Source organism: Mytilus edulis, chromosome 5 (assembly GCF_963676685.1).
Source record: "Mytilus edulis chromosome 5, xbMytEdul2.2, whole genome shotgun sequence".
NCBI lineage: Eukaryota > Metazoa > Mollusca > Bivalvia > Mytilida > Mytilidae > Mytilus > Mytilus edulis.
The window spans coordinates 53,031,649-53,175,827 of NC_092348.1; the positions used below are offsets into that span (position 1 = coordinate 53,031,649).

A 144,179-nucleotide genomic window follows, 5' to 3' on the forward strand; every position below is an offset into this window, starting at 1 on the left:
CCTTTCCCTTAACCTTGGACAGTGGTGTGACAGCACAGCATAAGATCAAACTAAAAAATACTTCTGGAAAAGGTTTGACTCATCATATATGCACTAAGAATCATATCTATAAGTCTGACCTAACCCTTAACCCTTTAACATTCAAAGAGTTTTTAAGTTTTTCTAAGTACCCAAAAATAAACGCTGTCCAATTTCGATCAATTGTACAGTGATTTTAACAAAAGCTCATACAAAGGCCAACTTAGACTCATAGTCATAGTCATCTGAGAGATAAATGATTGAAGTTCCCAGAAAATATGATTTAAAGAAAAGAAAATTTTCCTTAGTCACATGGTATTTTTCAAAAAGTCATATGACTTGCTGAAAAAAAAGTGGAGAAATGTTCAATTCAAGGTAGAAAAGTGGTACTACAGGCATTTTTTTTTTACCAAAATAGAAAATAGTTTTAGTGTAAAAGCATAGCTTAAAGCCTTTGGGAAACGTGTAAACTTTCTAAAGAATGATGAAAAACATGATTGATGCGTCCAAATATCAATGCTCAAAACATCCCAAAATGTCAGATTTAGTTTTCTAGTTATAACGAACCAAATGAAAGTTTTCCACAGAGTCATCTCCTCTTGGTCAAGATATTCAAACTTTTGTCTGTTCTATTGTCTGTATCATACACCCATAACTTTGCACAAGTTTGTAGGCTTGAAGATTAAATTACCAATATAAAAATTGTTAAATGAAGTATTTCAAACAAATTACTGAAAATTTACAAATTGTCTTTCCCTATCCAATAAGCCCTCATTTTTTCAAAGGCATTTTCTAAATTCCCAGACCTTTAGAACAATCCCTATTATAGAAATTATATGTACCTATTGCAAAGCCAATTTTGGCCTCAAATTTCAAGTTCATCTGATGAAAGATTTCAGACACTTTCATACCTGCCAACTTTTCAAAATGCCCATGGGGGTTTTGCGTGCAAGATGGCTGTCATAGTCCTAAAAACCTTCTAGGGGCCTGGAAATACATTTAAATGTTGTTTTTTGGCTTCTTCACAAGCCACATGTCATTGTAAAATTAATTGTTTTGTTTAAATTGTGGACAAAATTGATTTTTCAAAATTTCAATTTGGGAGCCTCCATGGGGGAAATCTCCCGCAAGTAGTGACAGTTGGCAGGTATGCACTTTTTAAACACTTAAGTGTCTATTTCAGTTCATTCAATCAGTTTATGTGAAAGATTTTAACTGATTGAGTCATTAAAAACGCTCTAATTCAAGCTTAAATTGGAAAATCTATCAAATATGCCAAAAAGGTAACTTTTTAGATTTTTGTCAAAAATGAAAGTGGCTACATCCGTGTTCATCCTCAATTTTTATACATGTTATGTTTTTTCATCAAATACAACTTACATTTCAATATTAAGAATGAACACGAATGCGGCCACTTTCATTTAAGACGGAAACCATCTAAAATTTAACTAAAATGCTAAAATTGTGACGAATTCAGTAATTTAGCATGACTTGATGATGCTAGTACCCGATACATGTGCATTGTATTGTCAAAAACAGCCTATATTTATGTAGAAGAAGCATTCTACTTTCCAATAAATAGCTAAAAGTTTACATTTTAACAATTTTATAAAACTGCTATATTTTGGGGCCAAAAAGGGGTCTTATTGGACCTACTCCTTTGTTTTTGTCCTGATCATGCATGAACTGTTTGCCACTGGACATTTAGCAATCAATCAATCGATAAACCAGTTTTCAGTAACCTCTTTTACTCTCAAATCTTTGTGTAACGAGTACAAAGGACCACAATTATTCATATTTCTCTGCAGATACATGTAGCTATAGGGATTTTACAGTCAAGGATATAAGAAAATATGAATTTCTTGAATTTTATATCCAATGGTACTGCATTAATTCATCAGTCAGACGTTATTGTAAAACTATTTATAATTTTTCTACTTTTCTTCATGTATATTATCCTGATAAAAATCTAATGTTTGTAGTACACAAAATTTTGCACCTAAAAATTCTGTAAACTTTTTTCCACCTTAAGCAATCATGATTCCCTGCTGTAAAGTGTGCCTACAGTTTATTGGATACCTAGCTATGCCCCTGGAAAATGCAGAGTTCGTGAAAAGTGGCGGTCCTCAGGATTTTACCACCAAAATTTAGCATAGGACTGACACAATTTTGGTATTTTTCAATAATATAAGTAGTGAGGACCAGTAGATTGTTTTCAAGGACCACCAGGGGAAAAAAGATTTTGCGAACTCTGAAAATGCCTATAAGCTATAGTGATATCAAATTTACAAACTCATCCTAATTTTATAAAACACAGAATATGCGATTCTAACAATCAATTTGCAGCTTTATCCTTTCGATAACTTTTGTTCACCTCTTTTCCTTTTATTTTTCTTTTCTTTCCAACATAGTCCAGAGTTACATGATTTAACAACAGCTTCTATAAGTTTCTTGCTCATGCCATAAGTTCTCCGACCAATAGTGTAGTTTTCTGATAGCTGAAAAATAAATAACTATCTGTTAAATGTTTAATGTTATAGAGGGTGGAGGTTTTTAACTTCCTACACAGGAACTAAATGCTCTAGGTTGGATATTTGTTGTAATTGTATTTCCTTCAGCTGATTTTAATGAGATAATAAACATGCCCATTTATTGGCATCAGCCTTTTGAGAATATGAATAATCATGGTGTGCACAGAGTGAAATCTAGTGACAAATTATTACCTCCCCTGTAAACACTGAAAACACTTCATCTTCTAAATGTTTGTCCCATATTACCAAAGACACTATCAATTATATATTTACAGAAAAACGTTCTGTAAATTGCAAAAATAACCAGATGCTCCGCAGGGCGTAGGTTTATACGACCGCAGAGGTTGAACCCTGAACGGTTAGGGCAAGTATGGACACAACATTCAAGCTGGATTCAGCTCTAAATTTGGATTGTGATTAAATAGTTGACACAGCATAGGTTTCTGACACAGAATGAATGTGTTCTAATGAACTTAAAATTTTTGTTTCTCTTAGAGCAATTCACTATGCTGTTGAATATTAATCCTCTCAAAAAAATGTTTGAAGAAATTTTCTTTTTTATTTATGAAATTTCAAATGAGAAAAATTGAACCCAATTTTTTTAATCACATCCCCCTTTCCCTTATTCCAAAACTAATCTCAATTAAAATTTCTAATGGAGTTTGCAACAATAACTACTCATTTAAATACATCATAAAATATTAAGATGTAAAAAAACTGCTTGTTATCACTGAATGGTAAAGATTATTTTAATTTATCAGTTGGGCTTAAATTAAAATATTGTTTGTTTGCCCTTTACCGACCGACCCTATCAATTCGTTCCGCCTGAAAATCTTTTATTTGTATTTACCAGCAAGATTTTATTTTATTTTATTTTTTCGTTCCTACCAAAAATCTTATATTTGTATTTCCCGCTCAAAACTTTTTTACCGGAATCCTCAGGTTTTATCTTTATGTATAAGGTCCAATCCGTTTGGTATCACCTGAGCGTTTGACATGAACACTTGCATTTGAAGTTTCAAAGCATTTGTTTAAAATCGATGTTGAACGCTTTCTGAAATCATGATATGAAGTACGGTACTCTGTACCTTTAAACTTAAAGAGAAGTGTTCATTTACAAAAAAGTTCGTTTGATACAAAAGTATTTACGTGTGTCCAAACTAATTTGTAAACGGACGTTGTATTCTATGTAGGGATGGTCTTTTGTGATCCGCATATCAGAATGATTATGTTAACGATGCCGCTAAATTATTTATATCTGACATGAACCAAAAGTGACAAACCCCTATAAAGTGGAGAATATCTGGCAGTAAAATCGCCAAGTTTTCCATACAGATCATTTATAAATGTGATGCAAAATACGTGACAATTGAGTTTTAAGTCTTATATCATTTTTATTGGAAAAAAAGGCACACACGAAATTTGTAACACTCTAGGGACTTTTCTACTAGTAATTTATGTCTGCCCGGACATTATCTTACCAGTACAAAGTTATCTCTTATAAAAAAAAATTTCAAAACTAATAGTCCCAGCGGAAAACTTATTTGCAAAAACAAACGGACAAAAAAATGACATTAATATGCAGATTTTGTATCTATAAAATAAAATATTTCACCTACCTGCCTACCCATGACAAATAATATACCGAGCCAAGTTATTTTTTTTGGGAAAAAAATAAAATATTTTACCTACCTACCTACCCTGTTTCAAAACATAGGGTCGGAAAAGGGCAAACAAACAATATTTTGATTTAGGCCTTGGTAGTAAAAAGTGAATATACATTGTATATTGTATATATAACAAAGATTTAAGTTGATTCTGAACAAAGAAAGATAACTCCAATTAAAAAAAAATCTTGCTATTGCACAATATTTTGCAATTAGATATTTCTTGCTTACTATTCTGGACAAAGAAAGATAACTCTAATTAAAAAAAAATTTGATATTTCACAATATTGTGCAATTAGATATTTCTTGCCATTGCGCAATACTGTGCAATTGAAAAGACTTGCTATTGTACAATACTTAATATAATAATTTTAGATCCTGATTTGGACCAACTTGAAAACTGGGCCCATAATAAAAAATCTAAGTACATTTTTGGATTCAGCATATCAAAGAACTTCAAGATTTCAATTTTTGTTAAAATCAGACTAAGTTTAATTTTGGACCCTTTGGACTTTAGTGTAGACCAATTTGAAAACAGGACCAAAAATGAAGAATCTACATACACAGTTAGATTTGGTATATCAAAGAACCCCATTTATTCAATTTTTGATGAAATCAAACAAAGTTTAATTTTGGACCCCGATTTGGACCAACTTGAAAACTGGGCCAATAATCAAGAATCTAAGTACATTTTTGGATTCAGCATATCAAAGAACCTAACTGATTCATTTTTTGTCAAAATCAAACTAAGTTTAATTTTGGACCCTTTGGACCTTAATGTAGACCAATTTGAAAACGGGACCAAAAGTTAAGAATCTACATACACAGTCATGACAGTTAGATTCAGCATATCAAAGAACCCCAATTATTCAATTTTGATGAAATCAAACAAAAGTTTAATTTTGGACCCTTTGGGCCCCCTTATTATGTTGGGACCAAAACTCCCAAAATCAAACCCAACCTTTCTTTTATGGTCATAAACCTTGTGTTTAAATTTCATAGATTTCTATTTACTTATACTAACGTTATGGTGCGAAAACCAAGAAAAATGCTTATTTGGGTCCCTTTTTGGCCCCTAATTCCTAAACTGTTGGGACCTAAACTCCCAAATCAATACCAACCTTCCTTTTGTAGTCATTAACATTGGTGTTTAAATTTCATTGATTTCTATTTACTTAAACTAATGTTATTGTGCGAAAACCAAGAATAATGCTTATTTGGGCCCTTTTTTGGCCCCTAATTCCTAAACTGTTGAGACCAAAACTCCCAAAATCAATCCCAACCGTTCTTTTGTGGTCATAAACCTTGTGTCAAAATTTCATAGATTTCTATTAACTTAAACTAAAGTTATAGTGCGAAAACCAAGAAAATGCTTATTTGGGCCCTTTTGGCCCCTAATTCCTGAAATGTTGGGGACCAAAACTCCCAAAACCAATTCCAACCTTCTTTTGTGGTCATAAACCTTGTGTAAAAATTTCATAGATTTCCATTCACTTTACTAAAGTTAGAGTGCGAAAACTAAAAGTATTCGACGACGGACGACGACGACGACGCAGACGCCAACGTGATAGCAATATACGACGAAAATTTTTTCAAAATTTGCGGTCGTATAAAAATAAATTGAAATAAAAAAAAACTTCCACTCAATATTATTATTTTTCTCCTTAAATAGCCGACAACAAGTACAGCAGGCGGTCCGAGACCACAATTGTCGTCCCTTGATTTTCGTTGTTCACAAATATAGTCCCTAGTGTTGACAGTGGGTTACTTGCCATTAATTTTTATACCCCTTCAAAATTTATTTCTCCATGTTTAATGCCTCAAATTGCAAGAAGGGGGATGAAATTACACTGTGAAAAAATTGGGGTCCAGAATTTTAAGGAAAGTAGTGATTTGGGTCCATCTGAAAAAGGTTTAAAAATTAGCACTTCGGAAGCTGTCAAAAGATTTCAAGACGCCCTAAACATAAAATTGTCCATATTTTGAGTTGGAGCCGATGAAGTTTTCTATAATTTTGATATAATTATCCAATTATTGGTTTTATCAGTTGAATGAAATGAAGTCATAAGTCTTAGGTGCGCGGGATACACCGGACTGCACCGTACACATGTATTGTACATTATTTTTTTATTTTTTTTTTACCAATATATACATGTATACAAATATGTATGGATAGTCGACCTTCCCATGGATAGAAACAAGTTCCTGTGTTTATAATAAGTCTTAAAATATAATTGGTGAAGAAAAAATCATATGGTGGTGCACTAGTTTATTTGCTACGGCCATTTGAAAGTACCCAATTTTGATGATTTTCCCATTTTCATCACTTTTTACCCATTTTTGGGCTATTATCATGCCAAATATTACAGTTGCACAATTAAACTTTTGTTCATTATTTCACTCAAGATAACAGGAACCTATCTGAGCAAATTTAACTGAGAAAAAACTAGGGGAAGGGGACTGTAGATGTTAATATTAGAAAGTTTACTAAAATTTTGTTGCTTTTTCATGTCAAGTTTCCCATGCTGTCAATTTTGTAATTTTTAAAAAAAAATTTAGAACAGCATATATTCTTTCAGCTTCCTTGAGTTACATGATTGAAAATACATATATCAAAGAAATCTGAAAAGAAAAAATTGATATGGGATTACATGTTTCTGGTAAAATCATTTCTTATACCCCTCACCCATTTTCTCAACATTTGGCTACCCATTTTCACTACATTTTGGCTAAAGAGACTGACTTGATTGGTTATACTAGTACTTATAATTACTCAAAAACTACTTTATACTGACAATGAGACTGAAATCTCAGAAAAAGACATTCTTTAGCTTGAGCGGGCCCTCAGAGAGCGGCCTCTATTGTATGCTTTATATATTAAAAAAAACACATTTTCAGCTAGAAGTGGATTTGTTTTGGGGAAAATAAAAAATAAACAGCTCTTTGAAAGTAAACTTCAAAAGCAACCCTACATGTACATCTGTCCTACATACAGCAAGATTACTTGAGTGTGTATTGTCTGTAGATTATATCCATACAGACAATTAATACACAGTGAGTGATACTCATGTTATTTTCATGACTTTGCTGTAATTAAGGGTGATACATGTATAAGCTGTATCGAAATAGAAAATTACTCAGGCTTAGCAAATGATTATTTGTACAAAATGTAGTTTAGTTAACATGCCGTCTGCTGTGAGTATTTAATAGTGACCCCCATTTGTCGCAGGAAAATAAAAAATAAAAAAATGGCCTTCAAAGACAAAGTTCAACTTTAGACGTCATTATATAAAATGTATACCCTTTTAAGTGTTTCCGAAAAATGCAAATGTTCATCCTCTTTCTCTCCTTTATGGGCTCTTTGTATTGTTGAAATGAATTCTTCTACGGGAATGACATTTTTTCCGGTAATGTGTATAAGCATATTCTCGTTGTTCATTGAGAGACGTTTACATGCCGTCTTGAATCGCACTAACTGGCCATCCGAACTACTGTCCCATCCAAAATTGGCATTTAACAACGAGTGTCTATCTGGATTTTCCTTTGTTTGTAAATAGTTTCTAACAATTTCTAACTGCTGTCGTGTAAATTTCCCTCCTCTTTTAGAAAACCTCCGACACCCTGGATGTGACGACATTTTCAGGCACGCTGACGTAAACTCAAAAAATGATTCAGTTGAACGGCAAACGATTTAATGGCTTCTAAGTTCAAGACATTGGTCACGTGATAAAAGGTCAGAGTTTACGATTTTTTTGTAAACGTGCATGCCTCGTGGTTTTTGGACTCGTATCGTCTTATTTGTACTCGTACATTAATAAAAACCAAAGTGTTCAATTCTAGATTGAATAAGCTTTCTTATTTTATATAATTATAATAAAAAAGTATTGTTAAAATGTTATAAATTCACGAGCGAAGTGAAACTTTTTTTCTGAAAATTTGCGTAGGTCCACGGAAAATCCTTAATAAATCCTTAAATAGGTTTGGTAACGTGTTGAGAGGTATAAAATATGAAGTAAAACCATTTTTTGCTCCTAATATTACAATATCAGATCACAAAAACCCCGGATACGCAATTCTGTCAGATTATTCGTGGCGAAGCGGAGATCAAAGGGAGATAACTCGGTACGCGCATCGTAGGAAATTGCAAGTTCACAATAGTAAATATGAGTAAAATTAATGATTGCAGATCTATTTCGACGAGTTCTTGAATACCGTTCAATATTCCATGTTCCTCTACTGTTGTAACATTAAAATAGTCATGGAAGTTCAAGTTCTTACAGGTTTTTGAACACTTCCAAAGAAGACACTTACCAACATTTTATATCAGACTGACTCTCTGAAACTTGAATATATTGTATATATTCTCAAACACCCTTTTAGTAGATACAAGGATACAAGATGGGTTTATCAGTCATTTGTCAGAAGAACCTATGTAACAATAGAAGCAGAAGCAGAAGATTACATTTAAACAAAAATATGGGGAAAAAAGGAAATACATGTATATAGTCTTGTGACCATTACCATAGATTGAAAATAAAATCAATCTGAAGTAGCCAGAAGTACATGTACAATTTTTGTTTTATTATAGCTGCTTTAAGATACAGTTGCAGATCTCAGGGAGTCTGATGATTGGAACCTCCTCTTTTTATGGAAGATTAATGCATTTGAATGGGATCATGCATATAGTTGGAACCCTCCTTTTTATCCTTGGTTGAGAATACCACCACTTATGTTTAAAATTTTCTGGATTCACCCTGAGATAAGAAACTACATAAGTTGTACAAGTTCTGTTGCTTGCCTTAATCAAGAGAAAAAATCTGAACATTCAAAGAACCAGAAAGGGATTTAAAACATAATAATCAACACAAAGATCACTAAACAAAAGCTGTATTGTAATCTGATATATCCTGCAGTTATCATAAATCCTGTTATATGTATAAATATTTGAAGTTTTGCTTTATATTTTTTCTTCTTTCTTATATTTGAATTCAAAAGTCCTGCAACCAACTGTTAAGTGCTTGATAATCAATTATTGATTGGATAATAACATCAGCTGACCAGTAAATAAAATTTGAAAATGCTTAGTTGAAATAAAATAGTGGTATTATGTCATTAGATATACTGAATCAACTTCAAATTTAATCCAAATTCACATTTACCTGCACTAAAATGCATAGTCAATTGGACTACAAAAACCTGAGACTACTTCAATGTATAACATAGAGATTGTGGTCACCTCCCATGTTATAGTAGTCTTAAACAAAAACAAAACTGACTTCACTTAAATACAGTATGTTCAGAATTTTTTTGAAAAAGGACAAAGTTCAAAAAGAAATTTATTATTCTGATATCAGAAATAATCTCATAGTATCAAAGCAGAATGTCAGTTCTTTTAATTGAGATAACCAGTTTAATCACATTATTTACTTTTATAAAAAAAAATGATATTATCTGGATTTACAATCATTGACTAAGCTTGTCATCAACTCACTTACTTTACAAATGCTTTTAAAAGTTAACCTGTCAGTACTAAAATAAATAATTGTGGTATAAGACAAGATATTTTATTCAAATTAAAGGGCATATGAAGAGCAAAGTAATGTACATGTATTACAATGATTTATATATGTGTATATATAATGGATCAATGATGTTGATATAAATCAGATAAATATGGAGATAACCAACTCCATTCTTAGATTTTAAACCACAGCTAGTTCAGAGCCACACATATATTTGAAAAGGCATATAATAATTATATCTTCAATTAACAGGCAAATATTCCCAAATGCCCAATTAAAACATTATCTGTACTCTCTATATATATTGATAACTTTCTGAGTTCAAACCATTTATTTTAAATTGCAACACAGTCACTTTTCAATGCCTCTAGGTTTTCTTGAATAAAAAGCCAATTAGATTTGTCACTTGTGCTTAACTTTTCACAACTTTTTTTTAACTTATTATTATATTATAATTAAATTCTTTTCTTAAAAACTTATAAAGGGGAAACTGACATTTATGGTATAGTTGCCAATGACATAACAGCCTGGAAACTTATCACCAGAGTCCAAGTCTCTGTTAGCAGTGACAGTTAAATTACAAGTCACTTGACATACATCAACAATTAATACATTCCATTGTTTTAAGGCAAATGAGAAAAATAAGAGTAACAATAGCTTTTGCCTTACTACATGCACATGAGAATATTAGAAATTATAATATAAATTAGAAAATATCAGAGGCAAAAAAGACAGGACTTAGCCACTGGACTTTTAGTAAAGTACCCTTACTAACCCTTAGAGGAGCTGCTGTATACTAGAAAAAAATTATATTGATGATTTGACCCCATCAATCAGCATTTTAGCATTACATTATTGTCAATTGCTATCTGCTCTATTTGTTCCAACCTGTCATGAGAGTCAAAATGTATTCCTAGGGTGGGAATTAAACCCATGTACGTTCATTTACTTTATTGTTCTTTGTGTACACAAAATGTACATGTCCATGAAATATATCAAATGCAAAAAATGCTGTAATGTATCATTACACCCTCATTAGTTAAGGACCAAGTAAAAGAAGTCCCTGCACCTACCTAGACGTATTTCTTGGGTAAGATTTATTATATAACTATTGAAAGTATATTTACACCATAAAGGTTATTGGTAAGTATATAGTAACATCAACGTGCAATTCAAGTAAACAAACTGTCAAACATAAACAATCTACCACGTGTTTGTCTGCTGTGCTTGAAAACGACCCATCAGGCTTATTTACACGAATTTTTGCTCAAGCAGACAGTTAAATATGTCCGTTTACGTTATGGGGTCTGTTAAGAATGTATTTGCTGTTATAAATTGTGTATGCATGGAAATATAAGGAAGATAACATTGATTTTTACCGTAACTTTTGAATACACAACATTCCCAAGGTATCCCCACAAAACACATGGCTACTTTGTAACGACGGCTGGTAACGTGTAGCCACTTTCTAACGGCAAATGCCATTGGATGATCTTCAAAGATCAATAATAAAATTGCTAATAAATGATTGGATACGAAATTCTGTCAGATTATAAATAGGTGAAAAAATGTAAACATTGAAATCCGCCATCTTGACGTAGGAAACAAACTAATTTTCAGTCTTGGATTAAAGGACATTGCGCACATTGCCAGCGTATCATGCATAAACAGTCATCTGCAAATATATCTTTCAATTTGTGTTTTACACTTACTTTTCTATGTTTTAGTTAATTTAATGTTTTAATTTACTACAGAATGGGACATCGTTCTCAAAGATGCCGTAGAAAAAATTATAGGTGGCGCTGTTTGTGGGCGTAAACATTTTACATACGGGTTCTTTTTTTGTCGACAAATTGACCTCTATCTGTCAGATTCAGGCGTTTGCCTTCCAACTGATTGTCGCAAAAGACGTAGACTACACACTCGATTATCTTCCCCTAACATGCCTAAAGAGATAAGTTCATACAGTTTTTTCCGTATTTCGGCATATAAATCTAAAATGAACAATGAAAGATAAATAACTCAGCCTTGATAATCAAAAAAATAAATGGTTTGTTCTGTGGTAGTTTGAATACAAATTACCCGACTTGCAATGTATTGAAAATAAATAACTCAGCAGCCAGGTCTAATCGAAAGTATGAATTGATCGAGATGGCACAAGGTTCTTCATAAATTCATCTTTAAAAAAATCTTTTGATATTGTAACGTGATCGAGGGGAGGTCAACACCGACACAGACGGACGGACATAGCCATCTATGGCACGACCATGGGCACGACAATATATCCTGTGGTAAATTCCCAGTAACTAAATAATACGATATTTATACAAGTTTATTAACAAATGTACATTACTTCCGACTTATTGACAGTTAGCTACAAAGTCGTCCAGAATCTAACTGATTCAAGACTTAAAATGCCAAGGAATACACAACATCCTTACAGTATCACAGCTGATACACAATCCGCCAGTCTCTTAATTGACCAACCGACCTTATCATAGAGTTTAATTACTTCATCTATAGACAAACAAATAGGCATAGCTAATTTTATTACCCTACACACCAGGACATCGTTTATGGTCTTCATCACATCTGACAGTTCAACTTTAACCGGGCTGCAGATAATAAACTAGGCAACTTGTCAAATTAGCCTTGCGTCATTAATTTTCTCTGTACACAAAATAAACAGTTATAAAGCCAAACTATCTAGAGGTCAATAATTACAAAACATTAAAATATTACATTGCCTCCTTCTTTGAAAAACATGTGTCTCACATGTAAACAAAAATAATTTTAACTTATTAAAGTATAGAAAACTACTTTTCAAAAATTAACAAAAATACGCAATAAAAATATATACGAAAAATCAAAATATATCAAAAAATAATTTCAACATTTTAACAATAAAATAAATCAAATAACTCAATCATAATTATGAAAACATGCAATGTTCATTTCAATTTTAAATGTTCATAACTTCAACAAAGTTCTAATCAGGTACGTATCTGTTGGGTGGACGTTTCACACGATGACCGCGACCGTATTCAATATTGTCCGTTGGAAAATTAGACATATCGCACTGTTCATTTTCACTCAGTTCAATGTCAGACCATGGAAGTAATATTTAAATAATACTTCCATGGTCAGACTCAATGTTATTTTCTTCAATTGCGGTAGCGCCGGTGAGACTCGGTGTCTCTTTGAATAACAGTTTTGATTAGCCAATTGTCAAAATCTCCATGATATGGTTTAAGTCTGTTGTAATGAGGGGGAGGACAGGGGGTACCCTTCTCCCTTCTCCCACCCCTCTTCTCCTTTCTCCTACCCCCGTTCTCCTTTCTCCCATTAGAATAAAACATCTCCTTTTGAGATATTTTTTCTTGAAATATTAGATCATTTTTTTAAAGGAGAGATATTTTATTTTTTCTCCTTTCTCCAACTTTTTCTCCTTTCTCTCAGCCTTCCTCTCCTTTCTCCTACCCCCTTTCTCCTTTCTCCCACCCCCTTTCTCCTTTCTCCTACCCCCTTTCTCCCTGTCTCCCTTACCCCTGTCCTCCCCCTCTGTAATGAACAACTCTTGGTTTTGACGATTCTAACTTTTGAATGCGGTATACTAAGTCACTAATACTGTTTATAATAAGATAAGGTCCCAATTACACTGTAGTTTCGGACTAATCCCAACTTTTCTCTTTGGATCGTGTAACCATACGGCGTCTCCAGCAGAATACGGTTTAAAATTAACTTTATAGTCATAATACCATTTCTGTTTATCACTGGCATTATTAATGTTTTCTCGCGCAAATTCATGTACATTGTCTAAATAGAATGAAATTCAAAACAGTGTGGCTGTGGCTATTGATTGACACATTAAATTCATTCATTGACTGGGACAATTTACGTGAACGTTTGTCTGTAACGACCACTGTTCACGACGTACCTACGATAGACATTTAAACTGTGGGGTCACCAAAGGTTTCTTAACGCCTTTAATTATAAAATAATTCAAAAAATTAATCAGGAATAACCTTTATGTTTTGATTTATATAATTGATATAAATCAAAACATCGTGTTATTTCTGATTAGTGTTTCGAATTACTTTATTAAGGCGTTGAGAACCTTTGGTGACCCCATAGTTTAGGTGTCTTTAAAAAGTACATAGTGAGCAGTAGTGTTACATACAAACGTTCACTAAATTGTCCCAGTCAATGGATGAATTTCATGTGTCAATCAATGGCCACAGCCACACTGTTTTGAATTTCATTCTATGTTCTTATTTGCATCACATAATCCGGGAGATTATCAAAATTCTCATTATTACTAACAGTTCCGTATAACAAGTCAATTGGATGTCTTACATCACGCCCGAATAACATCACATTCGGTGAGTATTTAGTAGTGTCATGTTCTGCGCTACGATATGCCATCATCTGTAATGGAAGTAGAACATCCCAGTTCTTCTGATCTTTATTTACGCATGTAGCTAGCATTGCTTCCATCGTTGCGTTGTAACGCTCCACCATCCCATCAGATTGTGGATGAAGTGCAGTTGTTCTCGTTTTATCCATTCCTAGGAGTTTACACAGTTCACGGAATAGTCTTGATTCAAAGTTTGTACCTTGGTCCGTGTGAATCTGCATTGGTACACCATAATGCGTTACAAATTGTTAAACAAACACTTGCGCTATAGTTTCTGCTTTCTGGTCAGGCAATGCGTATGCCTCTACCCATTTCGAAAAATAATCCTGGATAACTAGTACGTATCTGTTATTCCGTTCAGAGAGCGGTAATGGCCCCATTATGTCCATAGCAACTCTTTCCATAACAGCTCTCACATTATATGTTTTCATTGGCGCTCTTAACGTTTTATGAGGTCTTTTACGTGAACCACACTGATGACATCGACGGCACCATTCTTTGACATCTTCCCCAACGCCAGGCCAATAAAATCGTTCTCTTATTCGTCCTAACGTTTTGTTAACTCCCAAATGTCCAGCTGTTACGGCATCATGTAGGTTTGTTAGAATGTCCGTTTTGAAACTATCTGGAACCACCAGTTGCCACGAAATTTTCTTTCCTGTGTCGTCTTCCCATCTCCTGTATAAGATGTCGCTTCGTATTTTAAGTCGTTTCCATTGTGACCTATCGGGATTAATGGAGATGTGTCACTAACGTATATTTATACGACAATTATTTTTACAAGGACAACTCAATCCCCACGGCACCCAACACCAGGGGAGTGCCAGGACACCGGGAAGTCTGTTATGATGATAATAAAATTATAAATATTATTTAAATATACTTGAAATGTCTGAAAATTGGTTTCATTTAACTTGATGTATATTGTCTCACGAACACTTACCTCACTTTTACTAGTTAACTGAGGGCCGTAACTACATTGAGGCAAATGCCTCGTGTAGGAAAGTTCAAATCCAAACGCTTGTCTCCATATCAAATTGTGTTCACCGTGAGTGCCTTGCAAGAAGCAAGTTCTGTTCTCCCTCAGAGGTAGCCAGTGGCGGATCCAGAAATTTTCATAAGTTGGGGCCCACTGACTGACCTAAGAGGGGGCCCGCTCCAGTCACGTTTCAGTGATTCCCTATATAAGCAACCAAATTTTTTCACAAAACCCCCTTAAATCCGCCTCTGGTAGCCCTTGATTTTTCAGGATCAATGTTTCCGGCTTATTTATTGGTCTTTTGTTCATTGATTGCCCTTCTGTATTCTGGTAGTGTTGCATTCATTTTGTAATTCAGTGATTTTTGTTATTAACTTGATCATTAGTTTAATAAAACCCAGCCACAGACTTAACTATGTGAATTACCTTTTTGCTTTATCATGCATATTGGTCTTTTGATGTTGTCCCTAGAAACTTAAGACTTACACTGAATCTATACATGCTTTGAGACCAACATATTGTCAAAAAATTATTAAAACAGAACTTGCATTTTCAGATTAAGAAAGGATCTGGGGAACACCCAGAATGCATGATTTTGCATCATTTGTTCTATAGCTTCTTGGGCCTTCAGCAGTTCCAAAACATTTTTTAAAAAAAATTGCCTCTCTCCGATCGGCAAAACATCTGTCCCAATACCCTTTAATGAGAGTTAGTTACAACCAAATTTTAATACAGTGTATGTATGCAATACATGTATATGCAGTTGAGAATAAAGCAGATTCATTTCTGCAGAGGATGATGATTAATTCTGATTAAATGGTACATAATGACTTGACTATACATGTATTATTTATAATAAACAAATATTAAAAAAGGGTATGTTTTCGAATATTATAAATATTGTTGTGAAAATAAATAATCAGCCCCTTGCTTTAATGAAAATGAAAAATCTTGCTTCAATAGTGCAGAAAATAGATAATCTGTCCCCTTAGTTTACAAAAATTTATAGGCGATCCAAAACAAATCTTCCTGCCCCCCCCCCCCCCCCAGAATATCAAATGGTCGTCCCCTAAACCCTACATCTCACAGTTTTCTTTATAAGACAGTCATTAGAAATGAGGACGGGAGACCCAAAACAATAATTTGAACTGCTATTTTAATATTGTATTGTTTACTTTTGTATGTTATGTTTGTCACAAATCATGTTTTTGGTTTAATATATGGCTATACTGAAAGTATTTGATTTGTATTTGATATAAAATGAACCTTGTATTTATCAATTATATGTAAAAGTTAAGATCCTATAGATGATCATAGATTTTTTACATTTGTCATTTCGGGGAATTTTATAGCTGGCTATATATGCGGTATGGGCTTTGCTAATTATTGAAGTCCGTACGGTGACCTACATAGTTGTTAATTTCTGTTTCATTTTGGTCTCTTGTGCAGTCTCATTGTATCTGTATCTGTACGAGTACGTTAAAAATACCAATTCTGGCTTTTATTCAACAGGAGAGATAGACCCCTATTGACGGTGAAGGAGAGCACCCTTGAAGCTCTCAACTGTAGTTGCGCATACCTTAGGTCTTCCAGTTGGTTCCAATGTAGTATGCTCTTGACAAAGCAAGAGTTCTTATATGGATCGGTGTTGTAAGGAATAGTGTCTGGTGACTTCGTATTGATCTTCACTGAATTTGTCACTATATAGGCACTTACAAAAATTGTCAAATGTTTTAGCCGGGTTTGATTTTCCTCTTAGGTTTACTTTTAACAAGAAAATCATCGGGGTTAATAGCTGGGACCATCCTCTCGACCACTTTGTACAGAAATACTATAGAAAGTCCTTCTGTACCACAAGGTTCTATTCCAAAAAAGGAAGGTTGGGATTTATTTTGGGGGTTATGGCTTAAACTGTTTAGGAATTAGGTGCCAAAAACAAAACTTTTCTAATACTTTGTATACATTTCTTATTTCTTGACCAACTTTATTTTATTCTTGACTTCTTGAGGTTCTTACATTTGCTGAATCTAACCATGTATTAAGTTTTTGGAATTTGGTTCCCGTTTTGAAATTGGTCCAGATGAGGGCCAAAGGGTCCAAAATTAAACTTTGTTTGATTTCATAAAAAATAAAACTTTGTTTGATTTCATCAAAAATCAAATTATTGGGGTTCTTTGGAAAGCATCTATTTGTGTTTTTAGATTTTAAGTTTTTGGTCCCGTTTTCAAGTTGGTCTACATTAAAGTTGATAGGGTCTACAATTTAATTTTGATTGATTTTAACAAAAATTGAATTCTTGGGGTTCTTTGATATTCTACATCTTATCATGTATTTAGATGACACATGCCAGCTAGACATGTACACCTTACAATCATTCCATACACCAAATGTAGTAGTCCTGTTGCATACAGTATAAGAAAAACAGACCAAAACACAAAAACTTAACTATAAGGGGACGACCATTTGATATTCTGGTGGGGGGGGGGGGGGGGGGGACAGGAGGATTTGTTTTTGATCGGTTATTTATTTTTGTAAACTAAGAGCCCAGATTTTTCATTTTCTGCACTATTGAAGCAAGTTTATTCATTTTCATTAAAGCAAGGGACTGATTATTCATTTTCACAACTATATTTATGATATTTGAAAACCTACAATTTTTAAATGATTTGTTTATTATAAATAATACATGTATAAGTCAAGTCATTATGTACCATTTAATCAGAATTAATCCTCCTCCTCTTCACAAATGAATCTTTTATAATCCCAACTGCATATATACATAGTATTAAAATTTGGTTGTGACCAGCCTCTTTTAAAAGTATTGGCAAACATATTTTGCCGAGTGGAGCCTTCTTTTTTTGAAGGGTTTTGCAGCCACTGAAGGCCCAAGAAATTATAGAACAAATGATGCAAAATCATGCTTTCTGGGTGTTCTAAAGACCCTTTCATAATCTATTATATATATAAAAATGCAAGTTTTGTTTTAATAATTTTTTGACAATATTTTGGTCTCAAAGCAAAATGTATAAATTCAGTGTAAGACTTAAGTTTCTAGGGACAACATCAAAAGACCAATGTGCATGTCAGATAAAGTAAAAATGGAATTTACATATTTAAGTCTGTGGCTGCTGTTTTTTTTAGTCTGTGGCTGCTGGTTTTTTTTAAACTCATGATCAAGTTCATAACAAAATTACTAGATTACAAAAGGAATGCAACACTTACAGAATACAGAAGGGCAATCAATGAACAAAAGACAAATAAATAAGAAACATTGATCCTGAAAAATCAGGCCGTGACTACGTCTGAGGGAGAACAGAACTTGCTTCTTGCAAGGCACTCGCCTTGAACACAATTTGATATGGAGACAAGCGTTTGGTTTTGAAATTTCCTACACGAGGCATTTGCCTCAATGTAGTTACGGCCCTGTTAAAATAAAAGTGAGGTAAGGTTTCCTGAGACAATATACCTCAATTGAAATGAAACCAATTTTCAGACATTTCAAGTATATTTAAATAATATTAATACTTTTATTATTAAAAAAATTGGGAAGTTTCACGATTTTTTTTTGGAAAAAAAGATGAACTTATGAAGAATCTGTTGCCATCTCATACTTTCAATACACCTTATCGCTATTTAGTCCATTCCGGGAAAAACAGTCATTTATACAACTTCCTGTTTAGGTCACCGGCCGAAAAATGGAGGTCATCAGTAGTGAGCTGAGGGAGAAAAAACTTTAGAAAGTGACCATCAAGAAACTTTGATACAGTATGATCCACTTTTTTCGAAATTAAAATTGAAGTAAAAAAATATTTTGTTTGAAGTATTTACGGTAGTTTAAACAGGTCTCATTAAAAAGTACCATGCATAGTGAATTGTTTAAACAGGGTCCCAGATAGCTTCAACTGGATGAAAAAGTTGTGTAATTTTAGAACTAATCCGGAATGGAATAAATAGCGATTAGGTGTATTAGACCTGCTGAGTTATTTATTTTCAATACATTGCAAGTCAGGTAATTTATTTTCAAACTACCACAGAACAAACCATTTTTGTGATTATTAAGGCTGAGTTATTTATTTTTCAAAATCCTCCTGCCCCCCCCCCCCCCCCCCCGAATATCAAATGGTTGTCCCATAACCACTGGACCATTAAAAATGAGGTCATAGTCCTAGAAAGAGGGAGAGGCGCATGCGCGAACGACAGTAGTGTTTTTCCTAGGAGAGGAGATCATCGACAACAAATGGTGTTTTACTACATCCTGAAATACATATATCGACAGCATAACTTGTGAACTATCATCTTATATCCACGAGTGACCCATCTATATTTTTGTTGTTGTTAATATTCCATAAAATGTCGTGCTAAACACACTTTAGCTGGTCACCTCTCCCTGGTCATCTTTCAAAATGGCGGCAAATTCAATTCTCCTTACCGGAGCCATACTTACTACTTTGATCATGAACACCTGTGTAACACATAATAACAGACACTCAACAGTAAACAACATAACTTTAACTAAATTGAGTGCGAATCTCGCGAGACCCAGCATATTAGGGTGCTCGAGTACGTTTCAACTTAGAAGGAACAATGCAGAAAACTGATCCAAACAAATAATGTCAACAAAGCATAAGACTCTACTCATACTGCTCATCCTGTTTATAGCAAACGACATCCAACAAAACCCAGGACCTGGAAATAGATCAGTTTTTCCTTGCGGAGTATGTGAAGTACCTGTATCATGGAGTCAGGTAGGAGTCTGTTGTAACAATTGTAGCATATGGTACCACAAAACATGTGATGACATCAGTTCTAGGAATATGTCATATCTTGAGAAAAGTCACGTCGTCTGGCATTGCTGTAAATGCAACAGTATTAACGTAGACAGCTTTACATACAATAGTTTTTTACTACATACAACAAACATGTATGCACCTCTATCAGGCACCGACTCAGTCTTTGACTCATTCACGTCATGCGATCACTTTAGTCCACTGCATACCAGTAGCCCCAAAACGAGAAAACGCTTGTCAACAAAATCAACACACAGCCAAAAGTCAAGTATAGGAAACAGTGATAAGGCAAACACAAATAGTACTAGAACTAGCTCCAAGTCCACAGTATTTACTAAAAGTACAAACTTTAGGCTATTAACAGTGAACTGTTGCAGCATAAACACTAACAAATCTGAATTTAAGGCAGCTGTTGAATATGTAAAACCAGATCTAATATGTGGCACTGAATCATGGCTGAAAGGCATTAAACCGGGTAGGGACCCAGAGAAAAACTGTATTAAATCTTGTGAAGTCTTTCCAGAGAATTACATATTTCACCGTAATGACCGAGGCTCCCTTGGAGGAGGCGTATTTACAGGTATTAAATCAAGCTTGGTATCCGATGAAAAAGTTGAGCTTGTCACTGAATGTGAAATTATTTGGACATAAGTAAAACTACAGAGTATGAAGGACTTATACTTGGCATCATTTTATATGCCACACCGTAATACCAAAGACATCATCAAACTCAAAGAGTCACTAAACAAACTTGCTGACGGTAATAAATATAAACAAATGATCATAGCAGGGGACTTCAACTGCCCTGACATTGATTGGGACACCCTCGTAGTAAAACCAGGTGCTCAAGATCGTGAAGTACAATAAGCACTTTTAGACACCTCCATAGATCTGGGGCTTACTCAAGTACAGAGAGAACCAACTAGATATAATAACTTACTAGGCCTTGTTTTCACAAATAACCCATCACTATGTAAATCTTCAACCAGCATTCCTGGCATCAGTGATCATGCTATGGTAGTCACAGACTTTGACATAATTCCACACTATATAAAAAGGTCAAAGCGTAAGAAATACATGTTCAACAAAGCCGACTGGGACTCAATCTACAAAGATATGAAACAACTGTCAACAACTATGGAATCCCAAACCGCCACTCCAGTAGAGGAACTATGGTCAACCTTCACCACCACTGTATTCACAATTATTGACAAATACACCCCGTCAAAGGTATGCACATCTAGAAAATCGCTGCCGTGGCTCAACAGAAATCTAAGCCGGATGCTAAAACGCAAAATAAGACATGCTAAGAGATCTAAGCAGTGGAATGACTACAAGAGCTTCCAGAAAAAGTGCAAAAAAGAATTTAAGAAAGCAGAGATCAACTATATCAACGACACCATTTACCAAGGTCTACAAGATAACAACACCAAACCATTCTGGCGTTATGTCAAATCCAGACGACAGGAAAACATTGGCATACCTGCAATGAAACAGAATGGAGCACTTGTAAACGACAACAAGGAGAAAACCAATATACTTTTAAACCAATTTGAATCGGTTTTTACAAAAGACACTTTAAATGCAACACCAAAGTTAGATAAGAAAGTTGGAAAATCAATACCACCACTGAAAATAACAACAGATGGAGTCGAAAAACTTTTGAAAAACATAAAGCCATTTAAAGCCATTGGGTCAGACAATCTACCAAACATTGTCCTTAAAAACTGCTCTAAACAACTAGCACCTGGGCTGCGACACATCTTCCAGCAATCCATAAACTCTGGCACTCTACCTACTAACTGGTTAAATGCAAATATCACTCCTGTATTTAAAAAAGGAAATATAAACACACCAGAGAACTATAGACCTGTTTCTCTTACCGTTACCTGCAAGCTGCTTGAGCATATTATATATAAACACATCCTGACACACCTTGAAAGGAACAACATACTTACATCACTCCAGCATGGCTTCCGTTCAGGTTTCTCCTGTGAAACGCAGCTTCTAACAACGATGAACGACCTATTCCAACATCATGACAAAGGCCTGCAGACAGATGTAGTAATACTAGATTTCTCTAAAGCCTTCGATACGGTCCCGCATCAAAGGCTGTTAGCCAAACTCGAAAGTTATGGTATTGATGGTCCAATACTAGATTGGCTCAACATGTTCCTGATAAAACGATCCATGAGAGTCTTGGTGGATGGCGAAAATGCTGACTCGGTAGGGGTAGCATCAGGAGTACCTCAAGTCAGATTATTCGCAGATGATTGCCTACTGTATAGGAAAGTCCAAACACAACAGGACCACCAACTACTACAAAACGACCTTGTATCGTTGGAAGAATGGGCTACAAAATGGGGTATGAGATTTAATGCCAAAAAATGTTACGTGATGAGTGTCAACAACAAATCATCTCATTTTTATAAACCGGACAATCACATACTGCAACAGGTACAACAAAATCCGTATCTCGGTGTAATTATCTCAGATGATCTGAGGTGGGCGCCCACATCGCCAAAACCGTGAAGAAAGCCAACTCAACTCTAGGCTTCTTGCGACGAAACCTCCGCCACTGTCCAAATGATTGCAGGAAACAGGCGTATATAGGACTTATCCGTTCACTTCTAGAATATGCGTCCATAGTCTGGGACCCTTACTTAATGAAGGGCATTAATGCACTTGAACGAGTACAGAGACAAGCAGTGCGTTTCATCAGTGGGGATTATACAAGCAGAAAGGAAGGTAGTATAAGGAGACTAATGATTGAACTAAAACTTCCAACACTGGAAAACAGACGTCGTCACAGTAGACTTACTTTTCTCTACAAGGTGGCCGGGGAGTTGGTACCAGCTATACCACAAGACTCAGTATTAGTCAAAGAGAGACCAAAACGACAAGTGAAACCAAAACAATTTAGTGACTTTAAAACAACAAACATTGTAGACAAATTTGCTCAAAACAACAGCCGTTGCTTTAAAATTCCACGTGGCAAATCAGAACAATACAACCAGTCATTCTTTGTAAGAACAATACCTGATTGGAATAGACTACCAGACAATCTCGTGTGTGCTAAGACAATTGAGAGCTTTAAAACTTCGGTTGCTCTCACAACGTTGGACTAATTTTCCGGCGCCTCTCTCCCGTTGCCATTGATACCATATCCTGGCCCTGCAACGTATTAATTCAGATTAATTCAGATTAGTCAGATGACACCTGCCAGTTGGGCATGTACACCTGACATTCACTGTCCTTCAATACACCAAATATACCAGACCTATTGCTTATAGTATCCGAGATATGAACTTGACCACCAAAACTTAACCTTGTTCACTGATCCATGAACTGAGGTCGAGGTCAAGTAAAAACTGTCTGACAGGCATGAGGACCTTGCAAGGTACACACATACCAAATATAGTTATCCTATTACTTATAATAAGAGAGAATTCAACAGTACAAACAATCTTAACTTTTGTTCAAGTAGTCGCTGAACAATGAAAATATGGCCAAGGACATTGGTCATGTGACTGACGAAAACTTCGTAACATGAGGCATCTATATACAAAGTATGAAGCATCCTGGTCTTCATCCTTCTAAAATATAAAGCTTTTAAGAAGTTATGTAACGCCGCCGCTGGATCACTATCCCTATGTGGAGCTTTCTGCGACAAAAGTTGCAGGCTCGTCAAAAAATTCATTTTAATATTTTTATTATGTCCTATTTCTAGCCATTGTGGCCATTTTGGTTGATGGGCAGTGTCATCGGATACATTTTTAAACTAGATATCATAATCATGATTTAGGCCAAGTTGGGTTCAATTTGGCCTAGTAGTTTCAGATGAGAATTTTTTTTTAAAACTTACAAAAATTTACTAAAAATTGTGAAAAATTTACTATCAAGAGGTCAATTGACCATTTTAATCATGGGGACTTATTTGAAGATCTTACTTTGCTGAAAATTTTTGCTGTTTACAGTTTTTCTCTATCTATTGTCATATTAAGGATAATAGCAAATTTGGTCCAGTATTTTCAGAGGGGAAGATTTTTGTAAAAGTTAACTGACGACGATGGACATCAGACTCCAAGCAGGGACTTTCTATACTATTCCCTGTGCACCTTACAAGCATTCTATACATCTAATATGCATTAGATATACTAGTAGTTGACCTATTGAACATCTAAGAAACAAACTTAACCAGGAAAACATTTGATCAATTGACCATGAAAATGAGGCCAAGGTCTGAAGAACCCTGCCAGACAGACCTGTACCTCTCACAATCATTGCATGCTTTAACCCCGCCACATTATGTATGTTTGTGTCTGTACCAAGTCAGGAGCCTGTAATTCAGTGGTTTTTATTTGTTTATTTGTTACATATTGTTTTTTGGTTCATAAATAAGGCTGTTAGTTTTCCTGTTTGAATTGTTTTACATTGTCATTTCGGGACCTTTTATAGCCGACTATGCGGTATGGGCTTTGCTCATTGTTGTAGGCTGTATAGTGACCTGTAATTGTTAATTTCTGAGTCATTTTGGTCTCTTATGGAGAGTTGTCTCATTGGCAATCATTTCACATCTTCTTTTTTTTATATTTTAGACCTATTGCATATAGTATCTAAGATACAAACTTAACCAGGAAAACCTAAAATTGACAAATGAACCATGAAAATTAGGTCATGGTCAGATGTCAGATGTGTCAAAGCGACACGAATGGCCCCGTCCCAAAAAGTTGAAATATCTGCAATTTCAATATAAACACATGTGGACACAAACATGATGGTAGTCTCACATATCAAACATCAGCTCAAAATCTGGAGACGTATAGAAAAAAAATCTGTATAACTGTGATTTTCAATAATTTATCAAAGTCCAAAGCCCGTAATTTTAGCAAAAATTAGGGAAGCAGAACTGAACTTGAACTTGACCTGTAACTCACCATGGTAAACTCACATACCAAAAATCAGCGCAATATCTGAAGGCGTTTAGAAAAAAGACCGTATAACTGTGATTTTCAACAAATTCTCAAAGTCCAAAGCCAGTAATTTCGGCATAACTTAGTGGAGCGGAACTAAACTTAAACTTGATCTATAACTCTTCATGGTTAACTCAAACACCAAAAATCAGCCCAATATCTGAAGGAATTTAGAAAAAAAGTCTATAACTGTGATTTTCAACAATTTCTCAGTCCAAAAACCGTAATTTCGGCAAAAATTAGTGGAGCGAAAAGAAACTTAAACTTGATCTGTAACTCATCATGGTTAACTCACATATAAAAAATCAGCCCAATATCTGAAGGTTTTAGAAAAAAAGTCTGTATAACTGATTTTCAACAAATTCTCAAAGTCCAAAGCCTGTAATTTCTGCAAAAATGAGTGGAGCGGAAAGAAACTTAAACTTGATCTGTAACTCATCATGGTTAACTCACAAATCAAAAATAAGCCCAATATCTTGAGGGGTTTGGAAAAAAAGTTGTATTACTGTGATTTTCAACAAATTCTCAAAGTCCAAAGCCTGTAATTTCGGCAAAAATGAGTGGAGCGGAAAGAAACTTAAACTTGATCTGTAACTCATCATGGTTAACTCACTCTGTATAATGGTTTGTTGCGGAATGACGGAATTACGGAATATCTGAATTTCTGACAAGGGTAAAACTATATGGCACCGAAAACTTCGTTGCGGGGCCATAAAAACAGACCAAAACATATAAAAATCACACATTGAGTAATAAACCGTAATAATGAGGTCAAGATCAAATAAAACATGCCAGACTGAAATGTATCATATAAAATATTTTTATACATCAAATATAGTTGATCTATTGCATACAGCATAATAAAAACAGACCAATACACCAAAAACTTGAACTTTAACCACTGAACAATTAAGACAGACACCTGCTAGTTGGACCTCTACATCTTACAATCTTTCCATACACCAAATATAGTAGACCTATTGCTGATAGTATCTGTGATATGAACTTGACCAAACAAACTTTTTGACTTATCCATGAAATGAGCCTTAATGAGGTCAAGGTCAAATGAAAACTGTCTGACGGGCATGAGGACCTTGCAAATTATGAACATACCAAATATACTTATCCTTTTACTCCTAATAAAGAGAGAAATTAAGAATACTAAAAAGACATACTTTTGTTCAAGTAGGCGCCGTACCATAAAAAATAAGTCAACAACGTCACAATGGACATGTCAGACAGAAACTTCATATGATAAGGCAATGGCATCAATATACAAAGTATATTGATATATATATTAGGCTCATAAGAAACTAACGGATCATTACCCCTAAGTCGAGCTTTCTTAAACAGAAGTCGCAGGCTCGACAAAAACAATATCAATCTAATAAATTAATTCCTGGCAACTTATTCACATTGTATACCAATATATGTATTGTGTTGAATGCTGGTATGTTCCTCATTTCCTTAGACCACTCTTAGGAAGAGGTAAACATTGCTTAACAAATGATACTCAGAAATACTCCCACTGTGATTCATCACTTGTATTGTAGTACTACCTCTCGAGGTAGCATGCTATCCATGAGTATGGGAGGTCATGGGTTAGATACCAAGCAATCAATTATCACATGGCATTAAAACAAGGAATAATTTGAATCACGAATAAATTTGAAACTGCAAAATTTATAAGAAATGTATAATCTAACCAAACTAAAAAGGTTTGGCCATGCATGCACGCCTGGCTATAAAAAGGTTAATTTTGCTTCCACTGATATTTAACCGATTTAACTAATTGCCCATAGCCATACATTCTCTAACACTCCTAAATTGGGTTAGTTTTCATCATACATTTCATAATTCCTTGTTTTGATTAAGAAGGTAGACCAAACCCCTAACAGCTCAAAATCAGAATATAATGTTTCAGTGAGGCATCTTTCTGAGGACGGTTTCCTTATTATCTGGCATGCTAAAAATTGTTGATTGGTCATACATTCTTACTTTTAACATTTCTAAATCAAGTAAACAGTTTTCATTTCACCTTAATTTATTCATATAACATAAATGTAAATAAACTACAAAGAAATCTAATGACTATATAAATATGTAAATAACAATTAAGTATATATATTAATTAACAATCCTATATATTTCAATAGATGTAAACTTTATTAAGAATTACAACACCGTGAGCCATTCAATCAGAATTTCATCATTGTAGCACTTGAGGGGGGAATATTTATTAATCTTTCTTAAAGTTTAAACAGTGGTCTCTTTAATAAAGATATATCAAGTGACATCATATGCTGCACATCAGAAGAGGATGTAATGAACAAATGTAAATATATTCCTTAGTTATTGAATTGGACTACAATTTAAAACAATTGCATGTATTGCCTGATTTTTAACATATCAAGATACTGTAAATTCATAAATTATTGCGTGCATTTATTATTGTGATTTTGTCATTTTAGACTTAAATGTGATTTTAATTTTTGCAATATTGGCAAAAAAACAGTTTAATTCATATGAATAAATTCAAAATGTGAGTGTTATTTTCGCTATAATAAAAAGATCGCAATAATTATTGAATTTACAGCAGTCATACATAAGACCCCAATAAAACTAGGGCATTCAACTGAAAAAAAATTGGCAGAATTTCTATTGATAAAATCACTTTAATCAGGGTATTTTAGTGGAATTACGTAAATTTTCATCTTTCTTCATGGAGACCATTTCAAAATATCCCCATTTTCTTTGTATATAGTTGATTTAGTTTGATTTTACCACTCACCCGACTTTCTTGGAAGAAAAAGGAACCTTGTATACATTGGAATACAGATAGTTTAAACATGTTTATCTATAGTGGATTGTGAAACAAGTTTTGAAACTGATATTAATTTCTTTCCACTTTGCGGGATACAGATATGCAGCTGTTTACCCTGATAGAGTACCCTATTATAGAACTAGTAACAACAATCAATAAAAAAGTTTAAAGCACTAAATGGTGACTAAACTGTAAGACAAAGTTCAAAACTATAAATACCAATGTTCAACAGACTTATGTCTTATGAATATCCGAAAGATGTCATTATGTAGATGAAAAATACTTTTTCTAATTGAGGGGCCAAAAAAAGTGTTCTGTCAAATATTTTGTTTCTCATCAGTGGTTCTAATGTCAAGTTCACTTATAATATAATTTCCAAGTGGAAGAAATATTCTGTAATACTAGTTCCACTGGAAGGAAATTTGCAGTATTTGTTCATTATAAATATATTTAAGGGTATAAAATATTTTTTCAAAAGTTCATGGGGAAATTCTGTAAGGTGGAACAAATACATGAAATATAAGGTGATGAACAATGTCAAAACCAATATAGAACAACTAAAATCTAGGGATCAGAAAATCACTTATTTAAACTTTTTTTTTCTGTCAATTGAAATTTCAGTATGAAATTAGAGGTTTAAAGGTACAAAGCATTGGCTACTTATAAAAATAAACCAACATATAATGCAAAATATGTACAGATATATCATAATATGCAAATAACTTAAAATCTAACACAAATATTATGACGAATAATTCATAAGTTTGAACAAATATTGCACATTTCAGCTAGCAATCCATCAAGTAGAAATGATAATGCCAAGGCAAGTTAGAATAAACAAGAATGTGTCCACAGTACACGGATGCCCCACTCACACTATCATTTTCTATGTTTAAAGGACTGTGAAATTGGAATAAATTCTCTAATTTGGCATTAAAATTAGAATGATCTTATCAAAGGGAACATGTATACTAAGTTTCAAGTTGATTGGACTTCTACTTTATCAAAAACTACCTTGACCAAAAACTTTAACCTGAAATTTGCACTATCATTTTCTATGTTCAGTGAACCGTAAAATTGGGGTCAAAACTCTAATTTGGCATTTAAATTAGAAAGATCATATCATAGGGCACATGTATACTAAGTTTCAAGTTGATTGGACTTCAACTTCATCAAAAACTACCTTGACCAAAAACTTTAACCTGAAATTTGCACTATCATTTTCTATGTTCAGTGAACCGTAAAATTGGGGTCAAAACTCTAATTTGGCATTTAAATTAGAAAGATCATATCATAGGGCACATGTATACTAAGTTTCAAGTTGATTGGACTTCAACTTCATCAAAAACTACCTTGACCAAAAACTTTAACCTGAAGCCAAAAACTTTAACCTGAAATTTGCACTATCATTTTCTATGTTCAGTGAACCGTAAAATTGGGGTCAAAACTCTAATTTGGCATTTAAATTAGAAAGATCATATCATAGGGCACATGTATACTAAGTTTCAAGTTGATTGGACTTCAACTTCATCAAAAACTACCTTGACCAAAAACTTTAACCTGAAGCCAAAAACTTTAACCTGAAATTTGCACTATCATTTTCTATCAGTGAACCGTAAAATTGGGGTCAAAACTCTAATTTGGCATTTAAATTAGAAAGATCATATCATAAGGAACATGTGTACTAAGTTTCAAGTTGATTGGACTTCAACTTCATCAAAAACTACCTTGACCAAAAACTTTAACCTGAAGCGGGACAGACGGACGAACGAACAGACGAACGAACGAACGAACGAACAGACGGACGAACGGACGCACAGACCAGAAAACATAATGCCCCTCTACTATCGTAGGTGGGGCATAAAAAGTACAAATGTATAATTAGTTTTAACATAATCTAAAGGAAAGCAGTTCATGTACAAAACAGTTTATCAAAATATGCATAAAATAATCTTCAATGAGTATTATAGCATACATGTAGACTTGAGTTTATTTACTAAAAGAATAAAAGCAGATATCAAGGCACTTTATTAAACTAATATTCTTAATATGATGTTTGAAAATTTATGTGCTGTTATATGTACAGATCTGGCAGACTACAACGCTACCAATGGAATCATCTATCCAATAAGGGTGGGTTGGACTATCTCACATGTTTATAGTACCAAAACGAAGTTAAATGCAATTCTCTTATACAAACCATAGTGTTTTTTAATTATTTCTTATAAATTTAAATTGAAACAAGAATGTGTCCAAAGTAAACAGATGCCCCACTCGCATTATCATTTTCCATATTCAATAGACCGTGAAATTGGGTAAAAAATCTAATTTGGCCTTAAAAGTAAAAAGATCAACCAAAAGGGAACATGTGTACTAAGTTTAAAGTTGATTGGACTTCAGCTTCATCAAAAACTACCTTGACCAAAAACTTTAACCTGAAACTCGCACTTTTAATTTCTATGTTCAGTGGACCATGAAAATGGGGTCAAAAGTTTAATTTTGTTTTAAAATAAGAAAGATCATATCATAAGGAACATGTGTACTAAGTTTCAAGTTGATTGGACTTCAGCTTCATCAAAAACTACCTTGACCAAAAACTTTAACCTGAAGTAGGACGAACGGACGGACGGACAGACGAACGGAGCCACAGACCAGAAAACATAATGCCCCTCTACTATCGTAAGTGGGGCATAAAAACAAAGTACTCATTTCCATTTGGTCACTTACTGATTTTTGCAATGATACATTTATTCAATTAATCTATGGAAGACTATATTTATAATTCCAGCTCTAAATGAATGTCTATTATAACATCTACTGTTAGATGGTGAATTATTCTGATTTCTTTTTTTTTTAAGTGAAAAATGAGCTACCATAAAAGAATGCTATTCGAAAAAATTATGAATATGCATTTCAAAATAAAAATTTAGGATCATAAAATCTCCCGATTTGCTATTTACTCTGATTTTTTTTTCAAAGCACAATTCAGGGTGCAACATATTTCATTAACACAAATCAAACAGACAGCATAGTTTGTTCAAATGTAATAAATGCTGAGGTATATTATCAATAGCAGTTGTAATACTGTGGATTTATTAATGTTCATGCTGAGTCATTGGATACCAATTTTTGTAGATTTGTAGATTACTGATTTTTTAAATTGTTGCAGCTTTATTTAAAACAATTCCAGAACAAAGATTACTGAAGATACCTCTGACTCATTCTTTGAAAGGCTTAAAATATTAATGTGTTGTTTCTAGCTTGTATAAAAAGTAGGCTCAATTTTAGTACAGTCTCATTTTGAATGTTTTCAAAACTGAACTATAAAGGTACAAAAAAGCATTAATTTAACAAATAAACATCACCATTCTTATATTTTCAAATTACAAAATATTAGAAGATGTTTAATAGAGCACTATATTAAGCACACTGAAATTTAGGTTAAAACGCTGATATAATCCATTTGATGATAATTTTGTTTCAAGAAAACCCCAAAACAACATCAGAAAGAAGTTTGTTTTGCCATATCTTTGGACATCATTTGCTGAACTTTCAGTCTTTTGGCTGTTGAGGCATCCAATCTCTACAAAAGAATAAAAAAGAAATGAAAAAATTGTGAACTACTCGAGATATTGAGTAAATGTTATAATACTAGTCATTGATTATATTGAACAGACCTTATAAAAAAAAACATACTTAACAATTTTCAGCCAATTGGTCTATTATAATCTACTCATATTAAGACCTGTTTAAAACATTACCAAATAAAGAAATCTAAATAATGTGGTATTTTTTTTAATGTAAAGTCTGACAGCTAAAGTCAACTATTTTATCATAGCAAAATAAATGATGGTTTAAATAGTATATAGCACAACATAAAATTCAAACTGAACAGACTTCAACAGGAAAATTGGATAAATATATATAAAAGGATGTGGTATGAGTGCCAATGAGACAACTCTCAATCTAAAGCTTGTTTGTAGTTTTTTTTTTTTTAAACTATGTCATATATCTAAAATATAGCATATACAATGCTGTGAGTCAGCCAATCTGCAATGATCACAAAAAGCAGAATTTTTCAAACACGTAAAAATTATTACATCAAATAATTTCTTTACAAATGTTTTATTCCAAGTAATTTTAAGAAGTTCCCTTTCAAGTTTTTAAACGGATATACAATGTAGTTGGGTTAAAAGTTTCTTACTAGATCTAATTTTTTCAGAATTTTAATATTTAAATAAATAATAAACAACAATTGAGTACTACGTGTACCACAAACATAAAATACTGATAAGAATAATCTTTTTTTTCTACCTACATATCAACTTTATCAAAATTGAATCTGGAATGCTTCACTTGAAAACTACCGTTACCAGTGTTTTGTTTCTGCAAACAATCAATATGTTTAATGACTAAAATTGTATTCATTGAATTCAGAATTCTGACCCATCTTTAAATATTGAGTGGTAAAATAAAGACAAATTTCCTTGGTAAAGATGAAACAAATATAAAACAATATGCTGTCAAATAAAAGGGAAAACAAAAATTTAAATAAGAATATGTAAATCAAATATAAAATAAAGCAAGATCAATAAAGAACAATAATTGAAATAAAAATTATAAGATTATGAAGTTTAAAACATGGAGATATGTATCTTAAAATGAGCTCGATTTTGTTATTTTCCCTTTTTTTCTTTTATATGTAGTATTCAAAGAATCAATTACTAACATTTGTTTCATTTTCTAACAATAATTTAAAAAAAAACAAATTTTACTGCACAAGGTGGCATCTTGACAAACAATGTCTAGACAGTGATGCTCAAAGCAACACTATTTGTAAATTCAAAACTTATAGGAATGTTGAAAATCTCATTTAACTGAATTGATATCAGATAATTTCTGAAAGGACAAAGAGTATAGCTAAGCAGTACAAGGAATCAGTGCTCTACATAAGGGTCATACTTACTGATAATAACTTACCAAAAGGAACATTACATGCTCATATAGAAAAGGAAAACAAATAAAACTTGATCCTATCACTGTTTAAGGAGTAAGTGTAAAACCTCGGATCAACAATTTTGTTCAATAACTTTTTGATAAATCAAGTTGTCTGTTTGTCTACACATTTGGAGGGCGCGGGTACCATAAACTTGCCTAACACTTTACCTTAACCAAGACTTTAAGTGTAGATCATAATGACCTGAATGATATACAGCCAGCTATTTCAGAAAAAAGAACCTAAAAATAAGCATTTTACTTTTCAGGGTAGCCAAGGGTGAGCCACAAATGGGTTCTAAATATTTAGTATTCGTAAATAATATCTAGCTTGAGAAAAATAAAGAATATGAAAATCTGCCATTTTTTTCGACTTTTAACTTAATATTCACAATAGAATGATGTTCATAACAAATTAGAAAACATCACTGAATCTCATACTGAAGTTATCTATGTAATTGCTATTGTCGTTTTATTTTCCTTTGATACCCATATGAAGTTGATATTCAACCTATTCAGAACTGGTATACATACATATCTTTCTCCACAATGTAAATATATATAATTTTATAAAACATGCAAAGTAATATGAAATTGCTAAAAATAATTAATCTTAATATTTTATATGGTATTAGACCACACATAAAAACAAGCAATATTACAGCATCAAAAAATGCATTAATATCATAAAACTGTAAACACATAGATATGTCTTGCCTTATTGTAACCAAAATAGAGATAAACCTGTTATGTCTGCAATGCCAGTTTGAGAGACTAGGGTTATTTTCATCAATAATTTTTCATAAAAAAAAAGAAAACTTGTATTTTCATGCATATAACTTAATGGCCTAAACAGAATCATTAAATAGATGTTAATACACCAATTTTTATCCTAGCGCAACTACAAAATTCTTCTTTTTTGATACTGTGCATATATAAGCATCTGCAGCATTTTCTGATCTAACTGTAGAAAAACACTACAGTTAACTGTAGAAAAACACTACAGTACATGAAGAACTGTGCATATAATGTATTGATAAAATGGAATATGCATATGTGTGCATGCACAAGTATCAGTCAGTGAATATGTAAGTTTGGGTGTGATGGTTTGGGTGTATGTCAATGAAAAAGCAACAACACAATAAAATAAGAAGAAAAAAACATCAACAAAAACTAAAATCAGGAAAAATTTAAGTCTCCTGGTCAAGACTGAGGAAATAAGACACCATATACTTCTATCAAATAATATGTGTGGTTTCCTTTGCAACAATATAATTACAAATTTATATGGTTTATTATTACCAACTTAATAACAACTTAACATTTACTATAATGATATTGAAGTTGGAAAAGTTATAGGTATGTCTATCTTCCTTCATATAAATAACTTTTAACAAATATGCTGAAATATTAAAAGCCTATTTGATAAACAATATAGAAACTACCTCATTTTTCCATGTCCACTTGTCTGCAATGCAAAATAAAAAATCAAAACAAAAGGGCTAAACAACTAAATAAAAGCAACTATGTATAAGTTATTGGATAATTATATGCATAAGGTATATTTATATATAAAGTGAACATGCAAATCAAACAAAAAAAAAGTAAGAGTAGTAGGTTTATATGGTTTTTATTGAATAAAGGAGTAAAAAGAAACACACTTCAGCTTCTATTATAAGTTATAAAAATACGATTCTTTTGTTTTCAAGTATTAATATAAGCAGAATTTTGAAGTAATCAGTTTTGCAAAAATTTGAACCAAATTGGTGAACATGAATTTGATAGCTAATGATACTTTAACCACAAATATTATTTGTCATTTTGATCAAGTAAAAGATCTCCACTTTCAAGGCATACAGTTGAGCTAGTTCTCATTCCATTGACCAAAATGAACTTGATGTAACCTGTATCCTGGACTAGCAAAAAGTTGTCCATATGGGCTTAAATGTAAAATTACTGTATATTCACAAGTTAATTGAATGTTAAGTGTTTAAGTCATTCATGCTTTCTATGAGGATTATCAATGAATGTTTAGTCAAAGCTATGTCAAGATGAATGCATGTTAAGTGTTTAAGTCATTCATACTTTCTATGAGGATTATGAATGAATGTTAATTTAATATTTTGTCAAGTAAATTGAATGTTAAGTGTTTTAGTCATTCAAGCTTTCTATGAGGATCATAAAGGAATGAACATTGAGTTAATTCTTTGTCAAGGTAATTTAATGTTAAGTGTTTATGTCATTTATACTTTCTATGAGGATAATGAATGAATGTTTAGTTAATACTTTGTCAAGGTAATTGAATGTTAAGTGTTTAAGTCATTCATACTATCTATGAGTATCACGAATGAATGTTTAGTTAATACTTTGTCAAGGTAATTGAATGTTAAGTGTTTAAGTCATTCATACTATCTATGAGTATCACGAATGAATGTTTAGTTAATACTTTGTCAAGGTAATTGAATGTTAAGTGTTTAAGTCATTCATACTTTCTATGAGGATAATGAATGAATGTTTAGTTAATACTTTGTCAAGGTAATTGAATGTTAAGTGTTTAAGTCATTCATACTATCTATGAGTATCACGAATGAATGTTTAGTTAATACTTTGTCAAGGTAATTGAATGTTAAGTGTTTAAGTCATTCATACTATCTATGAGTATCACGAATGAATGTTTAGTTAATACTTTGTCAAGGTAATTGAATGTTAAGTGTTTAAGTCATTCATACTTTCTATGAGGATAATGAATGAATGTTTAGTTAATACTTTGTCAAGGTAATTGAATGTTAAGTGTTTAAGTCATTCATACTATCTATGAGTATCATGAATGAATGTTTAGTTAATTCTTTGTCAAGGTAATTGAATGTTAAGTGTTTAAGTCATTCATACTATCTATGAGTATCACGAATGAATGTTTAGTTAATACTTTGTCAAGGTAATTGAATGTTAAGTGTTTAAGTCATTCATACTATCTATGAGTATCACGAATGAATGTTTAGTTAATACTTTGTCAAGGTAATTGAATGTTAAGTGTACTTTCTATGAATATCATGAATGAATGTTTAGTTAATACTTTGTCAAGGTAATTGAATGTTAAGTGTTTAAGTCATTCATACTTTCTATGAGTATCACGAATGAATGTTTAGTTAATACTTTGTCAAGGTAATTGAATGTTAAGTGTACTTTCTATGAATATCATGAATGAATGTTTAGTTAATACTTTGTCAAGGTAATTGAATGTTAAGTGTTTAAGTCATTCATACTATCTATGAGTATCATGAATGAATGTTTAGTTAATACTTTGTCAAGGTAATTGAATGTTAAGTGTTTAAGTCATTCATACTTTCTATGAGTATCATGAATGAATGTTTAGTTAATACTTTGTCAAGGTAATTGAATGTTAAGTGTTTAAGTCATTCATACTTTCTATGAGTATCACGAATGAATGTTTAGTTAATACTTTGTCAAGGTAATTGAATGTTAAGTGTTTAAGTCATTCATACTTTCTATGAGTATCATGAATGAATGTTTAGTTAATACTTTGTCAAGGTAATTGAATGTTAAGTGTTTAAGTCATTCATACTTTCTATGAGTATCACGAATGAATGTTTAGTTAATACTTTGTCAAGGTAATTGAATGTTAAGTGTTTAAGTCATTCATACTTTCTATGAGTATCACGAATGAATGTTTAGTTAGTACTTTGTCAAGGTAATTGAATGTTAAGTGTTTATGTCATTCATACTTTCTATGAATATTATTATTGGGTGAAAAATCAATGGGCAATCTTTATTTTCTCACATGTGCAAAAGGTTAAAGTCCTACCTCACACAACCTGATAAACACAATGATTGATCTTGTTCCAACTACAATGCTGGCCAATAATTCATTCCTTACATAAGCCTATTCTATTATCTTTATGAAATATTTAAGTTTATTTGGGATTGGAAAATTATGTGCACACTTTAGAAACAACTTTATATTTGATTTAATGTAAAAGCTAAAATATAACTTCTTAAAACTATTTTGTTTGGCTGCACAAAATGTTTAGATGGTAACCTGATTAAATTAAATATTTTTCTTCAGTTTCATGAAAAACTCATTTTTTAACATAAATCTTGAGCAATTAAATATATTTCTTGATCTTATGCATTCCATACATTATTTGGATTTTTGAAAAAGTTTCAAAAAAACTTTATTTTTATGAGCCAAAAATACAGGCCATATATGCCCACCGTTTTCAAAATGTAAGACATGACTAACAGTCAAATGTGATTTTCTATAAGCATATATTGATCCTCTACAGAAGTTTTTTTTTCTAAGTTACAATCCATGCAATTCATTTTATATATGTAACTTTAAAAAAAGCTTGTATTAATCTTATACACTATAAACACTGATTATTTAACTCTACCTCTTTGTGAAGAGCTTGTTTGGATTTAAATGCCACTCTTGCTAGTTCTACTTGGACCCATTTAGGTGTATCTGGTATAAAGTAGGCTACTGCAAACTTGACAGCTAATATAATATGCTGAAAAATAATTTGATTGAATTTATAAACTAAAATATCAGCTATGAGTCACTGCATCTGCTTTCAACATATTTAATCTTCCCAAAAGCAATAACTGATTTCTCACTTTTTATTAAAAATTCTTACAACAGATGTAGGCACAAGTTTGCTAACACTAATTTTTTCCCATATATTTCTTTTTGCAAGCGGTCTAACACCTGTGAAAAAAAATTTCAGTACTTTTCCAAGACCTTGCTAATATTAGTTTTTGATGTAAACTTCATAAAAATCTGACAAGAAATGTAGGTATGAAATTGCTAACAATGCGATGTTCAGTATAAAATTTCAGAGACATAACAACAGTAAAAGTAATAGATCAGCTCTGATTTTCGAACTCACCCCAGACATAACTGATATAAACCTTTGATGTAGTCTTGCGTGCACTTACAATGTAATTTTCCCTATGATTGTTATTTTATTAGGGCATAAGCAAGGCTTCCAAAACAGTCATATATTCCGGACATTTGCATAATGTCCGGTAAAAGTCCGCCTGGGCAAAGCATGAAACTGTCATCTACTTTTTAGTTTTCAAGGCTTTCTTAAGAAACAGCCATTTTAACATAATTCACGATCTTTTTGACCCAATCTTTTTGCATTTAACAGCCGCACATTTCCAGTCATAAAAGTGACATGATCATTAAGTACTATCAAAACAACCCCATAACACTTCTCATTTTAATCTAGGCTAATTAGTTGTCGAACAGCTGAAATTTACCTGTTCAGGAGACAGGTTAACTATTTTGAACCGGACATTGATCAGTCTATTCAAAGTTATTTTCTTACATTTCAGCGGTTTGCATCTAATTAATTTAGTCAAAGAGATTTAAATTATCAAAAATACATCTACAAATATGATTTGATTAAAAAATAAAAAAGATGAAAATGAAAAATTGTCATAACCATGTTTGAACCACTGTTTGAACTAGTTCACATGTGCGCAAGTGCACGGATGTGAAATTTAATTATGCATCCCAATTTCTTTAAAAAAATGCTTAAATTGTCATTCACTTTTGGCACAAGTATGATATAGTTTTCTACTGAGCGTTTTAAAAGATGAATTTCATTTTCATGACAAGTTTTGTAGGAACCAGACAGATTGAAAATTATAAAAAAACTCATCATAAAGAAACACTATAACCATGATGATATCTGTGTGTAATAGGGACTTATTTTAACAAGAAGATATACTGTACATCTAATATATACAAATATAGCTTAGTGATGATGACATATCTTTTTTAAACCTCTGTTAAATTTATTCACAATGAATTTTAGATTCAAGGAAATTCAAAGATTGACATATGGTAAAATCACATAAGATTTTCTTTGGCAGACAATTTGTTGATTGATTGATTGTTGGTGTTGTAACACCACTTTTGAGCTAGTTTGTGGCAGCCAGTTTTTATTGGCAGAGGAAGCTGGAGTGTCCAAAGAAAATTGCTGACCTTCGATAGGAAAACTGAAAAGTCCTAGTCAATTAAGATTTGAGTCGAACATACTTGCAAAAGTGGACCATTTGTTGAAAAAAAATTCTTTAGCTTTTTCTTGTTGTTGGGTAGTCTCATTGATGATTGATTATATCTACTTTCATGACAGGTGCCACATGTGGAGCAGAATCTGCTTACCCTTCTGGAGCACAAGAGATCACCCCTAGTTTTTGGTGGGGTTCGTGTTGCTTATTCTTTAGTTTTCTATGTTGTGTCATGTGTACTATTGTTTGTCTGTTTGTCTTTTCCATTTTTAGCCTTGTCCCTCTTTTTAATCACTTTTTTGTTCCCTTATATTATATTTAACAAGATGATTTAGTTTTACACAGTTTCTTCTGTCTGTCAACATGAGTGTGATTTGTCCCTATGGAATTTACAATTCCAAATTTTACTGATGCCATAGTTTTTGACACCTAATATAAAAGTTCTCTTCCACATAATTAGAAAGTCAAAAGATAATGTTCTTGACAATATAGTGTGTGAGAAACAGAAGAACCAATTTTAATATGTAGTACTAAAACAATGTCTCCCTTCAATAAAGAAAATAAGTAACAAACATTACATCATATGAGTAAGTCATTTTTGGGCCCCTTTATAGCTTGCTGTTCCGTGTGATTCAAGGTTTTGTGTAGAAGGCCATACTTAAGCCTATTATGTTTTACTTTTACAAATTGTGACATGGATGGAGAGTTGTCTCATTGGCACTCATACCACATCTTTTTACATTTAATTACATGAATTTAAGGATTTGGGGTTTATGAGGAAACAGATGATCACATTCTATGACCTACCTCAACCAGTACAAATATAAGCACAGTATTGACTGGTGTAATATCAGTGGGTAGTAACTTCTTGACTTCAGGATTCATCCCTATCAAGGCACAGTTAGTAATTACAGCCATTACACTGATCAACTCAAAGGCTAGCTACAATTTAAAATCATATTACATTAATTCATGTGACATTTATTGGTTTCTTTGCCATATGTTTTGTATAAATTTGCAGTTTTATGACTGACTGGTATCATTTGACTTCATATTAATTTTAAACTAAATATATCTACTTTTTTGTTAATAATAATAAATAATTAAAATGAGAGAAATTACTTTGACTTTATCCTATTTCAAGGGTCTTTATCCTATTTCAATGATAGTAGTGCACATATTTAATATGAGTATGGATTAAAGGTATATTTTATAAACTTAAGTTACAGAACAAGGCACTATTTCATAAAAGATCAATATACCACATAGCCGTGACTTATATACAAAGCAATAAACTTTTATTCTCATGACTTTTAAGTAAATGTTCTGTATATCAAGCATAAATGTGATGTTTTTATTGTAAGTGATGAGTGTAACAGGATGAGCATCTCATTAATAATCATAGCATGCAATTTAATTATCTACTAAATAAGATAAGTGGTAATCAATCTAGCAGTATTGCCATTTGTCAGGAATTCACAATAATTAATGCACTAATTTAACTTTGAATTTACAGCAAGTAGATCAATGCAGTTAGATCATTGTTCCTCCATAATTTCCATATTTGTCTAAAACAGATGTCCCATTTTTATTAAAAAATTAACTTGATTTTTTATTTTTCAAGAAGCAAATTTAGATGAAATAATACATTACCTGCCAAGCACCAATATTGGAGGCTGTTTCAGCAAATGGTCTTCTAAAGACTTTACACATTTTAAATGCATCAGATCTAATTTCTGTGACATTGTTTAACAATGCCCAAACAGCAGCCAATGGGAATGCAGAAGAGAACAAGAAGACATAACCAAATTGTAGGAACATCTCCAAGTAGTCATCCAGTGTCCCCTGAAATTATATATATAGTTATATCTCGGGGTAATATAATAGTAGGAAGAAAGAGAAACAAAAATAATGTGTCCATAGTACTTGCACTATCATTTTCTATGTTCAGTGGACAGTGAAATTGGGATAAAAACTCTAATTTGGCATTTAAATTAGAAAGATCATATCCTATATATGACTTTTAAGATTACTTATAAGTTATTGCTTCAGATCATACAATGATATATATTAATAATTACTTTAGAAAAAAATATCCAAATTACAATTACACATCAATAGTCCAGTCAAACTAAGTTTTAGCCTCAAACTAATTGCAACAGAAAATGTTTTAGTTCTAATCTATAGCATTAAGCACTAAATATACACAGAAAAAAGTCCCATAAAATTTTACTGGAGGAAAAGTCAATATCATCATTTATAATTTCCTATGGAAATTAACATGGGAAGGGGATATAACTCTGGAAAAATGAGTCTTTTTTGTCAGTATTTGGCTGATTTTCTTAAAATGTATGTAAAGTATGATACTTTGATGGTGTTATAAGTTGGTATTTGACTATAATATATAATCTTCTGCTAATGGAAGTGTTATGGGTATTTTTATTTTTATTGTGCATTTTTCATTAAAGAAATTGCAAATTTGTGGCTTTGTGACCATTTTGAAAAATAATGTGAAAGTTTGGTATTGTTTATATCTGTATATTATATTTGTTCAGCATCTACCTTGTTTAAAGAAACTTTATACCACAAAAAAAGGAATATATGCTTAATTATTTTAATTATATTTGAGATTCTTTACCTTGACATGTTGAAAAATTCAATAAATGGTCAACTAATAAATTACGAAATCTAGATTGTAGCTTGATAAAAGATATGAAAACACCTTTAGAGTTGTTTGTTTTACTCTTAAGGTGGCTAAAATATCAAGAATCAGTACATTCTGTTGAATAGAAGCGGCAAAGTCATAATTTTGTGTCAATTTTTATTGATATTTCTGCCTTTTTTACAGAGTTATCTCCCTTTTTCAATGCAAATCTATGGGATTTTTTTCTGTGTATATTTGGGTTATAATGCTAAAGATTAAAACTTATAAATATCTTCTGTTGCAATTACTTAAAGGTCAAATTTATGCTAGATTGACTAAACTATAACTTCCTATTTGAAAACAAAGCTATACATTATTGACATACAAAACAATATTTTGAAATAGTCATAAATTTTGTTTTGGATAGAAGTTTTCATGTCAAAGTAAGACCTTTTAAAACCAGAGGCTCATATTATAGTAACTCATTATTTGTTTGAATTTCTTGACACAGACAACAACTAACTGGAGTTTGAAAGTATTACTTTCTATTTCACTGCACTCCAAACTAACAACCTTTCACTGAAGCAATCTGTTAAAATATTTTACCAGTTGATCAGTTTGTGGGTTAAGATTTCAAACTGCAATTTGTGAAACCATTTGAGCAATTGCTAATGAGATAGACCAAAGCCTTTAGGATAAGCTCAGTTATTTAGTTGAGACTATTGTGGATACCTTTATTAATTAAAAATAAGTTTTGGTAGAGTTTTGGGGTTACTTGAACTCAAAAGTAAATATTTGATTGTTCTTATTCCAAAAAAGTTAAAAATAAAAGTCTTTCCCAGTGGAATATCAGCTGATTATTAAACAAACAACTTTCATGAATTATTGGACAAGTTTTTGCTTGGATACAACGTTTTCACAGGTAGAATTTCTTAAGGAGTAATATTTGTAAATATTATATCAATGTTAAGTTTAAACAGGTTACCAGTGTACCAAGGATTTGAGAAGGATTCTCAAATCTATCTTCCCTACCTCATATTCATCCATTGTAGTTTCTAAATTGACCTGTTTCTGTAATCCATCGTCTACTTCATTGTTGTAATATTCCACCTTCTCTACTGTAGATGTTTTCTTAAGTAATTCATCTACCTGTCTCTTCCTACGGCGCATGAAAATAAATGGAACCATGGCTTCTTTGATCTGACCAATCACTTGCTGTGTTATCAAAAGAGCTGCCAAATGCTGCAACAAAAGACAAATATCATCAATTTCCATAAAAAAATTTAACACCCTAGAAATTGTATGTATGAACTTTTTTGATGAAGACAAAAATTAAGGACCACAAAACAAAAACTAGAGGCTCTCAAGAGCCCGTGTCGCTCACCTGATTCTATTTGGGATTTTGAAATAATATTAAAAAATGTAAAAAATTGTAACAGATACTTATAATGATGTTATGGGCCAAATTTGGTTTAATATTGTTATGTTTGGTTTCATTTCATTCAGTAGTTCTCTTAAAGAAGACATTTGTATGTATTTCCTATAGGGTACCATGTTAAACTAAGCCCCCGTCTGGCGGCCGTCTTGGATAATGGATAGGGTACAAAGTAACAACACTTGGTCAGCACCTCATAAGGAACATTCATGCCATGTTTGATTTCATTCCATTTAGTGCTTTTCTAAAAGAAGACATTTGTATGTATTTTCCATAGGGTCCTATGTTAAACTAAGTCCCCCGCTGGCAGCCATCTTAGATGATGGATAGGCTACAAAGTAACAACACTTAGTCAGCACCTAATAAGGAACATTCATGCTATGTTTGCTATCAATCCATTCAGTGGTTCTCTAAAAGAAGACATTTGTATGTATTTCTCATAGGGTCCCATGTTAAACCAAGTCCCCGCTGGTGGCCATCTTGGATGATGGATCGACTAAAAAGTAACAACACTTGGTCAGCATCTTATAACGAACATTTATGCTATGTTTGGTTTCATTCCATTCAGTGGTTCTCTAAAAGAGAACATTTGTATGTATTTCCCATAGGGTCCTATGTTAAACTAAGTTCCCCACTGGCGGCCATCTTGGATGATGGATAGGCTACAAAGTAACAACACTTGGTCAGCACCTCATAAGGAACATTCATGCCATGTTTGCTTTCATTCCATTCAGTGGTTCTCTAGAAGAAGTTCAAAATGTAAAAAGTTTACGACAACGACAGACGACGGACGCCAAGTGATGAGAAAAGCTCACTTGACTCTATGGGCCAGGTGAGCTAAAAACTTGATAAATCTTTAGCTTTCAGAAGTTAATGAATTCCATTAAAATAATGAAGTTTGCAGATTCTAGATTTGTTTTCTTTGTTGTTATATTATGGATACATTAACAATACAAGTCAATATGGACATAAAATGATATGCTGAAGACAGGTTTTGCTATCAAAATAATCTGGAACCATTTGATTTTTTTCTTGGTGTCTGGTTTGTCTGATCACCCAACAGTTGCATGATTGTTTGTGTAGCACAATAATAATAACCTCCTTAGGTCCTCCACCATTTTATTTTTATTCATAATTAAAGGATGTGTAGAACAATGTCTCTTATCTGTTCAAAACAACTTTCAATTAAAAAAAACCCATAACTGTCTAGTATTTGCAAACTGATAGACTTTACTTTTATCATTAATATAACTTTTTGGGATGAAAAAGTCTCAATCACCCCATAATTCTATGTATAATTAAAATTATCAATGATTCTTTATTATTCTTAAAGGGATAATTCGCGATTTTTCACTTTTCATCTTATTATGTTCATAATACCATAAAAAACATATTCACCAAGTTTTATTTTGATATGAAATGTAATAAAGAAGAAAATTGGGAACTATTAATTTTATTTTTTGAAACTTCCTGACTTATGTGACGTAGTTTAAGTCTTTGATGCATGCCGGGAGTGAAAATATCTCATTTAAGTCTTGTTCGTTAACCATCTAATAACGCGATTTAAAGCGCATCGACGACTTTTGGTGTAGCTATTAACCAACGAAAAATAAGTGATAGCCATGCAACTTTTAAAATTAGATCGTGTGGATTTTTTAAAACGAATTTTAATAATAAAAGTAAATCATACAATAGAACATTTTTATGATTTTTTTTTCTAAAAATACTTTTAACAAACATATTAAACTGACATGATCGATAGTGTATTAAAAATACATGTTTGTATTCTGACCTTTTTGCTTCATTCCAGCAATCATTTTCACTTGCTTGTACGGTGGAAACAATAAAATGTGTATTGTTTTGTGACACCTAAAGAATGTGGAATGCGTAGTTTAACTCAAGGTAATTAAAAGATTAGCATTAAGTAATTCTAATCTTTTGATCCTCATTCAGTGAAATCTAGGCGTCACGGTTCACTGGCATTTCAGGTGTGAAGAACATTTCGTATCAATTGTAAACGGGAGTCAGACAAAGTTTCAGACACATGAATGTAAAAAAAATTAATTAAAATTAATTAACGGGAATAATAAGATCGCACAATAACTGGATAGCTGTTGTATATTTTTATATTTTGCATAAGATCACTTTTAATGAATTATGACTTTTGAATACTTTAGTAACGATGAAATACTGAATTATTTTAATTGAAGTATTTATAAATAAAAATAGCCTTCTAAACACGAGTTTATGAACTAAAAATTGTACTATTTCAAATTAGGATCGGCAGCCTTAAATATTTCAAACAGATCATTAACAATTGCAATTATATATTTTAGTCAATCCAAAGTGATCTTTAATTACCTATTTAGGAATTAATGTGCTCATCAAAATATTTTAAATCTCACAACACATGAATACTTCAGATATTTGAAAAAAGATGTTTTAAAAAATTGACAGGAAATTAAAGGATCTAATTGGAATGGAATCAACAAATTACGAACAGGTATGCTTTTCAAGTGTGAAAAACATCAACAAAATTTATACATAATCGGGAATGTCCTTCTTAAAATACTCTTCGTCTCACACCGTAACTATATATAATACTTTAGCTATTTGACCAACGATGTATAAGGAAAAAAAATGAACGAATTAAATGTCATCTTTCCCTATTTTTTAATGTAATTATAAGTCTGTTTCAACTGGTAAGAATACCAGTAAAGCGGACAAGCAGTTTATTCTGCAAATTGCTGTCATTGAATATCAAAAGAGAAAATAAATCCAGAAATTGATTTGAAACTTTGATACTCTATAGTTTTCCTGGAAAATATTCACATCCCTCGGTATTAGTGTACTTCCAGTTGCGTATATATATTACATGCATTTCGGAACAATTGTGATGATGGCGAATTTCTTCCTTTTTTCGAGAACAATCTAATTGATATATAAATGTCCATAATTTCGATGAGCCAAATAAAGTTATATATCGACCAGTATTTAAATCTCTTCTTCTTCTTCTTTTGGTATACAATAGTCTATCGACATTTGATGATTACATACTGTTGGCATACGTGAACTTGTCATATTACAAAACTTTTACCCCAATTTACGCAAAATGTATGTTTCTTTCTTATGTTCTATGTATACATGTATATATTTTAATTTGCGCTATAGTTCCGTAACTTATAATCCAGGCGTATATATATACGAATGGTCGACAAGTGCGTACATTTTTTTAAATCAATATTTCTGGCCTTCACCATTGACAACGAGTATATATTACATTTTACCAAATTTACACTTGGAAAAAATACGTATATAGATTTTTATTTCATCAAATCTGTTTGTTTTTTTTTGGTATTTGTTATAGGGTAGTTTTTGTATTTAAAGTTTTTTTTGTCATTTTTGGAAAACATTTTATTTTGATTTTATTAAAAGGAAAATTGTAAAATTATTATGTCAGGTAAATTTTGTTCTGTCAGCATGTCACTAATTACTCAAGTCAAAAGTAATATAATTAACTTATCTTTTAATTGGCTTAATTAAATTGACACTTTTATTATATTTTACCTTTGACAGTTTTGTAGTAAATTGTGATTACTCAAATTACATAAATTTAGTTAGTAATACTCGTCATAATTTGAGCTCTTACTAGATGTGCTATAAATTGTACAGTCAACTTTTTAAAATTTGAAGTCACGATGTAGTCACAATGTAGTCATGATGTAGTTACCAGTGTAGTCTCGTCGGTGTTATCCAGATAGGACTGCTTCAAAAGCCAACCAGGCTCAGCTACTCAGGAGAAACCCGTACTCAAAAGACAGCTCAACGCAACTGTAACTATTCAAGCCAGACAACATCAATTTGGAATATTACGAACATTTTGGACTAACTTTAACTGTGAATTAGTGAAATTAGTGACTTTATTATTTGGAACATTTGAACTTTATTGATTTGTAAATTGTTTCGGCATCATTATTATTATTTGGACCAGTTACTATATAAAATTGTTACAACTTGCTGCTTGCTTTATAGTTTTGCCTGCCATTGCTTAAGTCTTGCGAAAGACTGACCCACTGTCCCTTGGGCTGTGCATGTTCGATAGTCCCCCTTAAACTCGACGTGCATTGGCTCTTGGTGACAGATTTGGTGGAGGATCCATTTAGCTTTGGCATGGCATTATTATTAGCAACAGCTTTCAAAATTACTTTTAAATTATCTACTTACAAAATTTGTGAAGGAATTTCATAAATAAAATTCAACTGAAGGAACAGCAGAGAATGAGAATCAACTATTGAAGCTAAGTAACTTATTGGAATATTATTTATTATTCTATCTTTACAGTTATATTCAAATTTTTATAGTTTCAGCAAATATTGTGCAAGATTGAATTTAACTAGATTAAAAATATAATTAGTTTTAAATCTGTAAAAGTCATTGGTAGTATTCAAATGAATTTTGTTTTCATAGTCTACCATTTACAGAAGTCTAATCATAATCTTGTTTAGTTTCAGTTTTCAACTTTAGAAGTTGTTGTACCAAAGTTGGCAAACTAATTGTAAAGAAAGACAACTGCACTGTATGAACAAAATAGAACTACTACAGAGACTAAAAGATAAGTAGCTTTTGAAATAACAGTATTCATGATAATTCTCGAAATTAAATTGCTAGTTATCAAAGCAAAACGTTTCTTCAAAGAAAAGTTGTGAATATATATTTTATTGAGACTGCTAATAAATTCAAGAAATTTTGTAGTTTTACATACATTTTATGTAGCATATTGCTTTTTATTCTGTGAATAGATTGTATCTAAAATAGTCAAATTCTTTTAATAGTGTAGTAATCATGGGAAAGAGAAGAATTAAGAACATATGGTGCCACAGAAGATCCAAATGTGCAAGCCTTTCTACCTTAACAGCAGAGAATTTATTGTCAAAGAAGAACACACTGGACACAGAATCAGCATCACATCTTTAGAAATAGCAAAGACAGTTAGGGCAGAAAGCTTTCAACACCGGGTTCAAAGATCGATATCTACTCCATACAGTTGTCAGAAAATGCCAAGAAAATAACTTGTCATCCAATTGCCACTTTCTGCGGAATTATCGTGACCAGATACTGAAGTCCTGCATGCATGACCACTTGAAGAATGTCATGTTTTCTTGATCGGACGTTTGCTGCCATTTTATTAAAGTACCTCTGGATTATCAGTTTACTTGATAGTAAATAAACCAGTAGATTCAAACTTGTAGAGTGTGTTAGCCGAGAGAATGTACCTTCAAATCAAGACCATGACTTTTGTTAGACACAGCAACCAACAGTCATGACAATAGTTAGAATAAAAAGATACAGGGGTAAAATATTATAACGAAAGAGTGAATGTAATTTGGACTTAATTTTATAATGATAATTATATGTTTTAAAGATTTCAAGATTTAGTGTTTTTTGGATAGTTTTTGTGAGTATTAATAATGTAGTAATCAGAAGATTTTTTGTTTGTTGATGCTTTAGAAAAAGAAAAAATAAAAAGGAGTGTGTAATTGAAATGATGTAGATTTTATTACAAGGTATATTCTTTTTTCATTATTCATTAAAAGAAAACTGCCTTACCATTGTGTCCAACTAATATAGTAAATATATATATTGTGAATGTCTTGAATGTATATGCTTAATATAAAAAGCAATGTTTTTTTATCAATGTTTGTATGATTTCTTTTTGTGATTCTTTAGCTTGTGAATGTACTGGTAAATTTTCAAATGGTGTATAGCTGGATTGACCACTCAGTTTTACACCATGCACTTGTATAAGACTTGGTCATCTTGTGCAAGTTGCACCCAGTATGTTTGTGTGTGAGGATGAGTGTCTGTTTTATCTTCTTTTTAAATATGTAATGTTCTATGTGTTATTCTGTTTTATGTAATCATAATGACTTATTATCAACTTAGTTAATTTTCAGGTTTTCTATTGTATTTTTTTTTAATCAACTGCATTCTTTGTGATAATCTTTTGTTTTTTAATGTTTGAGGACAAACATATTTGAGCGGAGGGAAATATGTTATAGGGTAGTTTTTGTATTTAAAGTTTTTTTTGTCATTTTTGGAAAACATTTTATTTTGATTTTATTAAAAGGAAAATTGTAAAATTATTATGTCAGGTAAATTTTGTTCTGTCAGCATGTCACTAATTACTCAAGTCAAAAGTAATATAATTAACTTATCTTTTAATTGGCTTAATTAAATTGACACTATTCTTATATTTTACCTTTGACAGTTTTGTAGTAAATTGTGATTACTCAAATTACATAAATTTAGTTAGTAATACTCGTCATAATTTGAGCTCTTACTAGATGTGCTATAAATTGTACAGTCAACTTTTTAAAATTTGAAGTCACGATGTAGTCACAATGTAGTCATGATGTAGTTACCAGTGTAGTCTCGTCGGTGTTATCCAGATAGGAGTGCTTCAAAAGCCAACCAGGCTCAGCTACTCAGGAGAAACCCGTACTCAAAAGACAGCTCAACGCAACTGTAACTATTCAAGCCAGACAACATCAATTTGGAATATTACGAACATTTTGGACTAACTTTAACTGTGAATTAGTGAAATTAGTGACTTTATTATTTGGAACATTTGAACTTTATTGATTTGTAAATTGTTTCGGCATCATTATTATTATTTGGACCAGTTACTATATAAAATTGTTACAACTTGCTGCTTGCTTTATAGTTTTGCCTGCCATTGCTTAAGTCTTGCGAAAGACTGACCCACTGTCCCTTGGGCTGTGCATGTTCGATAGTCCCCCTTAAACTCGACGTGCATTGGCTCTTGGTGACATATTATTTATATTTTATAAATAAATTTCTTTTCACCAGAAATGTTATTCATAAAAAAGCGTATGAGTTTAGTAATATCACTTTCGGACACGCAAGATAGAGATGTATATTATACACCTAATAGTTCAAAATGGAAAGTTATAAGTTATCGGCCGTGTACACTTATCAATACACTAAGAAGTGAAACGATGCATGAATTTGCAAACTCGACAGGAAATCGCTTGAATACCTGGACGTGTCACCTCACACCCCCTCCAATACCTTTGGGAGTAATACCTTTAGCCATGCGGGTGATCAGTGGAGCGAAGATCCTAATTTATTTGAATAAAGTTTATTATATAAAAGAATTATGAACTAATTAGATTTCCGAAAACAATTCAAGTTTCACGGAAGACTTATTTATGATTTGAAATTTTGACTTTTTCACTAATTCCTATATTATCAGTCTAAAAATAACAGATCCTGGTTATTTAAAAAAAAAAGAATAAAATTTTCTGTATCAAGTTAGTTAACTAGTCGGATAAAACAACCGTACGATTGACGAGATATCGACACGCAATTACGACTACATCGGGTTACTGTAGTTTTGGTCCTTAGACATATCTTGACTGCAAATCGGAGAAGGTGACAAAATGGCCGACCGCAGAGAATTGATACTCTAAATTTAAAATCGATGGTGATCTCTTATCTAGCAGAATAAAACTTTAATATCTATGAATTTGAGCATTTTTATACAGAATAAACATAATATCAATTTTTAATTTTTTTGCGAAGTTTCCCTTTAAAATATTTAAAATTCTTGGAACATTTTTGTTTATTTATTACCAATGTATGGTAAATGGTTAGTAATTAAAGAAAAAATAAAGGCATCATCTAATGTAAAGGTTCTATTTTAAAAAATGATGCTCTATCATATGTATATGCTCAAAGTAATAAAAGAATTGAATTGAAGAACATGAGAGCATACACATTTTTAAGGCACAAAATATGCCTGGATTTCTGTTGTTGTCTTGTTACAGTTATGTTACTATATGAACAGATTTCAACCCTTATTGACACTATGATGCTAAATGAACTCAAACTGAAATATTGTTTATACTGTAACACATAAAGAATTGTAGTTTCTAAAAATAGAATTTGGATTAAAGAACAACATACATTTTAAAATATCAATTCATTAAAGTGAATTTTAAAATTGAATGGTTTTTTTTATCAATAAATCTATACATGAGTGCAAGAAGAACTAATATATTTAGTACACCCTTACTGACATTTTAATCAAATATATAAATACAATACTTACACTCCTGAGAAGAGTCATATCTTGTAGGTAGAATGCCACATAGAACAAGCTTATAAAACAATTCACAAAGTCAAACTGTAAATAGAAACAAACTGTGTATTCCATATATATCACATATGTTTCTTACCTCCTATAACACTTTTACTTTAAGTAAGTGTTAGGTGTTTGCCATTACAATGACACCTGCAGAAGTATGGCAATCTGTGTGTTAGAGCAGTTTTCAGTAAACATACCAGTTTGTAAAAAGATTATTTGTGGATGCAAGGGTAATCAACAAGAAAGGGACTTGTAGCAAGTTTAAGAAATAATCCATTCTGTATCATGCTTATGACATCATATAAGATTATGGTATGGAACAGACCTTAAGATTCCTTTCTTCTTTTATATATGTTAGTGCGTTGCTGCATCAATGATGTTAACTCCCAATCTCATTTCACTCATACTTTTGGTGTTTTTTATTTGAGATTTTCAACACTAATTAGGTTTGGCAACTGACTTTTTGCGTTTTATATTCAAGACTACATAACACAATGAGCCACATAAACGATAAGAAGTCGTTAGTGTTTGTGTTTATGATTACGGAAGGCACCAAATATCCAAGCTTGCAATAATCTCCATTTTGCTTCGGTACCTCTCGTTGCTTTTTCAAACAGCTCCACACACAACAAGACAACCGGCCAGGCACAGTTACCAATGGTGTAGTTTCATTTCAAATACACAGTATATTATATATTTTGTTTATGTATGCACACAAGTAGTTCCAATATGTATTTTGCATAAAATAAAGGAGAATAAAAGTCTACATTCTTATATGCTGCACACAATATCATATTAAACAAATTACAGTTTTTAAATATATCATCATGATGATTATGTGTAATTTCAAATTTGAGCAATTGCTCACCAAGTCAGTTCAACTTAAAAATTTACATAAAATTAAACATTCTACAGTGTAAGTTGATAATTGGCAAAACTACATACATAAAGCAAGGATGTTTGGTACTAAATTTTTTGAACAAAAGTGCAGATATATATGGTAAGATTTACAGAATATTGTTTATATTTAACATACCAGAATAAGTTTGATGATAAAATGGTTATCATAAGACGACTGTAATCTGTGGTTTTCTGTAAATAAATAAAGAAAAACAACTAAAATTGATTAAAATTTCCATTTAGAAATTATTGACTAAGGTTCCAACTCCCTGAGGCAAAGTTATTCATAGATGAAATGAGCTATACATTGTACATCCTTGTTAGTCATACAGCTCAAATTTTAGCATTTTTTCCCTGATGAATGATAAATACTACAGAGTCTTGACACACCAAATTTATTAAGTGTAACTTTCAATTTTTAAATATAACCAGCCTGAATCAAAATGCCTTTGGTAATATGATTTTATTTGGTTCAGACATTTGCTCTTTTTTTTTTATTAAATTTTAAGTCACCAATGCAAGGATTCTAAGTGTGTCCTGATGTAAATGTTCCAGACCATATGAGTATTTGGACCATATGAGTATACACGTACATTCCAGCTGACCATATATGAATTGGGATCATATAGGTTAAATTTAAACAAACGTTTATCAAAATCTTTATTTTAAGTTATACAAATTGTTATTATTACAATTAGATGGATAAAATGAATAAGCGAACAATTGAAATTACATATTTGTTTAATTGTATATCCGTGAATTCTATTTTATTACTAGTTTAAACATATTTTATTGTTCAAAATGACAAAAGGATCAGACACAAGTTTTACAACTTAGTAACGTCTTCTCCAATTATTACTTATTATTCTAGGCCTAGGTGACAATAGCTTCTACAAAGACCGTCATATTTTAAAAAATTTACATGTTTTGTTAATGCATGTTCCTTTACGTATGCATTTTTTGGTAGTTAAGTTCATAAATATTCTAAAAAAATTGTCCTCCCACATTATGTTTACTTCCTATAACTTCAATTTCAATGCGCATACTGGGCTAAAATTAATGAATTACTGACATGCTAAATACAGGAGATTAACAGATTAAATAAGCATGATTTTTGCAAATAGTTAAAATATTAAGTTTTTATTTCAATTACTGTTGAACTCTTTATACTATAATTTATGTTGATCTGTTATATACATTTGTATCTAATAAACTTGACCAACTTCTTAATATTAGTCAGACCGTGTCTTGTTTTGTTCTAGACTGACATGCTAACTCAGATTTTTAAAACAATGTAATTATAGAAGGAAGAATCCCATCTTACCTGAACACATATTCTGATCCTGATCAAATGAAGAATTTATTTTTAAGTGTTGCAAGCTTGGACAGTAAAAAAACAAATTTGTCGTATAAGTATTGACAGTGACCTATAGTTGTTAATTTCTGTGTCTTTTGGTCTCTTCTGGAGAGCAATCATACCATATCATCTTTTTTCTATATAAATATTAAACTTTTGGTTTGACATGAGCACAGGATCAAAATGCTAACATACAGAGGAGTCTAACACATACAGAGGAGTCTAACATACAGAGGAGTCAAACATGCTACTTCTAGACAACATAGGCCATCAAACACAATATTTAAAACTAACTTTTTCATGATTAGATAATCTTTTGTAAACTAATATTACTTACCCCAATCATTCAGTTTCTTAGCAACACTTCTATAAATAGTGTTAACAACTCCAATGATAATTGCGTAGATTGCCGTTGGGAGATATAAGACACCCATGTTAAACCAAGATTTGTCATTTTCGTACTTCTTGTCTGCTAATGCTTGCAAATAGAAGTATCCCAACATCACATAAAATGCAACAACTAGCCAAAAGGCAACTACTGGTACAGTCACACCATAGAATCTGGCAACACGCTTCCATTTGGGATAAACTGGTTCTGGTTTGCCTGTGACAACATTTCTACCAATTTTTCCATAAAAGTTTGCTCTTGGCTCTTCAAATTTTGATGATACAATGTCAGTAGTCCCCCATCTAAAAGACAGTTCTGCATTGTATCGCTTCCATGCCTCCAAAAACAATGTTGCCCAAATCAAATTGAACACAGAAAAGATGGCTTCTCTGTACATGCTTTCCCATGATGTTACGAAATAAATGATGCCAATCATAGCAGGAGGAAGCAGGGCTATTGTATAAAATCCCAAGAATGCAAAATATAGAGCTATTTTATCTCCAAAGTAATACTGAATTCTATCTGTAAACAAAATCAACATATCTTAATTATAAAAAATTATGTTGTGAAGCAATTTGGCTGGATGTATAATAAATTGGAAATAATGTTTACCATGACAGAACATCCCATACATATATTATGGAGGTACACATAGGCTAAAAAAAAGACAGAAAAAATATGAAGAAGGCAATCAAATGTGTGGGACATTACTCCAACAAGTTCACTGCTGCATTTGTGTCTATCGTTTTCATAAATATATTTTACAATTTCACAGCATAATAATATAACATATTCTTTTAATTCTATTTCAAGGAGTGTTGAAAAAGGCATTGTTAAACCAACTTTTTCAAATTCACTAATTATAGAAATTGATATCCTTTTTCAGCATGTTCAAGGTGTGACCCTAAAGTCCAAATTCGAAAACAGTTAATTCAGAATTCATTCTGAGGATAATTTATTAATGTAAAATCTTAGGCAACTGACAATAATATGAGGTTGACTCACTCCTCTAAATTTATAATATATAACTATAAGAAATCTTGTGCAAATGATAAAAATTGCAAACTCTGTCCATTTATATACTGTAAATTTAGAAATTGATGCGGATCTTTTTACTACTGCACAAAAAAAATTACAGTATGACATTTCCAATAATAAAAACTTACACTTTCAGTTGTGATTTTCCCAAATAAAAGTTTTGCTATTGCATCAATCAGATTTCACATTTTTGCCAATGGTCAAGGATTTGCAATATTACATGCATGCATTAATTTCTGAATTTACAACAATCAAAATGTTACATTGACTTGTAGAATTACAATATATTGTTACGTCGTAAGTATAATAATAACTTATTTCAAATATTTTAAACAAATGGAACCTCAAAGACTGTTGTATGAGAAGAAGAAAACCAAATTTCTTACATCACTTTGAAAAGGATTGCATCTCCACCAATTTGTGAATTAAACAGTCATTGTTTGCTTTATATGAAGAATGTGCAGGTTTTTGCCAGTGAGTTATTTTTGTCCAAATCTCCTTGCAGTTATATAAATTTGTTATCCATCTGTTTGAATTGTATGAGCTTTTGATTTTGCCATTTGTCTATGGACTTTCTGTTTTGAAAGGAGTAGGTTCAGTAAGACCCCTTTTTGGCCCCAAAATATAGCAGTTTTACAAAATTTTGAAAATGTAATCTTTTGGCTATTTACTGGAAAGTAGAATGCTTCTGCTACATAAATATGGGTTGTTTTTGACAATACAATGCACATATATCGAGTACTAGCATCATTAAGTCATGCTAAATTACTGAAATCCTCACAATTTTAGCATTTTAGTTAAATTTTAGACTGTTTCCGTCTTAAATGAAAGTGGCCGCATTCGTGTTCATTCATAATATTGAAATGTAAGTTGTATTTGATGATAATACATAACATATATAAAGGTTGAGGATGAACATGGATGCGGCCACATTCATTTTTGACAACAAGAGTGCACACGATGAAATGTCTCGCCTTCTATACTAATCATTGATATTTTGTTGATAGTCCTAAGTTTAAAGCTAAGCTTTATTACAACTGTCACATAAACTTAACATTAACCAAGATAACTAAATAAAGACCAATGAACCTTGAAAATGAGGTCAAGGTCAGATGAATCATGCCAGGCAGACAAGTACAGCTAACAATGCTTCTATACAACATATAGTTGACCCATTACTGATAGTTTAAGAAAAATAGACCAAAACACAAAAACTTAACACTGTGCAATGAACCGTGAAAATGAGGTCAAGGTCAAATAAAACCTGCGCGACTGACATAAAGATCATAAAATATTTCCATACACCAAATATAGCTGACCTATGGCATATAGTATTAGATAAAAAGACCAAAACTCAAAAACTTAACTTTGACCACTGAACCATGAAAATGAGGTCAAGGTCACATGACATCTGCCCGCTAGACATGTATAAGCTTACAATCATTCCATACAACAAATATAGTAGACCTATTGCATATAGTATGAGAAAAACAGACCAAAACACAGACCTGCCAACTTTTGAAAATCTCCATGGGGGATTTAGCGCGCGACCAGATTTTTAAGGGTTACAATTTTAGCGACTTTTCTGTGTGCATTGTTTTTTACTCCTAAAATAGTCTTAAGTTTTCTTCTTTTTTCTTTTGGTATACTAATGATGAGCTTGTAGGCCTTGATTTCTTTTATTTGCATGATTCTTGTAGTATTTAATTATAAAATTGACAAAATAACTGAAGAATAGAGAAAAATGGCATTAAAAATAAAGGATTCAAAGTAGAGACCCCCCCCCCTTTTCCCCCTCCAAAGACCTTCTTATCTATGAACCTTGACTCAAAAGACATAAAACTACATGTCCTAAAGTTAGAAGGATGAAGACAGATTTTGATTTAGTCTTACTTATGGTCTTATCAGTATCAATGAGAAAATGGATAAAATTTGAGTTATCTTTCTTTGTATTCAGAGGTGCTCTTACCGGCGGAGGCTTATACAGTAACACAGTAGAAGTGAATACAAAATGGCGTTGATTTTAAATCAACAGACACACGACGTCTGGTTTCAAAAATTAAACGGATTTCAAGATGAACGATGTTTTCTTGAGAGTTCATTACAGTTCTCATCTTTCAATTAATTATGATTTTGTTGTGGAACTACGGCAAATGTTGCAAATTGTGCTTGTATAATAAATTGATAGGCTGTTTGACCAAATTTGTGTATACAAATTAATTTTGAGGACTGTTACGACCCATTAGGTAATCTGATTACATACAACCACTAATTATGACACCTGTTGTGACTGTTGATTAGCGTAGGGTTGTTTACTAGTCATAATATGTCCCCAGGTAAAATTATAGATTTTTTAAAATTGATCAGAAAAACTCCAAAATCGGTAAACAATTATTTTTTCCGGTATATTTGGTGAAAATCGGGATTTTGACTAGTTTTACGATCCCGATATCGGGATTCGGGTTGAGGGATAAAAATCGGGATGATACCGCGAAAATCGGGATAGTTGGCAGGTCTGAAAACACAAAAATTTAACTATAACCACTGAACCGTGAAAATGAGGTCAAGGTCAGATGACACCTGCCAGTTGGACATGTACACCTTACAGTCCTTCCATAGACTGAATATGCTAGCCCTATTGCTTATAGTATCTGAGATATGGACTTGACCACCAAAACTTTACCCTGTTCACTGATCCATGAAATGAGGTCGAGGTTAAGTGAAAACTGTCTGACAGACATGAGGACCTTGCAAGGTATGCACATATCAAATATAGTTATCCTATTACTTATAATAAGAGAGAATTCAACATTACAAAAAATTTGAACTTTTTTTTCAAGTAGTCACTGAACCATGAAAATGAGGTCAAGGTTATTGGACATGTGACTGACGGAAACTTCGTAACATGAAGCATCTATATACAAAGTATGAAGCATCCAGGTCTTCCACGTTCTAAAATATAAAGCTTTTAAGAAGTGAGCTAACACCGCCGCCGCCGGATCACTATCCCTATGTCGAGCTTTCTGCAACAAAAGTTGCAGGCTCGACAAAAACCATCTGAAAAATGATGTTTTTTGGCAAATTTGATAGATTTTTCATATTTAAGCTCGAATCGGAGCGTTCTAGATGACTAAATCAGTTAAAATCTTTCACATAAACTAATTTAATCAGTTGAAATAGACACTTGTGTTTAAAAATTGTCCAAAATATTTCGTTAGATGAACCTGAAATTTGAGGCCAAAATCAGCCCTTACCGGACCTTCTCCTTTCCTAGGACAAACACTTAGAACTTTAATGTTGAAATACAACTATTGTATAAAGCCGATTTTCACAAATTTAAACATTAATGTGCAATGAAAAAATTATGTCACAAGTAAAATTATAGTGTAGGTCAAGTAACCATTTCTTCTTTATTTTAGATAATGAGATCAACTCACCTATTGGTTGTTGTTTAAATGCATGCTTCATCTGATACCATTCAGCTCCTAACTTCTTCAAATATTCATCATCATGAATAGGGAAAACTGTTGTCAATATATTTCTACTCTGGTACTTTTTAACTAAAATAATTATTACAATAAAGTTGATTTTTTTTATTGGAGACTAAATCTAGAATTATAAATTCTAATGACTGAGTTTAGGATGAATGAAAGTATAAAGAGCAACCAATTGTTGTTGAAAAAGTTAGAGAGGTCTCTTGATTTCATATCAAATTGGACAGTCATGTTCATATTTCATTGATATCCACCTATATGAGTGCAGGAAAATGTTGTTCATCTCTAGGTTAGATTTTATATTAAATTTAAATATTGTAACTCTTGGTTTAAATTAAGCACTAGAGTAAATTTACTGTTGTTCATCCAATCTTTAATTTAACCCTTGTTTGACTTCTTGTTGAAATAATTCTGATTTAACCTCTCTCAGGCATCAGTTAAAAATTCATCTAAGGAATATTATTTTGTAAGTGTAAAATTCCTGTATATTACAGACATGCATTTTTTTTAGCATTCCACTGGGTCTGGTATTTGACTCCAATGTTAATGGCAAAACCCCTATATTTTACCAAATTTCTTGAGGAAGATAAATTGGCAATGATGTCAAAATTTGATTAAATCCTTCAGAGACTAAACAATAAGTTTTTTCATAATTTGCCATTTAGCAATTCTTTCAACATATATATAGTTAAATATATCTATATATATCTAAATATACACAAAACGATCACATTTTAGGCCAGGATTTTTTAATTTGTTGGTTTACGGATCCGCCGACCTGATTTTGCCGATTTGCAGAATAAAAATAAAATTGAATTTTCATGCTTTTTTTCCCCAACGACCTTAACAAAAACATTATCTCTAAAAAAATAAATAAAATATCCTTTTTTTATGAAATGAAATGCACTAATGGAATATGGTCACACTTTCTGTTTTGAAAGTGTGAAAGAACTAAAACTTCCAATTTACGTATCTAAAAATAGACAAATCAATCAAACCTGACCTTGAAATGTAGTTTGCGTAAATAATTTTGCGGAACGAAACCCGTTTTTGAAACCCATTACACATTTAGTTCGTTTCCTGTATTTGTCATCATTCCGTAAGATAGAAAAATGGAAAATGAAATTGTCCAACCGTGGAAGACATCAAGTTGAAGAACCTAATTAACACAAATCCTTTTTTTTCTTCAGACTTGTGTCATTGATAAAATAATATAAATAAATCGCCCATTTGGATAAAAAAAAACGGGAATGAATAACAACTGATGAACACGATTTCCTCGTTTTTCCAGTGGACGAGTCTATTACGTTTTTGTCATGTGTGTTGAAACTTATTTTCTTACGACGTTTTTGGATTTTTTTCTTTATCAGTTTTCGTGTTTGAAGATCATTAACCACCAAATTTCCTGAAATTTATTAAGGGCTACTTTTGTAAAATGACGATTTTATTTAGTCTTTGTCCGTGGACACAAACCCCCTTTTTTCACAGAAAATTATTAGACGAAGTCATGCGATGTTTATGGTAGCTGAGCAATAATGTTTCATCGAACTAATAAACATGTATAAGAAATGATGATAAAATAGCAAACCAAACATATTGTTATTGAAAGGTGAAATGTATTTTTTTTGGCATAATTTTTCTGTCTTGCGAGATTTTTTGGGGGTTTTTTTTCCGACCGACCCAACTTTTTCATAGGGAAAATTCGTAAACCAACAAATTAAAAAACCCTGGCCTTATATCAAAAGATGAAGTATCCATGCAAAAAGCAAAACCTACAGATTGCATTCAACATCTACAAAAAGTCAACTTTTAAAAAATGAGTAATTAAACTATGTCACAGGAATCAATTCTCACAAAATTAACAGTTAATATCCAAAAAAAATCGTTTTTAAAGCTATCAACTGGTATAAAAATGGTATTTTTAAGACAATTTCATAAAATGGTAAATTAATTTGTCTATAACTTTACCAAAAAATACATACATTGTCGTTTGCTGTTGTATAGCATTTTTGTTTTTTGTTCATCATTTTGTAAATAAATCAGGCCATTAGTTTTCTCTTTCGAATCATTTTACATTTTTGTCATTTTGGGACCTTTTACAAGCTGACTATGTAGTATGGGTTTTACTCATTGGTGACCTACAGTTAATTTCCGTGTTATTTGGTCTCTTGTTGAGAGTTGTCTCATTGGCAATCATACCACAATGTAGGTTGGCTTCAAAAATGTTGTACATGATTTTTTTGGCTAAAAATACTTTTTGACACCAATGGTTTAAGCGGGAGGAAATCTTTGGTATTACAAAATAGCATACCGTTAGACCAATAAAAACTTTGAAATAAGACATATTACAAAATTGCAAATGTCAGTTGTTTGTAAAGTTTACTTCCAAAATAATGTATAAAAACTTGAAAATCGTTGTATAATGGCTTTGAGAATAAAACAATTATACATTTCTTTATTTCTGCGAAAATAATTTAAGTTCTTGGATAATCCAGAAATGTCAAAGTTTTTATTTCACTGCTATTCACAAAAATGTTCAGGTTCACATACAACATTTTGGAAGCATGCATTTTGTCAAAATTTTCAAAACCTGTTTGTGAAATATTTTTTTCCTGAAAAATTTGTAATTTGCAACATTTTGGAAGCCCAGCGACGACAACATCATCTTATTTTTTATATACGGAACAAGGTTTGATAATAAATTCTAAACAAGAGGCTGTCACAACGACAGCAAACCAGATTTATTAACATTTATTTGTGTCCTGGCAATATCACAAGAACCATTATTGATGAATGGTGAAAGTGAAAATCGTCAATATCAAATTTGACCTCCATTTTGTCATCAGTATCAACATATTAAAATTCGAAAAGCTTAGATTGAATGGTTCATGAGTAAATGCAATAAAGTGAATGGAAACGCCATTTTACGATCTTTCAAGAACCATAACTCCTGAACGGTAAAAGTCAAAATTGTCATTATTAAACTTGACCTCCATTTTGTCATCAGTAACAACATATTAAAATTTGGGAAGCTTTGGTAGAACAGTTCATGTGTAAATACATGGACACGACTGGAAACTCCATTTTTCAATCTTTCAAGAACCATAACTCCTGAACGTTAAAAGTCAAAATCGTCATTATTGAACTTGACCTCCATTTCGTCATCAGTAACAACATATAAAAATTTCAAAAGCTTTGGTCGAATGGTTCATGAGAAAATGCATGGACACAACTGGAAACACCATTTTTCAATCTTTCAAGAACCATAACTCCTGAACGGTAAAAGTCAAAATCGTCATTATTGAACTTGACCTCCATTTTGTCATCAGTAACAACATATTAAAATTTGGGAAGCTTTGGTAGAACAGTTCATGTGAAAATACACGGACACGACTGGAAACTCCATTTTTCAATCTTTCAAGAACCATAACTCCTGAACGGTAAAAGTCAAAATCGTCATTATTGAACTTGACCTCCATTTTGTCATCAGTAACAACATATTAAAATTTGGGAAGCTTTAGTAGAACAGTTCATGCGTAAATGCACGGACACGACTGGAAAAACCATTTTTCAATCTTTCAAGAACCATAACTCCTGAACGGTAAAAGTCAAAATCGCCATTATTAAACTTGACCTTCATTTAGTTGTCAGTAACAACATATTAAAATTTTAAAAGCTTTGGTTGAACGGTTCATGAGTTAATGCACAGACAACATTTGATTGCCGCCCGCCCGACTGCCCGCCGTACATCCCCAAATCAATAACCGACATTTTTGTCACAAAAATCCGGTTAAAAACATAATCCAGCTTAAAATTCTACACCATGTGTAACAGTATAAAAACTATCATAACAGCATACAAATCTTTAACTTTATAATAAAACACAGCTTTTTAAGCAACTAAGGATTTTTTTTTATTTATCATATATACATACTTATACTTTTCCCTGGATACAACTTGATATTTTCATACCCAGGTATATGAGGGTCCTCCTCTGTTGCTCTGACAGCCTCAATTTCATGCAATATTATCTTCTGCTTTTCTGCCATTGTAAGAAAGGAATCAAGATCCTCTGAAATGAAGAAGATGGATGATAATACCAGGGGATGTCAATGAATACTTAAAAATACTCTAGTATTGATTGGAAGTTCTGAGTATTGAATATCAAAACAATACAGACTTATATAGGTTTCCTGCTAGAACATGGTCCTTATGTTTCTTTTGTTGTGAACGCCCATTGAATAATCTAATAGTAATCATAGTTTTACTCATCAGGAAGATACAAATAGAAATACATCAAACAACCAGATGCTCCGCAGGGCACAGCTTAATACGACCGCAGATGTTGAACCCTGAACAGTTGGGGCAAGTATGGACACAACATTCAAGCTGGATTCAGCTCTAAATTTGGATTGTGATTAAATAGTTGACACAGCATAGGTTTCTGACACAGAATGAATGTTGTTTTATGAACTTAAATTTTTTTTGTTGCTTTTGATCAATTCACTTTGCTGTTGAATATTAATCCTCTCAAAAATAAAATATTTGAAGAAATTTTCTTTTTAATTTCTGAAATCTGAAATGAGAAAAATTGAAACTCCCTCTGAAATTTTTTTTTCACCTCCCCCTTTCCCTTATTCCAAAAATGATCTCAATTCAAGTTTCTAATGGAGTTTGCAACAATAACTACTCATTTAAATACATCATAAAATATCAAAATATAAAATGTCATACAGTCATGGTTAAAATTAATTTCAATTAATAGGAACTTCTAAAAAAATAAATGGGGAATGTGTCCCTTTGGACACAGATGATGCCCCCACTAGCATATAACATTAACTAGAGGCTCTGAAGAGCCTGTGTCGCTCACCTTGGTCTATGTGCATATTATCAATGGACACAGATAAATTCATGACAAAATGGTGTTTTTGTGATGGTGATGTGTTTGTAGATATTTCTTGACTGAACATTCTTGTTGCTACAAATATTTCTCTCTATAATGAACTTGGCCCAGTAATTACAGAGGAAAATATTTCCAAAAACATGACGAAAAAGTTGTTAACAATTGACTATAAAGCGCAATAACTCCTTAAGGGGTCAATTGAAAATTTTGGTCATGTTGACTTATTTGTAGATCTTATTTTGCTGAACATTATTGCTGTTTACAGTTTATCTCTATCTATAATAATATTCAAGATAATAACCAAAATCTGCAAAATTTCCTTAAAATTACTAATTCGGGCGCAGCAACCCAACAACAGGTTGTCTGATTTGTCTGAAAATTTAAGGGCAGATAGATCTTGACCTGATAAACAATTTTACCCAGTCAGATTTGCTCTAAATGCTTTGTTGTCAGAGATATAAGCCAAAATCCACATTTCCCCTCTATGTTCTATTTTTAGCCATGACAGCCATCTTAATTGGTTGGACGGGTCACGCCTCACAATTTTTAAACTAAATACCCCAATAATGATTGTGGCCAAGTTTGGTTAAATTTGGCCCAGGAGTTTCAGAGGAAATTTACGAAAAATTAGTCAAAATTGACTATAAAGGGCAATAACTCCTTAAGGGGTCAACTGATAATTTTGGTCATGTTGACTTATTTGTAGATCTTACTTTGCTGAACATTATTGCTGTTTACAGTTTATCTCTTTCTATAATAATATTCAAGATAATAACTAAAATCTGCAAAATTTCCTTCAAATTACTTATTTCGGGGAAGCAACCCAATAACCGGTTGTCCTATTCATTGGAAAGTTTCAGGGCTGATAGATTTTCACTTGATGAACAATTTTACCCGATGTCAGATTTGCTCTAAATGCTTTGGTTTCAGAGTTATAAGCCAAAATCTACGTGATTTCACCCCTTTGTTCTATTTTTAGCCATGGCGGCCATCTTGGTTGGTTGGCCGGGTCACGCCACACATTTTTTAAACTAGATACCCCAAAGATGATTGTGGCCAAGTTTGGATTAATTTGGCCATGTAGTTTCAGAGGAGAAGATTTTCGAAAAATGGTTAAAAATTGACTATAAAGGGCAATAACTCCTAAAGGGGTCAACTGACCATTTCGGTCATGTTGACTTATTTGTAAATCTTACTTTGTTGAACATTATTACTGTTTACAGTTTATCTTTATCTATAATAATATTCAAGATAATAACCAAAAACAGCAAAAATTCCTTAAAATTACATATTCAGGGGCAGCAACCCAACAACGGGTTGTCTGATTCATCTGAAAATTTCAGGGCAGATAGATCTTGACCTGATAAACAATTTAACCCATGTAAGATTTGCTCTAAATGCTTTGGTTTTTTGAGTTATAAGCCAAAAACTGCATTTTACCCCTATGTTCTATTTTTAGCCATGGCGGCCATCTTGGTTGATTGGCGGGGTCACGCCACACATTTATTTAAACTAGATACCCCAATGATGATTGTGGCCAAGTTTGGTTTAATTTGGCCCAGTAATTTCAGAGAAGATTTTTGTAAAAGTTAACGACGACGGACGACGACGACGGACACAAAGTGATGGGAAAAGCTCACTTGGCCCTTCGGGCCAGGTGAGCAAAAAAGGGTTATAACTCAAGAACTGTTAAAGTGAAGCTGCCAAAAATTGAACTTAAACTGAGTTAAGAGGTAATAAGCATTATATGCACATTTCATTAAATTTAGTTGAGACACTTTAGTTAAGAGAACAGAAACGAAAAAATTCTTCAATTTTTCCACTTGTAAAAGGGCATAACCCTAGAATGGTAATCAAAGTGCTTGTAATCACTGAATGGTAAAAATTGCTTTAGTTTATCAGTTGGTAATACAAGTGAATATTGCATTGTATATTGATTTAAGTTGATTCAACTACTATTCTGGACAAAGAAAGATAACTCCAGTTTTCAAAGAAGATTTCATAAAGCATATTGGTTTTATGTGATTCAACAACCATTCTGGACAAAGATAGATAATTCCAATTTATTGTCTTGAAACTACAAAAATGCTTGTTTTTGGCCCCTTTTTGCCCTTTTTTCTTAGACTGTTTGCCCCATAACCCTTAAAATATATCCCAACCTTCTACTTATGGTATTAAACATTGTGGTACAATTTCAGAACAATTGAAATACTTATATACAACTTATTGTCCTGACACTAGATAAATGCTTGTTTTGTGCCCCTTGGACCCCTAATTCCTAAACCTTAGGGACCATAACCCCCAAAACCAATCCCAAGCTTCCTTTTGTGGTTATAAACTTTGTGTTAAAATTTTATTGATTTCTATTTACTTATACTAAAGTTATTATCCGTAAACCATCCGTCTTCGGACAACTCTGATGAAGACCCCGACGTGATACCAATATACGATCGCAAATTTTTTTGTGGTCGTATAAAAAGCAATTAAATGGCACATTAAACTAAATTTCAAAAGCCATTTTATAAAAAGGCATATGCAGGATTCCTGCACTAACCAGATCCTAAGAAATTGTGTGCATCATGTATTGAGAATTCTCTGTAATTTCCATCCCCATACTTCTTCTCCATATCCATCATATCTGCTCCTAGCAACAGCCTTTCAGTGGTGCCCCCTACATACAAAAGTGTTTCCTAAAAAGAAAAGGAAATTTTTCAGAGTTATTAATGTTTCAATTCAAAAGTTTAACTGAAACTTTCATAATTTGTGATGAACTTATATGAGAATACTAAGTAAAATTGAATGCATTGATGCAAAATCACATTATTTTTTTACTACAAGTAAACATAGAACATAGTTAACATAGTATTACTACAATTCAAAGGAAATAAGAAAAGCTGTTCATCAAAGTTTTAACAACTGGTCAATAACATGGATATCATTTAATACAGAGATGATTGTGAGGTTTCTGTTTATGCAAATAATGCAACTATGAGAATATCGCAATAAGAGCTCACATTCTGATATTAGATACATATAAAAATTGTCTGTATGCAGATTTTTCTGAAATCGCAATAATTTTATATCTCCGACATTTGTATATTCTTTAAAAAATCATAAATAATAAGTGCATGCCATTATTTCTTAATAAACCATATTACCAGACACATCTAAAAAATGTGGAAACAGATTTATACAGATGCAAATTGATAGTGTTAGATTTTGAACTGTTAGTTAAGTTTAATCCACTCCTGGTTTTTAAAACCATGCAGACAACTTCAAAAAAAGTATTGATTGTGTATATAACAGTAAACTATTGTAGGAACTGAAGCATATAATTACTATTGCTAAAATCAAATCCATAAACTAAACAATACATTTACCATTAAACATGTTTTTACATTTTGTACATGTATGCAAAGGACTATACCTATTGGACTGGAAATGATAAATATATACATTGTAACCTGTATATATGTAGAAGGAAATGGTTATGGAAGAAGAAAAAAAAACCTGACAATTTTATCATCCTTTTATTGAAATGTTCTTGTATTTATTATTGATATTATAACTATTTTCAATAAAAGACGGCAAAAAACTATGATTTGATACCAAATACATTTTAAGGTAGATCAAGTGTCTTTTTCTAAGCAATTCATCTCTGCATGTTGCATAATTACTTTCCTCGTTTAAGAATATTTTAATAACTGTTATTTTAACAATAGAAACATCTTAAACTTGAAATTTCAAATAAACTAAAACAAGAGTGAACACGCTGAAATGTCTCGCCTTCTTTACTAACCATTGATATTATGTTGATAGTTCTTAATATAAAGCATTACCATAATTATCACATTAACTTAACATAATCCAAGAAAATGAGGTCAATGGTCGAACAAACCAAACTGGAAATACATGTACACCTTACAATCATTCCATACACCAAATATGCTTTAAATATACATGTAGTTGACATATTGAATATCTAAGAAACAAACTTAACCAGGAAAACTTAACATTGATCAATGAACCATGAAAATGAGGTCAAGGTCAAATAAACCCTGCCAGACATACATGTATTCCTTACAATCCTTACATGCTTTTAATATTAGTTGACCTTTTGCATAGTAACTTAGAAACAAACTTAACCAGGAAAATTTAAGATTGACAGATGAACCATAAAAATGTGGTCATGGTCAGATGATGATTGCCAGACAGACATATACACCTATCCATCATTCGAATTCCATACACAAAATATAAGTGATCTATTTCTAAAAGTATAAGAAACAAGAATGTGTCCAAAGTACACGGATGCTTTACTTGCACTATCATTTTACATGTTCAATGGAACGTGAAATTGGGTAAAAAATCTAATTTGGCATTAAAATAAGAAAGATCATATCATAAGGAACATGTGTACTAATTTTTAAGTTTCAAGTTGATTGGACTTCAACTTCATCAAAAACTACCATGACCAAAAACTTTAACCTGAAACTTGCACTTCCATTTTCTATGTTCAGTGGACCGTAAAATTGGGGTCAAAAGTCTTATTTGTCTTCAAAATTAGAAAGATCATATCATAAGGAACATGTGTACTAAGTTTCAAGTTTATTGGACTTCAGCTTCATCAAAAACTACCTTGACCAAAAACTTTAACCTGAAGCAGGATGAACGGACGAACAGACGGACGGACGCACAGACCAGAACACATATCGTAGGTGGGGCATAAAAACACAAAAACTTAATTTTAAACCACTTAACATTGAAAATGAGGTCACGGTCAGATGACTCCTGCCAGATGGATGTGTACACCTTACAAACATTCCTTACACCAAATATAGTAGACCTGTTGCTTATAGTATCTGAGATGAGGACTAGACCACCAAAACTTAACCTTGTCCATGAAATGAGGTCGAGGCCAAGTGAAAACTGTCTAACGGGCAATGGGGACTTTGCAAGATACGCACATATCAAATATATAATCCTATTACTCATACTAGGAGAGAATTCTTTTTTCAAATAGTCACTGAACCATGAAAATGAGGTCAAGGATGGAAATATGACAGACGGAAACTTCATTAAACATATATGGCATCTATATACAAAGTATACACCACAGCTACCATACCCTTTTTTTTAACTGTTAAGTGGTTGGATATATTTTTTAGAAATCTTCATATCAACATTTATAATCTATCCTTTTATTATTTATGGTATTAGTTACTATATAGTTTTACCCATTTAATTTGGATTCCATACTTTGTAACTAACATATTTTAATTTCCAAGTTATCAAAAGTTTACTTTTTGTAAGTGTGAAATGCAATGTTTCAGTAAATTTTACTTTTTCACTTGAGACTTCATCTGTTGATGTACAATGTGACTGCTTTGTGTCTTAGAACATTTAGACTGCCATACAAGTAAGTGGTTTAGCTAGCTATAAAACCAGGTTCAATCCACAATTTTCTATATAAGAAAATGCCTGTACCAAGTTAGGAATATGACTATTGTTGTCCAATCGTTTGATGTGTTTGAGCTTTTGATTTTACCATTTGATTAGGGACTTTTGGTTTTGAATTTTTCTGGGAGTTCAGTATTTTTATGATTTTACCTATAGAAAGTAATAAAGTATAAAACTAAGACTTGATTTGACTCTAATGAAACCTATCAGACATCCATATAAAAACATCCATAACTTTTTATGCAAAATGGATGCAAATTGGGTACAGTTAACTTACAAGGTTTTTTCTTATACAAAGATTCCAATGAGTTTGTTTTTCTAAATAAGGTAGAGAAGAGGATCAAATAGGGACATTCTGAATCTCTCTTACAATGATAGTTCAAATGAGAATAAAAGATTTATATTATTTATGATAGACAAAATTATAATTGTATTTATAGTATTTTGAAAGAATAAAAAAACCTAATGGTTGTAATTGGTTGCTGTCTTTCATATTTGTTAGGTCTTATATATAGCTTACTTTAAAGTATGGGTTTGATAATTATTGAAGGCTGTAGTGATCAACCATTGTCGCTTACATCTACAGCATTTGGTTGCTGGTATATTATTGGCTGTCATACCACATCTTTGCTTCTCTTTATGTGATGTAAGGTATATAAGGGTAGGAACATAACTCTTAACAAACCCACTTATTTTTTATTTCCAACTTACACATGTAGTTATTTCAATAGATCTGGATCTTTAAAAAGAACACTACAACACCATGCAGTGAGTACTGGCAATCTTGAAAATTTGTGCATTCCACAAAACTGGAGGGACAAAAAATGTAATTCCACACCTTATAAGTTTTTTTTTTTTATGCTAACATAACTTCTGAATTATAACAATATATGTTTATTAACTGTTAAATATAATATGACTGTTTTACCTTTAAAAAAAATCTTTTATTGCTTCCTTGCAAGAAAAAATAGTCATTTCCTTTACATAAACTTTTTATTTTACAGATTGAAGTCAGTCTAAATAGTAATTTTGGTTTATTTTTAATTGAAATATTGCTAAAAACACAAAAGAACCAGATGCTCTGCAGGGCACAGCTTTATATGACTGCAGAGTTCGAACCCTGAACAGTTGGGGCAAGTATGGACACAACATTCAAGCTTGATACAGCTCTGAATTTGGATTGTGAATAAATAGTTGACACAACATAGGTTTCTGACACAGAATGAATGTGGTCTAAGAACTTAAACTTAAAAACTTAAAATTTTTAAATTGGACATTTACCTATTATGGTCCAATATCCAAAATCTAAATACATGGTTAGATTCAGCAAATCAAAGAACCCCAAGATTTCAATTTTTGATGAAATCAAATAAAGTTCAATTTTGGACCCTTTAGACCTCAATGTGGACCAATTTGATAACCGGGGCCAAATATCAAAAATCTAAATACATGGTTAGATTCAGCATATATCAAAGTACCCCATATATTCAATTTTTGTTGAAATCAAACAAAGTTTAATTTTGGACCCCCGATTTGGACCAACTTGAAAACTGGGCCTATAATCAGAAATCTAAATACATGTTTAGATTCAGCATATCAAAGAACCCCAAGGATTCAATTTTTTGTTGATATCAAACAAAGTTTAATTTTGGACCACGATTTGGACCAACTTGAAAACTGGCCCCATAAGCAAAAATTTTTAGACCCTTTAGACCTCAATGTGGACCAATTTGATAACCGGGCCCAAATATTAAAAATCTAAATAAATGGTTAAATTCAGCATATATCAAAGTACCCCATATATTCATTTTTTGTTGAAATCAGACAAAGTTTAATTTTGGACCCTTTTGGCTCCTAATTCCTAAACTGTTGGGACCAAAACTCCCAAAATCAATCCCAACCTTCCTTTTGTGGTCATAAACTTTGTGTTTAAATTTCATAGATTTCTATTTACTTAAACTAAAGTTATAGTGCAAAAACCAATGTGTCTTCGGACGTCGACGCCAACGTCATACCAATATAGGGCCGCAATTTTTTTTTGCGGTCGTATAAAATCTAGGAATCATTTTTGTAACTTCAATTACATAAACATATGTACAATACAATATAAATGTAAATCTATAGTAAACAATTGTGCAACTGTTGACTACTGCCTATAAAATATGCTTGGACATGCTCCTTAGTAATTACTTACTTTGTTACCCTGTAAAATTGTAGTATAAACAATTACAGATGTTTTCAAAAATATTTTCTCTAACAATACAGTTGTATTCAAGTATAACAAGGGGCATAATGTTTGAGGTACCACTCCTAATATAAGACTGAGGTAGCTTTTGTTGGTGTGGTATTTGTAAATTAAAAAAAATATATATTACATGTAAACAACAATTTACATGGACCATTATTTTGTATATTAAAATGTAATAAACACTTTCATACATAAAAATAAATGGGGAATGTGTCCATGCATATGGGACATAGATGATAACCCTGCTTACATATAACATTCTAAAGTGACGTACAGACAGACAAGGGTAAAACTTAATGGCAGCAGTCCTTTTGCGCCAATTACTGTTTTTCAAGGGTATCATTTGCGCCAAATTTTGTTTTCCAAATGTGTCAATTGCACCAATATTCGGAACTCATTTGTGCCAATTTACCTGTACAGATATCTATCATAAATATTAATGATTAATATATATTTATTCTTATTTTTGACTTAAAAAGTATCATATTTTCGGAGATATTTCACTATGAAGATGAGCGTCTATAGAGAAATGACTTAAAATGCATTAGACAGTCAATGTAGAGAGAGAGAATAAAATTTATTGCTTTTCTGAATATTTGATAAAGATATGCCAAAAGAGAGGAAAATGGAAGCTTTTTCTGATTATGTTTTCAGGGGCGGATCCAGCTATTTTAACAGGGGGGGTTCCCAACCCAGAGTAAAGGGGGGGTTCCAACTATATGCGCCCATTCAAATGCATTGATCGTCCAAAAAAAAGGGGGGGTTCCAACCCCCGGAACCCCCCTGGATCTGCCACTGGTTAGGCAAACCTGTTTGATTTGGCAACACTAAATTTAATATGTAGTCAATCTGGAATACAGATCATATGGTATCTGTCATAGTGATAGCTGGTAGGCAATATGGTGTGTTACTTAATAATAAAAGTTAAAAGTAGAAACAAAGAAGAAGTGAAGATCTTTATAAGCAGTTATTATACATGTAGGTATTCAATTTACCGGTACATATTGATTCTTGTTTATCATGTTTATTAAATATTTAATTTAAACACAATAAATTTCTTGTTAATAATAATTGCAAATATTGGATTAACAAGGTTGCAAAAAACTATGTGAGATAACTCAATATAATGTAATTATAATTCATTTCATTACAAATTATAAATTCATATGCTGTATCATTTGTTCTCTTTTATAGGTCTTAAACTAAGTTCACAACAAATAATTTTTGAACTCTTTCTAGACTTTTAAAACTATCTATCAGAAAAGATTTGCAATTTTTTGTTACCTGATTATGATGCATGACAACAGTAGACACCTCTAATTCTGCTCCTCCAGAGGCCCTGGTGGCCTGTAGTTTGGCGACCAACCATTCTATTGCTGCTTGCTTAGAAGAAGTTGAAAACTGTATAATAACAAGAGGCTGGAAATCACTAGATGATGTCTTTCCCAATGACACACTTTGTATTCTCTCTGTAGCCATGTTTACACAACTTTCCCCCTGCAAATATAATGGTTAAAATCTTGTATACATGTATGCAAATAACCTGTTTTGAGAAAACTATAAAAGCTTATTAGACCAGTCATTTTGCAAACCCACCCAATTAATTAATAAAAGGAGATGTGGAGTATATTAGATCACTATGCAAAAACATGACAACGTGATAGCAATATACGACCAATTTTTTTTTAATTTTTGCGGTCGTATAATAATTATTTCTCCTAAATCATAAAACAATTCTACTGAAATCACCTAAAAACATGTTTAATGTAATGCATTCAATTACCAGTCAGGGGTACTACATCTGTGTTCTTATACTAGTGATTTCAGAATGATTAGCACAAAGAACTTCAATCCACAAGTCAATCACAATACAATTTCTCTTTAATCATTGTTAATAAAGCCCTTTCTTTATAGTATATATAATATAGTTACATGAAAAATAAATAGATCTAATTCATATTGACTTTAAGAAATTGTCCAACAACATTGAGGACCTGACTGTCTTCACAGCTTAATATATAAATAATTATAAATGATTTTTCACTGATGTTTAGTATACAAGATTTTGGAAATTTTTTACAAACATCTTTCAGAGTTAAATTTTTCTCATGAAAGTAATCAAATTTAGTGCCATTTTTAGTTTAGTGTCCAAGTTAAGATATATTAAGAACTCAAAGTAGTAAATTATTGACTGTAAAAATATTTAATAAAGTCACTGAATAAATTAATTTATCAAATTGTTTTTAAGTATGAATAATTCAGTACAGCTTCGTCCCTCCCCTTAATCAACACAAAATACAAAATATCATAAGTTGTGTAGGCAATTTGAAATTAATATTTAAAATGTTTAAGTTAGGAAAATATAAAGTTACAACAATATTATCTTTTTCTTCAGTTTAAATATCATTTTACAATTTAAAATTCATCAATAGCCCCTTCGAATTAAAGATATAATTGCATTGAAAAGGAAATTAATATCAGTCCATGTTTTTCAATGCAATTGACAATCTTTCACTGAATATACAATAGCAAAACATATTATGTGTCAGAATTGCTATAAATCACCTTGTCAAACTATATAATCGGACTGTTACGTTGTATATCTACCTGTAAATGCAACCAGTTGTGCGCCTTACCTGTTTGTTTACATATTTCAAGTGCACGTGGGAATGCATCCGAAAGTTAAACTTACAGATCAAATTATCAATTGGTATTCAAAGATCGGTCATCAAAGCGGTTCACATTCCAGCCAAATTAAAATCGTAGGTGTCATCACATTACGAGATGAAATCCGGAAAAAGTCACAGGTGAGCGATTCGTCACTCAGGTATGACATTTAACTGGGACACTAAACTAAATATGGCTGACTAAAATTGATAACAGTAAAACTGTGAAACGAGCAAAATCACATAGAAAATTGACTTCATTTGAAACTTTCGGGATTACCAAACATGAATTATTCATTATGAAGAGGAAGAAAACATTGGCTGGTGAGTTAAACACCAGTTAAATACAGTGAAATGTACAAAGTTTACCGCTATCACAGTAGAAACAGACCATTGGTGCAGAATATCGTCTCTTACCAAACTATCCAATTACACCTTCCATGTAAACAAACTTTTAAAACTATTACAAAAAATTACCATCAGACAAAAATAACAATATAACAAAGCTATGCAACAAACAAAACACAGCGAAATGATTTGAAAATGGAATTAAAATCAACAGTTCCTGGTCTCAATCTTAACATTGTATGTACATGTTCATTTACCACAATAGGAGGGGGCCTTTAAGAATCATGTTAATGTAATGGGATGCTATATTTCTTTATGTGATGCTATCTGAATTGGTTTTCTTATAGATTATGTTTTGGATGTGATGCTTTAATTTTTAGAAACAAGATGCATATGGTATTTCAAATTTCCCTGTTTACCAGGATACTAAATGAAATATCTTGGGAGAACACTGACAGGGGTAAGAAAACATAGGAATGAGGGCCTAATTTATGAACAAAATAATGATAAAAAAACAAATATGTTGAACAGCAACAAACGACAACCACTGAATTACAGGCGCCTGACTTGGGACAGCAACATTCTTTATTCATACATGTATATAGATATATAGGAAGATGTGGTATGAGTGTCAATGAGACAACTCTCCATCCAAGTCACAATTATAAAGGTAAACCATTATAGGTCAAGGTACAGTCTTCAACACAGAGCCTAGGCTCACACCGAAAAGCAAGTTATGAAGGGCCCAAAAATAAATTACTAGTGTAAAACCATTCAAACAGGAAAACCAACGATCTTATCTATATTCTAATATGAAGTGCTTCTTTCGCTTTATAAATAAACCCATGCTCTAAATCCAATAAAAAAATTTTGCACATGCATATATATATTGAATACTGCAAAATAATGAATTTTATCAAATTGGCATGCATTTAATATATTTCATTAACTTAAAACACTTCCAAACTCTTAAATGATGCACATGTTGTTACTAATTCATTTATTATGACTGTAATGTGAATGATTATGACTGTAATGTGAATGCATTCCTAAATTGACACATTTGACCTAGATACAACAACCGTTCATGCTGGCTGTTCAAAAACTCCTCCCTCTGAAAAATCACATTGCCAGCTGTTTGCTTCTTTACAAACAAAAAAGGGAGGTTCATGGCAGAGCCTTCACAATCGCTTTACCCTTACACACATCTGACATAGAAATTACCTTAATTGTCCTAATCAGAATCGAAATAATTGATGCAAGCTATACTTTATTGTAGTTTTAACATGGATAGGCATTACATGTATATTCGTGTTATTTTAGCCCTCACTATCGCTCGGTGAAAAATAATCATGAATATAATGCCTAACCATGTTAAAACTACAATAAAGTATAGCTCGCATCAATTATTTCTTAATAATAAACGAGAAACACTTAGGAACCACATAAACAGACGACAACCACTAAACATCACATTCCTGACTTAGTTACAGATTGTGGCGAAGTTGAACTACTTTGAAGGTGCCAACCCTCCCCTTAACTGGGACAGTGGTGTAACAGTACAAAATAAGAAAAAACTATGCAAATCATTTGAAAAATTCTAACTTATCATGCATATGCATATATACATTTTTGTACATGTATCAATAATCATTTAGGGAATTTGCATTATAGAATCATTGAGAATTGATAAAGAATATATTATAACCTACGGTAAACCAAAAAATAATAATAGATTTTTTTCAATTGTAGATAAAAAATGATTGACCGTTACATCTATGCTCTCACCATATTGCTGGTTACAAGTGCAATTCTTGTTACTGGATGCCCTACTACATGTACGTGTATAAGAGAGGATGGTAAAGAAAAAGTAACATGTAGTAGTGGTGGAAGTCTACAAACCATCATTTCAACTTTAGACTCATCAACAAGTTACCTTGAAGTTATTTCAACAACAGTTAATTCTCTATCTCCAACAGATTTCAGTGGGATAACTGCCACAAGCTTGACAACTCTCATCTTACGAAATTGTTATATTAGTAACATTTATGACAATACTTTTGAACTTCTTCCAAATGTTGTAAATTTGAATCTGACCCATAACAGTATTAGTACAATTTCTACAAATGCACTTGCCGGATTGTCAAAGCTGCGATCGCTGGATTTGTCTTCCAATAGGATCTCTAAACTTGGAGAACAGTTACTCCCCTTGGTTTATTTGCAAAAATTAGATCTTGGTGAAAATTTACTCACAGACTTAAATTCAGGTGTTTTCAGAACATTGACTCATTTGCAGACTTTAACACTCAATGGAAATAAGCTGGAAAATTTGCATGGAGATGGTTTAAAAGGACTTGGATCTTTAAAACAGTTGAATTTGAGGCATTGTGATTTGACAGCTATACCTAGTGATTTATTTGCAAATTCCAGAATAGTTCAAATTTTAGATATTGGATTCAATAGAATAGTTTTACTTCCATCATCAGAAGTTTTTGTTCAAAAGTCCCCATATCTGAATACACTCATTGCTGATGGAAACTACATAGAATCATTAAACAGAGACCAGTTTTCTAATATGCGCATGGCCAAGTTGAGTCTAGCTAAAAATAGAATTCAAAAAATACAATATGGTGTATTTGATCACTTTGATGTTCAAGATTTAGATTTATCTGAAAATGTTATTACCAGTATTCACAGAAACGCTTTTAGTCAGATAGCTTTACAATTGACAAAACTGAATTTAGCTGGAAATCCTTTAGGAATAATTCCAGAGGGTTGTTTAAATAGCCTATACAGGCTGCAACATTTGAATTTATCAATGTGTGCATTGAACCGTTTAGATATTGATGAATTTGGTAAACTACAGAGGCTAGAAACTCTGGACCTATCAAGGAATAGAATTCCATACGCTCCACACCCGGTTTTGGATTCTTTTAATCGTATGTCACAAGTGAACATAGAACAAAATGCTTGGCATTGTGATTGCCACATACTTCCATTTAGAAGATGGCTTTCAACATCAAATGTTGGAAATATGTATTGCAGTTCAATATATTCTCTTGAATGCAGACGTCCTAAATGTTCATCCCCTCCAATATTAGCAGGTCAAATAATAAAACTCACAGATGAAAGAGATTTAAAATGTGAAAAAGTACTTGAAAGCTCACCGCTAAAAAAATCTCAAGTAATTGGAATATCTGTAGGCTGCATAATCTGTTTAATCATTATCATAGCTATCATTATAATATGTATACGCCATTCCCAAGGGAAGATAAGTCTGTCATGTAACAATTCTCAAATCAGTAGCACAGAACTTGGTGACAAAGACAGGTCAACAAAACCATTTCATGACCCAGAAGTAGGATCACTTGATGAGTCTGATAAAAGTTTTGTTGTCCGCAATTTTTTTCATTCAATGGTACCAAATCCTAGTGCCGTTTCTCGTGGTTCTCCTGAAATGTCACGTAAAGAACTTGATGTATCCCATAGATCCCGATCATATTCAACATTAAACAGTGTAGGTTATAATCCATTTGGGAGAGAATCTGCAGTGTAGCAGTTATAGTTTATGGATATATACTTACATGTAATATTGTTGTGTACATTATAGATGTGTGCTATAAGGCAATGACTATTGTGTCCAAATTAAACAGGGTATTTAATTTATTAGGCAATGTTTCATTCACAAAAAACTGCATTCAACAATTAATGTCAACTGAGAAAATTTTGCAATACATGCATTGTAATAATGGTTGATGTTTAAAGAAATAAATACATTGCAGATCATGTATGTATATTCTCTCATGAATTTTATACAACTGGTACAAGTATTATGTGTTAAAAAATGTTCTCCTTTAATAGAAAAAAAGAATAACTCAAGTTAATGAACCAAAAGTTTAATGTCTTGCAGAAAATTCAATTATTGGTCCATATGAAAAGGGTGGATTAGATATGATAGATATAAGAAGTTATTTCACTGCTTTAAAAGCTACTGTGGGTTAAAAGACTAGTAGCTGATTGTGAAGAAGGTTGGAAAATTATACCTCAGCTCTATTTTAATCATTTTGGGTCAAACTTGTTAGTGTTTCAAATAAACAGTGGGGATAAGCCAGACGAAAGCCTTAAAACATTCCAGATTTTTATAAAAATATCCTTAGTTATATGAAACTTCAAATTTAAAAAAAATTATGCATGTTTTTTTATAACTAAATGGCTAGTTTTAAAGAAGAGTAAAATAACTTTTAAGACAAAATTAAGACATTTGGTATTTGGTTATAAAACTTCTGATGAAGAATATTTTGACTTTAACTATTTCTTAACAAATGTTGTTTTTTCAATTTACAAAACCTATTACATATCAGATCAAAAAACAAAAAATGTCAATGTTTTCTCAATTTTTCTTATTGAGTTCACTGTTCAATAGAAGTACATGTATGTTTGACAATTAAAAGTAATGTTTTAGCAACCATAAGAAAACATATGAATAATCATTATGAGTGAAATTATGTTAACTAAAATAATTACAGGGCCCCCTTACCGTCATTGTCCTCCAGAGGATTGTAATATAACGACTGGATTATTCGGGTTAAAATTATGTATAATATATATTTGATGTTATATGATTTTTAAAACTAATTACTTCCATGAGTGATTAGTGGAATGTAAAAGGGAACATCAGGAGGAGCTTGGACTCCTGAAGGATATTGTAATGTAACATTAATTGAAATAAATGTTTAATTATTTTGTTAAAAAAAAGTCTTGCATATTTAGAACCTAATCCCTCATTTTTCAGAAAAAAATATATGAAAGAGGGTACAATTTTTGTGTTATTAACTAAACACCTACAGTTTTCAGACCATATCTCTAAAACTTCACAGGAATAGTGTATACATGTATAAGTTGAAGTTGTACACCTGTTATTATGGAACTGCTTGAAGAATTTTTTCTATTTTTTCCAGACATTGCAACTAAGCCGTTTTTCAGCAAAATTTAGTCATAAATATATATATATATTGGCCATTTTTCAGCAAATTTTATGTAATAAATGCAAAATTAACTCATAAATATTGCAACTCAACTGATTTCAACCATTTTGTTTGTTTTATTATTTAAATTTTAAAAGTGCATCTAAAGACTGCAACAACTCTTCATGTGACTTAATTTCTGATTGCTGAAAAAAGTGATTAATAGTATGTTAAATGTTTTATTTTCATTGAATTCACATTTATGCTATTTGATATGTCATATTCCAGTATGTACTATGTTAATAGAAAGAATTAAGTGTATGGCCAATATTATTTGTTAACTTCTCTTTATGCTACTGGTATATATATATATATATATATATATAACATATTAAAAAACATTTTTTTCAAACAAAAATTCGGAAGGCATTTATGATTGGAATTCACAAACCAGTTAAAAGACAAAGAATTGTATATTTGTTTATTTAGTCACAATTTTGTGGTAAATTGTTTTAGTTTTCCCTTGAAATAAACAAATACATGTATAATATTTTTAAATTTTTAATTTTGTTGAATTTAGTTATCATTTGTGATTATGTCAGTTTGAAGAGAACCAGTTACAATGTATATATGTTTAGTCAATGATACATTTTGTACATGTATTTGGTATGCAGTTGTTTAAGCATTTCAATGGTGATTATTTGGTCCAGCCCGTCATTCATGGTCATGGACGCACAGACCAGAAAACATAATGCCCATATTAAAATGAAACATAAAAATAACTTTTACTCTGTAACTTGTAATTTTCACAACATATCCTGTTCAAACATTTACTTGAATTTTTGCTTACATATAAAATTAGCACCCTTATCTAAAAAGTATATTTGGTCATAAAATAAAATAAATTGAATATTGTATGCAAATATATTACTTTATCATGTTCATTGTATACATGTTGATGTTATAAAGTATCATTAAACTTATATTTATTATGCATATCATGAATATTGCAATAAAAATGTTTTATAGACAAATATTCATAAGACTTGTGTTTGTATGGACAAGATATCAAGATTTTGCAACCTTTTTATATTTACAATAACTCATTATTTAGAAACAAGAGTGAACATGCTGAAATGCCTTGCCTTCCTTAATACTAACCATTGATATTATGTTGGTTCTTAATATAAAGCTTTACTACAGCTATCACATAAACTTGACATACATGTAATCCCAAGAAAATAAGGTCAAAGGTCAGATAATTTTCTATTTACAATAACTCTTTATTTAGAAACAAGAGTGCACACACTGAAATGTCTCTCCTTCTTTACTATCCATTGATATTATGTTGGTTCCAAATATAAAGCTATATAAAACTATCACATAAACTTAACATAATCCAAGAAAAAAGGACAAAGGTCGGATAAACCAAACTGGAAATACATGTTCACCTTCCATTCATTCCAAACACCAAAATATGCCTTACATACTGTATGTACATGTAGTTGACCTATTGCATATCTAACAAATAAACTTAACCAGGGAAACTTAACATTGATCAATGAACCATGAAAAAGAGGGCAAGGTCAGATGAACCCAGCCAACATATATATAACTTACAATCATTACATGCTTTAAAGATAATTGTTGATATTTTGCATATAGTATCTAACATTCTAAAAAACAAACTTAACAAGGAAAACCTAAGATTGACCCATGAACCATGAAAATGGGGTCATGTTCAGATGATAATTGTCAGACAGAGATATACTCCTTACAATCATTCCATACACCAAATATAGTTAACCTATTGCTAAAAGTATTAGAACCAGGTGCTCCGCAGGATGCAGCTTTATATGACCGCAGAAGTCGAAACCCTGAATAGTTGGGGCAAATTTGGTCACAATATATATTCAAGCTTGATACTGTCATACTTGATACTTGATCAAATTTTTGACAGAATGTATAGGTTTTTGTCACAAAATAAATGTGGTCAAAGATCTAACAAATCTATTGCACAATACTGTGCAATTGAAGATTTCTTCTTGAAACTTTTAAAAACAAGCAGTGTAAGGGAGGTAATCAAACAAATATATATATAACAGTATTCTTTGAATTTTAATTGCGTAACTTCCCTCACACTGCTTTTAAATTGTCTAAATTGTCCTTTAACCAGAAAAACATTTGTTTCGCCCCCAATAATTTGCACCATAACCCCCATGACCACCTCTTTGTAGTATGGAAACTTGTGGTATAATTTCAGAGAGATTTGTATACTTAAAACACAAGTTATTGACTGAAAACTACAAACATGCTTATTTGGGCCCCCTTTTTGGCCCCTCACTTATTGAAACCCTGCCTTCTCCCTAGGAGCAAGAACCCAAACTATCAATTCCAGCTTTTCCTTTGTAGTAAGAAATCTTGCAGTATAATTTCAGAGAGATCCATACACTTAAACCCAAGTTATTGTCTGTAAACTAGAAAATGCTTCTTTTTGGCCCCTTATTCCTAAATGTTCAGGGATATTAACCCCAAACTGAATCAAACCCTTTTCTTAGTTATATGGAACCTTGTGGTACAATGTCATAGAGATCCATACAGTTATACATAAGGCCCTTTTTTGGCCCTTAATTCCTAGACTGCCCCATAACCCTTAAAATAAGTCCCAACCTTCTACTTTAAAGTATAAACATTGTGGTACAATATCAGAGCAATTAATATACGTATTCACAACTTATTGTCCTGAAACTAGATAAATGCTTGTTTTGGGCCCGTAATTTCTAAACCATTGGGACCAAAACCCCCAAAATCAATACCAACCTTTCATTTGTGGTTACAATCATTGTGTTAAAATTATATTGATTTCTATTTACCAATACTAAAGTTATTATTCGGAAACCATCCGTCTTCGGACGACGCTGACGACAACAGTGTGATACCAATTATATATGACAAAAAATTTTTTAATTTTTGCAGTCGTATAAAAATAGACCAAAAAACAAACACTTAACATAAAGCAATGAACCCGTAAAAAAGAGGGTCAAGATCAAATAAAACATGCCAGGCTGACATGTAATTTCATACACCTGACCAAACCACAAAAACTTAACTTAAAACAACTGAACCATGAAAATGAGGTCATGGTCAGATGACACCGTAATTTGGACATGCACATCTTACAATCATTCCATACATCAAATATAGTAGACCTATTGCTTATAGTATCAAAGATGTTGACTTGACCACCAAAACTTAACCTTGTTCACTGATCTATGAAATTAGGTTGAGGTCAAGTGAAAACTGTCTGACGGGCATGAAGACCTTGCAAGGTACACACACAACAAATATAGTTATCCTATTATACATCATGATCATGATAAGAAAGAAATTTAGAATACTAACCAGATGCTCCGCAGGGCGCAGCTTTATACGACCGCAGAGGTCAAACACTTAACAGCTGGGGCAAGTATGGTAGTCTGGCGACTACAAGCATATTTCAGAAGAATTGTGCACATCCTACTACAAGCAAGAAATTTGGCATAGACCTTCCTCAACTATTACTCTTTCATTTCAGATAGGGAGGCATTTAAAAAATATGTCTCACTTCCGGTAAAATCCAAAATGGCATACTTTAATCAGCTCAATATCGAAGGCTAGTATGTGAAAAGGTGTTAGTTATTATCATGCAGCATGCACTATCATAATATTTGGTACAAACCTTTGTAATGTACTACTTTTGGATATATTATATAGTTTAAGATGTCTTCAAAAATCCTACTTACGGTAAAATCCAACATGGCAGACATTATACTGGAATAAGCTTATTTTTTAGAGGGGTAATTGGAATGTGTTTTAAGGTACTGCTACAATCATTACATTGTGCAGGAACCTTTATTTGGTGCTTCTCATGGATACAACGTTTAAAACATATGTCTTAAAACCCCTTACTTCCGGTAATATCCAAAATAGCGGACAAAGAAATATCATTTTTTTATTTTCAATATTCAGCTTTTTTCAAAATGTAAAGAAAATGCTGTTTTTTTTTTGTGATGGTCATTAAACTTTTGGCTTTAAGTTTATAACTGTTATCCTCAAAACCCCTCATTCTATTCTGTTTTAAATGTTTAAATACAAAGTTAACACTTCCGGTAAAAAAAATTATGGCATAAATTTCAAAGATGAGTCCTCAATCTAGATCTTTAATGTACAGTTTTGGATAGATTAATTAAAACAAAATAAGATCACTCAAGTACTAAACCATTCACTATATTACTACTATTTGGCCAAAAATACATGTTTATTCACAGTCACCACCACATCCACACAAAGCAGTGCACGGGAGACCCGATTTTCCACATTAAAAACGACAGCGGCATCCTTTCTTACATCCCCAATGTCAAAGCTTCTAACAAAACTAGAGGCTCTCAAGAGCCTGTGTCGCTCACCTGTTACTATATTTACTGATGTCGGCCATCTTGGTTGGTAGGTAGGGTCATTAGACACTTTTTTTTTAAATAGATACCCTAGTAATGATTGTGGCCAAGTTTGGTTAAATTTGGCCCATAGTTTTAGAAGAAGATTTTTGTACAAGTTACAAAAATGACGAAAAGTTGTTCAATATTGACTATAAAGGACAATAACTCCTTAAGGGGTCCTTTAACAATTTTGACCATGCTGACTTATTTGTAGATCTTACTTTGCTGAACATTATTGCTGTTTACAGTTTATGTCTATCTATAATAGTATTCAAGATAAAAACCAACCAGGTGCTCCGCAGGGCGCAGCTTTATACGACCGCAGAGGTCGAACCCTGAACAGTTGGGGCAAGTATTGACAAAACATTCAAGCGTGATACAGCTCTGAATTTGGATTGTGATCAAATTTTTGACATTACATGGTTTTTTTTTAACACAAAACAAATGTCAAGATTTTACAAATCAATTAAAGATTTCTTCATCAAACTTTTTAAATCTAAAATTAAATAGTTGACACAGTATAGGTTTCTGACACAGAATGAATGTGGTCTAATGAACTTAAAAGTTTTTTTTTTGCCTTTGAGCAATTCACTATGCTGTTGAATATTAATCCTCTCAAAAAAATGTTTGAAGAAATTTTCTTTTTATTTATGAAATCTGAAATGAGAAAAATTTAAATTTTTCACATCCCCGTTTCCCTTTTTCCAAAACTGATATCAATTCAAATTTCTAATGGAGTTTGCAACAATAACTTCTCTTTTAAATACATCATAAAATATTAAAATGTAAAATAAAGTGCTTGTTATCACTGGTTAAGATTGGTTGGTAGTAAAGGTGAATATACATTGTTTATTGTATAAAACAATAAAAAAAACTTCATCAGCAACATTTTATTTTGGCAAATTTCCAATGAAGTTATTTACATAAAGTTATTGGCAAATAAAAATAGAAAATGACATCATAGTCATGTCTGGCAAATGTCCAACATACATTATCTAAAAACATTTTAGATAAGATAAGGAAAAAAAGCTTCATCAGCAACATTTTATATTGGCAAATTTCCAATGAAGTTATTTACATAAAGTTATTGGCAAATAAAAATAGAAAATGACATCATAGTCATGTCTGGCAAATTTCCAACATATATTATCAACTACTATTCTATACAAAGAAAGATAACTCCAATTGAAAATTAATTGCTATTGCACAATATTGTGCAATTAGATATTTCTTGCTATTGTGCAATACTGTGCAATTGAAAATTTCTTGCTATTGCACAATACTTGATATGGAATCCTGATTTGGACCAACTTGAAAACTGGGCCCATAATCAAAAATCAAAGTACATATTTAGATGAAGCATATCAAATAAGCCCAAGAATTTAATTTTTGTTAAAATCAAACTTAGTTTAATATTGGACCCTTTGGACCTTAATGTAGACCAATTTGAAAACTGGACCAAAAATTAAGAATCTACATACACAGTTAGATTTGGCATATCAAAGAACCCATTTATTCAATTTTTGATGAAATCAAACAAAGTTTAATTTTGGACCCCCATTTGGACCAACTTGAAAACTAGGCCAATAATTAAAAATCTAAGTACATTTTTAAATTCAGCATATCAAAGAACCCCAAGGATTCAATTTTTGTTAAAATCAAACTAAGTTTAATTTTGGACCTTAATGTAGACCAATTTGAAAACGGGACCAAAAATTAGGAATCTACATACATAGTTAGATTCGGCATATCAAAGAACCCCATTTATTCAATTTTTGATGAAATCACACAAAGTTCAATTTTGGACCCTTTGGGCCCCTTATTCCTAAACTGTTAGGACCAAAACTCCCAACCTTCCTTTTATGGTCATAAACCTTGTGTTTAAATTTCATAGATTTCTATTTACTTATACTAAAGTTATGGTGCAAAAACCAAAAATAATGCTTATTTGGGCCCCTTTTTGGCCCCTAATTCCTAAAATGTTGGGACCAAAACTCCCAAAATCAGTCCCAACCTTCCTTTTGTGGTCATAAACCTTGTGTTTAAATTTCATTGATTTCTATTTACTTATACTAAAGTTATAGTGCAAAAACCAAGAAAATGCTCATTTGGGCCCTTTTTGGCCCCTAATTCCTAAAATGTTGGGACCAAAACTCCCAAAATCAATCCCAACCTTCCTTTTGTGGTCATAAACCTTGTGTTAAAATTTCATTGATTTCTATTCACTTTTACTAAAGTTAGAGTGCGAAAACTAAAAGTATTCGGACGACGACGCCAACGTGATAGCAATATACGACCAAAAAATTAAAATTTTTGCGGTTGTATAAAAACTGCAAAATTTCCTTAAAATTCCTAATTTTAGGGCAGCAACCCAACAACGGTTTGTCAGATTCATCTGAAAATTTGTGACGGGATAGATCTTACTCTGATGGACATTTAAATCTTGAAAGATTTGCCCTAAATGTTTTAGTTTCAAAGATATAAAGCAACAAGAATGTGTCCAAAGTACACGGATGCCCCACTCGCACTATCCTTTTCCATGTTCCATTGACCGTGAAATTGGGTAATAATCTAATTTGGTATTAAAATTAGAAAGATTATACTATAGCTAGGGAACATATGTACTAAGTTTCAAGTTGATTGGACTTCAATTTTATCAAAAACTACCTTGACCAAAAACTTTAACCTGAAACTCCCACTTTCATTTTCTATGTTTAGTGGACCGTGAAATTGGGGTCAAAAGTCTAATTTGGCTTCAAAATTAAAAAGATTATATTATAAGCAACAAGTTTACTAAGTTTCAAGTTGATTGGACTTCAGCTTCACCAAAAACTACCTTGACCAAAAACTTTAACCTGAAACTCCCACTTTCATTTTCTATGTTCAGTGGACCGTGAAATTGGGGTCAAAAGTCTAATTTGGCTTTAAAATTAGAAAGATCATATCATAAGCAACTAGTCTATTAAGTTTCAAGTTGATTGGACTTCAGCTTCATCAAAAACTACCTTGACCAAAAACTTTAACCTGAACGGTCGGACGCACAGACGGACGAACGGACGCACAGACGAACGAAGCCACAGACCAGAAAACATAATGCCCCTCTACTATCGTAATTGGGGCATAAAAACTGCATTTTACCACTATGTTCTAATTTTAGCCATGTCAGCCATTTTGTTTGGTAGGCGGGGGTCATCGGACACATTTTTTAAACTATATACCACAATGATAATTGTGGCCAAGTTTGGTTAAATTTGTTATATATATGGAGTTCTTCTGTCTGACTATGTGACAAGAGTCTTGCTGGCTTAATCCCATAAGCAACTTTCTTCTGTTTGCTTGTATACAAAAACATTTTATGTAAGTCCTAACAGCAGGTTAATATCATTCTGAAACAGAGGGGATCTCTGGGATAAACAAGTAAAGGCACTTTGCCACATGTTCATCTTTTCTTAGAAATATTATCAATACATGTACATCTGATTGTCATGAGACCAAAAATGGAGATTTGGTTTCCAATTACACAAGAAAAGAGCTGAATATTTTTAAATTTTATTTAAATACTTTTTGCAAAATATAAAACAATTTTTATCTTCTTAAACCATGTAAAACTCTGACAGGAAATCCTTTAAAAAAAACTTATCTGATAATATATCCTGATGATCAATTTTGGATATAAGCTAACTGTATCTTAAACTTGATGAACATGATGAAAGACAATTGCAAATAAAATTTTCAAAATAAATTATCAGACAGTCAAAATGCTATTGATTATTGTCTTAAAATAGTGTCTAACTTAGACAGTCTAGGTACCCTTTTCTATTTATCTACTAGTCTACCAGTATTGAAAAAGAATTGACCTGGTATGGACTTTGCTCATGGTTGAAGGCCATGCAGTGACCTATAGTTGTTAATTTCTGTGTCATTTGGTCTGTTGTGGAGAGTTGTCTCATTGGCAATCATACCACATCTTCTTTTTTACATATACTGACAGGGGAAACCAAGAATTTGTTTGTCATATCCCAAACAAGAAACTTGATGTTTTACCTTGAAATCACAATGACACATTTACAACTTAAATTTTTATATTTACTTGACCGAAGTTCATAAAATATATAAAATCAAAATTTGGAATGCTTTAATTTTATGCCTTATAATCTTTATCGCCCATAGAAATTGTAGACCTGCACTAAAGTTGCTGCTGTCTACCTGATTGTTTAACATAAAGGGACCCTATTGGAAATAATCAGTATGGCTTTCATGGGCAATCCTGATCAGGTATCAGCAATTGTTTTAAGACATTTTTATTTCAGTATGTTTACATGTCTGCTTTTGTTTTATACTACTTTTGTAATGTTTTGTGTCGATATTTGATAAAAATAAATATATCTATATACAAACTAGAAGTAGAGGGTACATTTTTGAGGAACTACATGTGCATGTACAAATATACACAAAGGATGATTCAGTTTAAATTTCATTATATCACTCCTCCGGTTGATTTCTGATAAAAAGTAGGAAATTGTGGTACATGTAGATTTACTTTGAATCTCTATTGGTATATTCCTATTGCTTTAAATGACAGTTACATGCATGTCATAAAGACATGATTTTGACTCCGATAGAAATTTGTTGCTTTGTATTTATACACATCATTATTCGTGTATTTGAACAAACCCTTAAAATTTAGTCTATAACAATATATAAGTTATAAAAACAAAATGAAACACACACCAATCAAATAAAACTTCTACAACTTTTCTTCTACAGTATCCTTACTCCATTTCTGATTGGATTCAATACCTGAAGCAATAGGTATCTGTCTGACACCCTGGAATCCTTCAAAAGTGGGATATCCACTCTTAACATTTAAAGACCCACAACAACTTATCAAACTACCAAAGCTACTGTACATAATGTATATACTTGTATGTTAGACCAATCAACAAATATGTGTGTTCTTATTTCCCTACATGTACATGTACCTACCCTATATTTAAAACATAGAAATAGCCTACCTAAGTCAGAATTTCTCTCCCAGACTTAATGTAAAAACAATTGGTGAAATAAAAAAAAAAAGCCTTTTCGACCGGCAATAACCTGGTACCTGGAATGTCCGAATAACACTTGTAATGACCGAATTACACTTGAAATTTTAATATTAGATATAGGAAGATGTGGTATGAGTGCCAATGAGACAACTCTACATCCAAATAACAATTTATAAAAGTAAACCATTATAGGTCAATGTACGGCCTTCAACACGGAGCATTGGCTCACACCGAACAACAAGCTATCAAGGGCCCCAAAATTACTAGACATGTAAAATCATTCAAACGGGAAAACCAACGGTCTAATCTATATAAAAAACGAGAAACAAGAAACACTTATAAATTACACAAACAAACGACAACTACTGTACATCAGATTCCTGACTAAGGACAGGTGCAAACATTTGCAGCGGGATTAAACGTTTTAACAATGTTTAATGGTACCAAACCTACTCCCTTTTTCTGAAACAATAGTATACATATTAGTAACTTTTAAACATATTCGGAAAATACAGTGTTATTTGGGGAAAAAAATGGTGTTATTCAGTCATTCGTGTTAACCTTTCCTATATACTAGCTAACTACCATATATTTTTTCAAAGATGTAATAGAAAACACACAAATCATTTTATTTGACCTTATTGTAAACTATTTTCCTTATTTTTATTATCATGATTATATTAATTTTAATTAGGTCTATACATGTATGTACATAGCACACAAGTTACAGGACGTTTTACACTCCTACATAAGTCTAAGGAGTCCACTCCCATATTCACATGAAAAGAAGACGACCCTTTTATGTTTTACAAAAAGAATAAACTGCTTTGCTGAGCGCAACTAGATGTGCCCACAGAGGTCCAACCCTGAACAATGGGGGCAAAAATGGACACAATAGGTACAGGTCTGAATTTGGATTGTAATTAAATACATGAAATATTTGACATATTTTAGGATTCTGAAAAAATGTAATCAAAGAACTTGAAATTGGTCATATGAATTTAAATTAAATTTAACTAACGATTTTGTTGTTGTGTAATACACTGTACATGTGCTGCTGAACAATACTTAGTAAATCTGTTGTCAGACTATATCAAATAATGTTCAATTATAAATTCTCAATGTCATATTAGAAATTTATGAAAATCAAAAGGGAGCTAACATCATTAGATATAAACAATTCACCAAAATTCCATAAGGATTGCTGGCAGCATTTTTGAGTTATAGTCCGAAAACTGGAAAATCCCCCCTTTTTTAATGAATAAAACCCCATAACTCAGAAATGTAAAATGTAAAATTTATAAAATTCTAAAGGTTGCTTAATTATCAAAAAAAAAGTAATGAAATACATCAATAGATATTAAAGTATTTTAGAGTTTTTGTTCAAAACTGGAACATCCCCCTTTTTTTATGAATAAAACCCTGTAACTCGAAAAATTAAAATCTAAAACTTATAAATATTGAATTGGAGCTCATGTCAATAAATATTAACAATTCACCACAATTTCTTGCAAGTTGGTGAAAGCATTCTTGAGTTATTGTCCGAAAAAATGGAACATTCTTCTTTTTTGTAATGAACAAGAGTGCACACGCTGAAATGTCTCGCCTTCTTTACAAATCATTGATATTATGTTGAAAGTCCCAAATGTATAGCTTTGTTACAACTATCACATAAACTTAACATTTACCAATGAACCATGAAAATGAGGTCAAGGTCAGATCATCTCAGATGAACCATGCCAGGCAGACATGTACAGATAACAATTCAGCGATACAACAAATATAGTTGACCTATTGCTTATAGTTTAATACAAAAAACAGACCAAAACATAAAATCTTAACACTGAGGTCAAGATCAAAAACTGTCATATAGATCATAAAATATTTCCATAAACCAAATTGCAAATATAGTTGACCTATTGCAAAAAAAAAGACCAAACTCAAAAACTTAACTTTGACTACTGAACTCTGAAAATGAGGTCAAGGTTAGATGACACCTGTCAGATAGACATGTACACTTTACAATCATTCCATACAACAAATATAGTAGACCTATTGCATACAGTATAATAATCAAAGAGCAGATTGCTCTGAGGGATACGATTGCCGTTGTTTCATTGACACCGATGTATACATGTAGCTGGATAATATTATTTTTAAAACTAATTCAACTGTACATGTAAAATAGTTACAAAATAGCCAATCACGGATAAAAGTGTATAAACAATGTAATTAGACCTATTGTGTTTTATTTTTGTACTATCAATTCCAAGTTTACTTTCCACAGCAGTCACCAAGACTCAGAGTGAGAGAAGGTATTTCACCTCGTACATTATCTTATTATCTTATCACCTATTTTCCTAGGAGGCACCCCATTCCTAACTCTTTAAATATTTGATTTCTTTTGGGTCAGTGATCATGACTCCTTTCCATACACATTTATCGGTTTAAACTGCATTCGTTTTTAATATAATACATCGTTTATTGACAGAACGAGCTAATACTCTATTTCGGAATTCACGGAAGTTACTTCCGGAAGGGAGACAACTCGATACGATAATATGGAAGACTTCATTTCGCCGAAAGGGGTGTTCTACGATGTGGACGATATTTATTTTAATTTAAATGATGCATATGATTTAAAATTATGCAACAACAATAACCCTCAATAGCGGACATATATAGAAAAGATCACATGAGTTATAAATTAATTAATTGAGTGGGGAATCTAGAGCAACTGTTCAATCTAAAACCCCTTGTATTCAAGAAAACTATACGCATGCGCATAATTTACAAAACAAACCCTGAAGCAAGAACGTATATTAAATGTTTATTAAACGACCTAGATGGTTATCTATTACAATCTCAAATATCAGTTTCATAACGGTAACATATAAGTAAAACTCCACTTCAGTTCTTATATGACAGAAATAGATTGATCGGAATTCCGAGAACTCTCGCATTTTACCAAAACTGGGAATTCCCTCTGACGTGTTTCTAAATTTATAAATACACTAAATATAAATACTGCTTAATTCTGATTTTCTGTGTTGTTAAAAACATGCATATAAGTCAAGGGAATTATTAAACATGAAGATTATGAAAAGAACATTATAGGAAAGTTGTTTAAGTTCAATCCCTTTGTTTGTTTTTACCTTTTAAAGCATCACTATCATAAAAATCCAAGATGTTCCTTAATGTTTAGAATAAAACGATTAACGTGAGGGAAATGCTCTGAACCACCGGTATAAGTCTACAGATTGCTTGAAAGCAATCGTATCCCAAAAACAACCAAAACACAAAAACTTACCCATAACCACTGAACCATGAAAATGAAGTCAAGGTCAGATGACACCTGTCAGCTGTGCATGTACACCTTACAATCCTTCCATACACTGAATATACTAGACCTATTGCTTATAGTATCTGAGATATGGACTTGACCACTAAAATTTAACCTTGTTCACTGATCCATGAAATGAAGTTGAGGTCAAATGAAAACTGTCTGACGGGCATGAGGACCTTATAAGGTAGGCACATACCAAATATAGTTATACAATGTTATATATTCTTTAGATTACTTATAATAAGAGAGAATTTAACATTACAAAAAATCTTAACTTTTTTTCTTAAATAGTCACTGAACCATGATAATGAGGTCAAGGACATTGGACATGTATCTGACAGAGAATTTGTAACATAATTAAGGTATCTTTATGCAAAGTATGAAGCATCTAGGTCTTCCACCTTCTAAAACATAAAGCTTTTATGAAGTGAGCTTACACTACACTTACACTGGATCACTATCCATATGTCAAGCTTTCTAGTTTCTGTGACAAAAGTTTGCAGGCTCTTCAATAAAACCCCATAACTTGGAAACGTAAAATCTAAAATTCTTAAAAAAAGAAAGGGAGCTTATGTCAATAGATATAAAACATTCACCAGTTTTATGCAAATTGGTTTAAACGTTTTTTGAGTTAATGTACAACATGTTGACGACGGATGGAAGGACAGACAGACATTCGTACATGTATACCATAATACGTCCCGTAAGCAAGCGTATAAAAACAGGACAGCTAGTACTTTTACTAACTGGTAGTAGTACCTAGTAGTAGTCCAAATTATTAGACAGCTAGCTACGCCTAAGGTTACATATTTTCTAGTCCAAATAATTATGACTTGACATAGGAAGGCGTCCCAGAAAAAAAATAAAATAGCCTTGCCAGACGTCATAATTATAATTTTGGACTACATATTTTCCAAATTAACGAGGGGCTCAAATAAGGTGTGCATGTCCACATTAATACTCATTATAATTGCATTATTTATGATTTATGTCGTACCAAGGTTTCTTATATACAAATCCTTGGTCGTACTTAAACTTGCGTGTTCCTGGAAACTTTGTGAACATCCACTGTCAGGCACTGTCACTTGCTCGAAAATTTTCAAACATATATATATATGTACTGATTCCTGCAGAAGAGAATATCGAACAGTAAACCAGTTCAATTAAAAGTAAAAGTATAGCCGAAAGCGACGTGCTGACGAACACTTTCCGTGTGGAAAATAATACTACGAACTTAGTTGAGGGGGGTTAGGAGGGGTCCTGATCCCGAAATCCCGGGCTTAAAAACACGATATCCCGAAATCCCGGGCTTAAAAACACGATATCCCGAAATCCCGGGCTAAAAAACACGAAATCCCGAGGTCCCGAAATTCGAAAAAATGAATTCCCGGATCCCGAAAGGGTCAATCCCGAAATCCCGAGCTTAAAAACACCCGATCCCGGAGTCCCGATAAAGGTCCTATCCCCCCTCTTAGTTAAACTTAGGTGGCCGGTTAATTTACCTTTTCTCCCGATTCACATAAAGACCTTTCAGGATGAAATTTGAAAAAAATAGGCAGGATAGGAGTTAAAAAAAAGGCACTGACTACGGTTTGATATTAGTCTGATCATTGCAAGGAGGTGGTGTCGGAGGGGACCTGATCCCGAAATCCCGGGCTTTATAAAAACATGAAATCCAGAGGTCCCGAATTTTAAAGAAATTTAAATCCCTACATAAGGGTGGTGGTAATGGGGATACCTTCATGACGAATAACGGTAACAATTCTTGCCAAATGACTTTAAGTTTTAACGGTGATTTTTGGTGCATGACGATAAAATATGCACTTTCTTTTCAGTCCTTTTCAACATCCCGAGCCCGAAGTCCCGATAAAGGTGACTGTTCATCTCCCCTCTGCAAGGAATTGTATATTCAAATATACAATGCATAGACCCGCTGATCAGGGACGGCCGGACTTTCCGAGTATACTTTATTATAGAAAGTCCCTGGCCTGATGGACATGTTTATCCCACGTCAGACTTGCTAAACATGCTTTAGTTTAAGAAATAAAAGCCAAAAACTAAATTTTACCCCTATGCTCTATTTTTAGCAATATGATATTTGGCAGGCGGGGTCATCGGAAACATTTTTTTAAAATTAGATACCCTAGTGATGATTGTGACAAAGTTTGGTAAAACTTGTCTTAGTAGTTTCAGAGGAGAAGATTTTTGTAAAAGTTAACGACGGACGACGAATGCCAAGTGATAACAAAAGCTCGGACAAGGTGAGCTAAATAGTAACATTTTAATAGTCAAGAATGTGAGAAAATGAAATAAGTTGTTGTAAACAATAACGCAATGTAACCGTAGACTCAATTATAATTTTTACATTCGTAATTAATCGGATCCTTACTCAACCCTTTATTCCGGCAATTAGTCTCCAATGTAGCAATAATTTTTGCGTGAACTGGGGGTTCACGCATATTTATTATAGTTAGAAATATGGTCTATGGTAGCCTGGGGTCCTGGCTACTGATTTGCTCCGCTACATGTACTTATCGACGCAGTATGATTGGGCCAGGTTTCCAGGCTAGGTCTATGGAGGAATATTCGGAAACTTTCTTTTTGTTCATTCGGAACATTCTTGATCTTATCTGTATTAACCTCCTGCAATTAAGAGCTCCTCCATGCGGGGTATTCAATATATTTAAAACATGACAATAAAGAACTTTACGCTGATCGTTAACTCAATCATTTGCTATATGATAATAAAATAAATAGTTGAAAATCTATATAGAAAAAAAAACGAAATAGCTATCCATACGTATAATTTTTAAAAAATGATAATGATTCAAAGCATGGACACGTGTACCTCAGTCTTCCAAAAATTAATTTAGAAATAATCAATGAGGCATTGCGAACTGGTCAACTATTATGATATAATGTACATTGATTAATGTTCCTTAATTACCACTGCTCATCAATAGGTGTAACTCTCCCACGAGATGGATTGAGGTTGAGAAATTAATTGACCCAATATAAAACCATAGTTGAAGAGGCATAACTTTTTAATTCTAGATACAACAGATTTTCATTAAAAAATAGAGTCGCACAAGATAAAAAGAGAATGCATTCTTATTGCCTATGATGTTACGTAAATGTACACAAATACGATCATTGTTAATCTAAAAGAAACGGTTATCAATGCAGTAGAATTAAGTGATACACAAGAATATCCTTTACAGATTCCAAACAAAAAAGGTTTAACTGCATTTGTTAAATTATTTCTAAGAAACAATGAATGTGGGTTTAATGGACAGTTATACAAACAAGTTCTACTTTATCAAAGCACAAATTACACCCATAAGAGGGCCATACGTACGCCCATGGGTGGTATATTTTCACCATTATGCACATATCTGCATCAAATTAATGGCATTTTTTTGTACTAAACAACAGAAAACAGACACAAAAATAAGCAAAAAAAAACCCCAAAACAGGCTCCTGATTTAGGACGGGTATATCAAGTATACACGTATAAGCAGCAAATTGAATGTACGAGCTGGACCCAAACCAATTTCTAATGTGTAACAGGGTTTTACGTAACGGCATGTACAAAAAAAAATGATAAGCAAGTAGCTTTTGTCTTATTGGTAGGAAAAAACATTCCACATTCTATGAAACAAAATAATCGTACTTTAACGTTTAATCCCGCTGCAAATGTTTGCACCTGTCCTTAGTCAGGAATCTGATGTACAGTAGTTGTCGTCTGTTTATGTAGTTCATACGTGTTTCTCGTTTCTCGTTTTTATATAGATTAGACCGTTATAGTTTTCCCATTAGAAAGATTTTATACCAGTATTTTTTTGGGCTCTTTATAGCTTGCTGTTCGGTGTGTGCCAAGGCTCTGTGTTAAATGCCATACCTTGACCTATAATGGTTTACTTTTATAAATTGTAACTTGGATGTAGAGTTGTCTCATTGACACTCATACCACATCTTCCTATATCTATTTAATATGGTTTTTTTTTAACAGAAAAGTAAAGTAAATGACTGAGGGACTTAGGTGAAATATTACATCTTCCAATAAGAACCCTAGAAGTGTCATCCATTGGTAGTAGTTGGACCTTTCACGTTGGTAAAAATTAATATCAAAATAAAAACATTATTTATCTCCTCCGTCACTTTATATTTAACACCACTCTCAACATACGCATATTGTCCTGATTTACAATAAAAAGAAAATATTATCCTCCACACACATGATAATGAAAATACTGAGGTATAATTTACAATTTAGTTGAAATAAGAATTAGCATTAAAAAAAAAAGTTCTAAGGTTCACGTATTGACTTTTTTTTAAAGCAACTTGTTTTATTATTGTTACATTTCCATGAAACCGTAGCCAGTGCCAACAATTTTACGTTAATTTTGCGTTGGAATTTCGTTAAGCCCACCTGTAATGTAATCTATGAAAACCGACAAGTGCTACTAGTTATCATGATAACCATTTAAATTTATTCCATTTTGAATCTTTAGCGAATGTATTTGCTTGTCCTTTTTACATCGCGATACCATGCATGAGGGCATTCCGATATATTGTTGCCGGAGAGATTTCCATTACGTTACTTTCGTGTTTAATTGGTAACCGATCTATATATACATGTTGGCCCCTTTAAACAGTAGCTCACTTTAAAAAAAAATAGACAAAAAGAAAGTACAGCTAAAGGTAAACAACATGTATTGCTACATGAAGAATAAGACGCAGGGTATGCTTATCATGACTTTTGCGTGCGCAAGGACTACTCATAGTTTCCGCTAAAAGTTTCCGTGAATAACTTTACATGCGTTTTGTGTTTCAAATTTGATAAAGTGATGAAAGTATATTCTTAATGCAAAAACGAAGATAGAGATGTCGTTATTAGTGATTGTGTTGTGTCAAACTTTGGATTAACATCAAAAGTGTATTCAGAATCTATTCAAATATATTATTTTAGTGTGGATTACAAAGAGGATATAGTCAAAGCATAATGTAATCTATGAAAACCGACAAGTGCTACTAGTTATCATGATAACCATTTAAATTTATTCCATTTTGAATCTTTAGCGAATGTATTTGCTTGTCCTGTTTACATCGCGATACCATGCATGAGGGCATTCCGATATATTGTTGCCGGAGAGATTTCCATTACGTTACTTTCGTGTTTAATTGGTAACCGATCTATATATACATGTTGGCCCCTTTAAACAGTAGCTCACTTTAAAAAAAAATAGACAAAAAGAAAGTACAGCTAAAGGTAAACAACATGTATTGCTACATGAAGAATAAGACGCAGGGTATGCTTATCATGACTTTTGCGTGCGCAAGGACTACTCATAGTTTCCGCTAAAAGTTTCCGTGAATAACTTTACATGCGTTTTGTGTTTCAAATTTGATAAAGTGATGAAAGTATATTCTTAATGCAAAAACGAAGATAGAGATGTCGTTATTAGTGATTGTGTTGTGTCAAACTTCGGATTAACATCAAAAGTGTATTCAGAATCTATTCAAATATATTATTTTAGTGTGGATTACAAAGAGGATATAGTCAAAGCAGCTAATAATGGCAAGTTTTATATATATATTATATTTCAAAATGTAGTCCTCTCCTATTAGTTTCTTGTTTCTTCTCGTTTTTTTTTCTTCAGGGTTAATGAGAAAAAAAAGAATAGCATATGAAGACAGGTTCTTGTTGAACCATATCGAGTGCACCGCAGTCGATTTTTGTTTCAAATACATAGTTAATATGAACAAACGAAGAGATAACAGCATTACTTACTTACTTAATCCTCTTCGTGCACACTTGCACATGAAGCCACTACCAACGCCCTCCACTGTTGCCTGTCTTGTGCCTTTCTTTCAGCTTCTCCCCATGTCATTCCCATGATTCTTAGTTCGCTCTCTATTGTACGTCGCCATGTTTCTTTCGGTCTCCCTCTCTTTCTTGTCCCCTCTGCTGGTGTCCAACGAAGAGCTATCCTTGTGATGTCATGTTTGTCTGTCTTTTCGTAGAACATGGTCTAGTATCCATTTCCATCGCCTTTCTTTAATTTATGTTCTGATGTCCCGTTGTAAGGTTAGGGTGTATAGTTCTTTATCACTGGTGGTTTTTGGCCAGAAGATCTTGCAAATTTTCCGAAGATATGTATTGTGAAAAGATGACAGTTTGTTGAAGTCAGATTTTATAACCCTCCATGACTCTGCACCATATAGCAAAACTGATTTTACATTGCTATTATAGATTTTGATTTTTGTGGACCTGGATATTGATGTTGTTTTCCATACTGTTCGTAATTTGCAGAAAGAAGTTCTGGCTTTGTTGATTCTTGCCATGATATCTTTGCTAGTGCCGTTGTCCTGGCTGATATTAGTACCTAGATAAGTAAAATTTTCCACTTCTTCTATGTTGTCTCTTTTAAGTGTTATTGGTTGTTTACTAGTTTTGTAATTCAGGCTAATTATCTTTGTCTTTTGTGCATTTATCTTTAAACCTACAGATAGAGAAGTCTCATGTAGTCTTGATGTTTTGTTCTGCATGTTTGCTCTAGTTGTTGATAATAGGCATATGCCGTCTGCAAAATTTAGATCTTCTAAGATTGTGTTCCTCGACCATCTTATTCCAGTTACTCTGTTGCCAAGTGTTCTTCTCATGCACCAGTCGATGACAATGAGGAAAAGAAGGGATGCATCCTTGTCTAACTCTAGATTGTACATTGAACCAGTTGGATTGGGTTCCATTGTGTAGAACACAGCATCTGTAGTTGTTGTAAAATAATTTGATCATGTTAATTATTTTCTCAGGTATGCCATACGATCTCATGTTTTCCCACATGCTGTCTATGTCCAAGCTATTAAAAGCCTTTTCAAAGTCCACAAAGTTTATGACGATGTTGTGTTGCCATTCTATGCACTGCTCAATGATGTTTCTGAGTGTGAATATGCGGTCACTGCACCCTTTATTGGCTCTAAAACCTGCTTGTTCTTTCCACAGGGTGTCATCTATAGCATCTACTATTCGTTTGGCAATGACTCTGAGGAAAACTTTTGCAGGTACAGATAGTAGAGATATACCTCTCCAGTTGTTGCAATTTTTCATGTCACCTTTCTTGGCAAGTTTAACTAGAAGTCCTTCTTCCCAATCTTCAGGTATAACTTCTTCCTCCCATATTCTGCTAAATAGTGTTTGTAGTATTGATGCTGTTGTTTCTACATCTGCCTTAAGGAGTTATCTGATGTTATCTACTACAGCTGATTTACTATTTTTTAGCTTGCAAAATGCTTTCTTTATTTCACCAAGTTCAATTTTTTTCTTCTGATATATCTATTTCAATCTTGTCTTTGGTGTTATCGAATTGAGCTGGATTGTCTGATGGTTCTCTGTTTAGAACTTCCCGAAAGTGCCCCATCTCTCAAGTTTCTGTGATTCTGATGTTAGTACCTCTCCATTCTTGCTTAAAACTGGTGTGTCATTGTTGTTACTTTTCCCACATAGCTGTTTAGTGATCTTATATACAGTACTCAGTTCTCCATGTTTGCATGCCTCTTCTGCTTCATTTGCCAATCCTTTAATGTATTGTAATTTGTCTTTTCTAGCTTTTTTCTTAACTTCTTTACTAAGTTCTGAGTATTCTTTTTGTAGCTTTTCTTTCAACCTTTCTGATCTTGCCTGATTGCACTTACTTTTTGTAGATCTTCTCTTTTCTATAACATTCCAGGTTGTATCTGAAATCCACCTTTTCCTTGTACTGTCTCTAATTCCAAGCACATTTTCAGCTGTATCGTTAAACATAGTTTTTACTTTGTTCCAATGTTCATTTAGATCAGGACCAATGTTGTCGTTGTTTTCACTGATACTTTGTAGTGTTTGGTATTGGTTTCTTATGCTGATGTTAATTTTTTGTCTTATCAAGTTGTCTTTGAGGCAGCGGATGTTATATGCTTTTCTGTTATGCTGTGGTCTAACTACCTTTCTCAGTTTAAGTTTAATTTTCCCAAGTAGAAGGTGGTGATCACTTCCACAATCGGCTCCCCTTTTGCCACAGACATCCATCAGTGACTTTCTCCATCTTCCATTTACAATTATGTGGTCTATCTGGTTTTGGTCCCTGCCATTTGGTGAGTTCCATGTGTGGAAATAAGGAACCTCCAATAACTAGATCATTCAAGCCGCATAAATCTACTAAAAGTCCACCATTTTCATTGCATTCTCCACATCCATGTTTTCCCATTATTCTTTCCTTACATGAGTTATCTATCCCAGTCTTTGCATTTAGATCACCAATTACAAGACATAAATCATGTGCTGGTACATTACTGACAAGGGCTTGTAATTTGTCCTAAAACTTATTCTTGTCCTCAATACTAGCTTTGTTGGTAGGTGCATAGCATTGAATCAATGACAGTTTTGAGTATTTTGAGTAGAATCTTGCCATAATAAGCCTTTCATCAACTAGTTGCCATTCTAGAAGAGCTCTTTTTGCTTCCTTGCTTAGTACTAAAGCAACTCCCTCATAGTGTTTGTTGTCTGTTCGGCCTGAGTACAGTATGGTCTCACCTGTGTCAGTTGTGATCGATCCGTTGTTTAACCATCTACATTCACTGACACCTAGTATACTGATGTTATACCTTCTCATCTCATTGACAACTTGTGCTGTTTTCCCGTCTCATACATGGTCCGCACATTCCATGCCCCTATGCTGAGAACATTTTTTGGCGTTAAGAGTCCACACTTCTTGCCCCTAGCTGCATTTCTGATTTCACTAGACACATTCATTGGGTCATCTGTATGACGTATGTCCTCGTTCACGCAATTCAGTGTTTCTTTTGGTGTGGTTTCCAGCTAATCAGCTTCTTTTTACTCTGCCTGGTGATTAGCCATGCGAGAAACCTACTACCTGCAGGATGGAGTTTTGCTGTCTGTGTATTCTTTCCCATAGACGATTGCCTGCCATGGCTAATGAGTTCCATCTTCCCAGCTTTTCTTTCTGGATCTGCTGCTATAGCCTTTGATCTTCCAAGATCGAACCACAAGGCAGTGGTACTATTTACCCATAGTTGGGACAAGGTTGATGAGTGCAAGGGCGTGTCTATACGCCGATGGGCCTATACACTGCATCTCTGGGGCCCTTGCTGCTCCGAAATCCTCTACAATAATGCCTAGAATGCTAGATCCTAGTTACCATGTGCTGTCGCGAGGAGGCATTGTAGAAGTCTTGAATAGTGTAGAGGCTATGTACTGGCAGAAAGACTTACACACTCGGCTTTCTTTTCACCTGCAATGCAGGCTAGCCAGCGGTGATAGAGAGCCTATGGCTCTAACCACACTAGACGCTTACACAATCCTGTGGAACAAACCACCAGCACACAGATAACAGCACGCAACCAGTTATATTCTTTTGTTGGAATTTTCAAGAGACTGTTATTGTTTACCACATGAATACCCCCCTTTTTCTGTTTATTTTTCTTTCTGCAAGGTCGTATCGCCCTTTTTTTCGTTTATTTGTGTATTGAGTTCCTTGTGTTTTTTAAATGTTACCGAAACGTAATTGTATCTCGATTTCTTTTTTTTTTTTTTTTTTTATATAAAACTATCACTGCGAACAAAGTGCGAATCAGACACACGATTGGTTTGTTTGACAGATAAAATGCGGTAATGTCTTCTTTTATTCTACTTCCCATATTCATCGTCGTTCATAAGCGAAGTGTTGCATTATAATCATATATTTAAACAATAACTTAAAAAAAACCGCACGTTGTACACAGCATTCGGTTTAGGTTGTTCATGGCCCTTGTATTGCGGCTTGATCTATCAAATTCTAGAACCATTACTTTATTGCTTTTTTCATTTAAATTTTAGTTGAAAATGATGTTAGGAAGAATAAGAGCAACACCAGAGGTCCATTTTGATTACCGAAGGACGGAAGAGGATAAATCTTTTGAAAAAAAGAAATTCATAAAGGCAACAAAAACAAGACTTACAAGTTAACGAGCATAATCAACTTATTGAATTAGTGCGAAAAGAGCTCGAGACAACCCAAAAAATTGAGAAAAATGGCAGTGATATAAGTATTGGTAGTGTTAAAAATCAATTTGAAAATGATTTTTTTCCTCAAGAAACCGTTTTGATGAGTGACATAATTATTGTATTCAATTTGGAAATTGACTTAAATAAAATATTTTTTTTTAACTGTCATTTTTTCTTTGGTTGTACTTTTCTTTACATGATGAAAACAATTAGGGCAATTTTTTTTCAATTTTTTATTTCAGTGATTGAACTATCATTTACTTGTTAGAATCAGTTATGCTACCTTTAGCTGTCCAATATTTTTTAAGCAAGAAGGGGGCTATTCGGCTTTAAAATATTGGACAGGTAAAGGTAACATAATGGTTTCTTACAGGTAAATGATAGTCCAATCACTGAAATAAAGAACAGGTAAAACAATAGAATGACGTCACAACAATGTTTTAAATTAGTGTAATAGTCCCAGGTAGACTGATTTGTATCACTACAATATAATAGTTATTACTGTGCGGTTGAATTTCCTGTCATTAATTCATCATCCACGCACGAAATTGTCTCAGAAAAAAAATATGTCTCTGTACACTGGTACATTAATCTCAGTTTAATTTCGGATATAGAGATGTGATCTTTTTCTGTGCATGTGCTTTTGACCATCCACAAGAACTTGCGGTCATCCGATGTTCAGTACTTCAGTACTTTGATTACTTTTGTCCTCACAAATTTTAATCAGTGCTGCTAATATTATTAGTTAATATTATACATTCCATCCATTGAAATGATCATTACATATGTTGATACTTTCCTTTTATTTATCGAGTTAACACTTCATTAAAATTAAAAAAAAGTGAAATCTCGAAGGTGTGTGAATGTGTTCTAAATTGGTCAGACAATAATTGGTCATGTTTAATGAACATTTAAAACCCTCGGCTACGCCTTGGGCTTTAAATCCTCATAAAACATTACAAAGCATTGTCTAACCGATACTTTACATCTTATATATCACAATAGAAAAAAATTAACAAGCATCAATAACAAAACGTCTATCGTGCACATAGTGCAGTTGTTTTGTTTGAATCATTTTTGAATTTTTATGAAATTGCACTGTTTTAAAAATAGACATCTGGTTTGTTTTTTTAATAATTAGAAGGAGCTCGCCCAATACAATACCACCTTTGACATTGTCATGATTGTAGACAACTAAAAACAAGTAAAAGTTTAAACGATATTTTCTCCGCATAAAAATATAAAACTAGAACAATATATTACTTCCTCTTTGAATATAATAACGTAATCAAGGGGCTACTGAATAAGCGCTATACATTGCTATATACAATACCTTTCAACAGAACAAACATTTTTTTATTAATGATATTCAAATCATTTCAGAATGAATCGGTATTGATATCTATTTATAAAATGTTCTACCTGACTTATTGTTTTCAATATTTTATGTAAACGTGTGCTGAAAGACAACCCTAAGTTCACCCAATAAGTATATATAGAACACGATATTAGAATATACGCAGTAGATGTTGACATTATAACAGCATTTTTCTGCATGGCAAGTATGATATTGCACTTTTTTTTTACTGAAAAAGGTCATTTATATGTGTACAGGTTTTTTAAAATTTATTTGTTTTAATTACACAATAATATATATCTATATACAAGTCTAAAGAGTGTAATAAAATTGAGAATGGAAATGGGGAATGTGCCAAAGAGACAACAACCCGACCATAGAAAAAAACAACAGCAGAAGGTCACCAACAGGTCTTCAATGTAGCGAGAAATTCCCGCACCCGTAAGCTCATTAATTCAAAATAAAATCATGTATTAATAGTTCATTGTATTTTTTGTTGAAAACTTTAAATGTATAGAAATAGATTTCTTAATTTTAAATCGTTGGGTTATATATATCATTGACATATACACCCACATCACCTGTTATTCATTTTACACTCGAGATTTTACAGAATTATTAAGGATTATTTCTGTTATAGATGGACGAAGAAAATACAAAATGGACGAAGGAATGGGAAGCATCAAGTTCACCTGGATGGGCAATGAAGGGTATCAATCCTTACATAAAAAAATATAAAGATGACCTGACAAAAGGCATGGATTGTGTAAAGCTATTTTTCCCAATGTGTGGGGACGTAGAAGACATGTTTTGGCTCTCTGAACTAGGTCATGACATCGTTGGAGTAGAAATATCTGCAATTGCAATTCAGAAATTTTTCAACGACAGCAATCTGGAATATGTAGTCACACCTTGCGGGGAAATCAAAGGAAGTTTGTATACAAGCAAAACAGGGAATATCCGAATATATTGTGGAGACTTTTTTCTTTTCGGCGCATCTATAGAATGTAATTTTGACGGTATCTGGGATCGTGGAGCCTTCAATATTTTGGACAATTGTGACTTGAAAACAGACAAAAGAAATTTGAAGAAAGAGTATATAAACATACTGAAATCGGTAATGAAACAAGATTGTCACGTTTTCATTGAATTGGTTGTTTCTGACTCGACCGCTAAGTCAGACGATATGCAAAGTTTTTTTGGTGAAGACTATCTTGTTGAAGACTTTGGCTTGGTTGAGAAGTACGCTCCAGAATATGACAGTTTTCCCTTTAAAGGCTTTCAGTTCTTCAGAATTTCCAAAAATAATGAAATTTAATTATCTGATGAATGTATGTATAATGATTGAATGTATTATTTAACATTTATTAAAAGAAAAAGAAAAATATTAAAACCGAAGTTATACATTTTATACTAAAGTATTAATCGATTAATTATTCAGTACAATACAATATATTTTATCATAATACATGAATAAAATAATCTTATACATTTGGAGAAAAAAAACCCAGTTCAAAACTAAATGTCTATTAGAAGTTGTCGTGCTAAACATACCTCTACTGGTTATTAATGTATCGGAAACGGGAGGTATGTGTCTGATAGATCCAGAAAAGCATTCACACGCTACTTGGGTAGTTTGTTAGAGATTAAAGACATTTCTCATCATAATTATCACGCCTGGTAAACCATCAAATCTCAACCGAATGGTTAAGCGAGAAAAAAGTTTACTGGCACTTTTCTGGTACAAAATATCCAACATATAGATAGAATAGATCGACTTTTCGTCAATTTATTGTCAATTTGTAAATATTTTGTTAAATAGGAGAATGTCATGCCATAGATAACTGAATGAGAGCTTTTCACGTTCATCACCGGTACCAATGTGATTTGAAATGACATCGGGATAACTTTTCTCCCAGGAGTAAGTGCGGCCATCTCAGTGAGTTTTTGACAAAATGACAATGAGTTCACCATTACGTAACGTAAATATCAGTATGTAAGTGTTCTTCTTTGTCAATATAAACGTATAATAACAGTCTTTGCTATTTCTTTACGAATATAATTTTATTAACTAACTAATTGCCAATCAGAAACCACCACGACTCTATGTATAGTGGTTTCCATTAAATAGCTTGTTTTCGTTTAGACATAAGTATTGTATGATCAAGTCCTGTAGGTCGTTTAATACAGATACTAAAGAATAGTGTAAGTATTTTTTTTCTCGCTTAACTATTTGGTTAAGATTTTGATTGTTTACCAGGCATGATTTTATATTACCTAGGAAAATAAGAACGTTTAACCCTTTTTGTGAACAAGTGTAACTCACTGAGCACTATAAAAGACGTTCTCGTTACAATTGCAGTTTGGAAGTAAATATAAGTATTGGCGTACACAATTGTAATCCTGTATCTATGATGAATTTATTTACATATTTAAAAGAGCTATAAGTACTTTTTGGAATATTGGATCCTCAATGCTCTTCAACTTTGTAATTGTTTGGCTTTATAAATATTTTGATATGAGCGCCACTGATGAGTTTTATGTAGACGAAACGCGCGTCTTGCGTACTAAATTATAATCCTGGTAACTTTGATAACTATTTACACCACTGGGTCGATGCCACTGCTGGTGGACGTTTTGTCCTCGAGGGTATCACCAGCCCAGTAGTCAACACTTCGGTGTTGACATGAATATCAATAATGTGGTCATTTTTTTTTTTTATAGATTTCCTGTTAACAAAAGTTTAAATTTTTCTAAAAACTAAGGATTTTCTTATTTCTGGCATAGCTTTCCTTGGCCGTATTTGGCACAACTTTTTGGAATATTGGATCCTCAATGCTCTTCAACTTTGGAATTGTTTGGCTTTATAAATATTTTGTTATGAGCGTCACTGATGAGTCTTATGTAGACGAAACGCGCGTCTGGCGTACTAAATTATAATCCTGGTACCTTTGATAACTATTTAAAATGAAATATATATGAATATATAACTTGGAATAACTTTATACAAAACAGTCAGTCATGTAAGTTTGGAAACTTTTGTAAATGGTAAAGCTAACTTTACATTTGCTCATTTAATAATGAAAAGTTTATAAAGCGTTAGAGTTGGCTACATATGTACTGTCTTATAACACATCATGCTCATTTCCTCTTTCTGTTTAACTGATTGGTTACCTTGTGTAGAGCTAAAATTGCCTCTGAAAATAGAAAAAAAAAATGGAATTTATGTCAATCAGAAAGTTCTATCAGCTAAGTTCTGATTTTTAGGACCCATTATTCAATTTTTCTAGCGGGATATTATTTTGTGAAAAGAAATAGTTTTAGTTACATTTGTAATTACATTTGTTTTCCCGGTGCCCTTTATATCGGTATATATATATATGTGTGTTTTCTCATGGTTGTGGGCCTTATTATGACCCTTAGTTGTTCACTTTATATTTGGTGGACAATTTTCATATTGCAATCCATATCATATCTTCTTACTTTTTTTAACTTTCGAGTAATTGTGTGAAGAAACAAGCCATTTGTGCTCTTAATCAACGCTTTCGTGATCCACGAAGTTTTGTGTTTCGGTATGGAACTTGATTTTTTTTTAAAGAAATCTGCTGAAAGTGATTTTTTCTATTGGTAAAGTTACTTTTTCTAAAAAATATTCTAAGCATCTACGAAGCATATATCATTTCAGTATGTTAAACATGAATACGTAAAGTTCATTAAACTTGCTATAATATTATTGATGTAAAGATTATCTCCCGAATTCTATTAACGTTTTAAAATTGACATATATAGTATTCAGACTGGTGTACTTTATCAAATAGATTTTGTTTAATTTAAACTATTTGCATGTAGTTTTCTATTACCAATTTCGCCAAGTCTTCCATCTTTGTCCGAATCTCCTATATTCATCAATTTTATTGACATTTTTGCAGATTTATCGAAGTCGAACTTTATATGATGTCGATAGAAGTTGTAAATTTCATTGCTGTCCAAGTATTTGTCTTTGTTGACATCTCCAAGTTTAAAAAGGTATTCTGCCAGAGCAAAATCCCCAAATAAACCTTCTTGTCTCTTTTCAACTGTTTCCTACAAAAAAAAGATTAGCGCATCTTTGTACATATGGCGTTCAACGTGATTGTAATGATGAATTTTTGGCCTCTTGAATTTAAAATAAAAAAACAAATAATATCCTTTAGAAACTTACAAGGCTGTCGGAACAGTGAAAAATTCCAAATTAGCCTCATTTTGAAATCTTGTCATCGATAATTAGATATAAACATCATCAGTTCCTAAAAATATATTTTGCTAAAAATGTATTTACAAAGATATTAATGTAGAAAAACATATGTTTGGTTAAAGTTGTTGCTCATATTTTGACCAAAAAAAATGCAAGAAATATAATGACAATATCAAAATTTCGACATGTGTAGGACATCACGACACAATAAATGCTTTGCACGAAGGCGTCGAGGACGAGGAAAAAAGCAATTATATATTACCCTATGACCTTCAGCAATGAGCAACATCGATAACGTACAGTGATCTTTGAAATGCATAGTAATGACAAAAAATGGATAACAATGAAAGAACATCGCCGAAATTATTTAGATAGGGTCCTAAATACAGATATAGGACATCGCTTCACTAGTTAATTTTAACATCTTGAAAAGTAACGTCTTGGTGTGCATATTTTCCAACTACTCGGAAGTAAAATACAAATATAGTTTAAACTAAGTAAGATATCTTCTTAAACTGTTTATAAAGATGGCTCAACAAGGTTGCAATATATCTTTTTTAGTTATAAACATTTCTTGTTTACGATACTCATAGGAAATGAAATTAAATCAATCCACTATTGCATTAAAGTATAAAAATAGTTTTTTATGTTCCGGTTCGTTCGATGTGTCCGGTTGTATGACGTTGAAAATAATAAATGAACCCATGGCTTCAGTATATTATGTGATTATAGTTATCAAAGGTACCAGGCTAATAATCTAGTACGCTAGACGCGCGTTTCGTCTACATAAGACTTATCAGTGAAGCTCAAATTAACGCCAAACAAGTACAAAGTTGAAGAGCAAAAATGACCATATAATTGATATTCATGTCAACACCGAAGTGATGACTACTGGGCTGGTGATATCCGAGGGGACGAAACGTCCACCAATAGTTATCAAAGGTACCAGGATTATATTTTAGTACGCTAGACGCTCGTTTCGTCTATAAGACTGTTCAGTCGGAGACTCATATCAAAATAGTTTTATAGCCAAACAAGTACAAAGTTGAAGAGCATTGAGAATTTAAAATTCCAAAAAGTTGTGCCATATACGGCTAAGGTATTCTATTCCTGGGATAAGAAAATCTTTAGTTTTTTCTAAAAATTCAAAGTTAAGTAAACAGGAAATTTATAAAAATGACCACATAATTGACATTCATGTCAACACCGAAGTGCTGACTACTGGGCTGGTGATACCCGCGGGAATGAAACGTCCACCAATAGTTATCAAAGGTACCAGGATTATATTTTAGTACGCCAGACGCTCGTTTCGTTTACATAAGACTGTTCAAAAATTGAAAACAACACGTTTTATAATTTTTTGCGTCCGAAGCGCTTTTCTGGATTTATACCGGCGTCACACATCAGCGTATAGGTCCGACGTACGCCGGGCGTGTTAAAAAATCATGTACGCTGCCAATACACAAGTAATTTTGGATGCATTCAACCTGTCAATCATATCTGAAACGTGTGCACAACGAGCTTTACGCGTGTATTGGGCGTACGAGAAGCCTGCCAAAGCGTTTATCGGGCGTTCAAGAAACGTACGGTTGCGTATTCCTGACGTTTGTCTAAAGTAGATGGAATGCACACTACGAAGGAAAAAAGTTTCTTGAACGTATTTGAGACGCGTCCCGGTCGTATCTTGGACGTTCTATTATAGGGTGTTTGTTACAAACACACCCGCATACGTTTTAGTTTAAGTCGAACGATCTGGAGGCGTATACAACGTGCTCAATACGTGTCTCAAACTTATCTGTATCGCTGCTTGTAGCGTATGTATAACGTGCGTGTAGCGTACAGGTACACGCTAGACCCACGCTTTAGCTGGATGAAAATGTTCATGCTGCATAAAAATTTCCTCGAGTTGTAGCGTTCACCAAGCGTATATCTTTGTATTCGACGTACTTCAAACTTATGATGCAACGCGCGTTTAACGATTCCTTAGCGTTCCTCTTGCGTGCAACTAACGTATACCGACTTTGTCAATTTTCTCTGTACGTTTGGTCCACGCCGGTCTATACGCCAATGTGTGACGTCGGCATTACCTTCATCAGTGTTCAGTGATGCTCATATCAAAATAGTTATAAAGCCAAACAAGTACAAAGTTGAAGAGCATTGATGATCCAAAATTCCAAAAAGTTGTGCCAAATACGGCTAAGGTAATCTATTCCTGGGATAAGAACATCTTTAGTTTTTCTAAAAATTCAAAGTTTAGTAAACAGGAAATTTATAAAAATGATCACATAACTGATATTAATTTCAACACCGAAGTGCTGACTACTGGGCTGGAGATACTCTCGGGGACGAAACGTTCACCAGCATCCAGTGGTGTAAAAAGTTAAATATTTGTCTTTTAATGTAAAATTTTATGTTTTGTTTGTAATAACATTGAGTCTCTACATTTACTTTATACTTACTAAATTAAGCTTCTGTTCATTGAAATATGTTTTAGAAAAACTGTTAGCTGACATGAAAGTAACAGTGCACAGAACTAGAATACTATTGACTCTCATTTTCTGTCTATGTAAATAGTCTGAAATAAGAAAGTAACAGTGCACAGAACTAGAATACTATTGACTCTCATTTCTGTCTATCTTAATAGTCTGAAATAAAAAATAACAGTGCACAGAACTAGAATACTATTGACTCTCATTTTCTGTCTATCTTAATAGTCTGAAATAAAAAAATAACAGTGCACCGAACTAGAATACTATTGACTCTCATTTTCTGTCTATCTTAATAGTCTGAAATAAAAAAAAATAGCAGTGCACATAACTAGAATACTATTGACTCTTATTTTCTGTCTATCTTAATAGGCTGAAATAAAAAAATAACAGTGCACATAACTAGAATACAATTGACTCATTTTCTGTCTATCTTAATAGGCTGAAATAAAAAAAAATAACAGTGCACCGAACTAGAATACTATTGACTATCATTTCTGTCTATCTTAATAGTCTGAAATAAAAAAATAGCAGTGCACATAACTAGAATACTATTGACTCTTATTTTCTGTCTATCTAATAGGCTGAAATAAAAAATAACAGTGCACATAACTAGAATACCATTGACTCATTTTCTGTCTATCTTAATAGGCTGAAATAAAAAAAATAACAGTGCACATAACTAGAATACTATTGACTCTTATTTTCTGTCTATCTTAATAGGCTAAAATAAAAAATAACAGTGCACATAACTAGAATACCATTGACTCATTTTCTGTCTATCTTAATAGGCTGAAATAAAAGTAACAGTGCACATAACTAGAATACTATTGACTCTCATTTTCTGTCTATCTAAATAGTCTGAAATAAAAAAATAAAAATGTTTTATTATGTTTTGGTGAAAGGCAGAAAGACAGAATTTAAGTTTATTAAAAACTAAATTTCATGCAACTCCATATCATTTACACTCTAGCTGATTTTTAAAATTTCTGTTTGGACAATATGTTGTTTGTGTGTTGTTTATATTGTGTGTAGTTTAAAGAAAATATTGTTTTGTTGTTATTAGACCCTTATTGCTAGCCATCTTATCTTGTACTCGTGTATTTACTTACGCGCATTTCACATTATATCATAAATCATCATATATTTCCACCATCATTAAAATTTTGTTCTCGGTTGTTAATGGCGTTACATCTATATGTATTTATACATCAACATGAACTTGCACTCATCTAGGATTGTCGTACATGGGAAATAGCTTGTTCAAATATTTCAATACATGGAATAGGTCAACATTACTTAGTAAACTATAAAGTTACATATTACAATTAAAATTTGTATAGCCAGAACAACTATACAAAAACTTAGTATACCAGCGAATACTGGTTCCGTCAAAGAAAATTACCGCAGCAATCATTAAGTATTAGAAATGAACTATACAGCATCGTACACTGGACGCATAGCAAACAACAATCAATCAATCGATCAATGTTTTTTTAAGAGTTTCCTATTCAAATATATTGATAATCTTTTTCTTTCAATAATCCGTTCCTCAGTAATCACTCCATTTTTGTGAGGTATAAGTTAAGGACATGAGTAATAGTTATCAAAGTTACCAGGATTATAATTTAGTACGCCAGACGCGCGTTTCGTCTACATAAGACTCATCAGTGACGCTCATATCAAAATATTAATAAAGCCAAACTAGTACAAAGTTGAAGAGCATTGAGGATCCAAAATTCCAAAAAATTGTGCCAAAAACGGCTAAGGTAATCTATGCCTGGGATAAGAAAATCCTTAGTTTTTCGAAAAATTCAAAGTTTTGTAAACAGAAAATTTATAAAAATGACCACATTATTGATATTCATGTCAACACCGAAGTATTGACTACTGGGTTGGTGATACCCTCGGGGACGAAACGTCCACCAGCAGTGGCATCGACCCAGTGGTGAAAATAGTTATCAAAGTTACCAGGATTATAATTTAGTACGCCAGACGCGCGTTTCGTGTTCATAAGACTCATCAGTGACGCTCATATCAAAATATTTGTAAAGCCAAACTAGTACAAAGTTGAAGCACATTGAGGATCCAAAATTCCAAAAAATTGTGCCAAAAACGGCTAAGGTAATCTATGCCTGGGATAAGAAAATCCTTAGTTTTTCGAAAAATTCAAAGTTTTGTAAACAGAAAATTTATAAAAATGACCACATTGTTGATATTCATGTCAACACCGAAGTGTTGACTACTGGGTTGGTAAAATTGGCCGAAATTATCGCTCCAATGAAATCTACCGTCGCCATCAGGAGTCATTTATTTGTTTCGTTACATTTACAGTGTCTAAGTTTCATGATTTCTTGGTAATATCTCTAATCTACCATAGATCCCTCTTGACTCATAAGATATACATAAATAAAACGGTAAAAAAATGTTAAAACGCCAATTTAAGTGCTTGATTAAAGTCAACTTAAAAACTTTGAAATCAAATCGACTTCCTGCCTGTTGTTTCTCATGAGAGCTGTCATGAAACACTGGTATCGGTCCGGTCCATTAGTGATATTTTATTATTGATTCAAGGACTTGAGCTTCAAGTTTTCATGAAATACGAGCTAGATATCAAATTGATGAATAAATGAAGAACCATTGGGTTTCTTTAAAAGATAAAAACATCCATTTTCTGTCTTTTTATTAGGAAAATGATTATCGTATTTGTTTAATGAATGTACGTCAGAGTACAAAGAGTGGATTGATAGAATGACTTGAAATTCAAACTGACCATTTATCTTTTCAAACTTTATAAGAGAACTAAAACGTTTGGTTGCACGTTTTTTTTTAGTATAAACATAAGAAGACGCAGATCTAGTATTATTGCCAATAATACAACTCGCCACAAGAGACAAAATGACACAGAAATTAACAACTATAAAAGGTCCCCTTACGGCCTTGAACAATGAGCAAAACTCATACCACAAAGTCAGCTATAAAAGTAAGCCTTTATAAGGTAAATTGCAGAAGACTAAATATTATTATTCAATGACAGTTGAACTAATGACATCGAATATCGTTAAGTTCTATGAAAATAATGATATTTCATTATGCTTACCCCTGAATTGTGAATATGATAAGAGACTATTCCACACAGCATAAAACAGTTTCTATAAAAAAAAAAAATATGCTGCGATCATTAAAATGAGAAATGACTTAAATACACAAGAGGAGTGTGTAGGGCGAGAATCAGCGTAACATCATTGAATGTCTTTGTTTACGAGTTTTAATTGGAAAAATATTCGAGGAGCGATTTATTTTGAACTCGTCGTCATAATAATTTAACGACCACTAAAAATCTTGCACCCTATTTAATGCGATATTACTCATTATTTTTGTTGTCTTAAATTAAAATGGACCCTTGAGAGAGTTAACCTATCAACCCTCTTAATAAAGTGTTTTGTAAAATTGTCAGCGTTGATTCAAATCTAAACCAGGATATACGTAATCCTGGCACGACAGGAAGAAACATATCAAGTTATCCGTAATCAAACGCCTTTCAATTCCCTCAATAAAATATGATTACAGTAGTTTCCAGGTTTTATCTTATATATAGCTGTTCATAATGATATTTTGAATATTTGTACGATATTATTAAGATGATAGTATATGAGGAGGATGTTAGTGTAAATAAATATATATATGTACACAGCCATGTATCATCATTACTGCTGGTGATCCGATGGATAAATCTGTTGTAGAGTTGTCACTGTCTCAGACGTACTTATAAATATAATTATTTTCTGTGAATGCATCTTACATTAGTTTGTAGGATCCTTTACTATAGATAATTTAGCTGATCTGTAAAGAATAACATCTTCATGCCTTATATATTATGTACTGTAGTACGACGCTAGGTTAAAAACTGACGCGGAAAGGTAACACCCGGCCACCAAAATCATTATTATTATGAAGCCCAGATGGTCGTGTGGTCTAGCGGGACGGCTACAGTGCAGGCGATTTGGTGTCACGATATCTCAGTAGCATGGGTTCGAATCCCGGCGAGGGAAGAACAAACAATTTGCGAAAGGAAATTTACAGATCTAACATTTTTGGGTTGATGTTAAGACGAGTTGTATATATGTTACAGTCATTTTCTAAATTTAGGCATTTTGTAAAATGCCTGAAAATTTTAGGCATTTTCTAAAATGCCTGCAAAATTCAGTCATTATACAAAATGACTAATTTTTCTAGGCATTTTACAAAATGCCTGGAAAAATTGATAGGCATTCTACAAAATGCCTGAAATGGTTTTATAGAATGAAATTATATACAATTAAAAGCTTTCAACACCGGAGCAGCTTTAATTATGATAATTACTGAATTAAAAATAAGAGTATTAACAAACTTTACTGAATTATTCCAAAAAACTCTTAAAAAAAAATATTTTTCATTTCTCAAAATGTTTGGACAACAGAACTGTCACACAATATTTGTCCTGATTTGTTTGTAAATACATTGTTTGGCATTAAATCTGGTTTAAGCACTTTAACCAAAGTCTGCGAAACCTGAATCATGATATATTTTACCGTTTCATTACAATGTACCTTTACTGACAAATACTTAACTTTCGACTTCATTGTGGTTCGCAATAAGTACACATAGCACACATGAATATCTTCTTTAGCAGTAGATACTTATTCTGTCAAAGCACTGTTACTGTTATTTGTCTGTTAAATGCAGTTTTACTGAGGAAATTTTACAATTTTGTTTATTATCTTTCATAATATCTAAAGCCTATAGAGATAAACTAAACAGCAATAATGTTCAAAAAATTACATCGTACAATCTAAAAATAAGACAATATGACAAAAACTGTCAATTGCTCCTTATGGAGTTATTGCCCTTTATATTCAATTAAAAAAAATTGTGATCTTAAACCAAAATTTTCTCCAATTCATATATTGGACCATATAAATTTAAACGTAGACACAATTTGCAGAAGGCTGTACTGATTGAAACACGTATCAGATGACACTACCAACCATACATTTGCATCACAACAAAACACAGCCGTGTATGGCGAAACCCATATTGTAGAGGGGAGTTTGTTTCGATGTGTATGTACCAATCTAAAATTCTCATTATTTCTGAAAAGGAACATTAAATATATTGCCATATTTTATTCAAATGCAAAACTTTTTTCACATTAAGAATTCTACATGCATGACATGTACAGCAATCAGTCAATAAAAAAATCTTTTTTGTCTACACATTTTTCACCCTACTGTTTTGAATCTAGAATTTCAAAAAATTCTATTGTTAATTTTGTTCTATTGACAATATAGTCATAAATTCACTTCGGGTATCAGAATTACGAATTGAGTATGTACTTTACTTAGTTTCACTAAAAATAATACATCCTATGACAAACAAACCTTCCAAGTACTGAACCATTAGTCATTTTCTTTGCAAGACATTGTGCTTTGTCCACTATGGTCATTGTCCTTCTTCTACAAATTGCCTAAAACTGAACAGGCAATTTGTTAAATTTTGCTTCTAAATTTCAGGCATTTTACAAAATGACTAGGTATTTTTAGTCATTTTGTATAATGCCTGTCAAGTTTAGGCATTTTATAAATTGCCTGAAAATTCAGTCACTTTACAAAATGCCTAAATTTAGAAAATGCCTGTAACATATACATAATGTACACAGCCATGTATCACCATCAGTGATCCGATGGATAAATCTGTTGTAGAGTTGTCACTGGCTAAGACGTACTTATAAATATAATTATAAGGGAAGAACAAAAAATTTGCGAAAGCAAATTTACAGATCTAACATTGTTGGGTTGATGTTTAGACGAGTTGTATATACATATATGTATATATAAAAAATAAAAGTAAAATCACAAAAATACTGAACTCAGAGGAAAATCATATCGGAAAGTCCATAATCACATGGCAAAATCAATTAACAAAACACATCAAAAACGAATGGACAAGAACTGTCATATTCCTGACTTGGTACAGGCATTTTCAAATGTAGAAAATGGTGGATTAAACCTGGTTTTATAGCGCTAACCCTTTTACTTGGATGACAGTCTCATCAAATTCCGTTATATTTACAATGATGCGTGAACTAAACAGACATAATAAATAAAATAGTCAAAATATGGGGACAGCAGTCATCATTGTGTAACAATTTTAAAAGGAACAATTTAACAGAACACAAAAACATCTATCTACAAACAAATTCATTGATTCGCGTGTCTGACTTCAGAAAGTTTTGTTAAAAAATCAAAAGTATGTAAGAATTAATTTTAAAAAAAGACCGAGATTTAAAATAGTCCAAAAGTTATATAGAATTTATAAGAATCCACAAATGTATCATTCCACTACGCGATTGAATAATTTTGACGTTTGTGGTTCAACGTATTAAAATAGAACAATATCATACTGACGGGATCTTTTAAAGTACAGAGTCACGTTTTAAGAACCAAAGAAATACAAAAGGTCGCATATACAAAACACACCAGCAAAAAATGAAAGACAATACAAACACATTGACGGGATGTTTAAGTACCGAGCCACGTTAAATGGATATCACATAAAACAATCCAACAGTAAAAGTAATATTAATAGAACAAAGAGAAATGAAAGAACAATAAAACACGTTGTTAAGATGATAAACAACATCAGTACGCAGAATCTATACATCAAGACCATCATGTATTATTTGTGAAGTTGATACGGAATATTTATCAACAAGGTCTTGGTACCTTCCGATGAACTTTTTTAGAATAGTACAATTAATAAATTTGCTCCTCTATCAAACTGCAAGTGCTTTCTGTCGATGCCGTTTGGATCAAGTACTTTTATTAAAAAAATAAAGAGATGTGATATGATTGCAAATGAGACAACTATCCATTAGTTTTAAAAAGAAGTGAATGTAAGCAACTTTATATAGACAACCGTACGGCTTTCAGAAATGAGAAAAACCATACCGTATAGTCGGCTTTTAAAGGCATCGACATGAAAATATGAAACAATTCAACTGAGAAAACTAACGATCTAATTTGAGAGAAATACGAGAAAGAGCAATATAGGCACATATAGAGTGTGGCGGGTTTATACACGCTTGAATACGCAAACCATCACCTAACCTGGGACAGTTCAACATAACAACAAACTATGAAAATAAGTAGAAAAGGTCTTTACTCATCATCATCAGATGATGATGATGATGATGATGACGATGATGATGATGATGATGATGATGATGATGATGATGATGATGATGATGATGATGATGATGATGATGATGATGATGATGATGATGATGATGATGATGATGATGATGATGATGATGATGATGATGACGATGACGATGACGATGATGACGATGTTGATGATGATGATGATGATGATGATGATGATGACGATGACGATGACGATGATGACGATGACGATGACGATGTTGACGATGACGATGACGATGATGACGATGATGACGATGACGACGATGACGATGATGACGATGACGATGACGATGTTGATGATGATGATGATGATGATGATGATGACGATGATGATGACGATGATGACGATGATGATGACGATGACGACGATGATGATGATGATGATGATGACGATGATGATGATGATGATGATGATGATGATGATGATGATGATGATGATGATGATGATGATGATGATGATGATGATGATGATGATGATGATGATGATGATGATGATGATGATGATGATGATGATGATGATGATGATGATGATGATGATGATGATGATGATGATGATGATGATGATGATGATGATGATGATGATGATGATGATGATGATGATGATGATGATGATGATGATGATGATGATGATGATGATGATGATGATGATGATGATGATGATGATGATGATGATGATGATGATGATGATGATGATGATGATGATGATGATGATGATGATGATGATGATGATGATGATGATGATGATGATGATGATGATGATGATGATGATGATGATGATGATGATGATGATGATGATGATGATGATGATGATGATTGATGATGATGATGATGATGATGATGATGATGATGATGATGATGATGATGGTGATGAAGGTGTTTAACGACCTTGACTGGATATACATCCCTCGCACGGTCGGCACGGTGCCCGAGGCGTTTGGTGAGCGTTTAAATAATGTTGTGCCATCGGTCAGGAACAGGTGGAGGACGCCATTTTGAATGGTAGTTCACCATCTTGGTTTTGTGAGTTGTTTTGGTTTTTCTTTTGTTGTCTATTTTGACGTTATGTTTTCACAACGGCTGTTTTCATGGCCAGATTGGTCAGCTTGACTGCCCGCTAACCTCGATGATTGAGTACTGGTCGATGAGTCTCGGACGTAGTTTTAACGATCACAGGAAGCATTATCAGGACCACTGTCGTGGGACATTAAAATGGAGATCCATTATTCAACACCTCGGATACAGCCCTCGGACGTCAGTCAGCATAACTCTCCCCCAACAATAATGGGTTTTGGAGTGTATGTTAACGCAAGTTACGCGGATAATGCCTAACGTGTTCTGTGACTCTGTACAGCGTTGGGTTGGTTTCTGTCATCGAAAGTAGTAAGTTGTTGATCCATCTATCAGTAAACCCTCATCGAAGATAGCGGGTAAAGGAAAGCTGACCCAGCACGTCCGTTCAGCTGTAATGATTGAGACGTGACTGTAATGATTAATACAGATCGGACGTGGCAGGGTATTTATACACCCCTCTCAACAAAAAAGACACAAAATGCTGATTTAAGAGTACTCACATTTACTGACAGCTAGTTCAAAGCTAAATAACACTAAATTATTTTTCGGACTTGGTAAACAAAATTACTGTAAAAAAATTGGATCCGATCGAGATAAGTTAACTTTATACAGATACAGCCAATTTTCAAACCAATTCATTCTATCTAGGGACAGAAAAATCCTCGTGTAAAACTGAATGTATCTTAATCTGAGAAAGGACAGTTAATGCTGTAAAGTTTTATTTAACAAAACAATATCACCAAGATAACGGAAAGATGGCTGTAATTTAGAGGGGTCTTTATTTAGTTTGGCCATAATTTGTGATTTATAACAGTATAGGAACAAATCTGTTATTTAAAAAGTGCAAAATTCGTGACCATTAGAATAACTTGTCGATGAAATGTAATGCCGAATCGACATAAATGTTATCAAGGGGGGGGGGGGGGGGGGGGAAATACAGCTTTAATCATTCATTTCATCACAGTAGGGATATCTCATTTCTCATTACAGAAAAAGGGGTAGTTCCTTTATTGAGAAGACTTCCCGAACAAGATGGGTACTACTCCAGTGCATGAATGTTTTGTTCAATCACTTGTACTTTAAAGCAATTAAAATTAAGTTTATGATCCGACGGTCTGAAAGGCTGTCTGACTGGGGCAAGTGACTTCTAAGAGACATCAATGCTCTGGCCATTGATACGTTTGTGGAAAGTCTGTTTTAACTTACATACATTTTTAGACCACACACCGAACATTCTAGAATGTAAATAACATTCATACTTTGGTTTACTTTTATAAATTGTTATTTGGATGGAGAGTTGTCTCATTGGCACTCACACCACATCTTCCTATATCTATTTATCAGGTCACATTGCAAATAATTTTATAGTTATTTTTGATGGCCTTACTTTGGAATGTCGATGAGTGATGCACATGTAGATAACATTTGAAACGTTTTGTTACCACACTTAATCACCAATTTGCAAACCTTTATTCAATTCCATGTATTACATAATTTTTACAAATAACTGTAGAACTATTAGTTTAAAAATATTTAATCGTAAATGGTAAAATCATATGCTCTCCAAACACTCGATTGATATCAGCCCTTATGTCTTCTGTCGAATTTTCAGTCAAATGCGAAAATCATTAGCCTTATATATATATAACATTAATATACACACCGAACCTCTTATCTAGTTGAAAATGAACTCATCCTATATATACGCCAGACGCAAATAGTCAGTATACTAGGTTTGATTTCTTCTTTCGTCTCTCATAACGCACCGTGAATGGACAGCAGTCCAAAAAAAATATCAGCATTCCTTAAAGAATTTATATTCATAATTATTTTTTACCATTACGAAATAAATAAGCTACTTGAAGTTATGATAAAAACAATATTGTCAATCAACGATCGTGTAATACATGTAGATGCACAATTGAATTTATAATAATATAAGTTCAATTGATGTTGAAAATAGCACAATTTTAGTACAGAGATTTATGTTAAGAAGTTAAAAAAAAATTACGAAACAATTTAGAGTTCAGCACGAACATATTATTTTTATACTGTAGAATTATTCTTTTTTGAAATCATTCCTAACCAGACATAATTTGATTGTGCTTTGATAAATCTTTAAGCATTGAAGTCTTTTATCTTCGATCTACAAGTTTAATCACCAAAGAGCATGTATATGAATTAATGTTCTCAGGAGACGGTTTTTGTGAAGCTGTTATAGTGTATTGCCAAATTTAGAAAATTAATTCATATGATGTTATTCATGTGTATTTATTAAATGAAAATTGGTTTAAACTAAAATAATTGTTTTGTCTTAAATACGCTTTTAAAATTTATTTCCTGCATCTTTAACATTATCAACTTAATTTCATCCTTTGAAAAATTAGCAACTACAATAGAAGTAAGTGTATTTAAATGTCTATTGCCATGTTATTAAAAAGAGGGATACTTGATACAGTAGCACATTTTCAAATACTAGTAAATATATGGTTACAAGGAATTAAACATTATTTTTTTAGTCATAACCAGTTTCCTATATGAAACTGTTTTAAAACTATGAAATTTTAATTACTGTGGTAGTCTTTGCGAAAGATGAAGATTATTTGATTATCCAACTGTGCCATTAAACTTCAAAATAGTAACAAAAACACCCGAAAATGTAATAACATCATATTTTGTAGGCGTGGAAAGACGGTGCACTTGTTCCAAGTAACAAGGGATAAAAAGGTCTTCTGTTACAATATTTCCGGTATTATTATTGTATAAATATAATTTCAAGATTGCAACTGATCATACTGCTCTTTAATCGTTCCGGTTCTGATAATCCTTGGCTTTCTAATATTCGGCTTTGGTCGTGCCTGAGGAATATAAATTCAAAATAAGCGCCTCAGACTCATGAAATGTACAATTTTTGTTTTAATTTTTACGCCTCTATGTCGATACTGCTGCTGGTGGTCTACCAGCCCTCGAAGGTATTGGTGGCGCAGTAGTCATTAGAGACTTTGGCGAATCATAAGTCCTTCATGTCTTCAATGATCATTACATTTTGGAAGACTTATTTGATTGTATTGGATACCTTAGTTTCACAAAATTCTGTAAATACAACAGTACATTACCAGCTCATCTGCATGTGCGAGTAAAGAATTATCCATTAGATTGACAAAAATTCTGTCCGCAGTGAAGAGTAAAATCACAAGAATACTTAACTCCTAGGAAAATTCAAAACGGAAAGTCCCTAATCAAATGCCACTATCAAAAGCTCAAACACATCAAACGAATGGATAACAACTGTTATATTCCTGACTTAGTACAGGTATTTTCTTATGTATGAAAGAGGGTCTTCAGAAAAATTTGTGAAACAGTTTTCTTGCGTAGTGGTATTAACCATGTGTGGATTCTAAAAAACTTTGGATAATTTGAAATTGGATCTTTTTCTGAAATGAGTTCTATCAAAACTTTTTCAACCCCGTATACCACCATACCCCATGTGAAATCGACAAATTGTTTTAAAGAAATAACCCACAATGCTTTTCAACATGAAAAGGATAGCATGTTTTGTTAATAGTGAACCAAAAGGTCAAACATATAGACAGAGGATCAAGTATGCTAGAGTTTCTTTATTTGTTGAATTTGGAGGTAGACTTTTTCAACAAATTGTCGACATATAATTCGAATGGGAACAAACTGGTCACCTCTCCATGCATACCTCTTCTTATTTTCATTTGAGTCTGAGTTTCTTCAGACAGTTATCAAAAACACGAAGATAAAAAAGTCAGGTCATTTAATTTCACATTCAGATTTATTGATGACGTTCTTTTCATTAACAATCCACACTTTTCTGGCTGAGTTCAATCGACATATCCCACAGAAATCGAAATTAAAACAACAGACACGGCTTCTTCCGCCTTATTTTTAGACTTATAACTCGATTTTGACATACACGGTAATCTCAGTACCAGAATCTATGACAAACAGGGTAATTTTAATTTTGAAATTATCAATTTCTTCACGTTAGTAGCACTATTCCAACTTCACCTGTATATGGGATTTACATTTCCCTACTAATTCGGTATTCAAGACACAGACTTTACATGGCTCAGTACTTATACATCCCGTCTTTGTGCTATTGTGCTATGGTGAAGTTTTGTTTTCATGTCTTTCATATTTGTTTGTGTGCTTTGTCTATATGCCTTTTTGTGTTTCTTTGTTACATTTTTTTTGAGTGATTATGATTATAACCATACCCAACTATATCAGTCCTATTCAGGACCAATAACTCTGTCGATAGATATTATCGGGTATACAATATTGTTAAAACCAGATTAATCGTATTATACGTCTCTGTTGGAATGTATACAATAACTCTTTTTTTTTTATACACAAGTTAAACTTTATATCGATTCATTGCCTAGATTTAGCTTTAAAAATTGAATTAAAAAATAAATAACAATAAAATTATATGCAATGAAATTCATTTAAATTAAAATTTGAATCAGAATATTTCTTTGAAATAATTATAGAAACATATAAATATTTGAATATATTTTTTTAAAGAAATTTTCATAATATTCATATTTTCCTTAAGTTTATTATGAAACATACTTCTTCTGATTTGACACGGGAAATAGAAGATATTTATTTGTACATTTATGAAAACTTTTGTGTATCACAAAATTTAAACTCTGGTAATACATGTATACACAGGATGTTAAATGTCACCTGGTTGCTTTTGGTTTGCACGTCTACCTGACAATATATTATGATGTAACATTATAACTAGTCCGAGATTACTCTGACGTCCAACGGCTGTTTTGCCAGACAAGCTGGGGCCGTGGGACGTCAGAGCTCGTCCCATATCAAAAAGTGGATATTTGCCCACCCAAAATAGATGCGCTGCTTCGACGCTTCTGGTGCCGATTGAGGGCCTTGGAATTATATAAATCGGGCATCAATCTGTTCATTTTTCATTTATCTCTTCATTTAAGTAAGTTTCACCTACCTGCCAACCTTTATTTTTCCATATTTTAACAGTTTTCACAGAGACCCATCTATTTCTGCATTTTGACTTTCACTTTCAAATGGACGTCAAGTTACGAGAGAGTTCGTGGCCTCGAGACTCAAATATGCAAATATTTATATTTTTTCACCTCCTTTATAGGAGTTAGATGTTTAACATTTAGAAGCCAACCACGATTTTTCACCTCCTTTACAGGAGATCGGTATTAAGCATTTAGTTCCGACCACGATAACAATCGGAAACTCTCGGACATTTAGATAACTTGCATCGTAAATGAACGAGGTGTTACATTTTGGTCATTTGCAGTGTTTTCTCGTGGTCACGTGATAATCTTTGAAAAAGAAAGTCAAAATGCAGAAATCGATGGGTCTCTGTGAAAACTGTTAAAATATGGAAAAATAAAGGTTGGCAGGTAGGTGAAACCTACATAAATGAAGAGATAAATGAAAAATGAACAGATTGATGCCCGATTTATATAATTCCAAGACCCTCAATCGGCACCAGAAGCGTCGAAGCAGCGCATCTATTTTGGGTGGGCAAATATCCACTTTTTGATATGGGACGAGCTCTGACGTCCCACGGCCCCAGCTTGTCTGGCAAAACAGCCGTTGGACGTCAGAGTAATCTCAGACTACATTATAACCCAAGTTAGATTTCACCTGTTCGGTCAAGGAATGAAATTTTAAAGGTATAGAATATATATCTATTATAATTGGGCATTGTTTTTTTCTCTTAAGATGAAAACATTTTTTTTTTGTTCTACAAGGAAATGTATAAATATATTTCTAAAGAAAGATAAAATATACAGGAAACAGGAAAAACACCTTTAAAAAAGAAGAGATTTTTTTTTATTATAGATATTGTAAACTATTTTCTGGTAACAGTATCTCCTGGATGAATATCTGTCAAAATAAATGTTCCCGTGTCACACTTTAAATAGGTTTTTTTTATTAAGAAATTTTGAAATCAATGATATCGAAATATCACTAAAGGAAAAAAACAGAAACATCAGACATTCTTTATGAAAAATTAAATATAATCTAGGAAAGTCTTACTACAGAAATCATTGAGTTGATGCTACATTTCCATATGATACATCAGCCGCCATTTTGAAAAATCCCGGAAAATTCCCTTTTTTAAATCGATGTTTGACCGAATTTGCCCTGAAATTAAACTGTTTTAAGTAGTATTCTTCGCCAGCTATATGTTTGAATATACTTAATCGATTTGAAAAGTTTGTTTTTTATTTACAGAATTTCTTTATTTGTTGTACAAGTAGACATGGGTATCGGTAATTTAGCATTGAGTCAACGGAGAAATGACGAGAAAAAGTGCATGTTTTACGATTCAGATTTGACCGAATTTATTTTCATTTGAGTCTGAGTTTCTTCAGACAGTTATCCAAAACACGAAGATAAAAAAGCCAGGTCATTTAATTTGTTACGGCACAAAAGACACAAATCAATAATAAAATTTAACAATATTTATTATACAAAAGTTTACAAGAAGTATTACACAAATATTACTGTCAAAATATGAGTCCAATCTTTTATCTTTATCTGTATCCGGATATCTTTAGGAATCCAATCTGAATATTACGGTCACAATCCAGGATGATGTTGTTTGCAGAATGAAAATGTCAATCCAAATGCGGTGAATACTAATGTCTATCGATGTCTTAGTCCAAATCCAAGAGTGATTGTTTAACTTTAGTGTCTGTATATATATATATAGTTTTCATGGAAGATTCTAGAACAGTCTATAATGGAACATCCTAGAAAGTTACAACAGAAGTTTCCAGTAAAATGTAGAAGTTTATATAACCCATCTTTTATTAGGATCATTCTGGAAAGTTCCAATCATTCTGTAATTGTTCCAGAGATTTCTAAACTGCACAGTTCTAAGATTATTCTGTAAACAACTATCAGGCCATACAACACAAATTAGGCCAACATAAATAAATACAATAATTACAATATCATAACAAACTTCACATTCAGATTTATTGATAACGTTCTTTTCATTAACAATCCACACTTTTCTGATTGAGTTCAATCGACATATCCCACAGAAATCGAAATTAAAATAACAGACACGGCTTCTTCCGCCTTATTTTTAGACTTATAACTCGATTTTGACATACACGGTAATCTCAGTACCAGAATCTATGACAAACAGGGTAATTTTATTTTTGAAATTATCAATTTCTTCACGTTAGTAGCACTATTCCAACTTCACCTGTATATGGGATTTACATTTCCCAACTAATTCGGTATTCAAGACACAGACTTTAAATGGCTCAGTACTTATACATCCCGTCTTTGTGCTATTGTGATATGGTGAATTTTTGTTTTCATGTCTTTCATATTTGTTTGTGTGCTTTGTCTATATGCCTTTTTGTGTTTCTTTGCTACATTTTTTTTGAGTGATTATGATTATAACCATACCCAACTATATCAGTCCTATTCAGGACCAATAACTCTGTCGATAGATATTATCGGGTATACAATATTGTTAAAACCAGATCAATCGTATTATACGTCTCTGTTGGAATGTATACAATAACTTTTTTTTTTTACACAAGTTAAACTTTATATCGATTCATTGCCTGGATTTAGCTTTAAATATTGAATTAAAAAATAAATAGCAATAAAATTATATACAATGAAATTCATTTAAATTAAAATTTGAATCAGAATATTTCTTTGAAATAATTATAGAAACATATAAATATTTGAATATATTTTTTTTAAGAAATTTTCATAATATTCATATTTTCCTTAAGTTTATTATGAAACATACTTCTTCTGATTTGACACGGGAAATAGAAGATATTTATTTGTACATTTATGAAAACTTTTGTGTATCACAAAATTTAAACTCTGGTATACACAGGATGTTAAATGTCACCTGGTTGCTTTTGGTTTGCACGTCTACCTGACAATATATTATGATGTAACATTATAACTAGTCCGAGATTACTCTGACGTCCAACGGCTGTTTTGCCAGACAAGCTGGGGCCGTGGGACGTCAGAGCTCGTCCCATATCAAAAAGTGGATATTTGCCCACCCAAAATAGATGCGCTGCTTCGACGCTTCTGGTGCCGATTGAGGGCCTTGAAATTATATAAATCGGGCATCAATCTGTTCATTTTTCATTTATCTCTTCATTTAAGTAAGTTTCACCTACCTGCCAACCTTTATTTTTCCATATTTTAACAGTTTTCACAGAGACCCATCTATTTCTGCATTTTGACTTTCACTTTCAAATGGACGTCAAGTTACGAGAGAGTTCGTGGCCTCGAGACTCAAATATGCAAATATTTATATTTGTTCACCTCCTTTATAGGAGTTAGATGTTTAACATTTAGAAGCCAACCACGATTTTTCACCTCCTTTACAGGAGATCGGTATTAAGCATTTAGTTCCGACCACGATAACAATCGGAAGCTCTCTGACATTTAGATAACTTGCATCGTAAATGAACGAGGTGTTACATTTTGGTCATTTGCAATGTTTTCTCGTGGTCACGTGATAATCTTTGAAAAAGAAAGTCAAAATGCAGAAATCGATGGGTCTCTGTGGAAACTGTTAAAATATGGAAAAATAAAGGTTGGCAGGTAGGTGAAACCTACATAAATGAAGAGATAAATGAAAAATGAACAGATTGATGCCCGATTTATATAATTCCAAGGCCCTCAATCGTCACCAGAAGCGTCGAAGCAGCGCATCTATTTTGGGTGGGCAAATATCCACTTTTTGATATGGGACGAGCTCTGACGTCCCACGGCCCCAGCTTGTCTGGCAAAACAGCCGTTGGACGTCAGAGTAATCTCAGACTACATTATAACCCAAGTTAGATTTCACCTGTTCGGTCAAGGAATGAAATTTTAAAGGTATAGAATATATATCTATTATAATTGGGCATTGGTTTTTTTCTCTTAAGAGGAAAACATTTTTTTTTGTTCTAAAAGGAATGCATAAATATATTTCTAAAAAAAGATAAAATATACAGAAAACAGGAAAAACACCTTTAAAAAAGAAGAGATTTTTTTTTATTATAGATATTGTAAACTATTTTCTGGTAACAGTATCTCCTGGATGAATATCTGTCAAAATAAATGTTCCCGTGTCACACCTAAAATAGTTTTTTTTTTATTAAGAAATTTTGAAATCAATGATATCGAAATATCACTAAAGGAAAATAACAGAAACATCAGAGATTCTTTATGAAAAATTAAATATAATCTAGGAAAGTCTTACTACAGAAATCATTGATTTGATGCAACATTTCCATATGATACATCAGCCGCCATTTTGAAAAATCCCGGAAAATTCCCTTTTTTAAAATCGATGTTTGACCGAATTTGCCCTGAAATTAAACTGTTTTAAGTAGTATTCTTTGCCAGCTATATGTTTGAATATACTTAATCGATTTGAAAAGTTTGTTTTTTATTTACAGAATTTCTTTATTTGTTGTACAAGTAGACATGGGTATCGGTAATTTAGCATTGAGTCAACGGAGAAATGACGAGAAAAAGTGCATGTTTTACGATTCAGATTTGACCGAATTTATTTTCATTTGAGTCTGAGTTTCTTCAGACAGTTATTCAAAACACGAAGATAAAAAAGCCAGGTCATTTAATTTGTTACGGCACAAAAGACACAAATCAATAATAAAATTTAACAATATTTATTATACAAAAGTTTACAAGAAGTATTACACAAATATTACTGTCAAAATATGAGTCCAATCTTTTATCTTTATCTGTATCCGGATATCTTTAGGAATCCAATCTGAATATTACGGTCACAATCCAGGATGATGTTGTTTGCAGAATGAGAATGTCAATCCAAATGCGGTGAATACTAATGTCTATCGATGTCTTAGTCCAAACCCAAGAGTGATTGTTTAACTTTAGTGTCTGTATATATATATATAGTTTTCATGGAAGATTCTAGAACAGTCTATAATGGAACATCCTAGAAAGTTACAACAGAAGTTTCCAGTAAAATGTAGAAGTTTATATAACCCATCTTTTATTAGGATCATTCTGGAAAGTTCCAATCATTCTGTAATTGTTCCAGAGATTTCTAAACTGCACAGTTCTAAGATTATTCTGTAAACAACTATCAGGCCATACAACACAAATTAGGCCAACATAAATAAATACAATAATTACAATATCATAACAAACTTCACATTCAGATTTATTGATAACGTTCTTTTCATTAACAATCCACACTTTTCTGATTGAGTTCAATCGACATATCCCACAGAAATCGAAATTAAAATAACAGACACGGCTTCTTCCGCCTTATTTTTAGACTTATAACTCGATTTTGACATACACGGTAATCTCAGTACCAGAATCTATGACAAACAGGGTAATTTTATTTTTGAAATTATCAATTTCTTCACGTTAGTAGCACTATTCCAACTTCACCTGTATATGGGATTTACATTTCCCAACTAATTCGGTATTCAAGACACAGACTTTAAATGGTTCAGTACTTATACATCCCGTCTTTGTGCTATTGTGATATGGTGAATTTTTGTTTTCATGTCTTTCATATTTGTTTGTGTGCTTTGTCTATATGCCTTTTTGTGTTTCTTTGCTACATTTTTTTTGAGTGATTATGATTATAACCATACCCAACTATATCAGTCCTATTCAGGACCAATAACTCTGTCGATAGATATTATCGGGTATACAATATTGTTAAAACCAGATCAATCGTATTATACGTCTCTGTTGGAATGTATACAATAACTTTTTTTTTTTACACAAGTTAAACTTTATATCGATTCATTGCCTGGATTTAGCTTTAAATATTGAATTAAAAAATAAATAACAATAAAATTATATACAATGAAATTCATTTAAATTAAAATTTGAATCAGAATATTTCTTTGAAATAATTATAGAAACATATAAATATTTGAATATATTTTTTTTAAGAAATTTTCATTATATTCATATTTTCCTTAAGTTTATTATGAAACATACTTCTTCTGATTTGACACGGGAAATAGAAGATATTTATTTGTACATTTATGAAAACTTTTGTGTATCACAAAATTTAAACTCTGGTATACACAGGATGTTAAATGTCACCTGGTTGCTTTTGGTTTGCACGTCTACCTGACAATATATTATGATGTAACATTATAACTAGTCCGAGATTACTCTGACGTCCAACGGCTGTTTTGCCAGACAAGCTGGGGCCGTGGGACGTCAGAGCTCGTCCCATATCAAAAAGTGGATATTTGCCCACCCAAAATAGATGCGCTGCTTCGACGCTTCTGGTGCCGATTGAGGGCCTTGAAATTATATAAATCGGGCATCAATCTGTTCATTTTTCATTTATCTCTTCATTTAAGTAAGTTTCACCTACCTGCCAACCTTTATTTTTCCATATTTTAACAGTTTTCACAGAGACCCATCTATTTCTGCATTTTGACTTTCACTTTCAAATGGACGTCAAGTTACGAGAGAGTTCGTGGCCTCGAGACTCAAATATGCAAATATTTATATTTGTTCACCTCCTTTATAGGAGTTAGATGTTTAACATTTAGAAGCCAACCACGATTTTTCACCTCCTTTACAGGAGATCGGTATTAAGCATTTAGTTCCGACCACGATAACAATCGGAAGCTCTCTGACATTTAGATAACTTGCATCGTAAATGAACGAGGTGTTACATTTTGGTCATTTGCAATGTTTTCTCGTGGTCACGTGATAATCTTTGAAAAAGAAAGTCAAAATGCAGAAATCGATGGGTCTCTGTGGAAACTGTTAAAATATGGAAAAATAAAGGTTGGCAGGTAGGTGAAACCTACATAAATGAAGAGATAAATGAAAAATGAACAGATTGATGCCCGATTTATATAATTCCAAGGCCCTCAATCGTCACCAGAAGCGTCGAAGCAGCGCATCTATTTTGGGTGGGCAAATATCCACTTTTTGATATGGGACGAGCTCTGACGTCCCACGGCCCCAGCTTGTCTGGCAAAACAGCCGTTGGACGTCAGAGTAATCTCAGACTACATTATAACCCAAGTTAGATTTCACCTGTTCGGTCAAGGAATGAAATTTTAAAGGTATAGAATATATATCTATTATAATTGGGCATTGGTTTTTTTCTCTTAAGAGGAAAACATTTTTTTTTGTTCTAAAAGGAATGCATAAATATATTTCTAAAAAAAGATAAAATATACAGAAAACAGGAAAAACACCTTTAAAAAAGAAGAGATTTTTTTTTATTATAGATATTGTAAACTATTTTCTGGTAACAGTATCTCCTGGATGAATATCTGTCAAAATAAATGTTCCCGTGTCACACCTAAAATAGTTTTTTTTTTATTAAGAAATTTTGAAATCAATGATATCGAAATATCACTAAAGGAAAAAAACAGAAACATCAGAGATTCTTTATGAAAAATTAAATATAATCTAGGAAAGTCTTACTACAGAAATCATTGATTTGATGCAACATTTCCATATGATACATCAGCCGCCATTTTGAAAAATCCCGGAAAATTCCCTTTTTTAAAATCGATGTTTGACCGAATTTGCCCTGAAATTAAACTGTTTTAAGTAGTATTCTTTGCCAGCTATATGTTTGAATATACTTAATCGATTTGAAAAGTTTGTTTTTTATTTACAGAATTTCTTTATTTGTTGTACAAGTAGACATGGGTATCGGTAATTTAGCATTGAGTCAACGGAGAAATGACGAGAAAAAGTGCATGTTTTACGATTCAGATTTGACCGAATTTATTTTCATTTGAGTCTGAGTTTCTTCAGACAGTTATCCAAAACACGAAGATAAAAAAGCCAGGTCATTTAATTTCACATTCAGATTTATTGATGACGTTCTTTTCATTAACAATCCACACTTTTCTGGCTGAGTTCAATCGACATATCCCACAGAAATCGAAATTAAAACAACAGACACGGCTTCTTCCGCCTTATTTTTAGACTTATTTATCTCGATTTTGACATACACGGTAATCTCAGTACCAGAATCTATGACAAACAGGGTAATTTTAATTTTGAAATTATCAATTTCTTCACGTTAGTAGCACTATTCCAACTTCACCTGTATGTGGGATTTACATTTCCCAACTAATTCGGTATTCAAGACACAGACTTTACATGGCTCAGTACTTATACACCCCGTCTTTGTGCTATTGTGCTATGGTGAATTTTGTTTTCATGTCTTTCATATTTGTTTAACTATTTACACCACTGGGTCGATGCCACTGCTGGTGGACGTTTCGTCCCCGAGGGTATCACCAGCCCAGTAGTCAGCACTTCGGTGTTGACATGAATATCAATTATATGGTCATTTTTATAAATTTTCTGTTTACAAAACTGAATTTTTCGAAAAACTAAGGATTTTCTTACCCCAGGAGCAGATTACCTTAGCCGTATTTGGCACAACTTTTTGGAATTTTGGATACTCAATGCTCTTCAACTTTGTATTTATTTGGCTTTTTAACTATTTTGATCTGAGCGTCACTGATGAGTCTTATGTAGACGAAACGCGCGTCTGGCGTATAAAATTATAATCCTGGTACTTTTGATAACTATTTACACCACTGGGTCGATGCCACTGCTGGTGGACGTTTCGTCCCCGAGGGTATCACCAGCCCAGTAGTCAGCACTTCGGTGTTGACATGAATATCAATTATATGGTCATTTTTATAAATTTTCTGTTTACAAAACTGAATTTTTCGAAAAACAAAGGATTTTCTTACCCCAGGAGTAGATTACCTAAGCCGTATTTGGCACAACTTTTTGGAATTTTGGATACTCAATGCTCTTCAACTTTGTATTTATTTGGCTTTTTAACTATTTTGATCTGAGCGTCACTGATGAGTCTTATGTAGACGAAACGCGCGTCTGGCGTATAAAATTATAATCCTGGTACTTTTGATAACTATTTACACCACTGGGTCGATGCCACTGCTGGTGGACGTTTCGTCCCCGAGGGTATCACCAGCCCAGTAGTCAGCACTTCGGTGTTGACATGAATATCAATTATATGGTCATTTTTATAAATTTTCTGTTTACAAAACTGAATTTTTCGAAAAACTAAGGATTTTCTTACCCCAGGAGTAGATTACCTTAGCCGTATTTGGCACAACTTTTTGGAATTTTGGATACTCAATGCTCTTCAACTTTGTATTTATTTGGCTTTTTAACTATTTTGATCTGAGCGTCACTGATGAGTCTTATGTAGACGAAACGCGCGTCTGGCGTATAAAATTATAATGCTGGTACTTTTGATAACTATTTACACCACTGGGTCGATGCCACTGCTGGTGGACGTTTCGTCCCCGAGGGTATCACCAGCCCAGTAGTCAGCACTTCGGTGTTGACATGAATATCAATTATATGGTCATTTTTATAAATTTTCTGTTTACAAAACTGAATTTTTCGAAAAACTAAGGATTTTCTTACCCCAGGAGTAGATTACCTTAGCCGTATTTGGCACAACTTTTTGGAATTTTGGATACTCAATGCTCTTCAACTTTGTATTTATTTGGCTTTTTAACTATTTTGATCTGAGCGTCACTGATGAGTCTTATGTAGACGAAACGCGCGTCTGGCGTATAAAATTATAATGCTGGTACTTTTGATAACTATTTACACCACTGGGTCGATGCCACTGCTGGTGGACGTTTCGTCCCCGAGGGTATCACCAGCCCAGTAGTCAGCACTTCGGTGTTGACATGAATATCAATTATATGGTCATTTTTATAAATTTTCTGTTTACAAAACTGAATTTTTCGAAAAACTAAGGATTTTCTTACCCCAGGAGTAGATTACCTTAGCCGTATTTGGCACAACTTTTTGGAATTTTGGATACTCAATGCTCTTCAACTTTTTATTTATTTGGCTTTTTAACTATTTTGATCTGAGCGTCACTGATGAGTCTTATGTAGACGAAACGCGCGTCTGGCGTATAAAATTATAATCCTGGTACTTTTGATAACTATTTGTGTGCTTTGTCTATATGCCTTTTTGTGTTTTTTTGTTACATTTTTTTTTAGTGATTATGATTATACCGTGACAATGTTGACTGTTAGGCAATTTCAAAACATTTTTTTTTTTCAGTATTAGTTATTTCTTTCTCTATCTTTATTGTATTCATGTAATTTCGATCGTGAAACACAGAGGGCGAAACGAACACACTGGAGAAAACAAATGGTTGAAATATATGTCATGGAAACGACTAATCATAGCGAATTTTGGAAAAAAATCGGACGTATTGGTGTTGGTACAGAACGAAGAAAACTTATATCTATGTCGGTTTATTGTCGGACGGAAGCATAGCCCATGGTCGTGAAGCAGTAGTTACTGAATGGAAACGTTCGTATTGTAGTTTATTGAACCCATAATCTGTCTATTCAGAATACGTAATGGAACAAAGACTTGATACCGAGATTGAAATGAATAATTAAATCAAAATTTTTGAAGTAATGAAAGCTGTTCGTAGCTTAAAGCGTAACAAAGACGTTGGCGTGGACGAAATACCGGCAGAAATCCTAAAAGTCCCAAGTTTACTAAACTTTTTACACAAACTTTTTAACAATTATTTTTCGAGTGGTGTTATCCCTACAACGTGGACAAAGGGAATTATAAACCCAATCCCGAAATCATCAACATCTAATCCGAAAGACCCCATGAGCTACCGAGGTATAACGTTGGTACCAGTGTGCTATAAACTATACTGTCATATACTTAATAACAGGTTAGTAAAATGGGAGAACGAAAATGACATTCTTCATGACAGTCAAAACGGATTCCGGAAATGGCGCAGTAAAATTGATCACATTAAATCGTTAACATTGATAATCGAGACAAGGAAATTGAAACGTTTATCGAATTTCATGGCCTTTATCGATTTTCGTAAGGCATATGACTGGATAAATCGAGCGATGTTATTCCAGAAACTATTCGACCTTGGTATATGTGGGAATATTTATAACGCTATTTTGTCTCTGTATAAGTCCGTGGAATGCTGTGTTCGCATTAGTGGACATCAGATAGACTGGTTTAACGTTCAATGTGGTCTTAAACCAGGCTGTTTATTGTCGCCATTACATTTCAACTTGTATATAAACAGATTAGCTACATAGATTGATTCACTAGATATTGGCATTGACATCGATGGGGAGAAAGTGTCAATGTTACTTTATGCCGATGATTTGGTGTTTTTATCAAACACAGAAACAAAACTACAAACATTACTTGATGCATTAGATTTATGGTGTACCGATAACAAGATGACAATAAACGACAATAAGTCAAATATAGTCCACTTTCGGCCAAATTCGGTCCCTAGAAGCCAAACAATCTTTCATTGCGGAAATCACATTTTACAGACAGCAGATGGTTACACATATTAGGCTTAGTTTTTACAGATCATAAGAACAGAACTACAACGTCATGGCAAAATACGTTGCAGCAGCAGCTAGTCGAGCACTTGGACTTGTAATTTCGAAATACAAGGGACCCCAAACGTTGCAGTTAACGGAGATTCAGGATGGTTACCACCGTTTGTGAAACAATAGCGGGTCACCATAAACTACTGGAATCGGTCACGATATATGGATGAGAATAGACTAAATAAGAAAATAAACAATTTGGCAGAGCAGAATTTCAGACGTCATCGAGTGTACAAAAACTAAAACTTTAGAACTTATAGTCAATTCGAATCATGTGGAATAGCGAAATTGTTAAATCACACTGATATCGATAAGCAGCAAGTTAACAATGCTATACATGTAAAACTTATGTCCGACTTTAAACAGAAATGGAATGAAGATTTGCATAAGGACACTACTAGACGAAATGGACCAGGAGGTAACAAACTACGAACATATAGAACATTTAAACAGGATGTATATACAGAACTTTACCTAGATAAACTTATACCATCGCACAGAAGAACTTACTCTCAGTTTCGCTGTGGTGTTGCCCCAATACGTGTGGAGACAGGACGCTACGAAAGTTTCCAAATAGATCAAAGAACTTGTTTTGTTTGTGACGATAAATTTGAAACGGATGAGCATGTATTGACTGAATGTCTGTTGTACGACGATCTTAGAGACGAACTGTATAAAATTTTAAACTTTGAAAACGAAAATTTTAGTCTATTGCCGCATTCATTGAAACTTTCATTTATTTTAGCGAGTGATAATATTAATGTGATACAAAAATGTGCCAAAACCTGCAAGCTTATTTTAGACCGTAGAAGACGTTTTTTATACCGATAATTGATGTAAATATGTTTTATGATTTAACTTTTGTTTTATAATAGCTTTTTGAAAGTTTGTAAATATTAGTTCCTTTTAATCCGTCTCTCATAATTCTTTTTAGAATGGCATTAATAATTTTAAAAAGGTTTACTTTTATAATGGGAAATGTGTTTAATGTATTATTGATGGTGAGACGTTAATAAATTATTATTGTATTGTATATTGTAATAATAATCAAATCATAGTAATCATTTGTAAATATCCAAAACTTGATTAATTTGTCTGAAATTGCCATCTCTGATTGACAAAAAAACATTGAACTTGAATATATACTTGATAATTTGAATTTTTTACTTAGCGTTGAAATTGTAAAAACAATTGTTTGTTTTAAAAATGTCTTTGTTAAATTTGTGATTTACTTAAGAAGAAACCCATGAATGGCAACTCATTTTAACAAGATTGAGTTGAAATTAAAAACAAATGTGATTTTTTTAAAGATTTATCAAACTAACATTGATTGAAACTTCTAAATTCCTTACTGAGTAAATTTGAAGGAAAAGAAACCCCGTCAATTTGGGATAGAATAAAAGGCTTTGTATGATCGTAATGCTAGATTAATATCTTTTCAGCTTTAGACTCAGAGTTATAATTATAAAAAAGAAGATGTGGTATGATTACCAAAGAGACAACTCTTGAACTCTTGACAAGAGTCCAAATGAAATAGAAAAGAACAGCTATTAATCATATTTAAGACAAAACCTTTTTTTCAAAGTTTACCAGTAATTCTTATCATATTCTACGTTTTATTGATTCTTACCCACGGGTATAGAACTATGATAACTTGTATTTGCCCCCTCCTGTGGCACTCTCCGTGCTCTATAGGGGCGCCCGATAAGCTGTATGTGAAGTAGAAATACGCATACATGCTCGTACATATAAGAATAGATAATTATTTTGATTAGATTGGTACACTACATACAATCTATGTTATACACGGAAGTTATACACCTTCCAAAAAACAAATGTCGTGCATTTGATAAATACAAGTTTGCTGCCTTTGTTTTATTCGATTTTTCTTCAAATTATTAAAAAAAAAGTATGTACATTTGTGTGATGAAATTAACCTTTAAGATTCTTCCGTATTAACCATTTTTCAAACCCAGTTCATATGATTCTAATCGTCGATAAATTGATGACCATCGAGTTAGCTAGTAAATCATTTGCGATAATTTTAGAGACACTTGAGTGGGTCCATTCATCGTTGGCCTTGAGTAATATGAGATTACACTACCTTAATTCTACTGCTACAAAAAAAAATATACTTCAAGTGATGATATCAAAAGACCAGAAACCGACACCTATGTTAATTTTATGTGCATGAAAGTGATACTACATGTATTTATCATGCTTTATTTTGGCATTTAATCCACACAGAAGATAGTATCTAACGAGTGATAACTCATCAATCAGCATGGATAACATATACACTGTGTGATTCAGATATACTTAAAACGGTAAGAATTTCTCTACGAAATAGTTAATAAAAGACACTAACAAATGAAATAGTGTTACCATCACTGGTGTGTTTTGGTTTTGGGCATTTAACTTTTAGATCTAACAACATAATGATAATTTCTTACATTTATGTCTCTGAAAAATGTAAAATATTTAATAACAAAAATATCAACTCGTGATCTTGAAAACGTAACAAAACAAATGGTTGTAGTACCTATTTACAATATCGATCAATATAGACTGCCTTTTGGATTCCTGTTTGAATTGTTTACTTTTGTTATTTCGGGGCCTTTGAAAGTTGGCTATGCGGAATGGGTTCTACTCAGTGTTGAATGCCATACGGTGACCTTAAGTTGTTAAGTTTTGTGTCATGTAATCACTTGTGAAGAGCTGTCTCGTTGACAATCATAGCACATCTATATTGTTGAGTTACAGTGATTGTAAACACAGGAGCTCCAAAACAAATAAATTATTTTTTTACGAAGTATCATCAGCTTATTATTATCATAATATTTATTATTATTATTATTATTATTATTATTATTATTATTATTATTATTATTATTATTATTATTATTATTATTATTATTATTATTATTATTATTATTATTATTATTATTATTAAAAACAGAAATAACCTTCGAATATATAAAGGGAATGATTTTGAAGTTCTTACCTAAAACCGTTTCTCCACATCCACCGTATGTCAATCTGAAATCAGCAGTGATATTATTGAATATGAATTATATATAGGACATCCTATTAATTAGTAATTGAATTCTATATTCAATTAAATAACAATAGTTTCACAATTTAACAGATTGCAGTGATTCGTTGAACAAGGTTGTAAATTATGACTTTGCCATTGATGAAGTCGTTTCTTTATTATTAAATCGATTATAATGTAATATAAATGCAATGTTTTTCCTTAATTCTAATTTTGTATTTCAAATTTCATGTTAAAATTCAAAATTTGATTACACCTACATCTGCATTGATAGGAAATTATATATGATATACAATTATTATTATATAATGATAAAACAATATGTGGTAGATAAAAATGTTATCTAGTGAAAATTTTGACGTAACAGTGCCATCAAAAGTTCGGATGGAAACCAATACACTGTACTTTACATTTCATTAATGATAATTTTACATTTTGTAGTGATAATTGTTCGGATTTTATTAAGAAATTTCAGTTTTTTTAATTAAAGTATGAGAGGAATCAAACCGTATCGAAATATTCCCTTAATATTTGCAAGACAATTGATTGAAAAGTTAGTGATTACCCAGAAACGAGTTTACGTTGTTTTTGCATTAGGGCTTCGTTTAAGAATATAAAAGCTCTTTGATATTTTGTAATTTTCTTTTAAATATCTAGATTTTGATTTAATGTTTGTTCTTGACTTATCTTCGAATTTCTTTCTGTACAAAAAAGTTTCAGAAGACGAAGCTCTTTCAATTGCTTCTTCTTAGTGTCGCAGTTGTAGAAAGCTGAAACCATACGCCTATAGCATGACACTACTTTAATATCTAATCATGATGTTATACAAATAACATAGGAATAACTAGTATTTGTGCGGGAAATAACATTCTTAAGAATATACAACACTTTTTTATACCAACAACTCTTTTTCTGATTAGATTTCCCATAAACATAGAAAAATAACGAAAAGAAGAAATCTAATTTGTTATAGAAGCCAAAACTGAATATATAACAAGAAAGATATAGTGTATGAGTGACAATGAGACAGTTAAACATACAAACCAGATAACAAAGATATGAACAATTACATGTACCATATTGTCTTCGACAATGAGCTTTACAAATACCAGGTCGTCAGATATAAAAAAAACCCTAGTATGAATAAGTATGGAATGAGTAAAAAGAGAAAAACTTTAACATGATTTATACTCCAATGATGATGCTTTATTTAAAAATTGGAGTATATCTCGTCAGTTCTGTGAATTATATTTCATCTTAAGGGGGTTCGCGGGTATAAATCAATTTTTTTTTTAATATAGATTTCGCTATAGTTTTTTACAAATGAACTTTATCATATACTTAATAGAAAAATTAAATTAAAAAATGGGGTCACCGTTCAATTAAGTTCGCAATCTGCCTCCGAAAGAAGCATACAATTTTGTTAATGCCCTTTTTTCTGTTGAACTAACAGGAGAAATATAATTAATATCGAAATAAAAAAATAACCTAATTACAGAAATCGGATAAATTTCACAATTATTTAGTTTATGTACAGCTTATTTGTAATCAATAATAAAAAATATAGGTCACCGATGTGTTAAAAAAAGATATTTCAATTTTAATGCCAAAAAATGGCATTTTTAAACAAAAGACAGATAATTTGGAGCTTTTTCAAAGATATAAACATTTTAAAAGTCATCTGGGGCCAAATCGAATCGATTGTTTTGGTTGATTTTTGTACCGTATCATAAATTAATATTGTAATAAATAAAATTTGTAATGAAAAAACAAATGTTTAATTTTTTGCTGAAAATTTTATACCCGCAAGCCTCCTTAAGAAGATATAACCAACGATTGGTTGTCAAAGTTATTTTTCCGATATAATCAGTACGCATTTGACATAATTGTTCTTTCAAGTAATGGTCTCACGGTTTGGTCGCTTGGTTGTCAATTAGCCGCCTTTGGATGTAATTAGATCATATATGTCATATATGTCATATTTTTTTCATTTGATAAAACGATAAGCATCTCATAATTAACACATTTACGATTACTTTTATTATAATGGTTGTATAAATACTCCTTTGATAAAAGATAGCGACTGGTTATAAATAGTATCGTCTGGTATCTTAGATCGTTCGGTTGTGCATGTCATATTCATTTTTTTAAGGAAATGTAATATGATGACAAAATACAAGAAAAGACAAAGGCTATCGATATAAACAACTATAGTACAACGTACGGCTTTTAACCATGAGCCAAATCCATATCGCATAGTAGGGTATTAAAAGCCCCGGCCTGACAAAAAGTCAAACAAATCAAAAGAGAAAACCGGATTTATGCTTAAACATTTTGCCATGTGATTAGGGACTTTCCGATTGAATTTTCCTCGGAGTTCAGTATTTTTGTGATTTTACTTTTTAGATGACAATTAGCAATCACCAGCAACTTCTGAACTATATTTCCCTCACTTTGAACAGGGACATAGCTAATGTAATGGGGAAAAAAACACGTCACTGACCTTGGACAACTCAAGATAAGAAGAAACTGTAATTATGAGGTGAAAGTGACGTGTCTCATCAGATGTACAAAAAACAAAAACACAAAGTATAGATCTGATAGAACTTACAGAAACAAAAAGATAATATAAACAAATTTCAATAAAGTGATGAACCATAATGTTACAAACACTAGACTAGTTATCAATCTATACACATTCAAATGGATAAGTGCAAGGACGTCAAAAGTTAAATCATAAAAATACTAAACTCTGGGGATAATTCAAAAAGGAAAGTCCCTAATCAAATGCCAAAATCAAAATCTTAAACATATCAAACAAATAAATAACAACTCTCATATTCCTGACTTAAAACAGACATTTTTCTAATGTAAAAAAAGGTGGATTGAACCTGGTTTTATAGCGCTAAACCTCTCACTTGTATGACAGTCGCATCACATTCCATTAAATTGACAACGATGCATGAATATAAAAAACAGACATAATGGATAAAAGGTAAAAATTAGGGGTACAGCAGTCAACATTGTGTTATAACCTTGATCACAATAAAAACAAACAAATATTTAACAAAGATCCATAAAAAGGCATATATCAAATTTAACAACCTCATTTATTGCTTTCTTATTTTTGTATTTTGTTTATGTATGCAAGGACGTAAAAAAAAAGTCTGAAAAAAGCATGCCCTTGTGCAATATCAATATTTAATTATTGACAGAAAAGGACACACGTATGAATTAGTCTATCACAAAACAATTTAGTATATACAGTAAATTGTTTTGCATCTTCCAAACATCTAATTTACCACAAGAAAATCCAATTACTTATGATCTATAATCAAGAGAAATAATAAGTATCTACGAAAAGACTTTTACAAGTAATATTCACGAGTATCGAAATTTCTTTCGAAATCTTTGTTTAATACAAACATGTTCTTTTTTGTTCTTCAAATTGAATGCGATTGACCCGAACAACCGTGGCTTTTTCTCAATGGTCTAATATTTGCTTTATAGTATATGCAATCCAATGGGAGTTTTAGTGTTCGTGATAAAAATGTGAAAGCGCTACTAAAAAAGCATTATTTGCATAATCAATTATATCTGAATTGAGCACTTTATATCTGCCTCCAAAGTTTTGATTCCGCAGCAAAAATATTTCATTCATAAGGTTAAATACTGCGCGATAGTTGAACAACATATGTCGATTTTTATCTTTTGTGTTACAAATGGTTTTGGAGTCAATTTGTTTTGAGAATGATCTATATAAAGTTAAAAGAAATGAAGAAACAATTGATTTACTCGCCTCTGAAACAATATTTGTTAATATATGTAATGCATGGATTTTAACATTTCAATAAGTTTGACGGTACCAATTTTACTTCATCGGATGCTTTCGACAGTGTTTTCTACAGGTAAAAAAATGCTAGTTCGATAAATGTGATTTTTTTCCGCATTATGAAATTACTTGAAAAAGGAATTACAGTGAATTCAGCTCAAATTAACCGTTAAATGATCAACCGGATTTTCAAAATTGTTCCTTTTTATCAGAGAGAACAAATATATATGTTCGGGACCATATTAACATTTGGACCGTACGCGTATGGTCATATTTTTCTTTTTCCATTTCTTTTAGATTCGTCTTTCTTGAATTTCTTCTAATTTCCAATTATTTTCATTTTACTGATGTGTTTATACTCTTATTCATTAGATCTAACAAGAACAGTGGTTTCTGCATAAGAATGAGGGACAGCATATATCAATTGCTGTAATTCGTATAAAGAGGGGCATGAACTAATTAACATTACAACAGTAAAATTATTTTTGAAATGATAATGAAATTTATTTTACAAAAAAAACCAAATTGAAACACCAAAATAAAGTGAAAAAGGAGGGTTCAACGCTCTAATTGCTTATGCGTATCCTTTGGAGGGTACCATTCCTAGTATGTTCATCTCTTCACAAAACATGCAACGGTCTGTAAAGAAATATTCCAAATCGTCTTCAGTATTATACCCAATAAAAGTGAGCAGACATACGGCCGCTTCGTCAACTACCTGACGACTGCTTGTCAACAATACTGTTTGTATAATTCTATTGATGTGCCCGCAATTCAAAGTATTACTTAGAAGTTGGTTTTGGTGGTATGTCGACTTCTAAATAAAGAGATCATGCATATTATTAAATCGTGTGATTACCATACATATGTAGAGCCACAGTCATCAACTATATATTTACATTACAATTGTTAACATATGATGTTCAATGTTGTACATAATATTAGAATATTTGTTTGATTTCCAGATAATATTTCAACCTAACCGAAGATAATTTTAGTTCTTAATCAATACTAATTGAATGTCAACCTTGTTTCCCATATACTATAAATAAACTCATCATAGATACCAGGATTCAATTTTGTATTTACGCCGCGCGTTTCGTCTACAAAAGACTCTTCAGTGACGCTCGAATCCAAAAGAGTTAAAAAGGTCAAATAAAGAACGAAAATGTCATTCGGGTATATAAGACTTTTGCATAATTTTTAATGATTTTTTCCTGAAATGTTATTAACTTTATCCTTAAACATCGCCAATATATAGTGAAGCAACAGCGGTGTTACAATGTTCAAATCTCATAAATCTATTGAGAAGAAAAAGATACTAGTGGGACAGTCAAACTCATAGATTGAAAATAAACTGACAACGCCATTGCTAAAAAATAAAGAGACAACCAGACAAATAATAGTACACAGGACACAACATAGTAAACTAAAGACTAAGCAACACGAACCCAACCAAAAACCTGGGGTGATCTCAAGTGCTCCGGAGAATAAGCAGATCTTGCGCCACATGTTACTCCCATCGTGTTGCTCATGCTATTACAAAGTCGGTAAATAGTCTAATTCAGTAGGTCACATTCGTGGTGAAAATGGAAGTTGATTGTAGTTACGACATTAAGAACATATCCGATATCATCTGTGAAACGGTTATTCCATAACGGTCAATCAACTCGTGATGGCGTCCGTTAAATCTACTTCAATATTTGGAACTCTTGGTTTAATAGCTTCCTTGTGAGCAGCAACCCTCTATCAAGGAAATCCTGATAGGAAATACAAGCCTGGGAATATCGTATTAATTGGGAGATATATACTCCGTATGCAGGCGCTGCTGGAATGTTGGTACATGAAAATGGAAAGTTCACAATTCGGAAGCTGAAATCATCTTTTGTCGTAAAGTTTTATTTTCAAACGACCCTCATTGTCAATTTTGTTTTAACCGAACATCATTGCCAATTTCTAGATGTAGGTCAAGATATGAGGCAGACTGAAAGTGCATCTGTTATATCCTTTATCTCTAGTTCGATGGGATAGATGCATTCAACGTAGTCACCAAATTTTGAATTATTTAGTGAGAGAACATCATCTATATAGCGGAAAGAAAAGTAAAAGGATATTGCGTACTTCTTTTTTTTCTTCCTAAGAAGTTCCTGTTGAAGTCAGCCTCATAACAATAAAGAAACAAGTCGGCAAGAAGAGGGGCACAATTGGTTCCACTTGGAATGCCGACAGTTGAAAAACACGTCATCCAAACGTAACAATCAAGAAATCAAGAAATCAAGCATCTTGATAATGTCAGTTTTAGAGAATGTTTTGTTTGAATTAAAGTGATTCTTTACAAAGTAGGTTTTGTCCCTCCCAAAGACAAGATACTTGTATCTACGTCGCCCTTCTTTTTTTGTGAAACAAAGCAATACATGCTTCAATTTGTCTTTTAGTTTTGAATGGGGAATAGAAAAGTCAAATGTTTTAATACCATTGCAAGAAGAGAGAATCTTAGATTGTATGTACTCTAAAAGATCTTTGGAAGTTTTCAGTATCCACATCTGATTCACGCCACCTCTAGAATAGGCAGTTTAACAATAACTTTGAAGAACAGCTTTGATTGCTCATAAAATAGATGTTAATAACTCTTAAAGAGGTTTCGTGGAGCACTTGGTAGAAATTTTAGTTGAAATGATAGGACATTTTTTGAGTGGGAACTCACTTTTGTCCAATTACTGTATAGTGGTAAATCTGGGTTCTTA

At 32.4% G+C, this 144,179-nt stretch overlaps 6 protein-coding genes across 17 annotated transcripts in view; 3 read left to right on the forward strand and 3 right to left on the reverse strand.

Annotated features, from left to right (window-relative positions):
- Window positions 1-2,849, forward strand: part of LOC139523923 (protein-L-histidine N-pros-methyltransferase-like) — a 31,323-nt gene extending 28,474 nt beyond the window's left edge. Inside the window, exon 6 of the transcript XR_011664713.1 lies at window positions 1-2,849. This exon is cut by the window's left edge and continues 463 nt beyond it. The gene's annotated coding sequence lies outside the window, so the exon portion shown is untranslated.
- LOC139523922 (inner centromere protein A-like) overlaps window positions 1-11,639 on the reverse strand; it is a 23,805-nt gene extending 12,166 nt beyond the window's left edge. The window contains exons 1-2 of the mRNA XM_071318334.1: window positions 7,518-11,639; window positions 2,393-2,516 (exon numbers count right to left, since the gene is read on the reverse strand). Coding sequence (XP_071174435.1) covers window positions 2,393-2,516; window positions 7,518-7,853 — 460 coding nt within the window. The 5' untranslated portion in view covers window positions 7,854-11,639. The remainder of the gene's footprint in view (window positions 1-2,392; window positions 2,517-7,517) is intronic.
- An 18,078-nt stretch (window positions 11,640-29,717) lies between these two features.
- On the reverse strand, window positions 29,718-92,813 carry LOC139523924 (anoctamin-10-like). 7 transcript variants are annotated; one of them, XM_071318341.1, is made up of 14 exons: window positions 92,634-92,813; window positions 72,074-72,286; window positions 65,636-65,771; window positions 62,113-62,250; window positions 58,122-58,244; window positions 53,596-54,168; window positions 52,038-52,093; window positions 50,966-51,040; window positions 42,429-42,638; window positions 40,406-40,597; window positions 39,560-39,694; window positions 37,126-37,242; window positions 34,159-34,181; window positions 30,560-31,301 (listed from the first exon to the last, which is right to left on the reverse strand). In XM_071318341.1, the coding sequence occupies exons 2-14, from the start codon at window positions 72,266-72,268 to the stop codon at window positions 31,271-31,273; spliced, it is 2,004 nt and encodes a 667-aa protein (XP_071174442.1). In that variant the 5' UTR covers window positions 72,269-72,286; window positions 92,634-92,813; the 3' UTR covers window positions 30,560-31,270. The 7 variants fall into 7 exon arrangements, with proteins under 7 accessions (XP_071174439.1, XP_071174441.1, XP_071174440.1 ...); XM_071318342.1 differs by lacking the exon at window positions 92,634-92,813 and adding an exon at window positions 73,482-73,604; XM_071318337.1 differs by lacking the exon at window positions 92,634-92,813 and adding an exon at window positions 73,426-73,479.
- Window positions 73,475-79,801, forward strand: LOC139523926 (leucine-rich repeat-containing protein 15-like). Of its 2 annotated transcripts, none has more exons than XM_071318344.1 (2): window positions 73,475-73,596; window positions 75,556-79,801. In XM_071318344.1, the coding sequence occupies exon 2, from the start codon at window positions 75,563-75,565 to the stop codon at window positions 77,357-77,359; it is 1,797 nt and encodes a 598-aa protein (XP_071174445.1). In that variant the 5' UTR covers window positions 73,475-73,596; window positions 75,556-75,562; the 3' UTR covers window positions 77,360-79,801. The 2 variants fall into 2 exon arrangements, with proteins under 2 accessions (XP_071174445.1, XP_071174444.1); XM_071318343.1 differs by having other exon boundaries at window positions 73,590-73,779.
- Window positions 92,814-103,672: 10,859 nt separating the features above from the next.
- Window positions 103,673-104,350, forward strand: LOC139525140 (probable thiopurine S-methyltransferase). The gene has a single exon (XM_071320325.1). The coding sequence runs from the start codon at window positions 103,673-103,675 to the stop codon at window positions 104,348-104,350; it is 678 nt and encodes a 225-aa protein (XP_071176426.1).
- A 1,665-nt stretch (window positions 104,351-106,015) lies between these two features.
- LOC139523882 (uncharacterized) lies at window positions 106,016-137,665 on the reverse strand. Of its 5 annotated transcripts, XM_071318253.1 has the most exons (5): window positions 137,553-137,589; window positions 112,853-112,904; window positions 109,726-109,841; window positions 106,893-107,115; window positions 106,057-106,229 (listed from the first exon to the last, which is right to left on the reverse strand). In XM_071318253.1, the coding sequence occupies exons 3-5, from the start codon at window positions 109,819-109,821 to the stop codon at window positions 106,174-106,176; spliced, it is 375 nt and encodes a 124-aa protein (XP_071174354.1). In that variant the 5' UTR covers window positions 109,822-109,841; window positions 112,853-112,904; window positions 137,553-137,589; the 3' UTR covers window positions 106,057-106,173. The 5 variants fall into 5 exon arrangements, with proteins under 5 accessions (XP_071174353.1, XP_071174352.1, XP_071174354.1 ...); XM_071318252.1 differs by lacking the exon at window positions 112,853-112,904 and having other exon boundaries at window positions 106,016-106,229; window positions 137,553-137,665; XM_071318251.1 differs by lacking the exon at window positions 137,553-137,589 and having other exon boundaries at window positions 106,016-106,229; window positions 112,853-113,087.
- Between the last annotated feature and the right edge of the window lie 6,514 nt (window positions 137,666-144,179).

Coding starts and splice junctions, on each gene's coding strand:
- LOC139523924 (XM_071318336.1), bottom strand. CDS start 73,464: ATGCATTCCCACGTGCACTTGAAATATGTAAACAAACAG. Junction 65,772..72,073: donor TTGTCATGCATCATAATCAG/GTAACAAAAAAT, acceptor TTTTCTTTTTAG/GAAACACTTTTGTATGTAGG. Junction 58,245..62,112: donor GTATCCAGGGAAAAGTATAA/GTATGTATATAT, acceptor TAATTATTTTAG/TTAAAAAGTACCAGAGTAGA.
- LOC139523882 (XM_071318252.1), bottom strand. CDS start 109,821: ATGAGAGTCAATAGTATTCTAGTTCTGTGCACTGTTACTTTCATGTCA. Junction 107,116..109,725: donor ATGAACAGAAGCTTAATTTA/GTAAGTATAAAG, acceptor TTTTTTTTGTAG/GAAACAGTTGAAAAGAGACA. Junction 106,230..106,892: donor TGGAAGACTTGGCGAAATTG/GTAATAGAAAAC, acceptor TTCTATTTTCAG/AGGCAATTTTAGCTCTACAC.
- LOC139525140 (XM_071320325.1), top strand. CDS start 103,673: ATGGACGAAGAAAATACAAAATGGACGAAGGAATGGGAAGCATCAAGT.
- LOC139523926 (XM_071318344.1), top strand. CDS start 75,563: ATGATTGACCGTTACATCTATGCTCTCACCATATTGCTGGTTACAAGT.